The following is a 144179-nucleotide window of genomic DNA, read 5'->3' on the forward strand; positions in this document are numbered from 1 at the left end:
AATATATAATAAATGGTGCATAGCAATTAATATACACCAATAACATAATTGTTACGAAGTAAAAATGGAACACAGTCACAGTATAAAATTATAACTCTACGTCTAAAACTGATTCTGAACGTTTTATTTCTTCTATTATACATAAGGAAAGAAAAACAAACAGAGGTACGCATTGTAAACTCCCCACTCCCCAGTCATTGGGTAAAACTTTAAGTAAGACGTGAAAAATGAGAAATGAAAAGAAATAATTTTCCGCGCGAGTTGTCTGTGCAAATGAGCTGAATGAAGGCGCAGCTCATGCGAATGATTGAGTGACTGCCAGCGATCAAACAATATTCTCAATTATTATCTAAACTTTTGTTTTAACATAAATATTTCAAATAAGTAGAATAAGTTTAAAATTGTTTTCATGTTAGGTTTATTATAAATATTTTAAAAGAACATTTTTCTTAATCTTAACATGAAATGTTGTATTGGTTAATCTAACAATAATAGACAAAAGAAGCAACCTTTGTAAATATAAAAATTGACTACTTAATATTTTTAAGTTAAGTCTGTCATGAAACAAATCGAATTATTTAAATAGAAACATTTGAAATATAATCATCAACATGAAGATAACGTAACGTAACTGAGGAAATCAGTAAATTTGTAAACGTGACATCTATTGGTTAGTTTCGGTGACAAAATTTATTTTCAGTAAAAGCAATTTTAATTTTTTGAATGGTTACTTATTGTTTTTCAGTTATGGGTAAAATTCTAAACAGCGTACAGCAATCAAGTTTTGTATAAAACGTAATAAATCTTTTGCGATTTCGGTCTTGCCTGCGCCATCTATTGGCAAGAAGTCAAATTACAAATAACGGTAATCACCGGCGTACGATCGCCATCTCGTGTTAAATAGTAGAATACCATCCTATCGAAATCTACTTCAGATTTCTGAGATCCTAGTATTAGTCAGCCAAAAATGTCTGACGTAACGGTGGCGTTCCTTTCGCGTTCGTCATTCGACACTCTGACACTCTCGATCGATGATGGATTTGAATTTTATTTCGGTGTACTCTCATTATTATTTTGTTTTATTCTTATTGAATTAGTCTTATTTGATAATTTTTATTTAAAGGTGGTGTACAAATGAATAGAGAAAAAATAGGTTGTCTTTTCTATTCATGTTCTTAATATACGATTCTATATAAAGTTAATTTTATTTTAAATATGTCTTATATATACAATAGCAAAGCCTTTTTATCGGCCCACATAGGCTTGTTGAAGTACGTGGGGCCAAAATTTAGCCTTGAGTTACTCCACATTTAATGTGGAGGACCGTGAGGACCACGCCGCGAGAACCTATAGGATTATGACGCTAGGCTGCTAAAGAAAAAAAGGTCATATTATGTATGCTCTTTATTGTTTTATTTCAGTGGTTTATGATAATTGGAATTTGCCAATTTGCAGAGTGTGGGTTTGCCAGACGAACAAATTAAAAAACTTCAAAAAACAAATTACTCTATCTTGTCAGATACTTAAGAGGGATGTTACATAAACCCTAAAGAAACTGATATTCAAAGCGACCAAAAGTCATGACCAAGTTTTAAAATCTAAAAAAAAAATCACGGCATTGAAATACTCCAGTGTATCAGATTCTTATACAGGCGGTTTTCTTGATGTCCTTAACGTATTAAACCATTATTTGACAATTATGTTCAGGGATTTATGTAATCTGAAAGTTTGAAATACGTACACCTTTCTAGGGACTTTGTTGTACACTTCTTGTCTGTACACTTATTTTTCAACAACATTTTTTTGGTCGAAAATATGACGATTCAACCTTTACGTCTTTGCAAAGTTTATCGATCGATTATTTTATACTAGTCTGATTGGCCGCCCTAAATATGGGACCCTTTACGCCCCCTTCCTTGTGTCGTGAAAATGCCTGATAGAGAGTAAACTTACCTCAAAATATTCCCGCTTCGGCTCCGCTACTATTGTGTACCATACTTAAAAGTGGTACATTTTGCGACATTATTTTTCTTTTGTTCAAAATGAACGGGCCCCATCAGAAGATAGGCGTAAACAGTTACTCTCCCTTACGTGTTTGGGTTTTCTAACTGTGACTTTCACTGTTGATAATAATAAATAAAATAACTGTGTAACAACAATATTATCATAACTCGTAATATTAAAAAAAATATAGAGATAATAATGAACAGATATAAGATAGGCGACAGTTGAAAGTACTTTATTGTGTATGAAATAAAACACAGAAATAATTTGATATAAATTTATATTTTATAACAAATATAGACTCATGCACTGAAACAGTACGTTAATATTGGATGAAAAATTATTATTTACAATAACATTATAATTATTTTTAAATAATGATTATATTTACAATTTTAACTTATTTTCTAATAATACCAGTCAAGAAATTAAGGCAGTTGATGTAATTCTGTATCAAAATAAGTTTAATTAATTTCTTATGATTACTTATTTACAAATTCATAATTTAAATAAAATTATTATGTACTGGACAAATTGTTAATGTTCTATTGGTAGAAGGCACTTTGCAAAACCATATAAGGCACTGGACTTTTTATTGCATCAAATTAATATGACGTTGAACTGCTGTCTGGTCGTAACTGTTTAGTTTGTACATCGTCGTAGGCTATTGTAAACACACTTTTCTTTTCAGTTATTGGTAGCCTCTTGATATTGCCGGTCTGTTGAAATAAGGTATTCATAGCTATTCCAGAATCATTGTCTTCAATTTTCGGCTTATTCCTTTGATTTGGATCTGATAAGTCATCACCACCAATATTTATCTTTGAAACGTGAACTTCGGTTGTTGATTTTTTATCAGTGTCGTACTTAGCTGATATAGAAATACTATGTGTTAGAGCGCTTTCAGATATTTCTTGGATTTTATCTGTGCTTTTAATATCATCTTGATTAACGTAGATAGGTTGTTGCTCTAACGATGGCCTTCGAGGAAGTGTTGGAAGATTTGGTTGGGTTCCTAAGTACTTTGGAATGTGCGTTGGTTGAATGTAGCATAGTGGATTTTGATTCTCGTATTGATGCTCAAATCTATGCTCGGAATGTTGAAGTAACGGGTGAACATCTGGAAGTGGTCCTTCAGGAACAGGAGTTACTCTTCCCTCTTTCAGTATTCGAGGATGTATAAATTCACTTTCTTTTCCTTTGGAGTTTTTTTTTGCTTCTAAAGGGTCATTTTGATTAGTTTTCGTCCCAATTTTACCGTAGCGACTCGATTTTTCTTTTTCTACCGGTTTATCGGGATCAATTTTAGTTTTTGATAGTCTCTTAGGTTTGTCTGGGATAGATTTTTCCCCTACTTGTGATTTGGATGTTGCTTTTTTTCCATACCATTGCATATACCTGGGCAAACTTTTTTGTGGAGCTTTTGCACATTCAGTAGTTTTATTAGTTTCCGTTATATGTTCAGCAACAGTAGCTGTTGGGATGTTAGTGGCATCATAAATTGGTTCTTCAAGGTTGACATCAACTTTGGATGTAGAGTCTTCTAAATTTTTAATGCCTTCAGTTGACGAACTATGCCTATAAAACTCAAGGTTTCGACTTTCTTTAGTTCCTGAACTTATATTGCTCTGGGAATTAAGACTACTTTCTTGGTCAAAGCCTGAGGGTTTAGGTTTTTTTTGTTGCGAAGTTTTTGAAGCTTGTCTTTTTAAATATAAGTTTTGATCATACTGATCTGAATCAATTTTTTCATCTAAAGAATCGGAAATTTCCATTAAAATATCTTTTCTTATTTTTATCTTTTTGTCACCTTCTGTAAGTTTTACTTTTGTTGAGCTTATTGTTTCATTCTTTGATGTAGTAATGGTGCTTTTAGTTTTGTCGCCATACTGTTTAACATGTTCCTCCCTTTCGTTACTTTTACTTATCTTTAAATGTTTTTCACTTTCTAATGAAGGCGAAACTTCACTTTCTTCGATAATAGGTGTTTTTATTTTTCTTTTAATTTCGTAAACTCTAATACTACGGCGTGGATCTCTATACTTAATTTTCTTTTTCGGTTTTTTTCTCTTTAACCATAACACTTGCTTATTTTCGTCCTCTATTACAGTTTGTGAATCATCTTCACTGTACGAGTCATTATCACTTCTTGCTTTACGTCTGATAGGGGTAAGAAGTTGAGGTTCTGTTTGAGTTCCAATGTGACATTCTGTCTGAGTAGCGATAACCGAATGTCCAGGTAAGCTTTGTGTTTCTAATTTATTTTCCACTTGCGAAGCAGTTTCATGATTTTGTAGCAATCTTTCTCGCTCTAACAGTATTTGGTGAAGTAGTTCATTTTGTTTTCTGAGCGATGATTCTAATAACTCTTGGTGAATTGACGATTTGTTTTGCATTTCTAATAAAGCAGACTGTAGGTAATCCGTTTTTAAAGGTACGGTACCTGGGACATCCGGATGAATGTTTGTGTAATCATTCAGTTGATTTTGTTCATTTCCGATTTGGTTACGTATTTCATGAGAATAATTATCTAAATCAGTAACAACTTTGCTCATACTATCTCTCATATGTTTAGCTTCTTCGCCTTGTTCTCTTATAAATCTCTCCATTAACATTTCTTTACCATTATCAACTACGACATATTGTGTTTTTGGAAGCAAAGTAACAGGCCTTTGAGCCGGAAGATTAACATAATGTTCTTCTTCATTCTTACCACGTGTGACGAGTCTTAAAATTTCGGTATTTCCCTCTTTAATAAAGTATTGATCCCTACCTTGGGAACCTGGAGCTTGATTTTTCTTATCGTGTTTTAATTTATTCTCAGCGCCCATCTTATCAGTTTCAGATTTAGGAAAGACATCAATGTCAGAACCGCGATCTATTTCATGTCTGCGTATTGAGTCATTATCATGCTCTTTCCGCTGGTAATGAAGTGTTGCAATACGATCGTAGCCATTTTCTAAATCATCGATATATTCTTTGTGTTTATTAGAAAAGGACTGTTGTAACTGCATTTCTTTTGTGTATATGATATTTGGACCATCCCTGAAAAAAAAAAGAAATTTTAAATTTGATAATATCCTTTATACACAAGAGCTTGATTTATTCTTTTGTAAATTTTATGTACAAAAATTTAGGTTCGTAGAGATCAAAAAATGGAGTGGCAATTAACTTTTGATCACTAACCTCTTCATGAAAAGCTGTAGTTTAACAATTTTAGATTAAGATGTCTTCTCAAAAGTATTATATTAAAAATGTAATTACTTTGTCTTTTACCTTGCTCGGAAAGATTGCCTAGTATCGTCATATTTGTAATCGTTGTCTTCAGCAGTTTGTACGAATTCGTGCCTTATATCGCCTGGGGTAGACGCAGGTTTTATAGCTTCTCTGGAACGGTAATTTTTTTTATTGAATTTCCATTGTGTCGGTTTTGTCCTAATATCAGCCTGTTCTGCACTCCATGCTTCGCGCCTTCTCCATTCTGTCGCTTGTATTGGTTTACTTTCTATGTTTTGCGTCGACTTGTTTTCCCTCCCAACTTCCTTGTCGCGCACCACTAAATGCACGTCGTCCTCTGTGGAGTTGACACGTATCACTCTTTTCCTAGAATTTATTAATGGATATCTATGTACCTAGAGGTTCTGTTACGAATTAGTTTATTAATGTCAAATGTTCGTGCGAAAGAATTGACTTCCGTATTGTTTAGTGTACATGCATGGGAGAGAAGTTAAAAAAGAAAACCATTAATAGATATTTCATTATAATAGTGTACTTTATTAATCTGAATTAACCATTAATTATAAAATTATTTTACACAATATTAAAGCTTGTTTTATAAATTTTCTTGTATAAATCAATAAATAAATAATAAGCTTAATTAGTTTAAGTGTTTACCTAGGAGGCATATAAAGTGGACATCCTTCGCATATACAGCAGCAGATAAGTAGAAGTAGCACCAACGCTACCAATATTGCCAACAGTATTAATAACCAGAAAAGTAATCGGCTTTCTGCTTTGTAAACTCCCTGCAAAAGTGAACATAATATTTAGAAAAAGTCAGATCGGTAGTTTTAATTGCGAAAAAGTAGCGTTCCTTACCGAGTCACTGTCAGTAGTCGATGTATTTTCAAACCCAGTACTATAAAGTGTCATATTTTTAGCTAATTGCTCCTGAAGCTTAGCCACGTTGATGGCAGTATTCCCTGACATTCGCACCACAGCAATTACTTCACTCCTTAGAATGATAAAACGAATTAATTAGGATAACAAAGTTAAAGCAAAGAATTACCAATTATAAAAATGAAATAAAGAGTTTGAATGTTTTCATGATGAACTTATTAAAAGTTTTCATTTTGATTTGAACTTCAAATTAATTAACAAGAGCCACATCTTAAAAAAATACACATATTGGGTCACTGTTATAGGCGAAAAGCTTTTTTTTACAATAAACAATAAAAAAGAACTTACTTTTCTTGACTAGATGTCTGCGTATTTATATCAGTACCACCATTGTTTCCTTTGTAAGGTTTTATGTCAATTATAGATACTTTTCCACCTGAAAGAGTACTAAGTACTTCTTCCAACTTTTGTCGATCAGGATTTAATCCTGGAACTATAAAAGACATTGTTCTGGTTTTACTCTCCGGTGGATATATTTTGACTGTCGTCGAAGAGAATAGTCTTGGAACCCCGAGGTCATAAGCCCTTATTATGAGTACAAATACCTCGCTTTCTTCTTCATCTACTACTTGTCGTTTTTTCCGATCTCTGTTTTGTTTTTTCGTTCTCTTCAAAGCTTCTAATAGATATAATTCACCAGTCTCTTCATTAATAGCAAATTTTCTTTCACTATTGCCATCTATTATTTCATATCTTACAACATTATTTGGGGATTCAGCATCTTTGTCAACTGCCTTTACAAATGCTGCTGATGTAAAATTATTTAAACTAGGCGATAATACAAATTCATACAATGACCTCTCAAACTCTGGTGGGTTATCATTTACATCTAATAACTTAATAACTAATGGCACTGTTACTCTTAATCCTACTCCTTCATTATCTCTAGCCTCTACTAAAAAATGCAAATCTGGCATAGCCTCACGATCGAATCCGTGGTTATCCGTTGCAACAGTTATTAATCCTGTCACAGGATCTAAGTGTAGAGATGTATTTAAATATCCTAAAATGGCAGTATATTGAATCTTTCCATAAATTCCGGTATCTACATCATCAGCTGCAACTTGCACAACCCTGGTACCGGCTGTTACATTTTCTGGAAGTTCTGCATCGTAAGATAGCGCCAGAAAAATAGGTGGATTGTCATTTACATCGTTAAGATAAACTGTAACATTTGCTGTCGCTGATAAATTTGTTGCTGGACCAAGCTCTTGTGCCAAAATCTAGAAATGTAGATAAATATACATTATAAGAAATGGTAGTTAAAAAAATTATTTTATTAAAAAACCTGAACTGGATAAAGTGTATCATTTTATATATTTTTCTTGTCATTTACACTTACGGTAATTTTCGATTGGTGATTATATTCGTCGACATTTAAATTTTCATAAAAATACGTGTGATATAGCTTATATAATAAAATTTTACACACCTGAAAAATGACTGATTTCCGAGCCTCAAAATCAAGCATGGTATTGTCTCGCACTTTGATGATGAATTGTGCATGTCTCTCAGCGACTGTTGGTGCTATCTCAAATGTTCCGTTGTTACCGACCAGAGACAGCGAGAACACGCCGTTCTTCCCAGCGTCATTGTCATTGACTTGCGGTATGTATGGATCGTTGAATGTTAGGGCCGTACCTTGAGGTGCATTCTCGTCCAAATAAGTAACGTAGCTGAAATGTGTAGTTATTTTTTGATTTGTTTAATTTTATATAATTTAAAATCTATCTTCAGCTGTATTTTGAAACCGATACGTCATGCAATGTTTATATGCTCTCTTTCCTCCTCCCTTAAGAGCCGAAAATGCTATTACGGTTATGTGGTTATTCATGGAGAACAGTAATATTACTTGCAAACCGTTTATTGTTAAAAAAACTATAAAAAAACGTCAAATATGCTTACAATTCATTCTCAAAGTACGGTGGTGAGTTTTCGCGTTCGGGGAGTATGAAGGCAAGTTGCACTGTGGAAGACATGGCCTCGGGCTCCTCCCGTGACAGCCGCACCTCTTCCGCGACCACTGTGAGTAATATCGGCGTGCCGGCGTGGGATATTGCTGCGATTTCCTCCACTGGACGCTCTAATGTTACCTCACCTAGAAATGAAAAATACAGGGCTAGATTTTAAAGCAATTCACCTAATGTTAAGTAGCTAAATCAGTAGTAGAGTTGTAGGACACTCAACACTGGAGGAAAAGAGGATAAACGGAATTTTTCATGACGATAGATATACATACGATGGTATGTTCAATTTGATATTACTAAAGTAATTAAATCTGATAAATAAGAAGTGCGATAAAAGCGCCAGCTAAAAGCGTATTCAGCAACGTAAACTGTCTTTACTCCTGAATTTAACGTTGTGCTATTACAGATTGAAAATCCATCCACCAGATGGCATACAATAGTTAGCTTACAATTTATAGATGGCGCTTTTACTTTCAATTGAAAATGTAACATATATATCAAATTTATTTAACTCGCTCACTTATCACTATTTATATAACTTGAAAAGTATACAAACAAAAAGAAAATGTAAATAGAAGAATACTTATTTGTCAGGGCTGTCTAGAGTTACATTTATTTGCGACTGGCAGATATTGTGGTCGGATGTCAATCATGGTGTCCAAAAGAACAGACGTCCTTCTTTTATTCTGACAAGGGATCGATGGAACCCTAAATAAATAACAAGTAACTTTTGCTCGAACTTCTTAGAATAAACATTTTTTTGTTTAATATTGAATTGTTTAATTGAAATTTTCTAGGACAAACTGATTTACACTATATCCAAAATGTATAAAGAATCACTTTAAATGAATATAGCTGTATTAGGTGAAAAAAAACTAAACAAAAATCAATTTTCATTCCCATCCAACAAAAGAACAGTCTGACTATTTTTTTTAAATAAAAAAATCAACGTTGAAAGGAAATTTATGTATCTTATATATAAAATTCTCGTGTCACGGGGTTCGAACTTGAACTCCTCCGAAACGGCTTGACCGATTCTCATGAAATTTTGTGAGCATATTCAGTAGGTCTGAGAATCGGCCGACATCTATTTTTCATAACCCCCCCATTTAGTTTTTTTTAACTGCGCGCGGACGGAGTCGCAGGCGACAGCTAGTTATCATATAGTAATTTATATACCTATGACTCCAGACTTTGTTTGAGGTCATTATTCGTAAAAAATGGATAATTTAGTTCTTAAGCTAACTTAACTGTTACGCAATGTTAAAAATAAAACAGTAATAGTGGATTGTTTTAATATAAATGTCTAAATCGTTTTGTAGTTTTCTCTCTCGCTCTCGTTGTATATTTTCTGTTTCTAAGTTTCAAGTCCTTACCCGAATGTTTTTTACCTCAGCATCATATTGCACGCTTGTAGGGGTGCCAAACTATTGTATCTAATGATAAATGTTTGTAACTTCCTAATACTATAAACGGTTAGCCAATTATTAATAAAGTTTGTAATAAAAATAAAATAGGACATCATTTTACGATGTACGTGACAGAAAGAAAAAAAATGTGACTGTAATTAGCATACAAAAGTGGTGCTCTTTTAAGATGAATAGCAGAGAGGCCATTCGTTTGCGCTGACAAGGACCGAGGCTACTCCTTAATGTTTAATTACTTGTGAGTTTATTAAAGGCTCTTCACGTAATTTATTTCAGTTGAGACAAGTTGATGTTAGCAATGTTCTTGTTGAATTTTTTTTAAACTTTGTATTAAGAATAATTTAATTTTTATATATTTAAAATTAGATGCATTTTTGCTATTATATAGCTACTCAAGGAAAAAGGAAAGATAACGCTCATTAATTTATTAAACTAAACATTAATTAAATTACAGCCCTTAAGGTAACTTTATACGGTGCCTGGATCCTAGTTTTACATTACGGAGCGTTGTTAACAAGCTGATAAGGTCTTTGGTATTGTGAGCTACTGGTACCATGTAAGAGGCTGTTATTTAAAGGAAATATCTCTTTATTATGAAGGCGGGTGGGCCAGCTTTACAAACAATAGATGTTCAAGCGACAGTTGTTTGGCCTAATGAACTATTATACCAATGAAATACAAGGTTGTGAGGTGAGTCAAGATTTATTCAACAAATAGATTATTAAATATTGTGTTCGTATCCTTTCTCTGTGGCTTCAGTTAAGATAGAGAAATTGCGAATCATAACGTCAGCATGATATTGACATATTGCTCCACAAAATTAAGTCAATGATGATCATATAAATAAGAAGGTAATGAGATTGAATGTGGATGACTACAAAGGCAGAGGAAGACAGAAGTTAGTATGGATATATGAAAGAGTAATGCGCAATGAAGTTGATTCAGATATGATGGCTTATAATGAAACTGACGATATCAGCAAACGAGGTTTAGGCTAAGCGCCATCTGCGCTCCGCCACCTCAAGCCCGGTGAAGCTGTAAATGCCTCTTCAAGGCAAACAGTGACTATTCAGTCACAAAAAAAGATATCAGTAGGTAAAAGATCGGTCAGACGATCTTTTGTTCTAATAACTTCATCGTACGTTTGTTTTACTAAGGCATTAGAAGTAGAAGCAAGTTTTAATGGACTTAAATTTAGGTGCAAATGACTGATATTAATTGTGAGCTGTTAAGGAATTGAAATGGGTCACGCAAGTTTGCTTCAAAGAACCAGGTTCGCTATGGGTCAGCGATAAGGAAGTAGGATACACTACGGAAGTAAAGCGTCAGTCTAGCGATGTTATCGAATAAAAAATTTCACTTCATTGGCCTACTTAGCAAAAGTCCATTTATTTTTTAAAAATTGGATTTTTGTAACTAATTTATTCAGTGTAATCAGTGTGCTTTGTAATATTAAATGATATATAATTATAATTTTTTTGAATGTTAAAATAATGATCTGATTTCCAGAAATAGTCTAATATAGACAAACTAATTAAAGAATCTTTAATTAATAAGCAAAGCATCTTTATAACTTAAACTAGCTGTCGCCCGGAATCAAAAAGAAACTTAATTAGTAGCCTATGAATATTAGGAAGAATATTCCAGGCTATGTTCTACAACTTTGCCATATTTCAGCGAGATCCTTGCAGCCGATCTGGAGATACCTTCTAACAAACATCCATCCATCCATACATCAAAACATTCGCAATTATAATATTAGGAAGATATGTCTAATACTTCCTCTAAGTCATATATGAATTATTTTAACTAATCTAAATTACACGAAAGTTGAAATATTCATTAATTCCGTATACGCAAGTGTATTGGAATCTGCTTTCCAATTACAAATTAACGATTAGGATATCGAATACCGTTTATCATAATCGGAATACCGGATGTATAGTTGGTTTAAGGGATTTATGTAGTTAGCAAACCACATTCCTTATTACGAAATTAGTTAAGTGTTTAGGTAATAACGCCATACCATCTTGAGATCAAATCAAACTTTCTCGAATTGGTACAAGTTATATTTGCAATTATGTTAATCTAAGCACCAAAAATGCATAAATAACCTATTAGAATATACCTATGAATTAACTAAAGAAGAAGAAATTTAATAGGTACATTTTTATAAAAGTCCTATAATTTATTATTTGGAATTTGTTTGTTTCTAAAATACAGTTTAGTTACCACTTTTTGTACATTTTGTAATTTATGTAACAATTGAATTAGGAACTCTCTAATAGACTAAGTAGTATTGAATGTTATAAAAAAATAAGTCGTTAAAAACAATTGCTTTAACACTCATGAATGAATAAGTTTCCAGGAAAAACCCTCGCCTACGCTAAAGGAGTAAGCTCGTAATTTCTTGCTGTAGATAAACAATAATGTTTGTTCATTCTAAGAAACGATCTTTTATATGACATATTTCGTAAAAGGTATATAAAAGGTAATATCATTCATATCGATAGTTCGCCTACTTCAAGTTTTCTATCCTTAAGATTTAAGACAGCTTTTAAATAAATCCTCTACGATTACTACCAACTAAACAAAATACTGATAAACTAAAACAACTAACTAAAATAAACTACATCACTCACAATTAGTGAATGTCCTACATTAATATAGTTTCCTTTTATTACTTCGCGATTATGAGTTATATATTTATTCTATTGCAAACTTAATTTTTTTCGTCAAGAGCGTCGGTGGCTCAGGGTTAAGCACTTGACTTGCAATCTGCAGGTCCTGGGTTCGAATTCCACAATATACCAATGTGTTTTTCGATTTACATATGAACATTTATCCAACATTCTTGCGTTGAAAGAAACACGTCACCCAACCGTCACTGGGTCAGTATGGTTGACTATGGCCTAGACACCCCTAACTTGGGGTAGGCTCCGAGTTCCTTGGTGGGGACGTATAGTAAGATGATGATGAAACTTTATTTTTTAGCTGATAAAGTTGAAATTTAAGAATACCTAATTATTATAACTGCACAACTAACCTGTTGTTTCATTGATGTTGAAGAACGGCGTGAATGGATTCCCCTCCGACACAAGTCCGTACCGAATCTGTCTTGGAGCACCTTTGTCACCGTCCTCAGCGCGCACTTTAACTATCATATCTCCAGGCGCTACTTGTCTGGGAAGATGTGTTATAGGAGGCGCTGATGTAAATACTGGCGGCATATCCTGCACGTCTTGGACAACTACAACCACTTCCAATCCCGCTATGTTTCTTGTGTCCTTATCAACTTCTGCATATGGATCCTGGAATATTTAAAATAATATTGTCATTTAACAATAGTTTTGTAAACAAAACTGCACCATTTTGCATGGGTGAATCAAATTGACTCAGTAATTTTACAACTTATTAAAATATCGCTTCTTATAAAAAAAAAGGTTTAGTTCTAAAATATAAAGTGAAAATATGTTTTTTTCTTACTAAAAATTCTGAAATTAAGACAATAAAATTTAATCGATATCTTAAATCTTTTTCGTATTTCATAGCAAAGGTTTCCGACGGACTGTGTTTAAATTAGTTAGTGTAAATTTCTAAGAGCCCAACTAAATATAGACCGGCTTTGTATAATTGCTAATCCGCATTGTTATCAAGCCGGTCAACTTGTTGGTATAATAGCAATGTAAATAATAACGGGCAACTACCCTTTCTATAAGGCCAGCGCGCTCAGCTGTGATTTCAAGTAAGGCAATGAATAACAGCAGTGTAAACTGAGCTTTACCATTGCTGCTGTTGCGTTCGTAATATTCAAAGAGGCCGTGCTAATTGAATTAATTGTTTTACTTACTACCGCTAACAGTGTTAAGTGGTACATAGACTGAGCCTCAAAGTCCAGTGGGCCGACGAGGAAAATCGTGCCTTCGGTATTCTCTGTTGATACTCGCCTCTGTCGGATTGCAAATAAGGGAGATCCCTGCAGAAAAAACAATTAATAAATTAAAAATGTTAAAAAGTTAACAAGTTAATATGTGTACTTCATTGATCTGAAACATTGTATTATCTACATTATAATCGGAGGCAAAAAAAATACACAGTCAAGAATAATACGTTAAAAATATGTGTTTAAAATAAAGTTGAATAATATTGATATAGAAATCTTTCGAATAACGACGTAATATCATGCATAAAGTATAAGAAGTGTTAAAATGATATCAAGTCACGGTTGCCAAGGCGTACTTCACGCGATATGTGAGATTTAACATGGCTCGAGTCCTCCAAAGCTCGGTAATTGTGCAACATGACCGGGAGTTATAAACCAGTCGCCAGCCCAACCCATCGCCTTGCTTTACTGCCCTTTTCAAATTTATTAACAAAACTTGAATGTTAGATGTAAATTATAACAATTATTTCGGGTTTATTTCTTCGACAGAAACGTTTTAAGTTCAGATTTTCTGATTTCTAATATTTATTCAACTTATAGTGGGTCTTAAATTTTTATTTCCTTCTTTTATTTAATAAGCAATAGATTTAAATGAAAACATAATGAAAGCTTTTTGATTATTTAGTTATTAGACGAGAATACGTATTGTAAATTAACAAATTCAAAAATTTAATTTAACTATATAAACATTCAAAGTGAGAAATTAATTAAAATCTCAGCCTACGTGATATACACTCATAACAAAGTTGCTTTTCGGTAATGGATTCTCACTTACGTGTTTCAAAAACATGAAATTATAAATTGAATTTCACGTGAGGCGGAGAAACGCGTCAACGCGATATCATGGTGAAAATGAGCCCTATTAGCGCACGAGCAAAACTTCATTATGCGGTTAAGGCAAAATGCGTGTCGTACACAGAACCAGTAAAACAGGCAACATCATTAGGAAACCTAATCATCAACCGCTATCAAGCTCTCGGAGCAAAATTCAAATGAACGCAGCTCACCCAAAGTTCCAACTCCAAAGGCTTTGGCGATACAGGATTTTTCCTCGCAATAACGATGTCCAAGTCCGTTCCTCGCTTGGTGTCCTGTGGAAATAATCGGATTAGAACTTTCGTTCTTTTCTTATTCATTAATTTATTGTCTTCTAGTAAATTCTTTAGAACGTAATTCATTTACTTTTTACTGAAAATTTGATCAAGAAAATATACATATTGATATTGTGTATATTGTAATTCAACAAGAGTAGTCACACACTTGTGATTGCGACTGTACTTGCCTCAGGCACTAATATAATGCTCGGTTGATGAGGAAAAATAGTATCTCTAGGTGTGGTGGCATTAGTGCCCGTGATGGAGCACGCGATCCGTGAGCTGCGCCCTCTGGTGTTGCGGACGGACAAGCGGAAATCTACGTAGCGGCCCGGCTCGAGCCTTCGCAGTAGGATCACGTTTGCCTGACACACCGAGTTGTATCGCGTGCAAGGCAACGTCTCTATGCCCACGTCCAGACGGCCCATCTGTCCTGTTGGGAAATTAACATTAAATACATGCTTAGTACGTCTACGTCCTTCATCAATGAAATCTGTCACCGTAAAAAATAACTGTTTCGTTTGAGATTAGATGCACATGTCGGCAATGAGCATAAACGTGTAGTGGAGTAGGAAGACCAAAATTTCCAGAATGGCGCCAATGTACGAGATGAAACAGCTACTTAGCTCCCTTAACTATGCGACGCCCATTTTGACACTTGAACTAAAATAAACTTGGCCGAACTGTCCAATTTTACGGAAGTCCAGATGCTAATGGTGAAAAGACCTATCCATCCTCAAACCAACCTATCCATGTGGCTATTCATTTTTTGACTGTCACATAACAGAAGTAACGAAGTTCTACTTAAAAGTATCAAATAAAAACAATCGCTCATGAAGCATACCGATAAGTTCAAAGTGTAGGGGGTAATCGAAGTCGGGATCGGAAGCGCGGACACGGTAGATGACGGAACCGGTGGCCGCGTCCGCAGGCACCAGCACCAATCGCATCAACGTGCTCGGATCGAACACCGGCTCGCCGCCGTGCGCGCCCGCTGCCCACACAAGCACCAGCCACACCAGCCAGCCACACTTGAACGTCATCCTGATAACAAACAAAAACAAATTAAAGTCAATTTTAAAAAGTAACATATTCTGTATACGTAACTTTGTATACAGAATGAGGAACTGAGAATAATTGAAATCGAATGGCATATCACTTTTTAAAATCAGACAATCCTTATATTCAGATAAGCACATTGCAAAGAATAAAATCTTTTTGTTTGCAAGACTGTTACAAAATTAGTTATTTTAGGAACATTATAATGCATGTTTAACTTTTGGCATTAGGTTATATTTTAAATATTTTATCATGGATCAATTAACTCAAGTTACAAAATCTCACGTTTCCAGTTAAAACAAAAGTAACTAGCACATTTCTACTCTGGATTAATATTCAAAGAGAGCGAAGTTTATACAAAATCGTAACTTCGATCTACTTTAAAACAAACTTCGTCAATAATTCAGATATGAAATCAAAACTTCGTTCATATCAGACATGGCATATTCAATTTTAAATTATTTGTATCGCAGGATAACTCAGTACGTCAAAGTTGAGTTGCGAAAGGGAAAATGGTGTTATGAAATCATACTGCTTCTGTGCCCTGATCAGGAAGTCAACTCTATAACTTTGCAGTTAACTCGTTTAAAATTTCATTTTCGTGTCGGTACACCGGTTATTCGGGTTATCTTTAATGGTTTTACGGCTGTATGGTCATGATGATCCGTTTTGAAACGGACGTTGCTACCATCAAAGTTATGCAAATAAATATTGACAAACGACGACTTTTTAATAACTTCAAAAAATAATAAAACTTTATGAAATAATAATTTTAAGATTAGCAATCCCCAATAAATTCAGATTCTGTAAAATTATAAATTAAAGAAAAGTTTTTACAATTACTTAGGGATGTGGTAAAATATAAGTTTTCAATAATGATAGACTTGAAGGCTGCAAAGTTTTTGGCTAGACTATCTATACGCATAAATCTGTTTACTCAGTTGTTTTACGTTGGTGTCGTTATCAGTTCGCAGTTATGTGAGTAGCATCGGCACTAAACAAGTTCAGTGCCTCGCAAACACGACGCGTGCTCAACTGAGGGTACAAGATAAACTATCCAACTACGAAACTAATCAATTGCATGAATGTGTAATGAAATTTCTCTTCCAGTCTACTATTGTATAATCAAATAAGATGAATTAGGTGAAGAATGCTCTTGATTCCTATTAATAATAGGTAATGGAAAGTTTTTGTGAAATATTTCTCAGTAGTAACTAATTTCTTTGTATTGGATTCATTCTTTTCAGTAGCTGTAGTAGTCACTTTACCAAATTATTCTCTATGTTTAGATTGATGGATGTTTGTTAGAAGGTATCTCTGGAATGGCTCAACGGATCTTGATGAAATTTGGCACAGATGTAGAACATAGTTTAGAAGAACATAGACTACGACAGTTTTTTTCAAATCCACAAGAACGTATTCGCGGGAGACAGCTAGTGGTCAATATATTGCGCTTGTGAATTTTAAAAGCTGACAAGCACTTTAATACCGTTGCCTCGACTGCATAAAAGAAAATGACAAATTCAGATACATTTTAGAAAGCAACGAAGAAGCAAGACTAAGCACGTGACGTCAGAATACTTGATACAAAGTTATCGAAAATAAATTCAACTTCCTTCATTCGTTAGTGTTCACATTTGATATGTATCTAAATGGACGCATGTCTACGCCTTTCACAACCAATTAATCAGGATCACCATCTAACCATTTATTGGCTGTCAGTTGAAAATCTTGAGTTTATGCGAGATAGGTTTCTTGTTGCGTTGATGACGAATATAGACTGTGGAACGAGTCGGGGTCTGATTTATTACAAGCACAGCGGCCGTGAGTTTCCGCCCGGCGGACCAAGGTGAGATATTTGAATAGCGCGGACCCCTTGGGACTTTAAATCTTGTTGCGTGACTACAACGTTGTGTCTAGACTTCGACAGCACATAGACGTGTTATTGGAAGTAAATCGTTTGTAGTAAATTCACATGCGAAAATTGTATACCATATATATCTGTACAAGAAAGATAATATTCTATTTATTATTCTTATTTAAAAATAGGTATACTAGACTAAATGAACTCTACCTAACATTTATACAAATTTAATGGACTTGTCGCTATTTTTACGGTACCACAGACTAAATAAAATACAGAAGAGGCGATGAATAAATGACATTTTAAATCCGAATTTAATAAAATAAAGACGAATTAAATTGAAATATGACTTAATAATGTCATTGCAAACATAATAAACTTAATACAATTAAATCGATACATATTGTAATAAAGCAATGAAAATGATTCCGCAAGCAATTTAATTAAATAATTAATGTTATAAATTCAATTAAATCTAGGAATATGGTAATTATCTTTGTGTATGCGCCATTAAAGCTCTCCCAGACAGACAGACCCGCAATTATGGCCAGTTGGTGAGCTTCGGCGAAGTAATTAAGGGATTATTACACCGACACTTCGCGAACACATATTTTGCGGTGTTTGCAGTGTTTAAATTTTAAAAGGAACATTGAGCATCGTTAAATTTAAAATGTTCTTTTTTCAAATAATAGAAAATAACAAAGTTCGTTTTCTTAACGATGGTACTTACTGTTAGTTATAAAACCATAAAACTACTCATAAATAGTTTTAAATAGGATACGTTTAACAAAAATTGAACTATACTAACTGTTTTAAGTTTTTTTTAATAAAATCTATTAATATCTAACTAAACTGATAAATTTCTTGATCCCACAGTCAAATTATTTTATATAATTTTGTGGGACATAGTTCTATTTCAGGTTTTTTTATTGTATTGTAAATAAATAAATAAATAAATAATAAATAATAAAATGCGTTTACTCCAAGGTCTATTATTTGAAATGTCCTATTTTAGGTTAAGAATGTTAAAAACTTTAGATATGAATATATTAGGACCATTTTCCAATTACAAATTGAAGCTTTTAAAACAAAATAAATTTGGTCATCGTGGTAACTGCAACAATTACACGAATATGGCATGAGGGGTTACACAGCGGGGGATAGGCGGCAAAAATGGCAGGCGCACGACGTAAGCTGACCCCAAGATAATACGGCACTGTTCCCTTTTGGTCACGGCACCCCATTACCATAACGCTAAGTGTGAGGAACGGACGTGAACAGTCGCTGTGATAGCCGTTCACCTCAACCTTATTATAAATTCTAATATACAAACGATCTCGTATTAACTGTCAGGAAAGCGTTGGTCGATCGATATGGCTACAGACCTGGTCATGTGAATCATGCTTCGTCTAACAATCTAAAATATTGAGTAATGTGTAGTTTTGAAGTTGAAGTTTTATTTGAAGACTCGTCAAACTGTTATTCAATTAAATATTATAATGCTCTTGTTTATTCAATCATTTAATAATAACGGTAAGTATAGATTTAAGTCACCCCTAACTTGGGGTAGGCTCTGAGACCCTCAGTCCCCACTGACGTATAGTGAGCTGATGATGATGATAGATTTAAGAATGAATTAATACAAGACGAAAATACTGGCCATAATTTAAGATCTGATTGTTTGCTTGTTTGTTTATATTATATAGGCTCCGAAACTACTGAACAGATTAAAAAAAACCTTTCACTGTCCCCAACAGTGTCCCAAAAGCTTCACAATCCTCAGGTGACATAGGCTAGATTTTTTTTTATTCCACGCGGACGAGTTCGCTGGCAACTCCTAGTGTATGTCTAATCTTAACACGTTATAGTTCGTTTCTAGTTATTCTCTAGTCAATAATTAACTTTGCGAAATGTTTATAAATGGATAATTTGAAATGTTGGCTGTTTTAAATCTTGTTCCATTGGCCTACCTCATTCACTTTACCTAACTGGTATACTTCTGCTTCAAACGCGGTCAATATATATTGATTTTTCAATGTATGCTGTTCAACTTGCGTGTTTAACACTACGTAAGTTATGACTTGACCCGATACGTCAGGTTTAACTTTAATTCAATATAAAAATATGGTGCATTTAAAGTATATGAATAACAAGAGATTTCACAAAATAAAATGGTGTTATAAGTAAAGATATAGTTTGTTGATGTTAACAACAAATCAGAACGAAATAAAAAAAATTAAAAAAATTCGTGTGACGCAAAACCAATATCATTGAAAAATGGATTAGTTAATCCACTATCGCTCGAAGAATTTCTGTTATAAAAATATTCACCATATGTAGGACATAAATTTCATCAACAATAAAATAACTCTCGCCCGTAACCTAGAGAGGTAGACAGAGCCCGCGGACTTCCATTTGGCGCGGGCCTTACACACCTCCCTCGATTCTACTATATTTATAGATCTACATAAAGTTCGATATGCTTATTAATATTCTTGGTCGTATAACTTCTGTTCGTGTAAACACTTAGATACTCAAGTTATTTAAGTCCTTGCCTTAACAGATAGATACATATAACAAAAACCGTTCGTAATTAGATATTGCATTTGCAATAATAAATATCTCAATCCACTAGGAAATAGATTACTATACGATTGTAATTACTACAAATTATTCTCAGCGTTCTGTGCAGGTTGTTAATAAAGATAATTAGGTAGATAAGACGAGTTTAAATAGAGTAACTGTAACGGTTAATCGGAATGATCAAAGTGTAAGAACTTATTAAAGTTTATTAACATCGACATCGTGACCCTTATAAGGACGGACGTTGTACAATAAATCCGTATGAAAACGTAATTTTACTTCGGAAGTCACGCAAACTGACCTCTTTGACCCTATTCGTAAATGTGACTTTTGTTACCAACGCTACCTTTATGTAAAGGTTGTTTGAAAAATTTGTTGTAACAAATAAAGGTAATTTGTTCGTTGGATATTTTTTGTATGGATATTATTACACGATGGACATTATTTTGTTTTAAATTATAATTAAGTTGTTGATTAAACTTTCACCAAGACTATTGTAAGCAGTAACTATCAAACTGTTACAGATTTGCACATTGTAATTGTCGTAGTTAAGTTTCTTTAAAAAACACATTTTGTTGTTGTTATACTGTCTATAGTAAAAGGTATGTCTATTAATTATATTCATATTATAATTATAAATAAGATCATATATCAAGTAAAGTGTAACTTAAATTCAATAAGCATTTATGCAAGGTATGGTGCAAATTGCATGTTTCATTTTCAAATTCCATTAACTCGAGCTTCATGCGAGTTCAATTTTCTCTTTTTATTACCTCATCTTGTTTTTGTGTTTTACGTTTGTGCGCATTACGATAATTTCACATAAACCATTTTATGTCTATAAGAGCATAAAGTGTCGAAGATTTTACAGACACGGGCAACGTGCGTCGCCATGGTGTCCGTATGGTAACATCTATTCAGAAATGGTTGTATATTATATGTGTTCTTTCAGATTTAAACGAGTTATTGAGTTCTAAATAAAACAAAGTTATGCTCTCAATGTATATGATTTAGGTCGTTCTTTAATCGATTTCGTTATATTCCACATGAGAATTTGTCACGAATTTCGAATTATCAGTTCGATCAAATAGGTTGTTATTGCGAGCGCCCATTGGTTATAAAATGGATAATCTATCTACATATGCTCTTGATTAAAACGATTGTAAGCCACTTTCTCTGGTCACGATTTGTTTTAATTATACGCAATAGTCATACGCAATATTATAGAATTTAACTTTCATTTGATTTCAATTTGAGAAAACTGACGGAAATTATAATATGTAGTTGATTTTAATTTTTTGTTTTTAATTAATTTTATTGCGATATAAAAATTATACTTTTAAAAACTGATTACGTATTGGAAATGTTAAGTAACATATCCCATATATACATCGAAACCCCGGGTGAAATAATCTCTCCGTACCGTAAACTCCATATTTGTCCACTGGTTGTCCTGAATACCTGACTGACCAGCTGTGAGCTGTGATGTGAAGGTATTTGTTTATATTTGTCCGGCTGCTACGGGTCTCGATAAACCGGTTTCTTTTGTACGTCGTATTGCTCAATCAACACGTCAGACCATCTTGCTCATTACATAATGAAAGCTTTTTTGCCGAACACTGCCCACTCAGAGCTTTGTGCTCTTTGTTGATGTTAGAGAAACAATGAATCGTTGTCTACTCTATGTTTACGTTTACGCTTATCTGTAGAATAATCAAATTCACAATAGATCCTGTAGTAACATTTAGAAGAACATTTGTTATTCATTTTTTTAGGTTATATTTCACTCGGCGTATTTTTCACATCGAATTCTTTTGGATTACCATATATAAAGCTTTAATGGGGTCGAATATTCAGAATTCTGGCATCGACATTCCAGGATTATCAAAGTAGTAATCAACTGGTTGAGAATCGGGAATTCATTATTTATTGTCTCAAGTGATATGGAATTAATGTATTATTATACATGTTTTTCGAAATGTGCCTTAAACCCGAATGTGATGGGGTTGAGATTTAAAGGAATCGTCGATTTTAATTGGTAGTTGAATATAAAAATAAACAACACTTAAACGACGCTGTGACATAAATCGATACATGATTACAATCCAATTCTCATTGACGTTACAGAAGTGGCATCGCTACTCACGATCTGGCTTTGATGCGTTCAATTACCAGACACTAACAAGATGGTTCGTACTCACTTGAATATTTGATTGGGATCTTTTTTAACTTTTTCTTTATTATATCGTTCCGACCACGAACCTATAAACTATAATATAGTATACCATGTTAAATTTTAAAGCGTCAATTAATGGACTATCAGCAGAGCATTGACATTCACGTATACCGAATAAAAAGTAAATTGTTTCAATGGCCCAACACTTACTCCTAATTTTATTAAATTTATTTCGAAAGCATCGAGTAAGTTTCTTTTTTTTTTTTTATAAGAGAAGAGGGCAAACGAGCAGCGGGAACACCAAGGTGTTCATCGACGCCCATGGACATCTGCAATACCAGAGGAATCGCAGATGCGTTGCCGGTCTTTGAGAAGTTTGTGTTTTTTTTTTTTTTTTTTTATTTATTTATATTAAACAGGGTACAAAATACAAAGTTATATTAAAAGTGTCTATAAACCCATCGTGGGTTTGTCCAGACACTTTGGTACTACGCTATGAAATACAACTGAAGGTAAGTTTAGATTAATTTTTTTAAACAGCAACTAAGTGAGATCGCTCATACCGTCATATACAGGGTGCACAACGGGTAATAATTATATAACGCTCAGGATTTAAGATAGTGGTCTTTAAGTATGTTTTTTAAATTTTTGTAGTTTATGTTATTTTTAATTTCAGAAGGTAAATTATTTATTAATGTTGGAATTATATATTCTGATGTACGCATACCATAGACATTGACATGTTCTGGAATTGACAATTTTTTATTTGTTATACTCCTAGTTGTAAGTTTATGATTAATTGGGAGCTGAATTTCAGTCCGAAAATATTGTTCTACTAATAAGTTATATTCTACTTTTTTATGTACTGGAATTACTTTACAATGTTTAAATAGTTTTATAGGGTCTTTAGAATAATTCTGTTTTATTTTCGCTGGTGTTATTAGTTTTAAAATTTTATATTGTATATTATATATTTGATTTAGGTATGTTTTATAAGTTCGTCCGTAGCTACTTAATCCGTATGATATTATACTTTCTACTAACGCCATATACATAGTGATTAGAACATTGTAAGGTATTCTATCTTTTATTATATAAAATTTAGCCATGATTGCCCTTAGCTTATCACATGTCTTATTTATATGTCGCGACCAACTAAACCTATCATCTATAACCAGGCCAAGATATTTATGCTCATGGACCTGCTCAAGAGGCACACAATTAGATGTGCACTTTCCACTGTGGAGACACGTGTGACTGTGTGCTAAAATTTTAATAATTTTATTCGGAGAGCACCGATTGTGGCTCGAATGCACATGCATAAATTTAGTTTTGTCAGCATTGAGTACTAAACCAGCATCATGCGACCATTTACAAAGCGCGTCAAAATCCGATTGTATCTGGCGTTCAGCCACCGCTATGTCTCTGTCAGCAGCCATCAGACATGTATCATCCGCAAACTGGTACACAGTGCAATGTTTAATGACCATGGTGATGTCGTTGACGTAGGTCAGATAATGAAGCGGACCGATAACAGAACCTTGTGCTGTTCCTAACGTAACAGGTACACTATCGCTGTACGACGTTCCGACTTTTACTTGGTAGCTGCGATCATTAAGATAATTTTTACACCACTGTAGCAGTTTTCCTCTTATGCCATTATTATCTAACTTCTCAATTAACAGATCATGTTTAAGCATGTCGAAGGCTTTGCTATAGTCAATAAATATTAATATGACATGTTTTTTTGAATTAAGGCAAGCATTAATATCATCGGTGAATTTAGATAATAAGAGAGTAGTACTTTTTCCAGCTTGAAACCCATATTGCTTTTCAGATAAAACTTTGTGAGATCTGTAGAAATGTTGGATTGTTCCGGTGTTGTTTTCATTTACTTTACCTGCTTAATGAAAGTTAGTCTATGAATTCAGTTTAATATTATCCAGAATATTCTTCCCGTAAAATGTATAAAATCCTATTAGACTTAAAGCTACAACTATCCGGATTGGTTACAGACCTTCTCGTCACTTTATGAATGTATCGCCATTAGTTTTTTTTCTCTAAGCTGCATCTGCCATCAGTCTTTAAAACTTTAAGCAGATATGAGGAACGAGTAATTTTTCAGAATTATTTCTCCATCAAGAATCGCCATTAGTATTAATGAAAATTGTACCTCTGATTACAAAGTCAAAAAGCATTTTTCATTTATTAGGCAGGCTATACAGACGCTACATCTGTTCAAGTAAAAAAAAAATCATATTGGACGTAGAATTTTCGACAGATATTATTTACATCTCCGTTGAGAATTAATAAGAAATGTGTTTCGATTAATCTAAAATGTTAATCTTAATGTAACAGCTTGTCAGAACTGATCTAATTCCCTATAAATTATTTTATTTTCGAACAAATACTTTTCTGGAGAGGTAATAAGATGGATTGAATAAAAAAAAACATAATAAATTCCAATTTGGTCACCTTTAAATTGAATGCGGTCCGGGCTTAGTCATTATAATAAATTTGTAAATAATTCTAATAATGCACATAATCCCTACGAAACTGTCAAAGCTTCCGGACCAGTTTTTTATAGAAGTATTTTAATAGAATGAGACGTACGGTATTTTAGTTTTTAATTATTAAAGGCATCGATTTAGTTAATTCATTATTTTTTAGTGGGCCATACTGAATTGATTCGGATTTTTCTTTACCCATAAAAAAACAAGACACAGGAAATAAATATAGTCTGTACCAATTTCAATCGCAAATTACACAGCGATGTTCCTTCGATAAGAGCTGATAAATTGATTATTTTAAATAACTTCCGGTAAAAAAGGCATTATTTTGAAAAACCCTTTTCAACAGTAACTAAACGTAGTTTAATTTTTTTTTGAACGACCCCATGTGTCATTTTATTTTTAAATCCACGTACGACTGTGGCAGGTTGATTCAGAAACTATAAGTCCTTTCCGGCTTGTATGTTGAGACGTAAAAGGTAATTTATCTACTGCCTTAAATTTGGTGTGGTCTACAATATAAACAATTGCGAAGACATGCGACAGTTAACAAACCTGGTACAAGGAAATAGGTCCATTGTGGCGTTCGAAGTGATCTCAGAAGGATATTTAATGAGGGCGTGCGGCGGGCATCGTTACAGCGCCCTCATGTGTATTATTAAGCCTAAGAAGGAATGCGCCCGGTTGGGCGGAGGTCACCGACTGTGCAACAGTAGCTACAAGGGCCACAATAAGAGTTATGGATGCACGCACTTGTTGAATAGAAGGCTGATACATTGATAAACCATATATAATTGTTCTTTGACATTTTATTAGTAAATTGAAAATGTTTACTCAGATATTCTAATGAAACATATTCTACGGCTATTATCGACGTTAAAACATATATAAATATATAAAATATTGTAACTTGACTGTTTATTACGTGGGTTTTTTGAATCTTTATTGAATCCAACTGATAAAATCTATTTTCCATCAAGAAATTTGTAAAATATGAACACACTGGTATTAATGCAGCCCTAGTCTAGTTGGACCATGATCTGACCCGAGGGCAACAATTTCGACTTGTTTGACTCTATCCAATGCCGTAATGACTTGGAGAGGTGGTGAACCCACAGCTCGGTGAGTCTTTGTACTTTTGTACCGTTACTGGTTTTAGTTAACTGTTTTAATTTAAAGAATTGCAATGGAAGTTGTCAAAGCAAGCATATTACAAGTGCCTTTTCACCTCATGATATGACCCTTGTGTATAATTATGTAGTTCAAAACAAAGAAAGGGCAATAAATCTGTATTTAAAATAAAATTTGTTTGTATTTACTAAAACTAATGTTGTGGTTAAATAGATAATTTAACTTTTTACGGCACAAGAATCAATAAAAGTTTATAGCTATCATCGTGCAGCAGTATTATAGCGGAATTTGTTATTTTAATCATTGGCCGAGACGATACTGGCTATCGATAAGTATCTTTCACCTATGCCCCCCTAATAATCGTGTCGAACACCCGTCATACCTTGTTGTATAAGTTATTGTTACTTTAGGTTATCCGTGCCATCTTAATTTTTTATGAAACCCTTTAACGATAAGATAATAACCTGAAATATCTATGAAACTTAAGACGTTTTTTTTCCGTCTTTATGACTAAGGTAATTTTAAAGATGATAAAGGCTTTTTATACTGTGAAATAAAAGGGTAGGTTATCATAGAAAACTTCATAAAGATGTTCTATCTTAAAGTTACAAATTGTTAGGAATGGTTTGTTAAAATTTACTGTTAGAGCTTTTAAAAATATTTCATAATAAATACCAAAAAACTAACACGCACAAACAAAACAGTTTTTTTTTTTCAGGGAAATAGAGATTTTAATGTTCTGTAATATGGAAATAGCGTATTTTGTGGTGTTATTTATTGTAAGGTAACTGAAATTTAACTTTGAAGAATTCAGATCAAGGATTTTTACGGTCAAATAAGCCTCTGTTAAAAGTTGGTCAAGTTCTTTTACTTCTTAATAGACGTGAGAATTTTCTTATAATGAATTATTGACATAAATCGAAAACATATTATTATTAGGCTTTATGGCATACTAGCTGTCACCTGCGACTCCGTCCGCGCGGAATTAAAAAAAAACTTAATAAGTAGCCTTTGTGTTCTTCCATACTATGTTCTACATTTGTGGCAAATTTCATCTAGATCCGTTCAGAAGTTCCGGAGATACCTTCAAACAAACATCCATCCATCCACCTAAACTTTTGCATTTATAATATTAAGTATAGTATGAAGATGTACGTATATGCTAAGCCCTAAAAGATATCAGCATTTTTTCACATGACCACGCAAAAGTTAACCGACACTTAGTTTCCTTATTAACTATGGTGGATATTGAATGCTTTATATTGCACCAAAGCAGAAGCAAGGTCCGACAGACAGGAACAAGACATAGTCTACATCGTAGTTTCATTTCGCGGGACATGTTGTCGGTCTTGTGGCAATAAATACCTATTTGCTGCAACGTGAGCTTGTCATCGTAACGTACAATCAACGATTTAGAGGCGGTTGCCGGGCAGTGCCACACGCCTTGGGCATTGTTTCCAATCGAAATTGTCTAGTTTGTAACCTTCCCTTTGCATTTGTGATGTAATCAGAGAAATTCTTTACCTTAAGGTTATAAAAATGTGTTGGTACATTTGACAGTCTTTTTACATCAGTTTTTTATGGAATGTGTTTGTTGTAAAATTTGGTTTAAGGTGTTAAGATTTAAACCATTGACTTATTACCATTGATTAAATAATTATATCCATAAGTAATCTATAACATTTAATTATTGGAACAGTTGTCAGTACAATAATTGATTAGAAAGATGAATCTATGCTCACGGTTCATTTAAAGTCATATATACAGTTGCATACTAAATTTTTAAATTATAATTTATGGCTTCTTTAAGTGTTGAAAGAGGTAGATTGTGTGGGCGGGACTCGTTATGAAAGTCTTTAAGGGGCCAGAATCTTATGGCTGTTAAGTGTCACGGAACGCATTGTTTAACATTGTTCAACACGAGTTTACGATGTACGGTAGTCTGACGGGCTTCTTTCGTGCAACCTTCATTTTTTTTGCTCGGCTTGTCTGTGGTTGGCAGCTTTTGCGAGGTAACTGGGTCGATGTTGTAAAAAGATTGCGAGGGAATAACTATTATAAGCGAATTATTTAATACTAGCTATTGCTCAAAGGTTAAATAATCTTTATTAGTTGCCTATGTGTTCTTCCAGACTATGTTCTACAACTACGTCAAATTTCAGCGAGATCTGTTTAGCAGTTCTCGAGATACCTTGTAACACACATCCATCCATCTAAACATTTTTATAATATTAGTAAGATAATTACTTTTTGTTGCACTAATAATCAAATTCTAGTCCATGATCATATTATCAAAAATGGAAATATCTTTAACTTAACGCAATAGTGCATTTTGTTAAATATCTAAATAGAAAAACCAGCTGTTTTTTGGATATCTTTGAATATCTTCTTGATGTTAAAACAAATTTTGTTGGGCGCAGTTGTGGTTTAAACTCGCTACGTTGTTTAGAATGTTTCTAAATTATACTAATACTTGTAGGTTTTGTACACTCGGTAGTCATGTACTGTCGATTAAACCTAGACCTATGGTGGTAGTAAATCAATCGCTGGCTATCGTCCGATCCATCCGTTCCATGTACGGCTGCTTGTCCGTGCTCTTGTATCATGTACTGATCAAAGTGTATCGTATAAGGTGCCTTCTGAGTGACGAGATCTTGTAACAGGGCTGTATTTATGCACTTTAATGCTTTAGTCATAGGTAATGAAAATAATTTTTTATTTGCGTACTGCACTCGAAAATTAGAAATCAATAAAAAACAAACAATACATTTTTATTTTTCATCGCTCTTACTATCTCGAATATATCGTAAAAAAAGTTTCGTATTGTAAAGCCAAACTTACTTGTAAGAACATTCCAAAGCGATTGTTATCAACCTTTAAATTGCATGAAGATTATCAGTTTCCTCGTGGCACACTGGCCACACCGTACAAGCCTATTTATCGATTTAAAAAAATGTATATCTGATTGGTATAAGAGTACAAAGAACACCTGCTAACGAGATAGTAACGGTAATAATGTAACAATACAAAAAGTTAACTGTTCAAGTTATTGTGATTATATTAGTTTCGGCAAGTGGCCCGGTCTGGCGCAGTCACGTCGACTTGTGGTTCCACAAACGATCTGATAAGGACGAGAAAAATATCGATTCGTTGGGGAGATTTCGAGTCGTGATCGATAGAGAATCGAAGTGTCACGCGCGGGGTCGACGGCCTCGGGTCAGGGTCGGGATCTGCCTCTGCCTCGGCTTGCATACAACGCAAATATCATTTCCCCGACGGATATGTCGTTACGTGGAATATTGCATGTTAGCTCTTCATTGTTATTCTCACGGCATTGGATATTTTTAGCTGCGGTTTAGACGGACGTTCGGTGCCCCTTCATTTGTAATTCATCCTTTTCAAGTTCGTCTACCTGTTAGGTGATTGACATGAGATCAGGAGGCGGAATGAATAAGCACTTTTTTGTTTCCATTTTCATTTATTACAAAGGTAATAAGAACGTGCCCACGCAATTTTACCCCGGTTGGAATAGTCAGAGGTCACTTAGCCAGGCGGAGTTTTGTACTGGAATTTATACTTATAAATATTTTTATTGCCGTTCAATGTTTTGTGAAACTCTTACAAAATTATTGACTTGTGTGCTTTCAATTTTGATATTATCTATCAAACGTTTTTGGACTTGGCGCCAACGAGATTTATTTGTACAGTATTGTAACTTGGCTGATTACAAAAAAAAAAATTGAATGATTTAATGGTATATGGATTAAAATCCTATTATAGACTTACGGCGATTTAGTCGAACGAAAAACATTTCGAATAAGGATAACCGAGTGTAGTCAATAGCTAAGATCTATTTATAAACAGTACACAATACAAGCTTGTTTCGAAACTATCAAAAGGGAATAGGTAGTCAATCATAAACAACATATGTTCATTCGCATTAATAATTCATTTAGAAATTCAATATTGAAACTGAACTATTAAAAACAGCACCTTGTAATAATACGTCGTTCGTGCTTAAACGTACGAATGAACCTAGAGAACCGGAACTTGATAAATCTTAACGCCAATTTCCAAGTGAATGGTATCAAATCACCATAAACCTATCTTAGCTGTGACTTAATATGGAGTACGCGGAGTAACGGACAACTGTACCTTTCTGAGGAATGATGTACACAACAGATTTGACCTTTCGAAGTTTAGATAACCTTAATTGTATTCAAAAATACACTAACCTCTACTGTCATAAAATATTTGTATCTTCTTTATGAATTAATAATTAGAAATCTTGTAGCATTGGAATAACCTTTGTACCTATATCTTTGATAATTACGTATCCTACATAATAAAAATTGATTCATAATTTCATTGTTTAAGAACAAAATTGGATTAGATTAGAAAGCACCGGTTCGTCACGTAAGAGCAAAGGTTAATAGAGTATAAGGTCCTCAAAGAGGAAGCAAAATTACTTGCTCTTTCATATTGTTAGTTCATGTGAAATTCTCTTTAAAATATAAGTAGCAAAATTTTCAAAAAGTCTGCATAAAAAGAAAAAAGTCATTTCAACACACCTTATTATTACATTTACTTCGTACAATTAAATAATTACTAGAGACTTGCTTATTGAAGATTCTAGAAAAAATAAGCAATAAAAGTAAGCATTGTATGCATAGATAGAAATTAACATTCCAATTAGGCAAAGTAAGGTCTTGCATTTGTAATGCATGATATTAGTGGGAAAAATCGATTCATGTATCCGGGTTCAATAATCGATTTGTAAAAACAATCGATTCTAAGGAATTATTTATTTGAACATGTATTTTGGACAAGTTCTTAGGATTTGTAAACGAATAATTAAAAGTTTTATTAAGATTTTTTCTGTATTTAATTATATTCACTAGGAATGTAATGAAAGTATTTCAAAAGGATATCCAATCGAATGACTCGGCTAGCGTTCTTTTGTCTGCCTAAATAAAAATAAATTAGTATTGATAGAAACGATTCCAAGAAAAAAAAAGTGTGTGATTATCGAAATTTTAATGAGGCCATAAATAACATCGAAGCGTTGATTATTCCAATGCTGGACAAATTGGAGATGCACCCTTATTCGAGCCGACCGTTCGTAACAATGCTTAAGAAGCGAAGGGTCATTTTTTAGTACGTCCAAATAAACCGCTATGAATAGAGGCTTGATTTTATGATTTATAGAGACCCTTTATCCGGTCCCTGCTTCTACGTATTTTGTTTTGATTGAGACTGAGTTCAGAGCTGAGAAGATTGATTGTTCTAGGTGGGAGTTTTTGTTGATTGCGTTCGAGTGTAAAATTCTTTGGATAGTTTAAAAAAAACACGTATTCCTACTGCTGGGTGTGATTTTGACGCAGCAATGTATGATAAGATAAGGATTGTATGATAAATCGTTTTCCAGACAATTTTTGAATACATTTTAAAGGCATTAGCACAGGAATGTTAAAAATACTTGAAGATGTTGTCTTAGATAAAAATCATTAAATTAAAAAAGGTAAACGTTGTAACCTTATGATTAGTGATAAAGACTTATATGAGTGAAATTATCAAAGTTTTTAAGTTTCACTAAAATTTTTAGATTTACTTGTTTTATTTTAAACAATTGTATGAAACCGTAACTGATGGTACAATATTCAAAACATCTAGATATATATACGAGTAGAGATATACATGTATACTAGTAGAGTAATGTTATTACTACGTCCCTTTTGAGATATGTCCGTCCGGTGCGCTACAGGTTATGTTCAATTTTCACATCTCATGCCGCCGTCTAGACAATTGAACATTCAACCCTCAACCTTTTAATATTATCCATCGATGACTCATTGCTTTTGTAAAATTTCTACCTTATCTTCTTGACTTGATTTGCGATCAACCATTCTACGTTCTGAAATCTATTGACACAAGAATTTACTATGAAATTCAAAGGGTGTAGATCAATGTTTGTAACAGAAATAGAAACAGTAATCGTATTTACAAATGAAATTCTACTTTCAGGATAAAAAATAAAAGAAAGTAAAAGTAACTTTTTCAATTTTACAAACAATTGTTTATGAACTAAAGAACTTCCATTAAGTAATAAAAGCCGTGTCTGAAGTAATAAATTAGTAAGTGCGTTGTTCCGCTAGTGAAACGTAATTGCTTTGACTCTCTCCACTACAAGTCATATTTACAGCTCGAGTGTCTCAAGCCACGTAAGATGGGACACCTGTTAGACACGCACCAGTTACTCGGCTAGTCGGCTCTCATTAGGTAACTCGTAAAGAAGGACACTTCGACGCTTACTAATGTACTCGAGTTACGGTTTTATGACTATAGCCCATTATATTCGAAGCTGCGAGTCTCATAAATTTGTAATAAATCCTACATAGCGTTAGTGGAGCCGTAGTTTGTCTTACTGAAAGTTTATTGACTTTTATTTCGAGTGTCTCTTCTTACAAAAATAAAACCGTGTAGACATTTGAACAATCAATGCATCTTTACTATGAATCACATAAATTAGAAAGATCTCATTTGTCAATATTCGATAAAATATTAAAATACTCGTTTTACCTCCAGGCATCTGTTGAACTTTAAAATTTGCATATCAAAGTCGCCTTCTAATAGCTACATTTGTTCGACAGTTCATCTCAATTGAAACCTCTCGATAGCAGAGCGGGTTCACGGCGTCCATTTCCGCAATTTCGAGACGTACAAGAGGTGATCGTGTACTGACAATGGGCGCTATCGTGCGCTGTCTAATCATGGGCCGGGGTACTGTTAGGTCGGCTGGCCCGCGGGCGCGCCGCTCGCCGCTCGCCTCTCGCAGCCGCCTCGCTCGTAATATGCGTGCGAACGCGATCCGGTCGTTATGTCCGCGAAACATCATCGCGCTAGGCCATCGGTTAGCGATCGCGAGATACCTTGCAATAACGATGTAATGCAATGTTCGAATTATACATATATACCAATATTCGTATATTATCAAGTAAGTTATCTTAGTAATATGTGTACATTCTTGCAAACATATTAGGAATAAATGTATTAACTTAAATAATTTATTGAATGATTGCGTGATGTATTAAAAGCTTCAAAGTTGGTAACAATTTTTAATGATGCCAAATGAATATTTAAGATCAACTCAGATAGAGTAAAAGTGGCAAAGACCAAAATAAATACTAGAATGAACTGCAATGTACCAGTTACTTGTCGATACAATTACTTGATGGATTTTTTTGCATACAACTGTTCTAACATTAGCCTAATGTTAGATTATATCGAGTTACCTGACAGTTAATTAGGGGCTGCCATTCAGTGCGCAGCCTTGTTCTAAGCTTTGGCAAAGCTGTCGTTTCGCAATCTGTCGCATGTCTCGCCGCACAACTGCGCCTATGATTTATAGCGGAATAGCCGTTGCCCTAACTCTTTGTACCGACAAATTATTCGTGCACTATTTACTTTTGCGTGACGTTACAATGTCTTACCTTGTTTAGATAAGGTAGCGATATTAGGTTAATAAGCAAGCATTCATTATCTGCATTTAAATTATCCAACCATAAAATTCAAATTTCGATTAACTGATAAATATTACGGTTGTAAGAAGTAAGTACATGTTAGTACTTTTAGAAATAAGATTCATATACCAATTGTCAAAATGTCAAAATTTTTGCGAGATTTTTAGTTTACGCTCAATAGTGGCGCTGCACAAATTTTTGTACAAATATTGTCGACAACGATGCCATGGTGTTTGTCATAAATAATCGTACTAGACCCACCATACATTCGTCTAAGCATCGATTTTCTTTTTGTGTTCTAGTAAATTCTAAATTAAATCCTAACAGAAACATTTTTGGGTACTTAATACTTACCAGTACCTAATAATTACAAGACGAAAACCAATAAAATAATCCTTTTAACTACCATACAATACTCTTTTGAAAGAAACAAACAAACAATCAAGGTTTTATTAGAGTTGGTGCACAATGTAGCCGGCGAGCGGACGGAGCCGCGCTAGAAATAAACACTTATAAATCTCAGCTGGGTTATATTTAATCACCGGGGCCTTCACAGAGTGCACGTTTGCAGTTGAAGTCTGAATTATTTTAATACTGAGCAAAGAGATATCTTTTATTGTGTGCGCAGGGGTCTTTGTTGGACCTCAGTAAATCAGCTTAGTCGACGGATGGCACGGCCGCTATCTGACCGGCATTATATTCTACAAATCTGTCCCTATTCGTCTCATATTTTCACATGACCTTCTTTTTGAACGTAATGAAATATAACTCTGTACTAATACAAACATTTAAAATTATGTTATATTAGTTGTCGCCCGCGACTCTGCCCGCGCAGAAATAAAAAAAACCTAATAAGTGGCCTATGTGTTCTTCCAGACTATGTTCTAAATCTGGGCTAAATTTCATTAAGATACATTGAGCCGTTCCTGAGACTTCACACAAACATCCATCCATCCATCCATTCAAACATTCATATTTATAATATTAGTAAGATCCAATTCATCACTTGTTGTTTACAAATATGTAAACTACTCTTATTTATTTCCCTACTATCAGGTTGTGAGCGTTAGTCGAGCAAAGAATTAATACAATAAAATGACTAAAGTTACCAAAGCTAGCGTCCTTACTTCCGGTGTGAATCCTTAAGGTAAGTTACCTTTTATGCGATAAGTGTGGTGCTCTTTACTGGTGAAACCATACAAGGCTTATCTGCGAAGGAGAATCTCAGCAACAATAAAACCATTAAAATTTACACTTAGGATTCTTGCATCACACCTGACCTCGCATAAGTTGATTTGGTTTTATGTTTTTGGAGTGGGGAGTCAGTATTTCATACCTTGGGTTTACACTGCAGAAACACTTGAATAAAAAATATTGTCATTCTTTTATTTCTCCGTAAAAGAATTGAAATAACAACATGTTAAGTGTACTTCGACAGAAAAATGTACAAATTAATTTTTAAACACACAAACATACGTCATACAAGGATGAGGAAATAATGATAGTTCAAAAATGTAACGAATAGTTTGATCTATAAAATAACATGCTTACAAAGTCCAAAACTAATTAATACTATGACCGCAAATTATTTTTGTAGTGCAAACAAGCCAAAAGCGAAAATACGAACGATTCCAACTTTCAAAGTGATAAAAGCGTTATTAAATTCTTCCACCGCTGTAAAGCATAACGAAAATATTTTTAGTGAGGTAACAATGTTATTTCAGTTCTAATTTTGCTGAACTCAAAGATTTTTAAAACATTATTTTGGTAATATTAAAATTTTTATTTCTTTACTTTGCTAATAACAACTGCTTTATAAAACTGTTTTTTTACGTTATAAATATAGTCTAATTTGATTTATAAATATCAATATTTATCAACCGTAAGCTACAAGCAAGGCAGAGTACTTGATCAAAATCTCATGTCACACACAAGTGGACAGACATTAAAAAAAAACCTCGACAATTTTCAATAAAGGTTAAATTGATACAATGTAGGTGGTACTTAACCCTCTTGAGATTCTCATTGAAAGTGTTAATAAAAATAGCCTATAAAGAGGGCAGCCATAAAACCTACAATACCAAATTAATGACCAACAAACGCTTTTTTCAAGTATCTATTAAGTTAAGTAGATTTTGTTTAACTGCTTTGAAGGTGAAACCTTTTGCGGCTGAATCCGCTCTAATGCTATTAGCCGATGTATTGGTTATGGTAAGACTTTGGTAAAATGTTGCAACAAATCCTTACTATATCCATATTTACGCGGCTTTATTAGATTAGGTCTTATACTTTAATGACCTAGTTAATTCAGAAGGTACCTATCATACTAATATTATAAATGCGAATGTTTAGATGGATGGAAGTTTTAAGGTATCACCGAAACGGCTCAACGGATCTTGATGAAATTAGGCACATATGTAGAACATAGTCTGAAAGAACACATAGGTTACTTATTACCTTTTATTTTATTCCGCGCGGACGGAGTGAGGCGACAGCTAGTACAGTTATTAATGCAATATTTCAGTTAACAGTTATTCAGATTGTCGTTTGTTATACACATATTTTTAATTGTAGTTTTCATTTACTCGATAATTCAAGTCCATTTCGAAGAGTCGTAATGAGACCGAATGAAAACAACAAATAATTTTTTTACACATTTCGTACAATACTTCGTAGTGTTTAATTTTCTAGATTCTTACTGTATCGGTAAAGGAAAGAGTTTTTTATTCTTAGTGAAATGTATTTTTATGAGTATACAAGGTAATAAAAATTGTGTAATGCCATCCAAGCTCAATCACGGTTAAGATACATTTAAGCAGCTTAAATATCAATCTCATTGACGCCATTACTAACTAAAATCGATTCGGATATCTCTTCCCACTAACAAGATCAAATAAATTCTTAAACAAATTTTTCGATTTACGTTAATCGATAAGGTTTTTAGCCGCCGTCTGTACAAACATTTGATACATGAATCAGTCGGCGGTCTTTTAAAAAAGCATTACTTTTACTAATTTTATGCTGGTAATGATGTGGGGGGCCGATTAACGATTTCGTAAAATATCGACTGGTTTGAGATATGTTGATGATAGGAGTAAGTTATTTAATACATTATTGATTTAATACTTTATTAGTAATGTGTGATTATAAGTTATAATTCGATTTAATATGATTCGACTACGAAATAATTTTATAAGTTAATGAAAAGTTTAAAAACAATAATTTATTGTTTTACATTACTCTAATGAAGGAGCGTCGATGGCTCGGGGTAAGTACTTGATTTCTAATCTGCAGGTCCTGGTTTCGAATCCCGCCATGTAAAAAAGTGTTTTTCGATCATCGATTCACATATATACATTTATCCAACGTTCTTAGGATGAAGGAAAACATCGTGATGCAATTTGCACATATATACGAAGAAATTCAAAGACATGTGTGAAGTCAACCAACCTGCACAGGGCCAGGATGGTTGACCCAGTAGAATCCTGCTTACTTCTGTTCTAGTTAAGAAACATTTCTAGCTTTTAAATAATCACCAGATGGCACCAATGGTAGATCAAAGCTGGTTGGTATCCGGTGGTAATTTTTGTGACGTAAGCATCTAGTATAATTTCTATTGTTCTCTACTGAACCATGAGGTTACGTAACGCTATTGCGTCCGAAGTCCGAACTTCACATCTATCAATTATGGTTTATTAGTTTTTCGGTCTGAACAGGCCCCCCGTTTTGTTTACGCTTGTCTTGAGAAATCTTTAACTAGGTCACTGGCTAATAAGACGTGTACAAATTACCATGTTAATACGAAATTCCGCTCGGCCCTTGTTCCTTTAATGAGACAGGGACTTTCTCAAAAGCCCGTTGATAGATATTGAGTATTAATAACAAGTAATATATAATATAATAACATAAGGCATTTAATACAGAAAATTCCTCTTAGTCTTAATTGTATTACATTTAGGGAAGTAAACAAGACCAAAATTATACCAGGTAATAGATCAGTTAGCGTAAGCGTGTCAGCATTTCTTCATTACATTTCTTTAAAGTCATATGTATTCAACAAAATGAACTCATTACCTTGCCAAGCTGGAGGTCGTATAATGTAGAAACCACGAAATATGAAAAAATATAACAATTTGTATTCAGTTCTTTGCCTTTAGTTATGATTATTAGTGATATACTGTGACAAAATTTGGACACAGTCAAAACTAAAATGGACATACATATGTGGTCTTCTTATATAAATGTACATATATACCTGGCGCAAACTTTTTGAAGAATTTCAATATTGCATTAAATGTTTACTGGTTGGTTTTTAAAAAAATATATTGCTATGAACTTACTCCTAAAGAAACATGTTATAAATTCTTCTACCAATGAATGTCCTTTTAATTTTAAAAAATTACTCTTGTTCCTACAAATATGGTTTTATCCGCAATCAGACCATTACATTGAAGTTTTCCAGTAAATCTTCAGTTGCGTCGAAAAATATGCATTGGTACAGAAGTAAGACATGATATTGGCGGACTGTTCATTGAAATGCGAATAAATTAACATAAAGGAGTTGACGATCTCGCAAGGAGCTTTAAAGGCACGATTCGAACGCGTAAAATATGCAAGGAATGGTGAGTTTTGCAAACGTGATGATCGGAGTCAATGCACTGGACAATGCTGTCCACCAAGGTAATTGATTCACGATTCAATCATTGTAACGCTTTGTATTTTTTACCTTTAATAATACAGAAAGTAAATAACTTTTTTGCATACATGTACATATCTAAGTACATCTTTGATTTAACGCTACGTCCAATGCTCCAATTGCCCTTTGCTATTTATATGTTAATGATGCATTACGTATTCATAGGTAAGGTAATGAGTACGTTTCGATGGAAATTAAGCTTTATCAACATATTGGCAATATTTTCAGTATGAATGATATCAGGTGCTCGTATAACAAGTGAACACGGCTTGTGTTTATGGGGTCCTGGTACACTTTCAGAATCCAGTGCTGTTGTGCGTAGGTTCCAGAAATTAACTCTGTGTATTTTTACTTAACCTTCCTTTTAATTATTGTATTACATTTTATTTGGTAAGAACTGATATGAAATAATGATGATATCATTATCTCAATCAATAGGGAAGGAACAAAATAATTTATACGAAATTAGACTAAAGTATTACCGAGTGCAAACTAAATTCATTAAAGCAATAAAATTCTACAACCGTATGCATTTAATAGCTCTATTTCTGATAACTATAACGTATTCGCTTAGATTCGAATCTGATACACGTATGGTCGTGACCGCTGATTTGTTGGAAATTGATAAGTGAATATTTAAATATGACCGAATATAGTCGTGTGCGAGCAAGTCGAGTATGTAATGTATTCTTCTCGTTTGGGAAAATATGCGGTACCCCCAAAGGAGTTTGCCGTTAGCTGTTAGCATTCGAGTGGTGTGTCGAGGAAGCTGAGGGCGGTATATCGGTCTTATCTGCGCCCGCGCATTGTTAGTCGCGCGGACTGAATAACAAATGGATCGGATCTATTAACGAATATGAAATCGGCAATTAGTCCTTATTTGTTGTTAAGGTGTTTATTTGAAAGTTTTACTTTAAGTACATAGTTTTATCCTTGTATATAATTTTAAATTTTAAATTTATTATATGATTGTAATATAATTACTACATCAAATTACGTACATATTACTTGACTTGCTGTTTTTGTATAATTATTATTAACAAAGAAAATGTTACATGTGCAATTATCATTGTAACTTGTCCAGCTTATTTATAAAAGAGATTCATAGTTTTATTACATAAAGAACACTTCATTATTGTGCACGGAAAAATCCTAATCAACACGTACATTTGCATAAGTAAATTCAATTCAAAACCTTTGACACCAGAACAATCTGATCGCTCCATGTCCCGCAAGGATCGAGACCTATGGTTTATTATTATCGTTAGCACCGGTAGTGTCATACATGACTGGTGTAGGAATCGCGTGAGAAACACCGTCATTGCACTCGTTACAGCTCGCGTGTACAAACAAGAATTTAAAATGTCCTGTCTCATGAGTTACCGCGTTCTTGTCAGTCTTATAACCTTTGTTCATATGTGATTAAGGTGTTAAGATTACATTTTAAAAAGGTAAGTTTATTTACGTAAAATGTAACCTCAAATCCTAGTTTTGTCCGAGCGTGATACGAAATAATAACAGTTACAAACAATGTTGCGGATAAAAATATTCAAACGATTTACATTGAGTCTACATTACATAGTGATCTAAAAATAAAATTAGAATACACTATCTACTGCCTAAAAGATTTAAACAACAATTATTCATTAATATTTATTTGTTTAAAAAAGGTTACACTCACAGAATTTCTTAAAAAGTAAAAAAGTCTCAAAATTTGACAATGGTTTGATCATGGTGTTGAATATGTAAGAGTTTAATCAACATAGCAGTGTCGGGTCTCCCCGTTTAGCAAGTTAAATACAGCGATCACTAATCCGCCTGTCGACATGACTACTAGCGATTTACTAGTGTAGGTGTAAACAAGGACAGGAAATTATATGACGGAGTCAACTAATGAGAAGAAAAGAAAGGAGTCATAATTTTATATAGATTATATAAATAAATAAGAAGGATTATGTATGTGAAACAACAGCAGTTTCACCCATATTTGAACCGCCCTAAAATCAAAGTTGCTTAGTTTGTATCTATAGAGATAAAAGCGCAGTTCTATTAGTCGTTACCGCCTGCATGCGTAGGGCTAGAGATTTTCTGTTCACGCAAGCCATAGCACTCGCTTACTAGATCCGTTTTCATTAGTCGAAAAGCCGTATGCGTTGGGCGATAGTACTCACTTTTCCTTACTGCGCCTTATATGTGTACTCGTCATCTGAATCCCCACAGGACACTTGCTTTACATCAACTGATCATTTTAATTAGTCGTTAGGTAGTCGGGGACTCTCCGCATACTGTATAACGAACAAGTAATCGAATCATGAAATTGCACCCTTAAGTTTAAGAAAACTTTCGGATTAGACTCATAGTCGAAATCAGACAATATGAAAGGAATACTTTTCTTAAAAAAGCAGATTCTCTTTACTTTTTAAAAACACATTACGTCTTGCTTGAATGATACAATGAATATCGTCGTCCCTACTTGAGTAGGAAAAGAACTGGGAGATGATGGTTATATGCAAGAATGCGCAAGTTAGACAACAATATGTTTTAATACAAGTGTTACGTGAAATTTCATGCTTAAATGTTTAATTAATCGTAGTGTTGTGCTTTGATGCGGTTGGAATGTTCTTGCTTGTCTTAATTCGGGACAGAGTCAGCGAGGCGTGAGCTTTTGATAATGACTACAGTTCTAAGCAGACAACGCGTGTTAATTACTTGTAATACATTTAAGACAATTTCATACAAAATAAATTAGTTGTGTAAGCTGTTGTTGGCTTAGTTATAATAGAAGAGTTAATTACATTTTAGCAGCACAATAAGCTTTTAATTTTCGAATATGCCATATACAGACATCTAAAAATTAATCTTTTTTAATAGAAGGGGGACTAGAACTATGCATAATTTGAGAATTTAAAATGATAACAAAACACATTAGAGTATCGTAACAGATATTTATTTTATCTGAAGCAATACAAAAATATATATATCCAAATCGGAATGTTGACAATAACAAATGTTTCTTAGGTAATCCACAACAGCATGTTTGCATAAAACATATTTGTAATTTGCCTTTATATTACAAATTCATTAAAGACCTTGATAGATATACTATATGGGCTATTACAATAAATCGGAAATTCTATAAATAATTTCATTTCGCTTTCAAAATATCTATATTCCATTACTGTTTCAAGAAAGAAGCTTTATGAAAAATGATACAAAGATAAGTACAATATGACAATCCTCTACCTATACCTATATATGTATATATTAAACTTTTCACAATACATGTACAGGATAAAAAGATTTAGATTAAAATGTACTTTTTGCAGACATATTTTAAGAAACATGAATAGAAAAGGATATCAAAAAATACTATGACATGCGAGAATGTGTTCTTTTCTCAACATTTTAAATTCTTCTTTTGTTTTTTTATTTAACAAATATTTGTGAAATGTCTTTGAACAATATGTGGCGTTTCCCCACTGCGCAGGCTAACTGCGCATGTCAGGTGATAGGCGGATGATATGTCAATCTGTTGCAACTAGAGAGCTATATCGTAAGGTGACGTTATGTACATATGTATAAATAAAGCATTGGAACAAATGTGTCTTTAATGGTACATTATATATATATAACTAGTCTGGCCATAAATACTGTTACATAAAAACATTTCTTTTTTTCAACTTTTTAATTATTTTTAAATTTGAACACGTATAGCAATTTAAAAACTTAATTCATTTTTGCGCCATTTCACATATTTTTTTGTGTTCATTATCAAATTACAATATGGAATGGGGTATTAAAGAAAATAGGATTGCAGTGATCGCCTTGCACAAAGTGGGTATGGAGCCGTCGATCATATTCCAGACACTTCAAAAGCTTGGTATCAGCCGTATGTTCGTAGATCGCACTATTAACAGATACAGCATCACTTCGTCTGTCGAAGACCAGAAAAGATCGGGGCGGCCGCGTGTTATTAGAACTACAAAGGCTGTTAATGCTGTTAAAGCCAGAATGCGTCGAAACTCCATTAGGAAGCAAAAAATCTTATCGTGAGAAATGAAGATTCCCGCTAGGACTCTGTCGCGTATTATAAAACAAAACCTGAAGCTCGGTGCTTATCGCCGATATACAGGACACGCCCTAAATCAATCTTTACAATTAAAGAGAGTGGATCGATCAAAACGCCTTCTGTCGCGATACGCAGGTGAAAGGCACAGAAATATCCTCTTTACCGATGAAAAATTTTTCACGATTGAAGAACACTACAATAAGCAAAATGATAATATGTACGATCACAGTTTCAAAGAAGCGGCTCAAGTTGTCGGAGAGGTAGAACGTGGTCATCATCCTGCGTCAGAGATGGTTTGGTGGGGCGTGTCTTATCAAGGAGTCACAAAACTACGTTTTTGTGGAAAAGGAGTGAAAACTTCAACCAAAGTATATCAAGATACAGTCTTGGATCATGTAGTGAAACCTCTCAGCAGTACAATTTTTAAAAACATACCATGGACTTTCCAGTAGGACTCTGCACCTGGTCACAAGGCACGAACTACCCAAGCCTGGCTTAAAACCAACGTTCCGGACTTTATAAGAGTTGAAGACTGGCCCTCATCTAGCCCAGACCTCGATCCTTTAGACTTCAAATTATCGTCAGTTTTAGAGGACATGGCCTGCTCTAAACGACACGGCGACATCGAGTCTCCTAAAAAGTGTTTGGAGCAAGCAGTGGCGAATTTTCCCTTGGAAACAGTGCGTAAATCTATAGATTCGTGGCTAAACAGATTGAAGGCCTGTATAAAAACTAAAGATGGCCATTTCGAATAGAATATTTTTTTATTTTTTGCTGAGACCTTAATAAATATGTAGGTATAAATTTTATTAATATTACATTACTTCATTTAAAAAAAAATGCATTTTCATTTGTAACAGAACTTATGGCTGGACTAAGTACATATGTAATCTAAATACTATTGACTTATTACTTCGCCAATAATCTTCTTTACAAGCCTTACTTAACTTTGAATCTGCTTTAACATTCACTATTGTGAAACTTTACCGGATTAATGTTTATAAATTTTGAAAATAAGCTACGCATTTGGCCGAAGGGGTCAGTTGTAACGAGAATTCAATGCGTCCAGTGCTTACCGATTAGGTTTTACTTACGCAAGTTTTGCAAACTCTATGCGACCGAATGTTATATGTAATGTAATGTAATAGCGTATTGTTTGTAAAGCGTGAATGAACGTTTGAAAATATTGTTATTCGATTAACATTTATCCGGTTTGTAATAATTTTTATTATTGACCGGATAAATAAGAAAAAGCTTTATATTTCATAAATATGAAGGAATCGGGAACATTAACATTTTAGTTGCAAATCAGTGGTTATAAAATTGCTTAACTATATTTTGTTGTATAAAATAAAAAGGGGACAGGTATAAAAAAACACGGCATTTTTTAAAACATATTTTTTTCCGATGTATACTTATATTAATAAATAAAACTCAAATCTCGTAAATATAAGCTATACTAACAGAATAACTAAATATTATTCGACAATCGACCTAAGTTATTTGATGAATGATAGCCGCGATTCAAATGCATTTGATATCAGATGATTGGGATTCTAGCAATTGTTTCTCAATACAATCCAATTATTCTCAATGTAATCTTGTGTAATATTACAAAAAAAAAATAATGAGACTGTATGTGGATAGCTACAAAGGTAGAGGAAAGAAAGAAGACCGAAGAAAGTATGGATGGATTGTGTAAAAAGAGGGTGAATTCAGATGAATTCACCCCCTTTTTACACAATATGTAGAATAGATGATAGAGATGTATGAAGGAGTTAGTACATATTGTGCATACATACTGCATACTGTGCCGACCCTCTATGTTATTAAGGGCAGGTTGATGATAATAATCTTATATAATTCATATTCATTTATTCACTTATTATCTATATATTACATTTTATAAAAAAATATATATATATTATATAAAAAATAGTATACCACCGGCTGCGGAATCCCATTACTCAAACAACCAGTGGTGCGGGCTACAGAGACAGGAACCTCCTCACTATGCGCGCGGTATCTAAAATAACTGCCTTTTGTATCAGGCCCTATAATATTAATATGTTGTTGTTTTATTGAAAACTGACTTTGTATTGATAATTTTACAAATGATTCACAATCTCGAAGTGCACGGACAGCTTCTTACCTGAATAATAAATATTGCGTTCTCCGCGGGAATCCAGTAATAACTCTGGAAATTTTATAACTCCAGTCTAACCGTATCAATTCCATATGCTAATTTGAACTGAATGTCATTATGTAGAATAGAAGATTTGCGATCGTATTATTAGTAATTAAAACTGAAACATTACTTGTAACTTATATCAAATGGGCAATTAATTTGGAATAATATTATTGATCTACATGTTACCACTAACAAATTCAATGGGAACAAGACAATTTGGGCTGTTAGGTAGAATGTGTTGGGACATCTTACAGGTTCTCAAATATACGAGTTTGTACTATATTGGTTGACGTTTTATTTTTCTAACTTATAAATTTATTTTCCACTTACAACAGACGTGAGAATTATTTAGAAATCAAAACTTGTCATACCACGTCAATCAATACCTTATCGGATATTGTGTTTTCTAGAGGTTTGAAAATATTATGTCAGAGTGGCGCTTTGTAAACAACCGGTCGGACAATGCAGAAGGCGGTTTGAAGTATACGTTACGTTATTGCTTTTTGATTTGTTGATAGTGAGGCTACTGACACATTGCACAACGAGTAACTGGTATATACTGTTATTTGGCATAACAAAGACTTTTTTCAAGTGAATGTTGTTATTGGTTTCGAATTTGTTGAAGTGTTGATAATTTATAACGAGTACGGTATCTACTCTCGTATTTAAACTGTAATCTTGTACATGACTGATTGACATAGGGTTTGCAGTACACTAGTTATCATTTGTAAAATTAATAAGTACTCAAGCTTTGTTTTGCTGGTATTGATTATTCTTTGGCCATTAAATAGATACATAACCCACAATTCAGTGTAAAAATATATTGATGAATAGCTGTCGCCCACGATTCCGTCCGCGTGGAATTAAAAAAAACATAACAAGTGGCCTATGTGTTCTTCAAGATTTTTATCTACATCTATGCTAAATTTCATCGAGATCCGTTGTGCCGTTCTGGACCTGGTACCTTTAAATATCCATCCATCCAAACATTCGCATTTATATTAAAAGGAGAATGTAATCTTGCATCACTAGATGGTTTTTTTTACCTTTTTGCAAAGATAAATGATACGATAGTCGCATTAACATAATTTTAAATAGTAACATTATGCATAGGAAACATTTACTCGGATCGTGAGCGATTCCCCGAAGTAAATGTTTATCGTGCCGCCCGTTTGCGAGGTTACACTTGTATTTCAATCCGGGATAGCGATAATAAATCGAGAATAGCTCTTATTATTATTTATTAGTAATGATATTAAGGGAAGGAGAATTTTATTGAATCTCTGTCCCGATCAATGTTTACGATCCTGATATGTTCCTCAGATATCAAACGCAGATATGAATAATGTGCATAGAATTCGCAATTTGTTGCAACTTAAATACAATAAATTGCATTACATCGTGTATTTCTGTGCAATTTTAAACGTTTGTTTTAACTTTTCCATCTCTATTTTATTCTACCAGTTAAACTATTCAGGATTTCTCTTTCCTTCCCTCTTTACATCTTACAACTATAAATATTATATATAGCAATGGTTATTAACTTAACCATAATAAGACGATATTTAAAAATATCAAAAAGCAATTGACTTCTCAGAAGTCGATTCCATGATCTACGGTACATGACTAATCGTTGGTTTCTGAGACAAAATACCTGTATAAAAAGTAGTCATCCAACTCATTATCTTTGACAAAACAAAGATAACAATGTTGTAGACAGGGATTTGGTCTCAGAAACCTAGGATAAGAGGTCGAGTACATAAATAAACATCGAAATATGACCTGCATTGTCTTCAATAGCAGATAATCTCTAAATGACTTTATTACTGACTGACGTATAAATCTTTCAACTGCAATATGAACATCAGTTTCGAATGAAGCCTTTGCATAATAAATATTAGCCCACTCGACAGTTATTACTTGCTTCGTAAACTTATAGTACCTTTGCCCATTCCTGATATCCTAGTATACATGACAATCATTATACTTGCTGATAAACGAGTACGTGTAATATTTATGTAAGACTATCTGTCGCCCGCGATTCCGTCCGCGCGGAATTCAAAGATATACTTAATAAGTCTATGTGTTCTTTCAGACTATGTTCTACATATGTGCCAAATTTCATCAAGATCCGTTGAGAGATCCATCCAAACATTCGCATTTATAATATTAGTAAGATAAGTCGATACTACGTTGTGATGCGTAATTATGTAGTCGATTGATTTAATTTTACAACTTCAATTGTTTTTAATTCTACATAGATAAAAGGTGTTTTGTCACTATTCAATATTTAATTCACCTATAAGATTTTTTTAGTTTTGTAAAACATAAATTACATATCTAAAATATTACGTTGCGTAAAATATTATAACAAAATGGAAAGGAAACGCTTGTGATTGCAAGAGCGGAAGTGACGAAAACTGTTCTTGAATATTTTGCTCTAACAAATGATGTCGGAATACATTGTATTCTTTCATAACTTGCAACATTTTGTATTTTGAATAAAGGAAAATAGTATAGATTATAGAAGAAAAGAACAAATTATTTCATCCTGAATTAAAACACAATCAATTCTTCATTGGCACCAAAAACTTCGTTACATGTTTTGGATTCAAATTTCGCTTTTAAGTTATAAATAATAATGCAACGCTGAAAGAAATATCTGAGTGTTTTCCCACTGTGTTATTTAAATAAAATAAAAAAATCTTATAGGTAACGTCCAAGTTGATATATTAAATATTTAAAGTCGGCTTTTATATCTTTTGTCTAAAATATCTTAAGTGGTTCTTAAAAAGTATAAAAATGTACTCGGATGCGTCTAAAAAGGCTCGGGAAGGATGTAAACGATTATCAGCGGTCATTAAATGGATGAAATGATGTCGCTCAGACGACATTCTACTCGTAGGCTCAGCCACTTGTGATACCAAATTCCAATTGTACTATTCTGAATAGAATTCCGAAGAAAAAATTATTTTATTGTAAGTAGTGGAATGATAGGTTACATTAAAATAAGATTCAGATGAGACATGACAATCATTTTTTAAGGAAATAGGAATATAAATATATTTCTATTGTTAAAAGAAAGTACCATAACAACATTTTCATATTTCTATGTTTTGTTTGTTTATGCATTATGTTGAACATAAAATATTACCAACACATCAACTGTTGGAAAGGGAACAAAAAATATTCGCAATAAACTGCGGCAGGTAACTGCAGGCATTAGTCACAGCTGTTTGTGAGTCACGTGCCTGTTTGTTCCATTGAAAAATGTTATTCTATTGTTTTTATTTTACGAAACGGTGGAAGTTACGTGAAAACACCTTTTTATGTATTCGTAACAACATACTTACATTTATATTGTTGCATCATACATTACTAATGTATGATTACTTTTTATCACTCATGCTATATTAATTCACTATTGAACCTTGACCTTATCACGTGAACCGCTGCTTTATTACCACAACATCAGCGTAGTTGGATAAGTAATCAATTTCCGGAAAATTCCTGAGTCAAAAAATATATATATTATAGATGCTATGATAAAAGAAGTCACCCTCAAGTAGATACCTTTTTAGAAAGGTAAAATTTAAGGTGTTGATAAAAGTAAAACTGAATGATTATAAAAAAATCTATTCAAAATATTGAAATTTCTTGTTATTTTTTAGCGCAATGTAAAATCAAAGTTATATGATCGTAACAATATGATTACGATTATTATTTTGTATGGAAACTTCTAAGTAATTAGATGAATTGCAAAATAAAACAGCCAACTAATTGGTCTTCTTATCTTCAGATAAGCGGGAAACAAATTTTCTTAATCTCGTCAATAACATCATTATAAGTCTACGAACACTTGTTCGTAAATTGTTGAAAATTTAATTATAGACACTGAAGAATCAGAGTTTCGCGAGCGCCAATGTTTCTCAGCGATAAATAAAGCTGTCGCAAAATTAAAGCAAACGACGCACGTTCTCTAAAAGCCATTCCCCAATGAAATGGTACACATTTCATTGAAATTCATAAAAGCCTTCAGTTGAACGACATTCACGACTCTAATGCCGAGTAAAGTTGTTGAATTTAATTATACAGCCTTCTGTTTCTTAGAGAACCAGAAATAAATAAACAGTGAAAATTAACTAACTTCTAAGTTAATTAATTATGAAAATTTTTGAATAAATAATTGTATACAAATTTGTAACTTCATAATCTCAACATGTTTATTTGTAGGCAAGATAGACAGGTTCATTAAGAAACTTTCTGAAAAGTGGTTACCGTTTAGTACTAATTGTAGTTGGATTTAAAATGGCAAATCGTGAGTTGGTGCGCGAATAAGATAACTACTCGTATTACTCTTTTAACACTAATTGGTCTCGATCGACCCATGATTTGACTTTCTTGGGTAATTTTATCAAGCTATCGAGGAAAACTTTTTAGAAGGTCGTACCTTTATGTGCAGGTTCACTTCGATTCAATCTATATTAAGAAGAGTAACAAGTAGTACGTCACAAAAATCCTCGAAAAATCTAAGAACATTATTAAAATGAACGTCAACAAACGAAATGATAGAAAATTTCCTGCTTGTCCGAAGTCAAAACCTTTAAAACAATAAGAGAAAATAAACATATTACAATCAAAACGACTAATGTATATCACGTTACATTATTTGCCGTCAAATGAAATTCAAATAAGAGCTTGTAAAGTAATGTAACAATGTCATAAAATACGTTTAAGTTAATGACTACATCTACTCCGGCTGAATGTTACACAAAGCACAAAATACTTAGTACGATTGCGATCATAGAACAAAGGCTATAAGTGCATAAATATAATTATGTTAATTTTACTCTCACAAACTTAAGTAAATTTCAAGGTGTATAAATAAGTTAGTAAGCTATTTAGCACGACCCGGTAATAGCGTACACTATTAACATTTCAGTTGCTATGTAAAGTAAACAGTAATTTTGTTATACAATATTTTGGTTTAATAAGAGTTTATGATGAACGGAGAGTACTTTGTATAAACTACGAATAACTTTATTAAGTAAGTTTAATAATAGTACAATGACAGAAAACTCGTTTGCATTAATTTGTTTGTTTATTCCATTTCAATATGACATCTCTACATAACGACTTTGATAACAACGATGTTTGGAAATCGGAGGATTAAACCGACTCTCACAGCAACATCGGCTTACCGTATAGTCTACGAGTCTAGGACTAACAAATACAATGTTAATTTTGTGTAAAAAATATAAAGGAAATATGAAACATACTTTCTCTGGTGACATAAGTATACGTCTAATCTGTGCTCGCTCTGTAGATAAATGTATGCATTTGCAAAACATTCTACCTTAGTGTTAGCTAAATTAGACATAATATAGCTGTTTTAACATTGACTTTTATCGGTCGTTTAAATAAGATTTAGTGAGCACTAATCCTAGTATATTCCTTTCCTTTGTTGGACAGACGAGCACTTAACATATCTGAGGCACGCAAATGTCACCGTGGCTCGAGTTGTGAACGTTTAGCGTTAAGGGAGTAATTTGTAGTTTATTTATCGCCTCACTCGGCCCGATGTGTTTCGAAAGGCGGTACCTATGTACATTTAAATGGTGGAATTATGCGCAAATTAACGTGGGTGGGATATGACAATGTGCAAACGCTCAATGGATACGTGTTGCGTTACTCGAGCACTGTCTGAATCATTGTTACGGCGCATATTTCGAGGGCGGCTGATTCTATAAATTATTAATGCTTTCATATCTTTACAATGATTAATGAAGGGATTAATAGAGTTTATTTATTGCTCGTTTGAATTTTATTTTATTCTGTAATCAAATTACAGGGTACAATAGTATGTTGACCTTTGTTTTTAAAAATCAATGCTCTTTCTTTGATTTTCTTGTTATGAAAACTCTTACTTGATTACTTGCTCAATAACATTAATGTTAACAGCACAGTTATTTTATAGTTTTCAATTAATGTAATTCATTTAAAGTCACTTTATGCATTAACTTAAAAGCTTCATAAAGTTCAACACGATGCGAAAGCTTTTACATATTGCTTCTCATATAAATTCTTAGCCGAGTTTATTTGTTGGTAATGAAAACGATCTTAGGTCTGTTTAATTAAGGATTCTCGCTTTGGTACATTTCACATTAACCTTCGTGCTGTATTACTGAAGTAAAGGCACGATATCGAATGAGCTTAAATTAACACCGAATCAAACAAGAACTTGCAAATTGTAAACGGACCTTAGAAATGTTAAGAAAAGACAAACAGCACCTTCGTGATCGAAGTAACTTGATCTTGGTTTTATATTTATTGACCTTTGCAATACAGCGTTGCTTAAGTTTCTAGGTCAACCAAACTAAGTACATTTACCTGCAGGCATCTTCTTATATATTTACATACATTATATAGTGTAATGTCAAAAGCTATTAAAAACCAATTTTGTGAACGTACCTGTTGCCTGCAGTATATCCGGGTTAAAAGTATTCCCCCAATCGCGTTGCTTACTCTTCATCCTTTGATAAGTACTGCCTTACTACGCTATTATGTGTATACCTGAAAACAAAAATGTTTTGTTTTAATAAAGAACTTTTTTTATTGTTTATTTGCTGGCTCGGTTATGTCGCTTCCGTGTCCGAGACCTGGTCTTCAATTAGCGCGTAACGCAGGAATTGGAACGCTCCTCATTAGGAGAGCAGGGTTTAGTAAGAGCTAGATTTGTGATAACGCATTACGCATGCGCGGTGCATTGTCTTCGCGCCTAGATTCCTAGATAATGTGGCGAGAGCACACGACCGGTAATATGCAAAGCTTTCTGATGTTACGTCGACCTGTGACTCATGATTGTAGTATAGTTAAAGATTGGAGATTAAGATTTAATATTTTTTTTTACTTTAATTATCTATTGATTAATTCTAATTTATGACAACAAGGAAATATTAGAATGTATTATTGACATTATTTTAAAAACATAAATGGATATTACACTAAATATCTAAAGAAGGCAAACTATGGAAAAATTTTTACGGTAGATTTAGGATGTTTCCGGATAGTAGTATAGTCTATAGAGATTATACATTTAACTTGTCACTAATTAATTTAGTACTAGAAGTCAACAACTTTGTCTTAAATTAAATTATCACAAGTGCCTTGTTCGGCGCGTACAACTAAGATTACATCTTTAAGTACTTTTCATGTCTAAATTCCAGGCGTGCCGTGCAGCAACGCCCTCTATTGTGCAAGAGAATGTTGTAGTTTTGCTTGGTCTGTGCAATTGTGAGTGTTAAAACGACGGGCAGGGCACGTGCCGAGAAAAACATTGCCGGCGACGTGTTAGATGTGCGACAACTTTGTTTTCATAGACAACATAACTTACATATGTTTCGAGATACGTTCATCAGACTGATATTATTATGTTACGTGCAAATAAAATGTGGATATATTAGCCGTAGTGGAGATGTTTAGGTGTATATAACATCTATGTATTTAATAAGTAAATAGAAAACAAATCCATTCTTTAATTAAAATATCAATGTTTGACTAACGAGAAACAAAGTCTGACACACATAAGAGCAACTTACTTTATTGTATAACTTTCTGACGTCACTCAAAGGAGCGCGCTGTCAAGTTAATTGATTCGCTGACAAAAGCCCCTTACCACAACTGCCTAGTGGTCTATTTGCTTTTATAGTGTACAGTTATCGACCCGGACAAGGCATCACATGTTGTAAAGTATACCAATAATAATTACAGTGTCATAGTACAAATTCCGATGTGAACTAGATTTCTAAATATAAAATTCATAGTAGACATATTACATTGGAACATAATGAAGAGAGTAGAAACATAGAGTTGTTGAATGATTTCTTATTGGCTTGTAAAGAACGATCTCACTATTCCCACATTATCGATGTTACAAAAATAACATTTCTACACGAACAACACAAACACAATACAAGCGTAAAATGTATACATTAAAGTAAACAATTCGGCAAGAGTACGCCGTCAAACATAACGGTTAGTCAGTTCTTGAACAAAGCGTTCTTATCTCACTGTTTCAACTAAATAGTTACTTGGCAAAACGTGCCCGAGATCTTTGGGTTTTTTTTTCGTCGGATACACTTAGATCGTGGAAAGGTGTGTCAATGTTGGCGCAGCGGTAATTTTAAAGTTTGTGTAGGTTGTACCTGTTTACACATTGCCCTTAAGCTGTGAGAGTGTATAATACGTATTTTAGGTAATAATAATAGCAAACCTGATAATGTGCCTGATAAGTAAAGCATTTAACCTTCAAATTTATTATAATGCACTTTTAAACGCATGCAAAGTGTGGTATGTTTCTTTCCATTAATTTTGTAACGTTACCCTGCTCTCTCGAAGAACATAGAACATAGGCAAATGTAACATCTACAAATCTCATTAATTTAATCATACAGTAACACATGCAAATCTGCATTATTTTTCTGTAAAACAATGTTAAATCCGATAAAGATAGCAGATAACCTTTGATGGTTCACCAGATTATCTACTAATACTAGAGATTTTAGAATATGAAGAAGTTATTCAAGCTTAACCTAGAAACATAGATGAAATACTCTAATCTATCTATCTATATATATATATATATATAAAAGAAAGTCGTGTTAGTTACACTATTTATAACTCAAGAACGGCTGAATAGATTAGACTGAAAATTGGTGGGCAGGTAGCTTAGAACCAGGAAACGGACATAGGATAATTTTTACCCCGTTTTCTATTTTTTATTCCGCGCGGACGGAATCGCGAGTAAAAGCTAGTTCAATATAGTGCAGAAGAAGTTTATCTGCCAAATAAATTAAACATTTAATCTGTACTTATATTCTATAGTACAAGTATTTGTCATCACTACAGCTCACTATACGTCTTCACTGAGGAGCTCGGAGCCTACCCTAAATTATGGGTGACTAGGCAATAGTCAACCACCCTGGCCAAGTGCGGGTTGGTTGACTTCACATATATCATTGAATATCTTCGCAGATATGTGCAGATTTTACCACAATTTATTCGTTCATCTTAAGAAAGTTGGATAAATGTACATATGTAAATCCTAAATCGAAAAACACATTGGTACATGGTGGGATTTGAACCCAGGATGCAGATTACAGCCAACCTTAGAGCCGCCGATCCATATGAGTATTACGCTGAGATATTTTATTAATTATATATTCTTTGCCTTTATTTTAAAGGTGTCAAGAAATACGGTAAAGCAAAAAATACGTAGTAAGATAGAACGTAAAATTATTATTTACATTTGAAATCGAATCTAAAACGTATGAAGTTCTAAAAATCTTTGTATTTCAGACGATCGGATAATTTTCCAAATTATACATTGAAATATTTATAAAATACTTGTAAAATTTAGTACTAAATAAAGAATAACGAATGGATTTGCAAATGAAATTTAAATTATTTACACGATCTATTTATTACGGTCGAAGTTAAATGCGAGTTATTATCATTGTTGCTATTCGAATATTACGACCGCGCCTTTCTTCAGGAAATCTAACACTAATGCTCGAGCAGTTCTATTAGTAACAATGCAACGATTGTTACCGTCCGGTAGCAAATTTACGTGCTAACGGTCTCGCAATCGGCAACCAGTTTTTGTAGCCGATGAAGATATGAGGCACTTTCGAAATTCACAGCGTAATTAAAGTCTCTATCGAGTACAAAGGGTTATCTGTTATCGTGATAATCTGACAATTTTGATTGAGTGCAGCAAGCTTAACTTATAATCAGTTAGGAAACTTAATTTACAGTTATAATGCTTTGTTCCTATAAACAGGAAATAAAATTAACCTCAATATTTTCATTATCTTTTCATAGATAGACTCGAAGTGACTTGTACATGTAGATTTGTTTGGTACTGTATGTACATTAATTAAACAAGTAGAAATCTTTACGTTTTTTAATATTGTGTCTAAATAAATTAATCACAGAGTTTAGTAAAACAGAGTTATATCTGTTTCGAGTTAGTTATAACAATATGTTTTGTGCAATGGAAACCCACAGAAGACTACGAATGTACATTTAAGTTTTTGTACAAACGCAATATTTTATTCATAAACAGGGAAAGAAACCAGTTTATTAGCCGCATTACTTGCTTATGTTGCAATGTAAGTTATCAATGAATGACTAACGAAATAAAACGAAACGTAACAAAAATAAAAATAAAACAACCTCGTAAAGCGAATCGAGACGAAGTGTCTGCCTGCGTTTTACAACAGGTCTCTTAAGGACTCGACAAATGTTTATGGAAATACTAATACCACGAGTTATTAAAATTGCGATTTCATACAATGAACTTGAAGGCGAGAGTCCTTGAAGAGGCAGACGAAGTAAAAAAGTTTATATTTCTATTTTTTTTAAGGACAGCCTATGTCTGTTTATCTGTATGGTTGGATTTTATGCGCTAGGTATTAAGTAGGTACAAATTTACGAGAAGGCTATCCCTGTAGTTACCATATTGAATGGTTAAGCGAATAATATGAAACTAAGTAATTTTTGATTAAACATTTACTAGTGATTGTTAAATTTTATGGTACTAGCAAACGTACACTTTGCATGCATCCTATTCAACGCAGTTCATACTTAAAAATAAAATGTGGATATCATATTAAATGGCAACACAGTTGCAGGAGTACGTCAATAAACAATTCATTATAGAAGATATAAGCAACAGGAAACAACGAGATTAACGACTAGTTTTTAAACTTAAAAACGCAATTATTCGGTGTCTCTTCCGTAAACAGGAAACTTTATTTTTTATTTACTGTGTACTTGCATTCAAATGGAATAATATTTTGGCTCCTATGCAGCTAAAAATTTAGTTATTATAAAGGTAAGAATTCTATTTATAAGTTATCTACTTAATAAAATCGAAAATAGACCTACCGAATATATGTAACTAATTCACACGGATTTGAAAGGATTTCTTCACGTATAGCGTCATAAGATGTTTATAAGTGTGGAAGTTTTGTACTTACTCGAGATTGGTTTTGGTATTTACGTTCGGAAATGGAAGGCAGCGGTCGGCAGTGAAGGTAAGCGGCTTTCCGTGCCAATAAGCCGGTGTAACGAGTGCGTCACACGATCTTACGGCTTTAAAAATACGAGTCGGTATCCGTGGCGTCGGCGTAGGCGGGAATCCCAACTTTCGATCCCATCAAGATTGCCTTAACGATAATATGAGTAGTTTGGTTATTTAATAACAATGGTAGTTCTATAACAATCATCTTATTTAATTCTTACTACGAACCTCCAAGTTGTCTATAAAAGTATCCTAATAGTATTTTCAAATTGGATACACGAAAATTATTTAAAATCACGAATAAATTTTTAATTGTACAAAATGAGAAATTTTTAAGGATTATTAACTTAAAAGACTATCTATATAATGGAAACTATTTTGTCTAAAGTTTGAAAGCAATTATTATTTGTGCACAATCCTAGGTTTACTAGAAAATTTATTTGAATGAAATTCACCGCTCATTGTAACAAAAAGCGCGCAATCAATGCGACGTACTGCTATCGTCCGGGCTCAGTCCTTTAAAGTCGCTAATCCGCTTATAAAATGTGTGTACGTATGCTGCTAGGACTTTTCTCATCGACAATAACGTTCGCGAGGCAATGGATGCGGCTAAATTGCGTTCCCACCGTCCCCAAGGCTCCGCGATCAATTTTTCCCCTCACAACTCCCGGTATATTGAAATCTTCAACTTCCTGGTATTGTGCCTTATTACCGAGACAAGACTGTATAGCAAATTATCCGCCAAGAATAGGTTTTGCTGTAAGTCAATGTGATAAGACTTTGTGATGAACGATTCGAGTTTGTCAATTTTATTATTATTTAATAGTAAATATATAAAATGTATCAACCTTCTGCAATATTTTTTCATTTTGCTTTTACTGAACGCAGTCATAGAAATTGTTTTTACGACTGCCAGTAAAATCTTTTGTAATTACAATTTCACGCTCAACACTACTTCAGTCGTTAACTTTATTTAAAACAACGCTTTTATTTGTTCTTAATGTAATTTTGCTGGTGTAAATTTTGCACAATTTCAAATATATCCTACATAGAAGCACATACGCAACCTACATCTTTCATACGCAATTGTTTAATTTTCTTTTGGTAAAAATATACTTGATGTTAAAATGTACTTTTTACTAATACATTTAATTTTCGTTACATAACTGCATTTACTCGGCAACTAGGCGTGTTGATCTAGTTTATAATCAGTGTAGAAAGCGGCCCGCCGGGCAACAGGAAATAACCTTTTCCAAGCGACCTTTATCCCATATTGCTCTTATGTGACCTGTACATGTGAAAATTGCTACTATTTCTGTGTACATTTTCTTCACAAACACTATAGGTATTCGAATGTAGGCGTGAGCATCGGTCACGTATTGCACTGAGTTATGGGTCTTAGCTCAATATAAATCTAGCTTTATATTGCTCCAGCTTTGTACCCATAAAATAGACCTCCCACACACGATACCTATGTTTAACTCACAGGAATCATTATAAAGATTCTATGACTTTTACAACAGGAATAAACTGAGTTTTCCATGGCCGTCATATTCCTGGAAAATAATGTTGTTATCTCATTTTTTTTAATTCACATTTTTTTCACATACGATACGGTTTTGTATAACTTTATTATCAATGGAATCTCACCGTTAAAACAACGCAAATATTACTGCGGGTTTATTTGATTTAATATTTTTCACTCATGTTTCACTCTGAGTGTCCAATCAAAGTGCCTTTGTTACTCCAATTTGAATTTTATCAAAGGGTGATAACATTTGGATTGTAATGAATGTCCAGTTTAAAATGACCTATGGTTTTATTCCCACCAGTTTCGTTTCACGGCTATCAAAATTCGACACGCCATAAAAATGTTTGCGGTCACGTTGTCAAATGTACAGATTTGTTTGTTGTTCGTGCGTATTAACATTAAAATGTTGAATTAAAGATTGCACAATTGTTACAACCGAAATAGTACGAATAACTGGAAATGATTGGAAATGTGTTGAGTTTAAAAACGTTTAATTTATCTTCACATTTAAGTAATTAAAAATTAAATCTGTTGTACTTTTTAAATATTGGACATACTTGTATATTCTCTATTGAATATTTTCAACATAGTAAGCGATAACAAGAACATCAAAGTTATATAACATTTCCGACATGTGAAAAAAGTACGTAATCGTTTAGAGTCAATATCTACAGCGTCATAAAAGCGTGAGACAGACTCAGCTGGCGGTCGAGGGATTTTATGAGCTTGGCATAATTTGACGAGCTTACTTAGAGCTACTAGATATTTTATTGAGTGTTACGTAAATTTAATGGACTGATAATTGTTATTATTCAATAACCGGTATAAGCAATGACAGTAACTATATCAACAAGAATATTTTTTGTTATAAAGTTGTTGATGTACCGAAAAACGTTTTACATGAAATAACCGAAAAATACAAAAATTAATATAATGCATAACAACATTTCACATTTAAAAATTGTTATGGAGTAGGAAAAGTGAAAAGATGTTAATACAAGCAGGTTGTAAGTAACAGTAATCACATACAATTAAAATATAAGGCTACGTATTTGTTTTGATTCGGGTCCGTCAAGAGCTTAAAGCTAAAAAACAACAGCTTTAAGTAAATAAATAAAGATGACGTAACGTTATCGGCGGAACGGTCTTTAATGTAATCTTTGAACTGCTTCACTTCTTCACATCGGCTGAGTGAACATCTTTCCATTTTTTATTTGATACATTACTTGGAAGTTCCTCGTAGCTCATAAATATGGGATCTTTAGTGTCTACACTTTGTTAAAAGCACTATAAACGTTGTAGGTTAGACATTGCAAAGAAACGTCATAAAGATTGTTATAAATAAATAAATCTTCATGACTTCTGGATACCTTATGCTTAACATTTAAAACTATAATAATCGATTATAATTAAAAAATTATGAATCAATATATATGAATACAGTTCTTCGTTCAATCCACACGTAAAATGTTAAATGTTCGTCCAAATTCACATGTCTACCTTTAACTGAAGTCAACGAAGAATCTTGAATACTAAGTTGTTTAAAATGGAACACAATTTGAATTTCCTAACGACCGGTGCGCTCATATCTTGGCGAATACTCAAACTTGAGAAGAATCTGTTTTATGGCCGCTGCATCGGATACATAGTAGACGTCCACTACCACTTACTGTATAATCAAGATACTGGAAATCCAAGAAAGAATGTAGCGAGTAATTGTTAAGCTATGCAAATTACTCGCAAGCCTCGAAAGATTAAAAGCTTCACGTTCCATGCTGTAGAAGATATCGCAAGTTAATTAACGGATAGTGTTCCTTGAACAACGCAAGAAGCTATTTCTTTTGTTTTATCAACGTGTGCGTTTAAGTGGTGGAGCATGGCGCCCTTCTTTTATCTATAGCTACTACTTTAACATAAATACATGTTTATTTGAAATGGAACAATGAAACAATATTAACTTGGTGATACCAGATCTGATTGGTCACAATATACTATGTTTTCTGCTATATAAATACATTTAAAAACTCCCCGGATCCGATTTATTAAAAATATACCCCCTACAAGATTTATTGAATGCTACTTATTTTAAACCTTCAACCACACCTTCTGTCATAAAAAGCCGTTGTAAATTCTTCGTATAAAAAAACATTCCCTTGAAATTACACGGAACATGCCCAGATGCATCTGTATATTCCGAAACAGTTATATATGTAGTCGCATTAATGTAATTATTATTGATGAATGATGTACAGCTATAATTTTCATCGTAATTGCAGAGGCAATGAGGAAATCAATATAACTCACAAGCGAATCATTAACAATTACTATTTAATATTTTAATAAAATACCACAAAGCTCCGATATTATCTATCAGTTCTAATGTTCAGGAGGAAGAATAGAAATTCAAACACGAGAAATAATTAAAGTTAATTATACTATTAAAAAATATACAGGTACCTAAAGCTCAAAGCTAATATTTTAATCAATTTGTTAAAAATTGTAACAAATGTATAATAAAAAAAAGAAAACTATTCGGAACAGTCAAAAAATCCTATTTTATTAGCTGACAACATTGTTATTGGGATCATCCTTAAAACATTTCGCTTGGCAATTCAGATTTTATTTTTATGATACTTCTCAGAAAGGTTACGTATGCGACCTCCATATTCTAACAAATCCCAACGTGGACGCGCTTTAAATTGTTATAAAGAAAAGACCTCAACCGCTTGCTGCCAGACTAAAATTGGATCCCAAATTACCTATGGGAATAAAAATAAAAGAATTTAAGTCTAACATTTCTGGCAGGTAAAACTTAAGAGGCGTTCCAGATATTAGTATCTTTCTGAACGCGAAATTCATTGAAACTAAGTTCTATTAGGATTTTTTTGTTGTTGTTATTCTAATAAAAATAATGGCTTTTTAGTTCTACAAATATGAAATCTATCTCGTTTTATAATTCGTTTCGCTTATGTGAGTTACAATTGCATAAACATTTAAATATCTATTACATCTTCCTTAATGAAGTCGCCAAACAAGTTACTTATTTAAAAATCGATAAACTTTTTGCGATTCGATGCTAATCGAATGTCTCGATTGCTGTCGAACGTATTCAATTATCGAAAACGAATCAAAAAGTTATGTGCGCCTGTCAAATAAAATCGACTATTCATGTTCATTCAGCGCATGAACTGCGTTTTCCATGGTGGTCGCCCATTATTCAAATAGCCTTTTGTAAATTGATATGGCGCCATTTTTTATTTGTATTTAATCAATTGTAGGAACCTTGACATTTTATAACCACAGTACAAATTGTAACTTCGATTTACATATTAACATGTTTATATTTCTTTTTTTTTTTATAATCTAATGACATTGTAGTCTGAGCAGTCAATAACTTTTTTTATTCTGTCATATTACAAAGGTTGCTTGCTTTTTGTTTTTAGGAATCACTCTCATTCAATGTCCCGAAGAGTTCAAAGTATGGATTATATAAAATTACAATAAAACATATATACATGTACACCTTGTGAAACGTATTATTCAATTCTGAACATAAATGTTTTCTTGTTTATTGTATTCTGGCAAAGAAATTCATTAATGTAAAAGGCTTCTAAAAATAGAACATAAAAAAGCATACGGAATTAATTCGCTTTCGTTGCTAAAGTTAAAAAAAAGCTTGTTTAATAACCGCATGGTTTTTTTATAAATCACGTAACGGATACACGATACGACCGATATGTTTTAACACGAAGGTTGTTTTGCGTGAATACGACTCGTTCTAATTGCTCGACTTGACCTAAAAACATTAATATTACGAAATCTTTAGTTTTTACTGTTTCAATCTTGTGTTACTATTTATTTGGACACTTCTCGCGTGCTTCAAGTCACTTACATCTAAAACATGCTTACGAATTTATTAACGTATTAGATTTTACACATAAAGTTATGTTTTAAATTTATTATTCGATGTTTATTTCGGACTCTGAACAATAACTACAAAGAATAGTAACTTAATTATTACTGATAATAATAAATTGTTAAAATACGACACATTTCATGAGAATTGTAAAATTTATATCCACAGAATAATGAATGATCCTTTATCAATTCCAAAAAATTGGATAAAAGTTTATTCAATCATTAATTACGTAGCAATAAGGGCCAAGGAGTAGTGACATTTAAACTCGACCATCACAACTATTAGCCCCGTCCATCAGTTAAGGCTATTCTACGGGCTACTATAGCCGTTCCCATGGCGACCAAGGACCACACACGAACGAACAGTGGTCCCGATACATAATTAATTTAACGTTTAAGTGGGTTTAGAAGTGATTGTGACGCTTTTATTACATTTCTTATGGTCATTTTTTACACAAGTTTTACTTTAGGATGTATAGCGTGTGGTAACGACTACCATAATATAATTTAATTAATTATATTTTCACAATGTATTCATTGAAAATTAAAAAAAATTGTATTCCGCTGAGATGCGACAAACACATTTGGGACCTTAATAAGTCTTTCAATAAACGCTGTAATGATCTATTTTATTCTTTAGTTAAAATAAGAATAAAATATTTTTATTGACTAACTGCTTTTTAAAACATAATGAATAACTACTTATTGTCCATATTTTTTCTATTCTAAATTAATTTGTATTTATATCATACGGCACTAATTTTCCATAAAGGCTTACGAAGCGCCACTTTCTCGGATCTCACAAATAAGCCATTATTAAATGCTTTTACCTGTTTTTAATAAGAACCTGTCACGTCACGTCCGTTTATTTAATACAGTTAAGTTACAACGGTTGACGTTAACTGATCACCGTGTATGGAAATTAGCAATTTAACTTTACTAAATAACATTTTCATGAAAATTTTCGTCATTTTATGTTTAGACATTTCTTTTCGTATTTCAAATAAACTAGCTCTATTTTTTTGCTAGTACTAAGCTTATAAAAAATCGTAAGTACCGATTTTAATAATATCTACAAGTATTTAGTAATTTAAAAATTTTATGTACACAAATGCATTAGTATTGCGATTTGTCAACATAAGATCAGTATATCTTGAATATTTTCTTCTAACCAATCCATCCACAATCTTTCAAGTCTTATGGATCGAACTCTCGATGTTTTATCGCTTCCAAAATTGTCATTGTTACGTGTCGTCCGGCCGATCGGCGATTACTGGGTTTGATTGTGGACCACCCAATAACTACATTGGTATGAATTAATAAAAAAAGTGAAGAAGTTTTTTTTAAATTTTGTAAGTAGAGATAGAATAATACATCTTATCTTATAATAGCCAAGTTTAGATTATAAAGTGTGCGAGATAAAATACCTAAATTATATATCAAGTAGCTGCTATCATAATAGGTGAAAGCATAAAGCTGCAAAAAGTGAACCAAATGCAAGTAATTGATTACTTTTTAAAAAGGTTACAAACAATTTGATGTATGGCAGTACAGTTACAATGAACCGTTAAATCACAATAAACACGGTTTGCATTTAAATGAAGTATAACATAGACGTACAACCTAGACAATAACAATCAGATAGATAGATAGACAAAGATATTTATTTATACAATGTTTATTTTGAGGGGGGGTCTTAAATTGACAGAAGTGGTAACATAATTAGTTTAGTGGTAACGTAGTTAGTTTTCGTATAAATTTCTAATTAACGCAGAATGTTTGTGTATCCAACATAATTATAAATTATGTTTTTGCAAGTTTGGTGGTCTACTAAAAAAACAACAGGAATAAATAATTTAATAGATAAATTATTTTACCGTGTTCACCGTTGCATTATAATTATCGTACGCAATCTATCAATGAAAGGTTGTATTATGCAAAATATCCCTTCAAATTAGAAACAGATTGATCGATTCAAACGTCCTTAAACATATTAGAAGCTAATGTAGGGTATAATATCAGAGTGTCTTTTAACCATTGTTCGTTCTATCCCTTTGTCCTGGAACATGATATCGGTGAAGTCCATTCTTAGCGCCCACGAGCAACTCGGAACGATATCGACATAACAATTATTATCTGTGGTGCGCGATAAATCGCTTGTCTCGACGCTGACCGTTATTGCCATCGCGACATACCCTATCTGATCCTGTACTCCTGTGACATATTACTTCGAATGTACCCTATTAGGTATATTTCGCTATAAACTCGACTACAAGTCACGAATCTTGAAGGTACCGCTAGCTTTGTTACAGAATACTCGCAATGTTCCCTCGTTTCAAAGACAACGTTACAGGTACAACATTTAAATATGGTCTATGGTTTGAATATAATGGAAATAAAATACAGATTTTCAAATATGGTTAATGTTATTTTTAGTAATTTCAATACATATTTTAAAACACCTTTAAATTATTTCAATTAGGGCATGCTTGTCGCGAACGCACGCGAATTAGTTCGGTAAAAAACTAAGTATTTGAACTAGCAACATTTTGTTCCTGTCAACTTCAGAATATTTTGATTATGGAGGGTAATGTTTTACTCACTTTAGCTGAATAATATAAAAGGGCACACAGAGATTGAGATTCAGTTTTGATTCAGAGTTACAGTTGGTAAGCGATGATTTAGAGAACCAGTTGGTAAGCGATTAAACAATTACCATTAATATCAGACGTACAGTTTATATGCGATGTTATTGTGTCGTATCACTATCACTGCGGTGAGTTGTTTGTTCATATTTAACAGAGAAATTCAGACCGTGTGGACAGGGATGGCTGTAAGGGGTGGTGGAGGCCATTGGCGGGTTGCAAAACCCTTGCTTTAGGATGTTCATTTTAGACAGAGATTGGCGGGGTTTTAAACCCCTGCTTGAGAATGTTCATCTTACATAGAGATCGACGAGATGCGTAGGCATCTCGAAGAAGTGATGGATGCATTACGATTTAGAGTTATTATCGACGGGATACGTAGGTATCTCGATTCAGAGAGTTATTATCGACGGGATACGTAGGTATCTCGATTCAGTGACGGGTGCAACCCGATTTAGAGTAAATATCGACGTGGTGCGTAGGTACCTCGATTCAGATACATGTGTAGGCACGTATATTCAGAAGAGACAATTCGTGACTACAGCATACAGAGAAGTAGTTCACGACAATGCTTTTGTTTAATGAACAAGTTATGGTACATGGAAAACTATTGTAAAATAAATCGTTCTTGAAACAAGCCACTTTTAATAATTTAATAGAAATTTTATTGGCTATAGCAATATGTAATAAAGGTTTATGGTAAAATACGGATGGTAGAGTACAACTATTTGCAAAGGAATTATATTCGCTCATACAAATGTAACTGGATCGTTGTTTTATTCTCACTTCGCTATCAAGATCAGAATCAGATCGAGTGCTGTGAACTTTGAATATATTTGAATTTCAGAGGTGGGCCGACGGTTCCGAGTTGTAAGTTTAGAGATACATGTGTTATCTAATCTCGACAACGAATTTGCGTACAATTCTAGTGTCGATATTTAAATTATGTTGTGACTTTAGTGTCGCTTACTTAATTGCAAAGCGTGTATTATATTAATTTACGCATGTTCGTATTCAAAGTCAAACAGAAGTCTAAACTTCTTAATAAATAAAAAAAGAAAGAATTATTGCGCCAATAGAAAGCTCTTATTATCAAGTAGCCTAAGCTATATTTTTTATTTCCATTGTTTCGTAACAGAAACTGTTCTACGAAAGAGTCGATGACCGGTTTCGCATTACTTTTTATATATCTTAAACTAATCATTTTAACCAGACGAGTATCAGATTTATGATAAAAATAACTTGATGACTTAAAAGGATAATTTACGCAATTCAGTAAATTACGTTGAAATAGCTCTATAACAAGTATCATAACTATGTTATTTTTTTCAACAAATCGATTAAAAATGTATAATATAGAATAGCTTTTTTTCTAAGCGCGGCGAGCGCACGATGCTTGTCCGCATAACCTGAGTCGTTGCGATAGCACCGGCAATATTTCTAGTTCTCCATTTACGGGCATCTGAATGAGTTAGCCGTCTACGTGTTTCGTATACAGTGGTCACGTATGAACTGCGTCTGCGCTGTCACTACATAAAACGTCGGTATGTCCGTCTGTCCACAACTGACTACAGCTAATTGAACTGAGCATTAAGGGCTATCGCGTAAGATTCTGTTAATAAATTACAAACGCAATCAATACGGAAATGTGGGTAATTGCTGCGCCGGCGCCGCTATTGAACTATTCACTCGCGTATGTCATCAATACAGGAACGCTTCGAATTACTCGGACGCTTTAATGCTTGTTACTTCTTGTTTATAGACCTTTATTTATAGCTTCTTTGAAATTATACACAAATGTAAGGAACGCAATTCATTATTGTCACTAGGCGCTGTGATTTGCTTACGCATTGGAGTTTTGCATTGCATACTTTCACTAATAAATTCTACAGGACTATAGCCATATGCCTTGTGTACAAGTTTTATAATTTAAAAATAAATTAAATTAGTAATCTATATGTTCTTTCAGACTATGTTCTACATCTTTGCCAGGTTTCAGCGGGATCCGTTTAGCTGTTCTGGAGATATCTAATAACAAACATCCATCCATCCATACTTCTAAACTTTCGCATTTACAATATTAGTAAGAATTAAGATTGTCACTCAGTGGTCTAAACAGAATATTTGTCCATTCTATTTTACATTAAATCGGTCCGATTAAAAATGTTAGTATAAAGTTATAATATTACTGATGAATAAATTAATCATTTTACATCAGAAAAAATACTAAAAACAACATAAATACTATTATCATCGACTCGCCTTAGTTAATAACTTAAAACCCTATACTTACAATTGCAAAAACGAAAAGAAACTGTGAAGGTAACTTGAAAGTCAAACGTTTTATAACGGGGCACCAAAAAAAAGTGTCTAACCGAGGGTTTTTGAGACCAAAATCTCTGTATAAAATATATCGTCATCTCTGTCACTATCCTTGAAAGCACAGAGATAATATGTTTTAAACGGAGATTTTTAGCTCAGAACGGTTAGCCGTTCTAATAACAGCCTAGGACTTTCAAACAACAGTCATTGTCTGCTTGTGTATATTTTTTCACAGAAAAAATACAAACAGACTAATGTTTCAATATTACGAGTATTTAACAAAATTCTTTGTTAAGCCATAGAGTACTTTGAACGTTGTTGAACGGTAAATGTTTCGTTTTTTACGAGTAAACGGCCGACATATTAAATTACAGAATTTGTAAGGCATCTCAGTAAAGTTCATAAGAGAATCATTATATAAGATATAAATAAACCTAGCGAACTACAAATGTTACGGGTGAAGAAAGTTCTTGTTGTAACAGGAAGAATGTCTATCGGACGGTGATAAGGTTAGGTCGTGAGCGCAGTCGCGTGTTACCGGCCGAAGGCTACTTCGACTATATATAAAAGGACTAAGTAAATAAAGAGCCACCGTGTCGCGCTGTTGTAGTAAATGAATTGAGTCCCTTTTCGCGTGTGTAAAGTAAAGATGGAATTCATATTGTGCTAAAATGCTGACACCTTTATCTTTATGAACCGATACAGATTCAATAATTGACCACAAAATGAGAACACAAGCAAGCAAGCTGAGATCTTATTGTTTGTTTCTATTTAACGCAGAAATGCGCACGCATGACAAGTCCTGCCAATTAAAAGTCAAAAAAAGGTTACGAAATCATTCCGATGCTATCAACGGCGACGAGTAATAAGACTCCAAATTGAAATCGTTACACTGCGAAGTGAATGCACGCTCCACTAAATCAATACGATGTTCGTAATCAACAGGTGATTTAGCTTTGTTGTGAAGATTGTTTTAGAATTATCTTTTACTTTTTTATACAATGCATGGAATTTGAAATTGGACGTAGCTTAAAATTATGAATTTATGTTGACTTATTTGTTAGAAGGTTGTTCTTGATGCAAGACAATTTACTTACATTGTATTTACTTTTTTACTTACATAAAATATTTATTAATTTATCTTTTCTGTTTATTTATAATTGTATGGAAAAAATAAATTAACTTCAACGCATTGTAGAAAACAATTCTACTGTACTTATTGTATTTATAATTTATCAAGGAATAAAGGCATATGGTAAATGAAGTCAGTGTGCCAGTTCCGTAACATGACAATACATTCAGAGTTGCTACATAATGTAATGCAAGAAAAATTAGATAATCAAAATGATAAGTACGTGCGCTGTTTGGACAAAATCTTGAAAATTGTGTTGTTGAAAATATTTTTAAAATTTGTCAGTGCACATAAATAATATCATGTTGAAAATAAACATAAGATTACCTCACATAATATGAAATTAACAAAATGCTGGCCACTTTTAAAAAAAAAGTAAAAAAAATCCAACAATGATTTTTAAAATTCAAACTTTGTAGAAAGACAAACGTTATCGATCGGAATTTTATTGCCCAAGGGCGACTCGAGGTGATACATTTTAAGTGTCGCATCTAACTTTTAGTACGTCGGCCGTGTTTATTTGTAGAATCAGAGGTCATTGACACTTAGAATTTTTACGTAAGGAATTTTACACTTTAAAATCAAGTATTGTAATTTGTATTTAAATATATTAATTTATCAAGCTCATAAGTACAACAGCTGCGTACGCACCTGTATACGTTGGGACATATTTAAAGTACATTTATTAAAACCAATAATAAAATCGTACTACATTTTCCACCTGCTTTATTTTAAGAGTAGTCTTTAAAAAATCTAGCACCATACTATATTAGATTGATGAGAAGTAAGAAAACCATATGTTTAATTTTCATGCTTACAATAATACGTAAAGCAACATTCGTCGTAAAATTTGATATTTTTAAACTTTACATAAATTCTAATATACTACGAGAGTAGGAAAAGGCCAATGTATTTATGAGGTAACTCAATCCGCTAAGAACCGGACAATTTGTACAAAAATATCAAGTTTACGATGATTACACGATAGAACGTTGAAAACTTATAGTTACATACGTAGATCTGATTTCTCTATCTCAATACCTTCACACCCACTGATATTACCTTTTGCGTCATATGCGTGGTTCACGTACGTATGTTGAATATAAGGTCAGCTATTTTATATCATAAGGTGACAAGCGAACAAACGGCCCATAGACATCCGGAATTGCAAGTTCGTTGCCTACCTTTAATCGACGGAGGGCAGGGACGTACAGAAAGAAAACATTTTCCCTTCCTATGATCTATCCTCCTCGTCAAATCCACTTTCTCTTTCCATCCTTTCCTTATAAGAAACAGGTGGGAACAGGAAGAGGACTAAATTTAGGCCTCCGGCATGCAAAAATGCCCAGCTTTTTGATATCTTATGGATAATCGTTTATAGTTATTTCGCTCTTATAGTTAGTGGCAGTAATTATTTACTATTTTTCGGAAGTACAAAAATAAAGGAAGTAGAATAAAAGTGGTAATTTTTTGTTCCGTCAGTCTCATCACTTATCACCTTTCCATCTCTTACGTTTAATTTACTAGTTCTTTTTTCATACTAAAATTTTGGCAACGAATTTCTTGCTCATCTCATGGGTAGAGTATGGAGATAATCATTTAACATAAGGCTAACTTTTTGTACCAATGCCGCTTTCTATAAAAAAATAAGCTTTTAAAATATTATGAAATAAAACACTTTGATGTGACCGACGATAGTATTAAAGTACTCTTGAAAATTAAAACCAGTTTCAGTGAGTTCGCAGCCCACCTTGTATTAATGGTGTCGCAAATCATCCTGACTTTTTTAATCGCCATGTCCAATCTGTTAAGATTGTCATATGTAGCCGTTGTAAAGTATAAGTGGGAACCTTCGCATTTCAGAGCTTTTTTAGCCGGGAATACTAATTCTTTCTCGTCATTAATGTATTCGCGCTAATATGAATCTCCAAAAGTGGCAGTACATTCAACACGACTCAATTAGACGATACATGCTATAGCAAAAATATTTCGTCATTTTTGTACAAAAATTTTAGCTCCGTATAACTTGCTATCATAATATCAAATTGATTGTTTTTACATTTGAGTGCGGATTCAATCATTATAAAGATATTTGATTTAAATTTATTATGTAAAAACTCGACCTTCAAATATTATAAGTTTTTTACTTATTTGAATAACATTGTTGCATTACTACATTCCACTACAAATTTATTAGAGGTCGATGCCTCTCACGCGCCTATTAACTCTTTTATGAGTTTCTCAAACAGCAGATATTTGTTTATCGAATTTACGCTTCCGTTCGCATTTCGGGGTGAATACGAAAGCATTTCTCATGATTAATACAGTAAATGGTAGTGCTACAGTTTATATAAGAAAGTCACAAACCACATAAATACCTATATTTAGAAAAAAATATAGATAAATAATAACGCTCCTTATATTTTTATTTAATTGGTAAATAAATTAAGCTAGTAAAATAGTTTTACTAGCTTAATTTATTTCACAAATATTTTTTATAAGAATAAATGTTGTCCATAAAGTAAATCAACACTTAATTACATCAAACAATTAAATGAGTGGCAAGCAATCGAAGTTATAGGTTACAAGATAAAGCTCAAGTCTTTCCACTCTGATCTACCATAAGTTGGATCGATAGTACATTGTCAATATTTTAATTGCTATATTTAATTAACGAGTAAACACATGTTGTGACATTTTAAGGTATTCACTCCAATTCCAACGCTACTTTATTGCCGCTATAAAATATCTCGTTCAAATCATCAGTTAACTTGGAATGAAATGAGTCACTACTAACGATTTTACGTCAAATCGTAGTTCATGAATAATGTAGCCCACATTCTTTTGACCTAGATGTAGTGGCGATATAATTAGCCACCGCTTGACCGCTAGTGGCCACCGTAATCGCCAAAAACAAGGGCGTCTGGACGAACACAATTGGTATATTATTACACGAAAGCACGGACTCGAAGTAAGTGCTATAAATTTTGTCGATACCGTTAAAATGTGGTACGTATAAAGCTTTGAAGCACATTGCGTAATCATTTCTAGGTAAAATGACCAAGATTTTTTAAAAATTATAAAGTAACGTGACATTGTAAATTAGCTAAACACATAGGTAAGTTTGTCACGTCAACCTTTACTTATCTCAATAAATTTTATGAAAACCACAATTATGTAATATACTAATTTGAAAAAAGATATAATTACGATGTTTGATGTTAAGTTACTAAGTTAACTAACTGCATGTAATAAAATAAAAAAATATATTATTTATTCATAGATAGAATTTTTTTTTTCAAATTTATTTACTTAACTTGGTAAGGAATATAAAATTACAAAACAACTATTCCTTGCTTTGTCAGTTGCATTATAAACGTTTCGATGAATAAGTGCACGTAGCGACTGTGTGCATTTCATATGCGCACGAGTTGGCGATACAAAAGATTTCAACGCTCAAATCATGCAATGCAAGTTACTTTGCGAACATGATTATAAATAATTGAGCTTGGCTAGTTTAATTTAATTAAAATGTTTTTGTAAATATTCTAGTTTTATTTTTATAGCGTATTATACACACGTGATATTAATATAATATGTCGTACTATTTAATAATACTAAAACGAACAAAGAAGTTATATAGAAGAAGATCATGATCAACAAAATGGTAATCAAAATTCTTCGCCTAACCTACGATTTGAATCGAATCTATTCCTTTTTTATTAATCCTTACAGCTAATCAAAGATGCTAAAAACATCCTTTAAGGTTTATTATAATCTGTAGATTGTGATTAATCAAAAACGGCTTCATCGAGATTCGAGACATGCATAAAAAGTGGTGTGCGCTATTGCAAAAGGTACAAGTAAATATGCGCTTCGTTTATTCAGGATAACATGTTAAAAGATTTAACTTGATTTTGAAATTATCTCTATTTTGTTTCACTCCAGTAATTAGTAACACAGTTTAAACTATGATAACTTTAAATAAATGCAGTTTGAAAGTGTTCTGAATTTATCTTCTGGATAATTTGTTTCTTTATTGCTTTCTTCACAATCACTAAGGTTATCTAATCATTTTACTATTAAATCATTTGTTAGTAATGAAGTTTGTGAAGAAACGAGGCATCACAAACTGAGGAAAAGATAACGCCAATGAATTAATTTTCAAGATATGATAAGAGTCATTAGAACGTTTCAAGAACGATAAGCGCTTTGTTTTATCAGCTTTTTAAATTCAGTGTCCACAAAACTTTTTTTATTGTGGCATTTAGATAAAAATCTCAAGTATATTCTTACAGATCTTCGACAGATATTTTTAGAAACGTGTTGTGAAGCGGAAAATTTTATTTCGTATAGATTTTGTGTCGTAGGTGGTATAAATGAATATAACACATTGATGCTGTTGTGATAAATGTATGTTGCGTCTAACAAGAGACCAAAAGCCATTGTGGTGATAAGTGAACAGAGATATGTCGTTAAGATTAGAGTGCTGTCCGCCACCATCTCCCAAGCAAGCTCGTACGAGCTTCAAGTCGTACGTGACGTCATTGTGAACCTATTAACGATAAAAGAATCGCCTTTTAAGATGTTAGTATTCGCACCACGGCGTGCCATTACTGAGAAACTGTACAAGCGGCATTTAACAAGAACCAACTTTATGATGATACGATATGACATTTTGATGGGATCCGCATAAAAACTTGTCCATTGTCTCTCAGTTTCAAGCTCATGATTATTTAACTCTTTAAATCAAGGTTGTTGGGTCATAATCCAAAGCATCTTGCCTATATATTATACTGAAGTTCTTCAGAAACAATTTGAGTTCTATATTAAAAATGATTGCCACTGCTTCTTTTGGCTAATTTTACCAGTAGACAACAAATCATGCATAAGCTTTTCTAATAAATAAGTTTGTTATTAAACCCAACTTATCAGATTTATTATATACTATCAATTTTAATACCATGAAAGAGGTTGCAATTAGAGTTAAGTTAGAGTCGCTTTAAAAAAAAAAGAAATCAATGTTACAAAAAGTTGAATATAATTCAGTTATAAAGCTCATAAAAGCTCATATCAACAACAATTGTGGTTAGGGCGGCAAAAGAAATATTTTCTGAACATACATGCACATTATGTAAAATGCTGCTAATAATTAAACATTATATTTCGACTTATATACTATTTTAACAAAATAAACCAAAGTTAAGTTCTAATCATCTAGTGAAATTATAGGCAATAGAAATATAAAGGGCAATTGTAAGCAAATCGAAGTGTATACTCACTGTTATCACGCAACAATTACGAAAGCTCGTAGTATCAGTTATGTAAAACAGGGCGCGCTCGCGCCTGTGCCTAGCACTTTCGCTCCAGACAGAATCCCGCCAAAACCACCCCCGCGCACCCCCGCCCAACAGCGCGGCACATGAACCAAACGTATCTCACAGTCCGCACTCAGTTCCGATGTTTTACTTGTATTGTTTATGTTATGCGCACACTTTGTGACACACGAGCGGTAAAGCGAAGCAGGCGTCCGCCGCGTCAGTGCGCCCGTGCCGTACTAGCGATAGACTAGCGAAGCTCGGCCGGTCGCGGCTACCGGCTTGCGGACTCGCCGGTCGCCGGACGCCAAGGTACCAGTACCTAGCCTATACGAGTCAGACGAGCTATACACGCATGAAAACTTATAGATGCACTGTCGTTTCTTATTGCACGTTTTATCGTAAGACTTGGCAGGCCACTTTTCATGGCTAGATTATGCGAACCTTAAAAGTTTCGTATAATTGAATTTGTGAGATCATAAGGCGGTCTTTTTGTATTTGTTTGCATTGATAGGCTTAATATAGCTATGATTTGCTTGAAATGTACTTTTAAACTTACCAGTATAAGAATTATAAATCTTTATATGTTTTAACATCATAATGAAAAAAATTAATAACATTTTAAATGAGAATAAAGCACTTAAGCACAGCTAGAAACTCTATATTTATGTTAAATGAAATTACTCTTGCTGCATAAGAGAAGATTTAAGTAATCAAAGTTTGATCGGAAAAACTGAGATTCAATTTTAACTTTCACGAGACGAAGGCACCAAGACGTATTACGTTTTAAAGTAGTTAGTGTAAAATCTTCATATCGCGTGTCTTACATGGAGCGCGTGCTGCCCACCTCGTATTGTAATTAGTTGCCTTCGAAGTTTTATACATTTCGGAGTACACGCGTGACTTATAATCAACCCCGCTGTTAAAGAACGCAAAAGGACAATAAAAGGGTGCGTATCCCTTCTCATAAAACCTAAATCATAATCAAGAAAATAAATGGCTTGTCTAAAGCACTCCTGCCCACAAATCACAACCGACCAATTAAATCTGAATGTTAAAACGTAAAAAGCTATTGGTTATTATGTTGTTCTTGGCGTCTATAATCGCCGGGAACAATGTTGATTAATGTACCATATTACAGCTCCGTAATTAAGCTATGTATTATTGGTTATCTGACGATTAAACTATTTATTTTTAATTGCATAAATATTAAAGCAAAAATTGTTGCATTATTTTCAATCAAAGAATTCTCCACATAACTATACTCTTAGTGAATAATGGATTAGGTACCTGGGCTAGTTGTTTTCACTATTTCTTGTTAGTGGTGCATTTTTTGTGTGGTAAATATCAAAAGGGTCCGACGTGACTCGGTCGTCGGTCGCGTTGCCGTCGCCGTCGTCGCCCGACAATGGCTAATCAAACGGCCGTATCTCATTCCGCGGGACCTTGCGGCCAGAGTTACGTTATTTCGATTACATTTGCGTGCTCGTGAGCGCACTTTTTTTTCGTCCATGTTTTCTCGGCGCGCCGCATTCACAGAGGTCATTCCTTGATCCCGCGAGCCTTTGTTACGCCCGCAGAATATGAAGGCAAATCGGCATCTACTATTCTTGAATAAATGGCTTTCTTTTATGGAATATTGAAATATCTGCAGGCTATTCGCTGCAGTACATCAATTTAAAAGACTGATTGAGGGCGTAAATCTTGTTTGCATTTCATGCCAATGAGTTATCGTTTATCCATCGAAGGCAATTTGTTAAGAACTTGTTATCATGATTATTTTTAATAATCGCGGATGTTATCAAAAAGGATATACAGACTTAAAGTAGACCAATACGAGATTGTAAATATCTTCAAACTTGTTCTACCTCTATATGAAATTCTTGTACCTCGTATTAATCTATTAGTTATTATATTTTTATAGTCTCCTACTTTCTGATCTATAGGATTTTCATGGACAATGTTGATCACTTAACATAAACAAACTCGTTTTATTTTTAAAGCGTTTCTATGCGTTGTCCTTTTCAATTGACATTCCTAACATGTGTGGTTGTTAACAGGGGACATCCTATTGGAAAATATATAAACCACATTCAAGTCTAAAGGATATTGAAGAAAAAGTTAATATTATTTAAGAATACTTGCGAATATAGTAGGAAGTGTGTTTATTTTGTTCGTGTCAAATGATGATTAATAAGATTTGTCATCACTTCTATGTGCAGTTCGTGGTTTCGATGGTCCTAGCACGAATATTTGTGAGAATAGCCTTCGTATCGTCATCGTCAATTATGCCAAAATAAGTAATTTTTGGTGTACTTTACGCGCTGCAGAAATTTCAATACAAATTTTGTCAATGAAGATACGATGGCGATTGTCACAAATATTCGTACTTGGCCCACTGTTAAATAAACGTTAAATTATGTCAACGGAATACCGAATAAAAGTTATTATATTCCATTATTATATATCACTATTATTATTATTATATTCCATCTATAGTTCGATTATAGTTCGTCATTAACAGTATAGTGTATTAAAGAGGTCGTAATTCAATTTCAGTTTTTTTTTTTATTTATGTTAACAAACAAGTGAGCTTGTCTAACCTCGATCAATGAGAGTGATTCTTTTTTTAAATGTGTTCACGTTTAACGGCCGTTCTGTAACATTTCACACCTAAGAATTCAATTAATCTCAGCATGCACCCGCTCCGGCCGCTGTCCGCGATCGTGACTCGTAATTACTTTTTACAACAAAAAGACCAACAAACCCTTCCACGTCCAATCGTAAATAATAAAAAGAATTCTCTGAAAATAACAAATGCTAGTAAACAATAGGCGATGCGAACAACTTTAAATGTTGCAAGCAAATCCTATAACCAGGCTTATGTTAGCTTTAGTAGTGTATGTAAGAGTCGTTTTTGATCTTGATCTTCCCCTTTTTAAGAAACATCAAATTACATAAATTGAAACTTTGTACAGATACCAAGAAAAGAGATCCTGGGTAATGCATAAGTAAGTGTGTAAAATAAATAAATTGAACTTGATTTGAAAATCAATTTAATAATATTATACCTATAAAGTCCAAAATCTCAAATAACCAAATATGAATACATTGAAACCAGTTTTAGAAATGAATAATCTTCATGTCAGTATGATGCGTGAAAACATGTTGTGGTAGGTGTGTTTGTTTGATAGTGTTTTTATTCTATTAACACTTATGTCCGCACTCAATCATACGGCGCTTCTAAACTACTTGATGTCATAGGCAGACATGCTTGTTGCTTGGGCACAACATCGATGACTTGATATAATATTAATGTGATGAATACATTTAAATGATCAAATTGAAAACAATATATTTCTTGCCAGTTGAACATATACCAATGTTTACAAAAGAAGCAACTTTATTGTTTCTATTTACGAATACTCAAATATATTTTCTACGAACAATCTAAATGAAAAAAATATTTTTATTATTATATAATTAATAAGAAAATTTTTCTCTCGAGCAATAAACTAATATAAGGCTCCAAACAGACGAGGTTACACAAACAACTGGAACAGCATAAATTTCGTAAAGTACATTTACACACGTTTACAAGCCTCTCGGAAGTCCGATACGCCGCTCAACTGTTAGAGGATTTACTATGCTTTTCAATATCGTTCCCAGACACGTTGCTTTCCTCACGATTCCTTCAACACGGATCTCGTAATGCAATTGTAAACTTTGAATTCCTTTAAAGTGATTTTAACGCAAGATCTTAGTGCTTCTATCTAACATTAGGAAATAAAAAGATTATCATAAAAGTCTTCATTTGTTTTACGAAAATTCTTAGAAAGTGACATTGCTGGTAGAAAACAAGTCAATAAAGTTTGACACGATGTGACGTCATGAAGGATCCCATAACAATGATCATGTATACGTAGATGCAAAAATGTTGATGAAAAGAGATGTGAGTTGCGGGAATCAGGAACTAATAATGTACCCCACTGAGTTATGTGTGTTATGGTTCATTGTAAATTTGTATCACAAACACATTCAATACACCAAAACATAACTCTTATGATAAAGGGGAGCTGATTATTCATAGTACAATAAGTTAAATTGGCGCCGGGCAGTGCCAAGAATCGTATATCGCGTACTATTGTTTGTTCAAACCAGTTTGTATAACTAAAGCCAGAGTTGTTCGGAGCATGGATAGCTAGGACTATGGGATAAATCCTGTTTCGAAAGTAACAATGTTTTGTTACATCGCCTATTAATAGTGATCGATGCAATGCTTTCAAAGTCTTTATCGTAGGGCATAGATCAGCGAAAGAGATACCTTGTTCGTGTTTTGATATGGTCAGATCGTATACACCCTAACCTTATGTGTGAACGGCAAAGAAAATGAAACGAGATCATAATCTGCCTTTAGATGTAATTGAATAATGTATTTATATATAGATTGTTTTTTTTTGTTAAATTTTAATAAAGTAATAATTGCTTTTAATTAAATTGTCTTATAATTTTATAAGGATTATTGAAATTGAGGCTTGGTTTTTATCTAATATCAAAATGATAATTTATCATTATATACAAAATTATTTATTTAAAAATTATCTACTTTTATACGTACTTTTATTCTTCTTGGAGTTTCTCGATTATCATTTTAAAATAATCACTTTACTTTACAAAAATATTTAGAATTTAACCTCAAGCTGCGATGAAATAAATTATCATCCCACACGAACACATAAAAGGCCATGTTTAGTTCAGTTCCTGTTCCCTTTATGGACGCACGGACTCAAATTATTTTGGAGTTTTATTAAATAGTCGCATCGTAAGAATATGTAGCTCTGTGAATGTTTATTTACATAATTGTATGGAATGATCTTGTCCAATGTATATGAAGTGCACTAGTTAAAGCAATACATTATGAATGTACGTCTGACTGATTCTGACTCAATTTTAAAAAGAAAACATATTATATTTTTTTAGAATAGCTACGCGCAATTGGTCAATTAGTTCTTCTTCCTTGTTGACAAAACACTTAAAAATTTCACTGGCATAAAGAAATTATATTCTGTTAAAAACTTATAGTTTTAGCTTGTTAAAAGAAAACTAAACGTGTTAAATTTAGTACCGAAAGAATCCTCCTCACTTTATGTTCATAAAACTTGATCTTGGTTTGCTAAAGCATCGTTTCTTTCATCGCATTTCTTTCCAACATTTTTTTGATGCCTTAAGCAACGTAGAATCCATTAAGATACCGTCAAACGATACGCTTTTAGATCGAGTCGCGCTCTCATTTCACCCCAAATATTTTTTATGTCTTTCCATTTCGTTTCCTGTTGTAAATGTTCGGGATCAAGAATCGAAATAACAGATAATGTATAATAATATATTTTACTTATCTGTTAAAAGGTAATAAATCTTTACTTTCTTAACAATATAGATTGTGGTGGAATATTTTGAATATTTTCACAAATACACATATATCCATGTTGTTCTAAAAGTAAACTTTCAAATAATCAAGCAGGAAGCAGATTAAACTAAATGACAGTTGAATTGAAATTATATTTTAAATTTGATAACATTTATGCTTTAAATAAAGAACAGTAAGTTTCAGTCGTCGAGCATAAAAGATGAATGGAGTAAAAGTACACTAAGGATTTATATCGCAAAAAGTTGTAACACAGTTAATGTGGGTACGGTAATAGATATAAATTGTAAGAATTAACTCCACGCAAATGTTCATTTACGGCAGTTAAGACGCCGGTCTTCATCTCGACGAAATAAAAACAAAAACTTATCTTACGTTTAACTTTTATGTTACATTAGTAGAGACCTCTTAGGAGCAGTTTAGTGAGAAACAGCCCATTACCGACCTCTCTTTTTGTAACTGTACAGTCCTCTCAAGTAAATCACCACTTTAATGTACTACTCATAGTTGGACACAGTACGGGACTTTCAAATTTATGAAAAATTTCATTATTACAAAGACAGAGTTGACCTTATAAAAGTAAAAAACTTTTTAGCTGTTCGTTTTGGATAAACTCTAAAATTAATAATAATAATAAGCCTTTATTCAGATACTATATATTACATTACATTATGTTAATATCAAATTTGTATCAATTCCATTCTTCCATTCTTCTCTTCTTTTCGCCTTCCTAGACCAGGTCTGTCCTGCCACTACTCTTATCTCATCTTCCTACTTATGTAACTCTGTAATTATCTAGTATTAACTAAACCGATTTTGATGAAATTTCATAACTATGTCTAATTGGGATCATCTTGAAAGTTAGCATAGCGTATATTATATAATATTGACCTCAATATTTGTAATTAACGTTACCCGTGTAAATATCGGGGCAGGTAGTTGTTTTACTATAATTCTATAGTTAATCAACTATAAGATTCAAAATTCTATAGTAACTTGATTGAGCTGTTCCCTTTTTTATTTGGGGGAGTATCATTGTTTGAAAAAAACCGCTAATAAATGAATGTATATAAAAACCACCGCATGTGTATCTTTTATGTGTACTTTATAATAAGAACATATTATGTTACATGTTTCATACCATAATAACATATTGTTTCTAGTTATTTTGAGATTGCCAAAATCACGATTTAATTTATTTTTTTGTGACTGACTAGCCACTGTTTGCCTTCAAAAGGCATTTACAGTTCCAACGTGTTTGAGGTGGCCGAACGCAGATGGCGCTTAGCCTAAACCTCGTTTATTAGTAACTAAGCTCGAAGGCTCCCTCAGGAGTCTCGGTTCGGGCTTTTACTTCAATAATATAACCGGATTGGGAGGCCACCGAGCTCTTGGATCGCTTCGGTGGACGCTTCATGGAGTGACTGGGCTCTAGAGCCCCCGAGAGGGGTCCTCGGCTTGGGCTGTCACTCATTACGCGTTTAGCATTCCGACTCTAGGGTGCCTGAGAAGGCCGAACCTCGGTTTGATCGGTTGTTATTATCTGAGTTGCGTCGGTGGCTCTGGGGTAACTTGTAATATACAGGTCCTAGGTTCGAATCCTGTCATGTACCAATGTGTTTTTTGTTTTACACATGTACATTTATCCGACGTTCTTACAGTGAAGGAAAACATCATGATGCAATCTGTACATATCTGTGAAGAAATTTAATAATATTTGTGAAGATTATGATATTAGAAAGAATTTAAAGAAAGATACCTTAATTAATACATATAATGTTGCCATGTATACGTATGAAATAGGCAGCTTTAATTATACAGACTTGGTTAACAAGCGTTATCAAATCCTTACATCGTTCACCGAATTTCAGCGGAACATGATAGCTTATCTTACAATCCATTGCTTGTTCGGCTATTTCTATGAGTCGTGACCGTTCGACTTATTTGCGCCACTAATTCAATCCAAAATGAAAATCTAAAACAATGTTTTAATTAAGCAAAACGAATGTAGTTTAACTAACTAGTCCCTTGTTTATGTTATCTTTGGCAGGATAGTCTATAGCGAAGTTTACAAATGTAAGGAGTCACGCAACAAGGAAGGATATCTTTGTACTGAATCCTTGATTATATAACATACATTTGCTATGTTAATCTTTTATGATACTAGCTGTAGGGTACTGGCTGGATTAAATTTTAATTTACAAATGTGCATGTATTTAAATTAAAAAAAATTAAGGCAATATTGAATTGAGTCTGACATTCAAGGGGAGTCCTTTGCTCCTTAAATACAGTTTTCACTAGTTAAGGTGCCAAGGCAACATTGAAAATTGTAAACTTAGTGTGCAATAATAAAGATTTTCATTTTCATTTTCATTCTTTACCAGTTACATGAATTGAAAAGACGCACATTTTCTTTTGGTATAAAAATAAATCGTCAAGATTATTTGAGTCAAAATTATAAATTAGTTTATTTTTCAAGAATAAACTTAACTTTGCACTCAAATAACTTACCAAAATAATTTGAAGCAGTCTTGTTACAGCTGAAACTTCATTGCTATGCATATTTCAAAAAAAATTGACACGATTCTATTTAAAATTATTAACTTTCAGTAATTTTACGACATTCTATCTCGTTTAAAGGTTGCTGTCTATAAAAGATAAGTGACGCCATTTTTTAAAGTATTCATCCTAAAAGCTTAACCGTGTTCTCATTTCTTAGAGACCTCTTCGTATTGTTATAAAGGATAAGAAAGATGCGGCATGTTAATCTGGATTAATTTTTTTGTCCGGTATAATATCCGTCTCATATTTTAAGCTTCATTGCTATGACAACGGTGAGAATTGAAAATTTTTAGATCTGATTTAATGACATTTAGATAGAAACTATTCACTTTAATCGAATGAGATGTTCTACCTACATACTCGTATGTAGTCTTCTACACACACACCGAATTTTAACATCGCATTTTATCATCATTTTTTGTTACTAAAAATAAAAATTGTTATTTATTATCAAACACAACTGTTCAGATGCCTAAAGAAGCTTCTTGATTATACAAACATTGGATTCCATTGTCTTGTTACTTTGAGGTCAGCATCTGACTCTTAAGGAGAGCCAGGGTCCGTCTTGTCTTGATACTTATGCAATTGTTTTATATTTTTGTGGCATGCTCCTAAGAAGGTGTTTTTAAATCATAAGGAATTAACACAACATTTATATAAATTGAAACTGGCTCATATTACGACAGCCATAAGAATGAAATTAGAGTAAATGTGTGATGAATTCGAGCCTGTTTAAGCTATTGTATGAGAACATTTGAACTATCGCGGAGTTAGCTCGCCGTGGGCGGTGCAGTACTGGACATGCAATATGAATTGTACTTACGTTAGTGTTGCTCTCACTACAAGTGGTATTGTCGATGTAAATAGCAGAATCTTCTAGCTGATGATAATGCACACACTAGCGTGTTTAATTTATTGTGAGAATGCATTCAAAAGGACTTTCTCATTTACAATGCAGTTTCAAGTTTCAACGTTGGTAAGACTTAAATAAGAATTTGCCGAGGTTAAGGGTTCAAAGGATTAGCGATATAAAACAATAATACTAGATAACAATTAGATAAATGTCTTAGTATTCTATGATAGTTACATCACTAGAGTGGGAGTCGGAGTGCAAGCCATATTCAAATTGGAACGTTAATGGTTTGCTCTCGACGCTGGCGCCAAACTGAGTTTGTTATGTTTATTGGCCAAAGCGATTGTTAGTAAGTAGTCGAGATATACTCAAGGACTTGCACATTATTCAGTTCAACTGCAGCTGGACTTAGTAATGCCAGTATTGAACCATTTCATATTTTAACATTTGAAGATTTTTTTAAATCCCAAATGAAATTGTTTTGAGAAATTCTGAATTTAAATCTTGGAGATACATAAATTGAAAATAAATACATTGTTTATTTTCTCTTTGTTTTCTTTTCAAGTTGTACCTGACAGTTCTAAAAGACGATGTCTAAATAATCCTATTGTTTTGGTTGCGTGGCAGACATTAGCGTAGGTGTTAAGTGTAAACTTAAAGCAATATTGCAATTGACTAATACAATGGTTTACGACTAGATCTGTTTGTTGTTTGTATGATGAAATTATCATCAATACTCGCTCTGTATTAATTGAACACAAATATTAAATTAATTGACAGCGACATAATTATTAGATTAAATCGAATACTTGGGATCTAATTGCTCTCAAGTCTTTATTAGATTTCTGTCTTATTTATACAAAGTTACTACAAATATATTTCTTACAGTAATTTTATTATTATTATTATTCAGATTTATTTTTGAATAGAAAATAGCAATAGCAAATTAAACATTTCTTTTTTTTTTTTGCTTCACTCTTTTGTATCATTCTTTTTTCATCTTTTATTCTATTTTTTAGTATCTTTTAAATGATGTATTATACGTGAGTTCATTACGTATGACAAATGTATAAATTATAGCCACCTTTCTATTATTATTAACTAGCTTTTACCCGCGACTCCGTCCGCGCGGAATAAAAATAGAAAACGGGGTAAAAATTATCCTATGTCCGTTTCCTGGTTCTAAGCTACCTGCCCACCAATTTTCAGCCAAATCGATTCAGCCGTCCTTGAGTTATAAATAGTGTAACTAACACAACTTTCTTTTATATATATAGAAGATATAGATAGATTATATAGATTAATCGCTTATTTACAATATTTTATACTAAACGTTAAGTAAGTCTGTCGTTATGTCTACTATACATCAATCCGGGCGCCGCCGCTGTCCGCACAGATAATTCAAGCCAGTGCCATTGAGACGACATCCTCTAACACCGAACTTGGATTTGAAACTTTGAATACAGTTGGGAATAATCAACAAGGAATTACAGTTAAAGGGAAGATGAGAAGACAGATTCGAAATCTAATTTGAATTTATACAAAATCTATTTCAATATTAAATTATATGTTTTTGATTTAGATAAGAAATTGCAGGAAAATACTTCTTCAGTAGGAAGTAATTGTATTAGTGTTACGGTAAACAGAAGTTTTAATGTAAAATGTTTTTTTTTGTCCACCGTATGCAAATATATTCAAAGTCGTTGACCATCGCATATGTAAATGGATGAGAAAATCAATCGGAATATATAAATTGCTCCTGTTTTGCATAATTTACGCAAGATACATCATCAATATTCAACACTACAAAGAAATCTAAACATTTTTATTATTCCTATTTTCCATGAGAAAAATTGATAATTTATTTTTACCACAAACGTGTATGATGTGAGAAAAACAACATGTACATTACCAGAGTATAAGTATAAGGTAAATTTTAACATAAAATATTGTAGAACGATTTCATACCAACTTTAAGACAGACAGAGTTTTCGAACTCGAACCTACAATACCCCATTAAATCGAATAGTGTTTGCATAAAACATACACAGTTTATGAGGAACAGTGAAGATATATTAAGGAGACACTCCTTAAACCTAAGAAGCCTTACTCATTGTTTTGGATAGTTGTATGAATACATGAGAGGCTCATTACCATGAGCTTTAGGAAATCACACTGTGGATCTACACAGAATGGATGCCTATGCCATACCTTCCTACCGCAAATCAAACGGCATTCTTACGTCTTTGAAAATTATCAGCAAATCACAAATCAATGTCTACAATCTTATTGCTACTACTAAAACAGTGAAAAGAATATTTTTGCATTCATCACAATTTTTACATTTGTATCCTCGTACTTCTTTTGATATATTGTTTTTATTTATTTTTGGGTCAATTATTTTTTTAAATAACTAAATATATGTCAAATAATTACGTTTTATTTCAAATAAAAATAATCCACGTGCAAGAAAACCCGCATTAATTAAAAGCGTTACACTTAGTTGAGTTCTTACAAAACCAGAAATCTTAAATGCAAAGCTTTTTTACAAGAAAATCTAAAATAAAAATATTTTATTGAGTTCAAATATATAAGTGACAAGGTCATCTGTTACATAAATCTATAATCACAAAATAAAACACTTGGGCGTTCTGAGAGTTTATCACAATCAACGTCAGAATTTATCACACAATTTCTGAAACTTGTTGGATTAGTTTAAGAACGAAGAGAGGATAAATAAACATAATTTTATTTATACGGCTAAGATATCTTTATACGGCCAATATATTTTCATTCGCAAGATGTTTATGGTCATTTTATGTTTTAAGAAAACAATCTAATCGATAGCGATACCTGAAGAGTAGACAATAAATACGTGTTGCCAATTGCTTAATAATAGCAGCGTGCGGTCATTAAGGCGAGCGAGTGTCGATGTTAGAGTGCCCCACGAGACGTCCTCGAGCGCCCCGGGATTGGCTCCGAACGATTTCCTTATTGCCACGGCCTCGGTTCCCAGAGCTCGTTTCAACTACAGGGAACAGTCTTTGTTGCGATCCACAGGGTTAGTTAACTGTTGTTGATACCAACTAAATTAGTTTCGAATTTAGAAATCTCAGAATTGGAGACATATTACTTAATAGAAATTAGATATGTCATGCATACGATTTGATAAATGACTAGAGTTGATACAGTAGTTCATTAAAGATACATAGCTATTAATATTCATTTATGATCGTTCCATCGTGCCCTAATGATAATATTTTGACAGCAACATGGTTTTTTTATTTGTTTTAATTTAAAATCTTAAAACAAACCTCGAAATTATCTTTTTTTTTTATTATTCAGTCTAATTATATCATCCTTTAATAAATAATTATATTTTTCTATACCATTATAGGTACCCAGAAAGAAACAATTAAATAAATAACAATTGCGTACCCGTCAACAAATACAGGAACATTTCGTGAGCCTGACACGCTCCGAATCGCAACCTGTCTACGGCTCGGGGTTTCGGTCTGCATTTCTCATAAATGTCCCTGTGGCAGTGATGTCGACATTCTAGGACATCACGGACTGTCATGCCAAAAAAGTGCAGGCCGCTTCTCAAGACATGCAGCACTTAACGATATCATACGCCGGTCTCTTGCCACCGTCAACGTACCAAGTCTACTAGAACCAACTGGTATTGCAAGAGACGATGGCAAGAGGCCGGACGGTATGAGTTTGATTCCATGGAAGATGGGTCGGGTGCTGGTATGGGATGCTACCTGTTCAGACACGCTAGCCCCATCCCATCTTCATGGAACCAACAACAGAGCTGGTGCGGCTTCTGAAGCGGCTGAAAAGGCTAAAGCTAACAAATACAGGGGTCTCGGCTCCGAATATGAATTTGTCCCACCCATTCGGTGTCGAGACCCTTGGTCCGTGGGGTCCTAGCGCTAAAAGGCTTTTTAAGGAAACAGCAAAAAGGTTAGTCGACATCACAGGAGACCGAAGAGCTGGCAGCTACCTCGGAAAAAGAATTAGTCTAGCCATTCAAAGGGGGAACGCTGCCAGTATCTTCGGAACCTTGCCTAAAGGGACACCTTTTAATGACATATTTTAGTTATTATGTATTATATTTAATCTAATATTTTAACTTTCCTATTACATTTTAAAATATTAAAACTAGATTTATTTGACATTAAATAAGCAAGTACTTAAGCTAATATCTAGTCTGGATTTAAAAGGCACAATTGACATCATTGAATCTTGGTTATATGATAAAAGCAATGGGAGTTGGTAATTTATGCTAGTCAAACTCTTTTACTTTTTCACCCCACTATTAAAATAAATAGGTATTATTATTGACATCCATTATTACCCTTTACTTTAAAACCGCAACAACTATCATAGAATATCAAACTTAACTAATTTGAGTGTTTCAAATTCAGACGTCTAAGTTGTTCCACCCGGACACCGATAAACGGTTATTTGGCCGGCGGCCAATCCTTTCGAATATTTACGAGACTCGAATGATTTCTTAGTAATTTAAGAGTACAATTGGCTAGTGGCGACGTGTAGATGTTGTTTAATTGCCATCGTCTTGTGAGCACTCTTTAATTACTGACTTAATTGCAAGCCAGTCGGTTGCACTCTCGCTTTTCAGACGTGTCAACTTTGTGCCTTTGAACGTATTCAGTACGTAAACAGAGGTTAGTGTACTCCAATGTTTGTTAATGATTTCTAATGTGCATCGATTTAAAAACAATGTCATTGAAACTACGCCTACGGCACTCATACGTAATTGATGTAAAGCCATTAACACATAACATTATTGTATCATAAATAATGGGCATTACAATGTCTACTATTAGATATTATACGCCCCTATTGAATGAATCTGATACCGTATATTTTGATTGAGTTCAAAGCTATTATTTGTAGCTTTTTATATAGATTTTTCATGTTCACGGATTTTTTTGTTTTGTATAAAATGCGATCTTAAATTAACATTGGTTCGTAAAAAAATTCAACAGTTGATAGACGTGCAAATCTAATTTACATTTAGATAAAATTATATCTGGAACAAACGCAATTTAAATGTAGTTTTGTTTTAATTTATTTTCATACATCAACGAGAAGAGTTTTAATTACTCTTTAAGTATTTACATTTAAAAATGTTGAGTTTATTTATAAATTACTTAATTACTGTGGGTTCGAATCTTGAGATCTCAGCCCACTGAGCTTTTATCTAATAGATATTTTGTTAGGCAGCGCACGATTGTGTTGTAAAAGGTTCCCGTAACGTTGATCAATAACAACACGTTGCTCTCACTGAGCGCCGGATTAGTGGAGCGCACGTAATGAAACATTAGGCTTCGAAGTTTACCAACTACCAACTAGATCAAGTCATGTTCATATGTGAAAGTTTAACAGCGACATTTTGGTTGAGTTAAGCTTCCTATTGTTTTTTTGTTTACTACTTTTAAAATAACTTCACATGTCGCTATATTTTAAAGCAATTTTTTTGTATATTTAAGAGTGGATAATGTTTAAAGTTACTATAACTGTCAATTGTCTTTTAAATTCATCTCACCATAGTCCTAATAAAAAAACCAATATCGAGTTCAAAACAAACAAAAACATCACCTCGTTCAAGTTTATAGCTTGGGTCGATATTTCATTAAAATGTGCAACAACGACATAGATTTTTTCCAATTCGTCGCCAGAGAAAAAACTGGCACGCACCTCATTTACTTCTAAGTGATTCACTGTTCAGAAGGTTAGAAAAAATTAGGCTTTGATGGCCTCCAACAGCAATTTTATTTCGCAGGGTTATTTCATTTGTTTTTGTTATATTTATTTATTGATATCTTTTTGTTAACCAATTATGGGATAATTCTACTAATTACCTTTAATTAACAATAGACTTTCATCACTGGTACGTAAGGAAGACTGTATTTAAAAAAAAATACTTCTACTTTAAAAGTTAATATTCTATGGAGGAGGTGTGATAAAGTCTTATATGTTCCGAGATTGAATTTTACTAGATAATTTATATTCAACAAGTACGCATTATGCATTTTATATCAAATCCGCGCTAAACAACGGAGATAGGTTGTACTTAAAGTCAATGTAAATATAATTTTACAGCCTTTTATAGGTTTAATAAAATTTAAGCTTGGCACATATAATAATATAGCTTATAAAATTTAAGAACTTAATTTTCGTTGCAGAAATTATGTGAATTTAATAGTCACGAATAATAATGTTATGCGGATAGATATAACTCAAGTGAAAAATATTAAAATTCAATATTTAAAATTATTTGTGTCATACTTAAAAAAATGTAATGTAAAATGATTATTAAAAAAGCTAAAGCGATCATTTATTTCTTAATATTTAATTTGAACAAAACGAAATCTTTCCAAGAAACATAAAAAGCTTCAATAACCGTATATTTGGCTTTTAGGTTACTTAAATACAAAGTCAAAAATATGTACGCATTATATCATAATTTTAACAATCGATATAATGATAACGGATTAAAACTAGTCGGTCGTGATCACTGAATGCTTTCACTCTAAATGCGCGTACGCATGCCACGCCGCCTCTCGGCACCAATTGTAAACACTTGCATAACACATTGACAAACGAATTCGAAAGCCATACTCCACTCGAACTATTTAGATTTTTGACATTTCTAGATCATTACGAGTTGATTGCGATCATTAATCATCATTTATCATCGGACATTCTCTCTGTCTGTTATTAAATATAATGTCTGCTGTTACATTTTAGGTATCTATTATGACAATAAGTTCACTCAAGTTTATTCAACGCTAATAATTTATGAAAACTTATGTAAGATTGTCCTGTATGAGATAACCATGTTGACAATAGAAATTACTCACATCAAATTTAACTGTAATATGGTAATGAGCCTAGTCACCCCCTACATTGGGGTAGGCTCCGAGCCCCTCGGTGGGGACGTATAGTGAGCTGATGATGATGATGATGATGGTAATGAGTGCAACATAATGTAAAATTAATCGGTTACAAGGAATTTTATGTCATAACACAACAAAAGAAGAAGCTGGTCATTGGGTACTCCGATTAAAAAAATTCACAGATCAAAGGCTGATAAGGACCCAACTTGATGAGTATAAGTAAGCCTGCGATTTTTTACATTTCGATTATACATGCAAATCCATATAAAAATAAAATAGACATGAAACACAATGGTTGCATTCACTCTTTAAAAATGCATTGAATTAAAAATAGCAGCATGAAAGAATAAAAACCGATTTCGAAGCGCTATAATTTATGGTGGGCGGTAACTTTGTAAGTTAGAATAATCGTACATATTGAAGAATTTACCGAATGAACACGTGTTATTTTAAATGGAAATAGCTTGAAAGTATTTTAACACTGCGGCGGTAAAAACGAAGCCATCGTTAAAACAGAAACAAGCCGGTTAATCAAGCAGCATTGTGACATTTATTAGGGACTGTCTGCTCGTGATCTCTATTCGAGATTATTTCAAGAGAGCCTTACCATCTCGTCTGAAATGTTAGAAGAGAATATTTATTTTACTATTTAACAACTAATTATATGGCTATGTGACCTCTAATGGTAATGATGAAAACTTTGATAAATTCGAAAATCGATTCGTTGGAACATTCTCAATTTTATGATGCAGATAACATTTAGATCTTAATCAAAATGTTTTACAGATTTATATTGATAAAGTAAGTAATTACTTTACTTTAATTGCTGTTTAGTTCCCATGTTTAAAATATACTCTAACGTAATTTTTTTATAGGTTACTATACATTAATGTTGTTGTGTTGTGTTAAACGTAAATTGCTTTATTTTGTACTCGTATTGACTGATGTTATGGAATCGTTGGTAGTCTTACACCGTGAAATGAATTGCTCCCTTGTTTACCTAAGAATGGTTAAAAGCGACTTACCTAACCTGACAATTGGAGTGAAACGAATTGGTGAATTATCTTACCAACAACGTGTTATTACTATCTTATAAACGTGACTTTATCCCAAATTTGTATTGATTTGAATTCTAACCCATTCTCGTATTAATCGTGACCATTCAAAATGTAATCCGAGTTTTTTTTTTAATATGTTAAAATCTATGATAACATTTATCATAAATAAATAAATTCACCATAAATAAATACATAAGTAACTGAAACCCCCTTAACTTTCCACCAACCCTATTAAAATTTCGTCACTGGTGTCAAATGAACAAAGAAGGGACTTGCCACCCTTGTAAACAGCCTATGACGTCAAACACACACATTTATACGTTCAAAACATATGTATTGCTATAGACGTAGTTGAAAATAGAACTTTGATTTAATTAAAACAAGCTCGGATGTTGAATCAGCTTAGTTTGTATTGAAACGATTCTATTCAGTGTGTTTACTCGGCCGACTAACGAGAAACTCAAATAATTGTATAGCTGCTGTCAAACACCTTTTTGCGCCGCTTAATTGTGAGATTGTGATTCTTAAACAAATATTATCTTACTTTATTACTTTAAATTTTCATTTTTGACATTATGAATGATGTTTTCTTTGTCTGTCATGGTACCTAAACAAAAATATAGCTACCTTATTTATTTATTTTAATGACGATACGAAAAAAAATGTTTTATCAGTAATTGTAACATTTTAATTCAAAAACAGTGATCAGCAGAAAATTTACTTAAATTTTTTGAAAAGAACCCTTTTGAAAAAAGGAACAGGTTTTGTAAGATAAAGAGTAAAAAATGTGTCTATTCGTTTAACATCAACATTTCTTTGCTTCAAGTATTCTATATCAGAATGCTAAATTATGAGGAAGAGACATCTACTGGCCACGATGTCAATCACACGTGCCTTCATTACGTCCATTCATTTAAACTTTAAATGAATGTTCTTTTAAAACGAACTATTCAACTGCGAGTCTCTAATCAGGACACTGTTAAAAAAACTTAAATATAGATTTTCTTTGCTCTTATTACATTATCCTCGCCTCCAAAGACTTGTTAAAAGAGTACTTTTAGTTTTATGACTCCAAAAGTTTCATTTAATTCGGTTACTTATGAAGACCTTTAGCGTAAATGTATTACTGTAAATCTGTACAAAGGCAATTATTGTAAAGTCCGGGAGTATTGCTTTTAAATTATTTCGAGTGTAGATTATTTAAGATTCTATAAAAGTATATGTTTGTTTTACCGCCGAGGTTAAGGTTAGTTTTACGAATCAAAAAAATCAGTTCCCACATTACTAATTACTTGACCATAAGTTTTAATATATCCCTGAGAACAGTCCAAATTTGTGAAACTATGCCATTTAATAATTCATAAAATTTAAGTTACGCGCTAACTATCTTGATAGTATACTTTGTTATTACCGTCTTGCCCTAAAAGTCGATGGCCATTCCTTCTTGGGCAATTAAAAAATATCTATACATCCGTTTTTCTTCGTTAAAGCTCGTTTAATAATACATATCGCATCGCGCAAAAGCTTTACGTTGATTTTATTTCACACATATTTTTTTTTATTTAAGACATTATTGCATACATTGTCCTAAAACTAAAGAGGTTAATCAAATAGTGTATCATGTGAACGGATGAACATAATATTTATGAACCGAAACTAGCATCGTAATGTTGGTAAAATATGCATGCATAATACGTGCGTATTTCCCTTATGCAGTTGTAATATTTGAATCTAGCAACGTAATTTGTAATCTGAATCTCGGAATCTTGCATCACACGACTTAAATATTCAGGTTGATCAGTGTCACATTTCTCGTCTTAAACATATACAAATGATAACCAAATGATTATGATTTCTTTACCGAATTTCCTTCATACAATTAAGATCTTTACAATTCAGAAAAATATAATACGATGTGTACTTTTGTCTAAAATATTTCATATAAGAATTTCATATTAATTTCACATCACTTCTTTAAAAAAAGGATGAGATATCAATTTTGTTTTTATTATTATTTAGGTCGATGTCAAAAGAAATGATCGCGGCTAAACGGGACGGCCGACAGAACAATGACTCTTGAATTAATCATGGTTATCGCAACATTAAAGAAAAAGTCGATTGCCCAACAGCGCAAGCAAGAAATTATTAATTATACATGCGTTCTAGAGTACAATGAAAAATAAAATAATTGAATGAAATTTAATTAACATCTCATTAGGTTATACTGTAAATTATTCTAATTTCATTTTTTCAATACGTCGTACGGTAAGGCCTAGTCACCTCTAACACAGAAGAGTCTCGGTCCCTTATTATGGATGGCGATTTATATATTACCAATAATATTGTATTGTATTGGATGTGTACGAGCTGACGACGAAACCAATATTTCACGACCATATCCTCTACAGTCATAGTCATACAGCTAATGCATGTTTAGAAACCACAGTAAAATTTAAATAATGTAAAAAAAGGGATAGGTAGTTCCAAATCTTTATTTGGTTTCCTGTTTATTTAGGTTTTCGTACTCGCAAACTGCCTTAATTTTTTATGCTTTTCTAATAAAGCATAAAGTAAATGTAGTACTCCGCAAAATATTAATTACAGCACTTGTTTGTATACCTCAATCCATCCTCCTCGGGCTAAGTATATCGTCACGTAGGGAAGATGAAAGCAACTCTCAAACGAGGGCATAGGAGAGTGTCGTGTATATCACCGGTGTCGTTTCGATAATGTAGTTTTGACAAGGCTCATAACTTAGCGAGAATATGCGCTTCTTCACGTCCTTGTATATATATTTCGCATAAGACGAAATATTACGCCTGTCTATGTAATATACATGTCTAATAGTTTTACAAGCTGTGCGTACATGTATGTTCCCTGTACTTTGTTTATCATGGAGCACTAAATTATTAAAATAACTTCAATTTATAATAAAAAAAATCCAGCTAAAATTATGCGTTAATTTTCCTGATGCTACGGAAGGGCCAAAGCGATGTATATTTAACTGACGAAGTCGCAGGCGATCGCTAGTCTATGTTACTCCTGTACACATAACCTTCCTTCCAACAAAAATCCTGTCAAAATCGATCCATCCGACCGATAGACAGAATTTTTTTTAATTGCCTTTCCGTATAAGCAACGCAAATGCATCATGAGTACGAGATATGATTTTTTGATATTACATATAAATGTACCTATAACTGGGAATAATCAAGCTTACTGTTTGCACTTAAGACTTCTTTAAACAATACATTAACCCTATAAAACCTGCACTAAAGCTTTAGGATTAAAGAAGTAATAACTTTCTAACAAATCTGCAGCTTGTAATAATTATTAAGTTTGTATAATTAATTATTTTAAAATTATTTTGAAGTAAAATTTTTTTCCTTTATGTGTTCACATAATTTAATCAATTATTTGAATGAGATGTAATTAACAATATTTGTCATATAAAGACGGAAACAAATACTCATAACCTTTCTCTGTTATCTCATCAAACATGAAGCTATTAGAAAAGGCGCCAGTTTGTACAAACATTACAAAGTTGTATAAATGTTTGATGCGTTGAGAAGTGAGGTTACAGTCTTCATTCCAGACTCAACATCGCTTCGTTATCCGTATAGGGTTGGTCGCCGCGGGCAACCGTGTGCCAACCATCAACTAGCCAAGCGCATTACTATTCAAATGAAGTTGCATTGATTCAGAATAGATTGGATGTTGAGTTTTGATAAGGAGAGATGACATTTTCTATTAACTGATTTATTTCAGTACAATGTAACGACTACAATAAAGTATTTATTCGGACGACCCTCACGTTAATACCGAAATTAGCTGTCAAAATTTAATTCTGACGTCATTACGTGACCACTCTATTAAAGTCAATCGTGAACTTTCATTAAGCTTATGAGCATCATAGGAATGTTAAGTAAACGAATTTAATTCCGTTTTTGTACTTGAGCACGTTCTATTAAGACGGCCACAATAGAAGTAGTAAATACGCACGACTAACTTTACTACGACTCGTTAGTAGACCTTACGACATTAGGATACCACTTCGTTAGTTTTTTTTGTCAATTTAATTTTTCCTAACAACTTTTTCCTAAAACTTACTAATTACTTGTATAAATGAAAACAACGAGAACTATTAAAATAGATCCGGTTAAAACTTTTATAACATCTTGTTCACTTAAAACGCTTAATGTTCGTACAGATAAAGAAAATGCTACTCGTTGTGAGATGAGAAGATAAGTGTCAAGTGCGGGTCAAACAGTTAACAGTTCCTTACTGTAAGTTATCTTGACTTAAATCGCAAACAGTACCGTATAATTATGACTTTTTACGTAATTAATTTCCATAACGTGGTAACAGTACAAGCTTTGTTTGAGAAAGACTTGCGCGGTTACGGTGAATTTGTTTATGTGACGTTTTGTCAACACATAAACTAATTTCATTAAAATACGAAATATTTTTGGGTTCATTAAATGAACACAAGATGTACTTATATCGTAGCTAACTTCTGGATATATTATGAAAATAAAATGAAGTCATTAACGACACCACAATCGCAAATCTTAAGTACTATGTGAAAAAGTTGCCAGAAAGTGTACGCAAGTAAGTTACTTGAGGGCTCGATATTCTGCAACTTCGCGGTAAGCGTATATTTTGCGCATGAGCAGGACATGAAAAAACGAAATTTATTCCAGTTCCACAGAAAACGTTCAAGTAAGATTGCTTATTCATAAGTAAAGTTGCTCAAAGAATTAATTTAAACTCAGACTAAAAGTTAGTTTATACATTAATAATATATTTTACAAGTAGGATAACATTATTTTTCTCAATAACTAATAATACTCTGTATCCATAGCTTTTAACAGCGCCGTGATAACTTAAATGGTGTTATAACCCTACAATAATTTTAGGCCCTTAAAGCGTTTCAAAGTTTCCTGAATGACCTTAGACTAGGATAACAGCGCTGTAAAACCACCGTTATTTCTCCTTTATAGAGGCAATAGTAAGTGAAAATTAACAATATATGACTGTACTTATACCTTTATATTCTATGTGTGACTATACCTTTATATTGTATGCAAACTTTGTATTTAGACTTTATAAACCGAAATAACAATGAAAGCTCTAACAACCGCACTCACAGATATTTGATAATTACCTAATACTTAATGGCAATTTAGTATAAGAAATTCAGTCAATATCTTAGTTTATTCGAGATCTTGTATATGGTATTCTGCTACATTCAAACATATGTTTAATATAGACTATTATTTCCTTACATGCATAATAATAAATTATTTAAAGTCTTTCTTAAAAAACATACAGATCCTATACTGCACACTATGTCAGTATATACTGAAATTCCTATTAGAAATAGCTAGTGAAACAAGCGTGCTAACGAGACGTTCCATCTGATGTCGCAGTAACAATAGTAAAGGCGGTGCGTACAATTTTTATATTTCGGTATCTGCAGAATGTTTTGTTGTGTTCCATTGTTATAGGGTGACTATTTCATTTATCATTACGTGCCTATTCCTTTAACAATATAGAACAATAAAAATACTGTAAAAAGGTAACTTATTTTGGAAGATATCTCCTTAAAGAAAAATCTAGATAAACTGCATCTTCCATTTTTTTACTAAAGTAATACAAAGAAAAGAAGTGTAAAGAAACGATCTCTCAAAGGTTACAATGTTACAAATCACGTAATGCAGCAATACGGCCTGACATAATTGAATTGGCATAGTTATCATTATGTAAATGCTTTGTCACATCAGTATTATTTTTAACACATATCATTATTAATTGTAACACAGTAAAATAGAGTATAAACATAATATCTTGTTATTGGTTTTTTCGTGCAAACAAAGGTGAAGTATAAAACTGTAAAAATAATAACATCAATTTATATATGTAATTTAGCAACTTTTCTGGATAACGTAAATTGGAAACATATTGTAAATTAAAATTCTACAAACTTAAGAAAATAATCTAAAGTTAAAAAATTCATCTAATATAATCTCATAGCAAAGAAACGCTTACTTCAGTAACTTAGAAATGAATTCGATAGAAATGAACCTCGAAACTTGGATTTCAAGTTAAAAAGTTTACGTCAGGATAAAGAGAAAGAAATGGAGAATATAACTTAAGTTAGGAGTTTAGATCGATGACGTAAAACTTTTAAGAATAAATCTGAATAGAATTAGGACATGTTGATCTTACTAATATTATAAACTAACTATTACCCGCGACTCCGTCCGCGCGGAATAAAAAAAAAAAAAAACGGGGTAAAAATTATCCTATGTCCTATTCCTGGTTCTAAGCTACCTGCCCACCAATTTTCAGTCAAATCGATTCAGCCGTTCTTGAGTTATAAATGGTGTAACTAACACGACTTTCTTTTATATATATAGATTTCGCCGTGATGGAGTTGTAGACGACAGCTAGTATTTCATAAAACAAGGCTTGTTGTCCTGTTATTTTTAGTTAGTAGTAGTAATATCATTTTATTTTATACCGAAAAATACTTTTGACATATTCTTACAAAAACTTATGTTATTCAATTCATCGGCATATGTTTGGATGTCTTATTATTTAAAAAGTAAATTTGCGAATTGCAAAAGTGATAAATGGCCTTATAACATCAACCGTTAACGGCGCAATGAAACGAAATATGGTTTTTCTATACCGGACTCTTAAATATTAACTATATTTCATTTGAAATAGCATTATTGTGTTCAATTCCCAACAAATTGTGCTTGTTAGAAATAACTATTACCATTATTGTAGGGCTAAAATTATTTAATCAGGGCAGTTCAACGATGGCATTACGGCCGACCCTATATGCGATAGATTGCCCTCTAACTATTTTGATAGGCGCAGGTCGGGCCTCTCCATTATTTTCCTGTCAAAGTGATTAAATAAATAGTCCCGCTTCAACTACAGGCAGCTATTTTGTAATTATGGAGGTTTATTGCCCAGACGGGGTATAGGAATGTTTTGGGTGAGCAAAGACCGTGTAGAGCAAAGACTTACACTGACCTCAGGTTAGCTTTTTATGTTAACATTCGCGCAATCGTGGGATTTAGCATTATTTACTTTTAATGAACGCGCGTACACTTTAAGTTTAATTCTAAAGTCAAGTAAACACGGTCGATACAACATTTTGCAGGATAATGTGTAGTTTATACCTCTTTTATTTACTCATATGTAAAAAGGCATACATAAATGTACCTTATTATGTTTAACTATCTACGATCGCGCTGCACCCTAAGTAAGAAGAACTCTGAGAGATGTGTACCGCAAGTAAATCAAACCGTGGGACCAAGCTAGTTTCTGGATGAAGCCATTCTACGTCAATAATGTTAGGTACGAGCCCACTAGCGGTTGTCGCAGAATCGTGCAGAGGTCGGCGGTCATTCGACCCGACCGCGGCCGCTGCTATGTCAGATTGCCATCATCCGCGCTTTGCCCTGCGCTCCGCAACAATTTGCGCAGTTTTCACATTTGAATTGATCGCACGATTTTACCAATTAATGTAATAACTATGTTTTTATGGAACTTGGTAAACAGAAAACTAATTTTACAGTAAAAATAAAATGTAAAAGGATGAATGTCTAGAATGAAGCATTGTTGAAATAATTTAAGAGAACCGTTATTAAAACGTAATAACGTTCTCATTTGAAAACGTAAATTTCTATAAAACTTAAATCAACAAAGGTAAAAGGATAATCTTATTACATGGAATGAATGAAAGTAAAACAGGATGTAAGTAATTGTAATAAAGAAGCGCCTACGCTAATATTCGAGCAAAGGCACCGGAGCACGAACAAAAAAATCAATTTTAAAAGGAGTTGGTGATTTTGTAATTTACGTTAATAAAAAAATTGCTTTATGACATACAAAACTGAAAAGGAGTGAAAACTTTATTCTAATTTTAATCAATTGAAGGTAAACATTTGCAGTTTAATAATTAAATTAGGGTTTCTGGTATTAAAAGATATTTATTTCCTTTCATTGTTTTCAATTTAATTAATTGAAATTATTTTCTATATTTAAAACCGTCTTGAGATCTATTTTATTATCTAAATAGCTATACTTACTAATAGCAGTATGGTCTCAGCGTCATTACATCGCAATCTCTCCCCGCCGGAGCTCAGTACCGAATGACTTCTAATAATGCTCTCGCTGAGCAGAAAGTAAAGTTTTCAACGACATAATCGGACTAAAAGCATTCCATTTTATTTGCCGAATGTTAAGGAATGTAACGATTGCTAAATAGCATGTTTGCTATACGTGGTCGAGTTTGTTTTCTGAGTAGCATGCTTGCTAGCACATACATGAACGAATATTTTATGTAGTGTTCAAGTTTCGATTGTTTCTGAGATTGAAATCGCTTATTTACTTATTTATTTTTATATTGTTATTGAAGAAAATGTATTAAATGCAACACATCTTTTCCGACTCCATTAGTTTCAGTCGTCTAATAAGTAGCGCAGTTGACGTTTATTGTACTTTTTTTCGCGTTCCTCGGCTCATTTCAACATGATTTATTCATGAGTCAGTTTGAGGTAGTTACAGCCGAGATCCAAAGGATTTAAGTGTAGCTTCCATGTATTTTTTTTTAAGTTTTGTATAACTTCTTTTCGCATCGAATTATGATCGGGTTGATTCGGTAAGTGGGTATTTGAGATCGAAATTGCTCCGGCGTTTTACCAATAACTGCATACGTTTGATGCGGAATCTTCAAGTTGATCGCACAATCGAATATAATTCAGTGCTCGAGATATATTTGATTTATCGTATACACAATACAATGGTATACCTAGTGGTTGGCATTGAAAAACCATGTTTAGAGGAAAGGAAAGATAAACAGGAAAGCGTATGAATCTAAGAAGAACAATTTTATAAAAGTGATAATCTATATATATAAAAGAAAGTTGTGTTAGTTACACCATTTATAACTCAAGAACGGCTGAATCGATTTGACTGAAAATTGGTGTGCAGCTAGCTTAGAACCAGGAATAGGACATAGGATAATTTTTACCCCGTTTTCTATTTTTTTTTTCCGCGCGGACGGAGTCTCGGGTAAAAGCTAGTTGTACATAAAATTCAAATGTGCGATTTGTAGTAAAAAAAAAATCCACAAACCCATGTCTTTATTTTCTCAATGCGTCCGAGCGAAGTGTAGTCGTACTAATAACGCTCTCATAAATTCTCACAAATATTTTAATTTTAACTTCGGGAACATCACATTACCTGAAGGCAACCGTTAAAAGTATGCGATGTTAATGAAAGGCATTCCTTTGCAGTACGTGGATAACGTTGTTACTCGTAAACAAAAGTTAACTGTGAAAATGTTATTTTTTATTTTCTCTCTTTATAATACCATTATGTATAACCAGAGTTCAGTTCTAAATAACTTTGAATCAATAGTTTTTTTATTAAAATAATTTAACATGATAAGAGTCTAATTTTTCTTACTTGTTAATTGTACATTCTCAAAGTCTGGTAAAGCGTAACTTATAACGAGATAAAACATTTTAATCAGGTATATGACAAGGGACACTGTTAAATAGACATTAGTTTTAGTGTTAGCTTGAGAAATGTACGTCACTAGCATTTAACATCTTACTAATATTATAAATGCGAATGTTTAGATGGATGGATGACTTTTTGAAGGTATCTCCGAAACGGCTGAACAGATCTTGATGAAATTTGGCATAGATGTAGAAAATAGTCTGGATGAACACACAGGCTTACTATGTTTTTTTTTAATTCCGCACAGACGGAGTCGCGGGCGACAGCTAGTTTTACATAACTTAATGATGTTACAATTCAAATAATACACCAAGTGTATATAGTAAGCACACATACCCGTACTAAGATAAATGTACCAGTAATTGATATTACAGTGACAGTAAAATGCAATTTTAGGCCAGTCATTTAAGCTTAAATTAGGTAAGAATCTCGGAATTCGAGATACCCAGCTGTAAGTCTGTAAATACTTGTATATTGACACCCTAAAAGTTGTCTCAAAACCTACATATGGTAGGGTGTAAGCAACTATTAAATTTCAAGGTCAAAGGTCACAAAAATCGGTTTTTCGCGCTTTTTTTGGAAATATCTCATTTCCTATGGGTTTTTTGCTATTTGTATTTCTTTTCAATATTGTAGAATACAAAATTCTCTACAAATTTTGTTTAAGAATTTTTTTTATACGGTGAACTGTTTGCGAGTTAGAGGGCGGAGAGCGCGCGGTCACAGCATCACTTCAGCCTGCGGTCGAAAACGCGCCATATAGTTGATGAACTATCAATAAATCAATTATTATAAATATTTGTCAAATTAATTAATTACTGACAAATTTGTATGAACTAGCTGCAGCATTTGAGGAAGAAAATTGATCGGCCCAGAAATTATTAGAGAGTGGAACTCAAACCTTATTGGCAGTCTATAATGCTCCGAAATCTGTGAAAAGTCTCGATCATCTTCGTTACATGCATTACGTCAAGTCCACAAAACTTAATAAACCTGTGCAGCTTTCAAATATTCCACCAACAAGTACAGCTGCTCATCAACATTTCAACCGTGTATATTATCAAGTTCAAACTTGGTTAGGACATGATTTGGAACCCCAGGTATGGGGTTGGGCAATACGAAACGATTTTCTGGAGCCTACCATGACAATTTTACCACCTGCTCCAGAAGATTTGCTAAATACAATTTTCTGCAACTGCAAGAGTGGCTGTGGTTCGCGATGCGGATGCAGGAAAGCGGGCTTGTATTGCTCTTTAAGTGTGGCCAATGTAATGGGCAAGCTTGTCTCAATGCTCTACCATATCAGAGCGACATATAATTCCTATATTTTCATTAACAATTCTGCTATTACATGGGCAGGTAAGTGTTGTTAAATAAATTAATACTGAATAAAAAGTGGATAAGTTAGGAAAAAAAAGAGAAAGTAGAATATAATAGTTAATAAAAAATTGACAAATATTTATAATAATTGAATTATTGATAGTTCATCAACTATATGGCGCGTTTTCGACCGGAGACTGAAGTGATGCTGTGACCGCGCGCTCTCCGCCCTCTATCTCGAAAACGGTTTACCGTATAAAAAAAATTTTTGAACAAAATTTGTAGAGAATTTTGTATTCTACAATATTGATAAGAAATACAAATAGCAAAAAACTCATAGGAAATGAGATATTTCCAAAAAAAGCACAAAAAGCCGATTTTTGTGACCTTTGACCTTGAAATTTAATGGTTGCTTACACCCTACCATATGTAGGTTTTGAGACAACATTTAGGGTGCCAATATACAAGTATTTACAGACTTACAGCTGGGTATCTCGAATTCCGAGGTGAACTTACTAAAATGACTGGACTATTTAATTCATCATTTTATTATATTTCGAGGTAAAACCTGTAAAAGCTATTTTAGTATTTTTTATAAATTCTTTTAAAACATAATCTGAGAAAATAATAATATTCCAATGTAGTTTATCACTTCGTATCTAAGCTATAAAAATAATTTTCCAATCACAAGCACTATTGAAAACTAAAGCGAGCCGTGGGCGCGCGTTCGCGAGGCAGTAAGTAATTGGTCGAGGGTGAGCGAACGCAAAACGGATATTGTTTTCGTCGATGAAGCTGCCAGTGCCGTTTAAATATCGCTCAACGGTATCGGAGAAAACGAACAGTTTGATTTTTTCACAACATAACACTAAACACAGCACCTTTTGTAAATTGACAAAAACAAAACGTGAATTTAAATTGAAAGCATTACATAAAAAAAAAAACAATCAATACCTATCTTAAGATAAGAATAAAAGAGAGAAGTGTAAATTGAAAATTGATCAAACCGTGATGAGTTAAGTAAAAGTTTTCTTTGGTCGTTAACTTTGATATATCGTATCCTAAAGTCGTATTAAAGTCGTAGTCTATAAAACTTATATTTGGGTCTAAATAAATTTAGTAAATAATCGGTTAAATTAGATGGATCGTTCAAGTATTGAACCCAAAAACTACAGCATAAAGCAATTCTTACTGCGATTGTCACATTTTAATACTTTTTACTTTATCAGAAATATAAAAGAAAAGTAATTTATAAATATCATCTTATATTAAACTGAATGATACATTGAAAACAAAGGTTGTACGGACAGGGAGTGGGACGGAAAGCGGAAACCAATTAAGTTATACTTTCTGGCAAATGGCGGAGAAGATAAATTTGATTACACTTGCTTTAATACTATTATTCATTTCCAATAAAGAAAATGAACAAAAGTGTGTAGTAACTTTCAAACGTATTTTTTTATTTATACGATTTTTGGCGATTCCAACAACGCTAATAAGATAGATAACATTCGTTACGTCACGATGTATTGTAATAAAATAAAACATGAAACCAAAGAGTTTAAACACCTAAATTAAAAGTACTGTAATCAGCTTCAAAATTTTAAACTTTTAAGAGATGTTTATGTTTCAACTTTATGATTACGTATGAAATTACTTGATAAAATACAATGAAACCAGCTACATATATAATTATCATGAAAAAATATTACAAAATACCTTACCCTAAAAGGAATTAAGCCTGCATTATAATATACTTTTCAACAAAAAAGATACATTTATGTGTAAGGTAAAGTGTTAATTCAATCATGACTGTCACGCACTGAACGTGACATTTACAAGCTTTTTACTCTCAAAATGGCATTCGTTTCAAAGTGACACAATAAGTCCTGGAACACACGAGGATGTTTTCGACAAACAACTTGCAACATTTTATCGTACTGTCGCACCGCATGTTTTTAAGTCATCAAATCTTCATCTATATTCACGTGAATTCATACTTAAATATACATTAAAAAAAAACTATTGTATATAAATTATTACGAAATAGTTATAAAATGTATGTCACAGTCGTAATTTTATCGTTTAGAACGAATGCATTTCAAAACTCTGTTTTACCAAAACTGCGTTCGTGTGGCAAAAGTTCGTTGTGCATGCCTGCCCTAACATCGTGGTTTGAACGCGAGGGAGGTTTCTGAGGCGAGGGGCTGACAGTATGCCGCCCGACGCAGGCCGGCGCGCTCGCCCTGACTTAACTCCGTAAGCTCGATAGGGCAAAGTTCGCGACCGTACATTATGGAACTGTGAATTATTTTTTACAACAAATTTTAAAGTCGGACCAATTTACGAGAGGTAATTTTTCTTATTTTATTGGGGTTTTATTTAAAGGCTATACAGTTTAAGAGTTAGTTACAGAACAGATATTTAATTATATAGGCTGGCTGACATAATGTAAAATAATGCAAGTTTATTTAAAAAAAGAAAATACTTTTTAATTTTTTCGCTAAAATAAAATAAATAAACCACATCTTCCCCAAGTTGTATGGTAGGTTCCTTAATCAGCGTTATTTCTGAATTCCACTAAAATATAATATATACTCTACTTGAATTCAAATTAAAATTAATAATCGTCTGAATTCTACAGTTTTTCATTAAATAGTATAATTTTATTTTATTAAAACAAATACATTATAAGATATAAAAGTTAATAAAATAGAAAGAGTTATTCTATAATTTAGAGATGCGAAAAATTCAAATCAATTGTCTACGTAAAACTACTTTAAAAAGCCTTTCCCACGAATGCTTTTAGGCTAAATAATAGTTTAATAGCACGAGTTCAGTCTCAGATCCATTAGAAGCATTTTCAAGGAAGTAGGTAAATGAAAGCAATTTTCTAAGAAGGAAAAGCAAATCTGCAAACTACAAATACTTTGCAGATTGGTTATTGTTTGCTTTTATCTATATATATAAAAGAAAGTCGTGTTAGTTGCACTATTTATAACTCAAGATCGGTCGAACTGATTTAGCTGAAAATTGATGGGGAGGTAGCTTTTATTCTGCGCGGACGAAGTCGCGGGGAAAAGCTAGTTTTAAATAAATGGCTATCGTTTATATTAGGGTACAATTTGTATAGATTTATCAATGGATCGCAAATTAATTTCACGAAACTCTAGTGATGCTATTAATTTAAAGTCGACAAACAATTTATTAACAAAGTTACGAAATAAAATTTGTCAGTGACGTATTCTAATGGTGTTGAATAAAACTAATCCATTCTCAATCTAGAAACTTTATTAAGAGAACAATGAATCGAGAATCGATTTCCCTCTTTGTTGTTAGTTCGAGCAACCGTAAACTTTTCCGACTAGTCCTAATATTGGAATCCGATTGGCGGAGGCGAAGAGACGTCGCCGGCTATCACGTTCCGCATTTCCTAAAACCGGATAGCTAAAAATAGCTTAATTCACATAAACTTACATAAATAGTACAAGTACTTTTTCTAGTTTTATCGGTATTCAGTACAATACAAACATCGTTTAACATTTATTGTAAGAGACGCTCGTATATTTTATATTACGGTCGCTTCCTTTAAAGTATGATCGTAGGAATATCTATGAGGTTAATGTCATTAAGATACGATTCAACTAACAACGTTTAAAAATTTAAAAGGTTATACTTTAATACAAAACTATATACAGCAACATCAATAAAGACAACATACTTACCCCGTAACCCAGAGAGGTAGAGACCGCGGACTTTCATTTGACGCGGTTCTGACACACCTCTCTCGCTAAATTCATACATCTACGTATACATGCTCATCGGTTTTGGATGATCTTAAAACCGCTCTTCTTGGGTATTTCAAAAATAAGTCCACCTAGGACAGTCACAACCAATACTGCTACTCAATTTCACATCATAAATTTAATAATTTATTTTCATTCTTCCTTGAACTATATCTACAGAATGTCTAAATATCGCAAGTCTTTGCAGGTTTATAGCTTAGACAATTTTTAGCTGTAATAACAGACCATTTTGACAGGGAAAAAATAAAAAGCCAAACTTTAAAATATCGACCATTGGGAAACCAACTAACAACCATCTTCTCGTAACTTAAATAAAACAAAAAACATGTTACCATTCAAATTTAATGGAAATTTAACTGTCTAATCGTAGGTTTTTAGGACCAAAATCTCTTTTCAAAACATATTGTTATCTCTGTTTTGTCAAAGATAATGACAGAGCTGACGATGTGTTTGGTCTCAGCAACCAACGGTTAACCAATCTCATACAGGTGTCCCGCTGAATACTCTCTCATAAACAAATTTACAGTCAAGACGAATTAGTAAAGGTATCTGGTAAAGCAAACTACGTGTAAACTATGCGTGAAGTGAGATTAGTTTCAGAACGTGTTATTTAATAAACATCTAACGCTTTACCCTAAAGTTTTATTAAATTAAAGGCCGGCTTTGTGCAACCGTGTTAACCCCTGTCTAGGGGCAGGTCCATATAAATTTTAGTTAATGTACGAACCTATCATATTTTAGTTGACAGGCAATTTATCAAGGTATAGGAACTGACCGTGACGTGGCAAATTGATACGGACATTCGCACCGGTCGGAAATGGATTTTTGATATTTATTACTTAAAGTTATCATTTTTGAATGGATTGATATTTGTTACTGCGTATCTCTGAACCGACTAAACGGATTTCTATGAAATTTGATACAGATGTAGAACTATTAAGTTTTTTTTTAAAATCTGCGCAGACGAAGTCGCGGGCGGATGCTAATAACAGATAAAATTGTCCAAATACTGTTATGTGGTGTATAAAGTGTGGACTTAATACTGTTTAAGTAACCTTTATATAGCTCTGGGTTCGGTTACTAATTTTTATACCGTACCGTATTAAATCTAATATCCCTTAAACGTTTACCGTAAAATGAAATAAAACCAATAAAATTACTAACCAACCATGTGTATGAGATACAAAATCTAATTTGATGTTTAGCCAATAAATGAACTTTATTCGATATTGGTTTGTTCATATATTTTTTTTAATCTTCAAACTCAAGCGTGGACAATTCAACTTTATGGCCAGTATTTCCAATCTCACAATTGTTGTTATTATACTTTTTTTGTTGTAATTATTACTATTACCTATTACAAAACCAAAAAATATTCAACTGGTTGACATGCATTGCCCCTTTAAAAGTTTCGATTTCATAACCTTAACATTTTAAAGTGGGGAGTACTTTAAAAGTCAGGTCGAAATTCCTAAAAGTGTCAATAACATAATAAAATTCTTGTTATTTACAGTGCGAAATAACACAGCATTCAACATCTTATGATAAGAAAGAAAATAAAAAGGAAATGTGGCACATCTTGATTAAGCCGGGCCAAATGTAACACGCCCGTCATCATTACCTATCACTCTCAGGGGAACTCTGTTTACGTTAACGGTAACAAAACTAGGATTAATGGAATAAGATTTTCATTTAGTTTTTAATAAATACATGGAACAAGTCCTAAAAGAATATTTCATAATATTATTATGGTAATATGAAATACTAGCGGTCGCCCGCGACTTTGTCAACGTAGAATTCAAAAGTAGCCCATAATAAACCCACGTGTATCAACTAGGTTTCCATCATAATCGTGCCAGCCGATTCGGAAATTTCTCGGAACATAGGAGGATTTGCGAACAGACTAGGAATACAGACGATAATCCCAAAAATAGAATTTTCCTTATAAATATTGCAAGTACATCATGTTTGCGAATTATTATTATATTTTATTAATTGTATTTACAAAAATATATGTAAAAATATAATTGACATACACATAGTGTACACACAGGTGGGCACAGTTAATCGAAAAGTTAACTTCGTTAATCGTTAATTCGTTAATTAAAAAATTAACTTCGTTAATCGTTAAAGCGTTAAATTCTCGAAAATTTAATGCAAGTTAAAGTTAATCGTTAACAGTTAACCATACCAAAATTATACATACTAATTTTACACTTATGTGGCGACACTTGTTTAAAATAGTAATTTGACTATACATTCTATAACGCATTAGTACAAGAGAAAGGATGAATGCAGTATAGTAGATTTCATTACGAGTGCGGAAAGCCTGTCATTGCAAAGAGTTCCGACAAATGTCTACAAGTTGACAGTTGAAACAAGTTGTCATGACAGTTTCGCACGTGTACTATTTTTGATACAGTTGCGAAAAAATGAAGCAATTTAATAGAATAATAAAAACACAATAAACTCAACTAACTAAAATGTTTGGAAAATGGCGCCAACCGTAAAAGAATACAAACAGAGTTTTTTTTTTGTTTTCTTCACCCATTCTGGGTAGGCAAATGCCCAAAAAGCCAAGTGTTCAGTAGATAATTTTTATTGATATGAAATGAAAATTAAATTGAATGTGATGAAATAAAATGAAACCTAACCTAATTCATTTAATCAAATCATTAAATTTGATATTATATAAAATTAGGAGCTTCTTTTTAGAAATATTTGCATGAATCATAAAAACTTCAATGATTTTTGTTTTGTATAAACTTCGTGGTTGGTTTTTCTTTTTAACAGACATTATTTTGACAGTTGGGAAAGCGAACGCACGAGTTTGGAAAAGCTAAAGAAAAAGCACGAGTAAAAAAGTGTTTTAATACCTACAGTTGCTCAAAAAGTGGCGTATTGCAGGGACGAAGAGCGTTCGGAATGTGGGCTATTACATACTCGTGCTTTTATATACTCGTAATGAAATATACTATTTCGAACCTTCTTTTGATTTTGTTCTGTTGGTCACGTTTTTCCCGGACGCTCTGATGCATCACACTTGCACGTGAACTTCACATATATTAATTATCAACTCGTTCATTCACCATTCGAGTCCCCGACAGTCGCCCGACATAGCTGAACTTACGAGCGTGGCGTGCCACGCAATTTAAACAAAATGTCAGCACGTCTCCAAGTTTCTAATTTAACGATTAACGGACTTTTATTAACGGAAGTTGAGTTTAACGGAAGTTAACAAAAGCGTTAACACTTTTTGAAGTTAACTTAAAAGTTAATCCGTTAAGCAAAATGTTAACTTCGTTAATTAACGATTAACGGATTAACGAGTTAATGCCCAGCTCTGAGTGTACATTTTATCAGATACTGTGACTAAAATTATTACATATAAAATAACCCTTACCCCAAAGATTTTCATACTTTTAAAGTACATGTTTAAAAAGTCTTGGTTATAAAAATGAAACTTAAAAAAAAAAACTACCATTTGAAAACACGATAAAGCGGACTAAAATCGTTTCAGTTTTAAGACTACTGTGTCAGTCAAACGATCCTACGACGGATATTAGCAGGGCGAGTTTCATCGCCGAGCTTGGCACAAATTATTTCTGACGATAAATTCACAAGATGGCGTTTACACGGCTTTAAAAATAACGAGATTTCCCATTTCATTTATCCTTGTACGAAAAAAGCAGAAATTATCACGTAAAATTAACGTTACATTTTTGCACTTCATAAACAATTGTAATTCTTGTCTAAAACGGTCACGTGATCAAAATAATCTCGAAACCTGTACAAAAAACGACGTATACATAAACGTCATTAATAAATCCCACTGTAATAAATTCCCTAAGGAATAAAATATTAAAATATGAACTCCTTTTTATCAGACTAATTTTTAATCTTTTAATTTATAATTAAAACAATATACGGGGATTAGAGAGTATGGTTTAAATCAATTTAAATTGAAATTATGGAGATCATGAAATAAGTATACGGTAAAATAAAATTTCAGCAAAAAAAGATACGATACTTTCGTACCGAGGACCCACGATGATACTGCTTAGCGACGTTATTATAATCGAACAAAGGAAAAGCAGAAGCACTCAATATAAAAGGGATTGCGAAAAAAATGACAGATCACCTCCCAAATTTTTCATTACGATTTATTTTAAAAGCATTTTCTACTTCGCAAATTAATGATTCGTTTTTAAATTCATTCAATCTCAAATTACATTTTTAAAATACAACACAAAGTTTCTTAAAAAACATATAGTTAGTGTAATTAAAAATTATATCGCACAAAATTTATTTGCAACCAAATGAAGTTTTCATATTACATGACGGAAAGTTATTTTAATTAAATGTCAACATTATAAAATTAACACGCAATTAACATTAAAATCACTTTGTTCCAGATTATCACACTGCAAAATCATCACGGACTAACAATAAAGTGATATAATGTGTTAAAATAAATGAAGGCCTAATGTATAAAGCTATAACCAAACAATGTTTAAATGAAATACAATGCAGAGGTACAGAATGTGACCAGAATTAAAGGATGCAACTAGTAATGATAAATTTCCTAATAATGTTCGACGTGGTGTTTATATTCTTTTTGTTCTTAATCGCGGTCACATGCGTCATGAACTACATGCCGGGTCGCAGCAAGAAGCAGGAAGCTACAGAGGATGAAGTGGAGGATGACGTCATCCCTCCACCTCCGCTGTTCGCTGGAGAAGATATCGAGAGGCAAGCTTCGACCAGCAGAGATACATATGTGGTTATATCACCTCCGATCGACAACCACAAAACCAAAGATGGATGTCCTATACACGTGGTCTAACATAAGCATTGATGAGTAAGTTGTTTATTTCGTTTTTTTTTAATATATTATTATTTAAGACCCTGTGATATTCTATCAGTATACAGTAAAAATCCACCTATTTCATATTTAATTTTTTATAACCTGTAAAATTATTGAACCATCAATCCTTCCTTTAGTTATTTTAAAACACTCTCCGACACCTATCCCTACTCTACGTAAGCTTCATTAATCCGTATACAAACACTGGAATCCCTATAAAATGAGTTTAAGGTTTCTATTAGCTATTCGAACAAAACATGTTCAGTAATGGCCGCTCATCCTGAATCCCTTTTTTATTTATTGAACCACAGGGAACTTGTACTAAGTCACGAAATATTTACTCATATAACTGTATGAAATTGGATTAATAAACTTTATACAACCATAACTAAGAGTTCAACGACAAATAATGACTTTTGACAAGAGTGGGAAAAAACAATTGAACGAAGGAATGTGGAGGTATGGCATGGTACAGTCAGCTGCATAAATGTGTATACATTTACAAAACTTCAGAATATTGTATACGCCTTCAGTTACAAAAAAACATGTACACGTATTCCTTATTAGCATGTATTCGTGGTTGGAAGCATAAGGACGGATACGTACATACATATTTTTGAAACCGAATACGTATGCAAGTTTCTGCAGCTTTGTAAATATACACATGTATATGCAGTTGACTGTACATGACGTAGTATAAAATGTAAAACTATTTTCTTTCACAGATCAACGTAGGAGTTTATTCTAAAGAAGCCTTATAAGAATGTAGTGTCGAAGAAAATAATAGTAGTAATTTTATACCAATTAGTCGAATTAAAAAAATAATCTTGTTGCAAGAAAAAAAAAGGAACATTTTGGGACACAAGTGTTAGTAACACAATGAAACGGTTAGTATTCTGAGGATCGAGGGTAACCAAGCATAGTTCAGTGTTAGTAACAATTCATAAGAAAAATCGACACAAGACAATTGTTTCGAGACAAGAATATACTTTATTTATCCACGAAGCTTAGCGCAGCGTTGGAAATTGTTTTGTTATTTACATTGTAGTTTAATATAGCTGCTTCGAAACTTTATTGGTGTTAATCTATTGTAAGTTAATACTGCAGTGACAGTATTGATACATATTGTCAGCTCTCATATTCACTTTGACGTAACAGAACCAAAAATATGTGTCAAGACAAATGTCACGGCAGTCGAAACCTTAATAAATATTGAACGATTGTTCATCTTAGTGAAGGTTCCATTAATAATAATTTTACGCGTGTCATTAAACATTGCATAAATGCTTAAGATTGATGTGACTGAATTATAGGTAGCATATTATATAAAATATAATTAAGAAATAATTATTTGTTAGCTTTTATGTGCCTAACTTAGGTCCCGTAATGATATCGCTTGTAATAAGAATGTTCACCAAATTTCTTGCAATATTATACTAATTTATTGAACAGTTACATAGTTCATTTTTATATATTTTTACATTATTTATGGTCAATTTAATTACTAATTAGAAATTAATTTATTTGTGAATTATTTATTAAAAGATTTATGGTTTAATATGTTTACAATTTCCTAATTAAAATTTATTATATAATGGATATTAGAATTCAGGATTAGGGTAAATTTAGTATTAAGATACGTATAATAAAAAAAGACAATACATGTATTACGAAACTTTTCTCTTGATGTATCTTTTATTTTTCGATGAGTAGTGAAAGTAAGGTGAATATCCAAGGATTAAAAATATAACTATTAAATGAAAACACTAAAAAAATCAATAGCATTTTAATCTTATCGATCACTTTTGACAGAATAGTTATAATGAAATAATCTTGTATTACAAATCAATATCGTCCCTTAACTAACAACACCGCATATGTCATTTTTATTAACTTTATAAGAGACGAAAAAAAGGTCTATTTAAAAAAAATAGGTGGATTATTTTTTATTTCTTAATAAATATGCTATTTAGCGCCTAAAACTTTTTTTTTTTAGTTTTTGTACGTGTACTCTATTTTTACCTTTTTTACTAAATTTCTTCATCTTTCAATTATCGTGTGACCAATTTCAGCAGCTCCATCTATTGCCATTAAATGTGAAAACCGCCAATTTTCGACTTGAGGGATGTTGTAAGCTAAGGGACGATATGTAAGTTGTGACAAATAATGGTACCTAAACTGAATGATAACATCATGAAGTGTTATAAAATTATAAACAAAATTGAGGAATACCTTCATATAAATAAACGAGTGGACATAAAAGACAAAAATGAACAGCAAAATAATAATCACATGTGATATATACACAATTTTTAAAAGTAGTCATAGTTAAGTAATATTTCGACTAAAATTAATTGTTATACTGGTGTTAACTAAATGTACTGGCAGTCCCTTTAGTACCGATGATGTTAAGCTATTTCGACATCAAAAACGTTTATGGTACTTCATAGTTCTAAAACGTTAAATAATGTCCTAATGTCCACCGGTATTAAATGGTTGCTTTATTACCTTTAAAATAAAATGCACTAAATGCAGTGTTGCCATATCATATTTTGTAGTTTTATTTTATTAACCACCTCTTTTTAATTATAGATTTTTACATCTAATTTTTATAAATAATTTTTAACCCGAATCAAGATTTTAAATTGTGATTTATCTAACTCTTAGTTTTCGTATTGTAAACGTAAGAATTTTTTACAGTGGTGGACGGCAGTAACTACAACATCTGTTGTACGAATAGGCCGGCTAGCCCGGTGAAATATCACGACCACACAGAAGACACCCGTCAAGTGGAAGCTATTCCGCGTTTCTTCTGATGAGTGTGCGTGCCGAAGTCCTCATTTTATTCCTCTTTCCCTTCCCAACCTTTTCTTAAGGGAAAGGATTGGAAGGTGAAGTGGATTTAACGTAGGCGGAGACGCGTCTGTGCTTGCGGATCGCTATGGGTAACGGTTGCATAGCTATTCAGGTTAAGCGAATCCAGGTGGCTCGTTTACCACCTTATAATGTAAAAAAGAAATAATTTATTACCAACCTGTGTCCATATTATATTTCTTTTTTACATTTCTTCTAAAACGAAAATATTTCATTTTAATTACATTCAAAAAATTATTAACCAGCGTTACGTCAATTAATTTAAAAGTGATTAAAACAAATCCAACTTCTTATTATCAAAGGCCAGTTACTTGAAACATGATCAATAAATTACAATAAAAGACAAAGGACTACTCCGTGAAACTTTTGCGAGACATTTAATGTACACAATCGAGCCGCCAATAAAGCGTCAAGATAATTTCAGGTGTTCCCCCGCAACACCTGGGGCGGAACTTTGACGGAAAATCGATTTAAAGTAAACAGAGCTTTTATATTGTAAATTAAAAATGGTTAAAGCATTACAAAATATTTATATTGTACAAAATAGTAATTTGTGAGTGTAAAAGGATCAACAGTGGTTATAAAATATAATTTGTTATAATATTTTGTGTGAAAAGTCAGCGCGGAATTAAAAAAAAATCTTAATAAATAGCCTATGTTCTTCCAGACTATGTGTATATCTATGCCAAAATTTCATCAAGATTCGTTTAACCTTTCTTAAGGTATCTTCTAACAAACACCCGTCATCCATTCATCCATCTAAACATTCGCATTTATAATATGCGTAAGATATATAAGTATATGTAAAATCATCCCAAACTGAGTTCCAGATTGTAATCTTACCTTATTCCAGATTTCAACTAGATCCGCTCAACCGTTTTTGATTTTCATGGTTACAAATATAAATACAAGCTATCGTATTTCGAATTAATAGTATACTAGCTTTTGCCTGCGACTTTTTGCGTAGAATAAAAAAAAAACTTAATTAGTCTATGTATTCTTGTATATATAGAAGCTCTATACTGAGGTACTCGTATACTAGAAAGAAGAAGTGTTTGTAGCATTAGCACTTGTGCTCTGTAGTGGTTATCAAGGGTGAGTTGAGCCGCTTATGGACCGTGTTGTCTTAGGATAACAATAGCAATCGTATATAGAGGACAAAGGTCGGATATTCCAGCTATTACTATTGTAAACCTTGATAGTTAACCTTACGGTATAATAATTCATTTATTTAAGATTTCATAAAGAATAAAAAAGAATAAAATGAAAACAATAAACAGAATACGAAATACTTATTTTTATTGCGGTAATTTTAGTTAAACTATTATAAAATAAATATTTAAAAGCAGTTTTAATAGCAATATGAGAAAATTGTCATTACAGCAGACATTTTCTTATATTGTGACCCTATTCAAGTATACGAGTATATCGGATATTTTACTAATTTTTATACCTGTCGCTATGAGAATTGTTTCATATATTCTCTTTGTAGGCCAAAGTTTCTTGTGTAGTAATCCTTATTGGTATCACTGGTTTAAGAAAGCCATAGCGTTAAACAAGTTTTGTTTTGCTAATCATTTTTGTATTTTACATTGATTTATATTAAAATTTATAAATAATGTTAAATTGAAAACTAATAAATGCTTTTTACGAAGCAGGCTATGTCAGACATTTCTTTTTTTGCTCAAAACATTGCAGTTAATGTTTTAAAGTTTTTTAACAAATTTTCTTCTTTACTACTAACTAACTATTAATATTTTTTTCTTTACAATATTGACAAAGAGTAGTGGGACTTTATTCATTTGCCAGTAACTACTTGATCGATCCTTCGAAATTCGATCTAATTTTTCTGCATTCTAAATTTGAACATTTGTCATAACAATTATAACTCAGAACTACTCAGAAATGTGTTTTCTTTTTTCTTAAAGTCATTCTGTATTCCTAACAAAAAGTTTCTGTTATGAATTCTTTATCGCGAAACACACTTATTCTAGGCAGCTTTTTGTTACTATTCACATAACAATGACTTGACCCATTTGTTATGTCAAGGTTATAATAGAATAGATTTCAAAGTTAACCTTGCTAAACAACTTGGACAGAAGTAAAAACATTTTATTAGATAAAAGCGCTGTTTTCAGGTAAAAATAGCAACAGAAGAAGTTTATTTTTATTTATTTTAAAATAGCATTAAAATCATAATTTTTTACAAATATAGGCTTTTTTTACAAATAAGTTTTATACACACTAAATTGTCTACAAAAGTTAAAGTTAAAAAATATTAGTGTAAAAAAATTATGCGATTCGAACTCGTTTTTAAATAATTTTAAATTTTATTTCTTACTTAACATTTCAGCGAAAAATTGACAAACACCTCACTCGTTAAAATCGATTCAGTCGCTTAGGCTCTACGGCCCGGTACAAAGGAATTTACACACAAACGAATCCACATACATAAAAACAAACTTACATACGCACGAAAAACATTACCCTCTTATCGGTCGGGAAAAAATAAATAAAACTAAAAGCTGTCGTCAGAAAATTTACCGGGACCGATATTTAAAATAACATCATTTCATATTCTAGGCATCATAAAAATCTACTTTTTAAAGAGTCTTTTGTTTTAAGCTCCTTTTTGTATTTTGTTCTACAATTGTTACTAAATAACAATCAAAGAACAATGGGTTATTAAAATTCATATCAAAATAAATAGCCTTTGAATTATTCTTTTGTCTAGTTTTTATTAAAATAAATTGGAATTCAAAAAAATATGCTACGGATATGAATTACAAATATTTTTTATAAAAAAAATACACGCAAAAAAAATTACCACAGTACCGCGTAAAAAAAATTAGAAAATTTTGCTTTTCAGTTTCTCATCACAATAGTATGCATCAGAAACCTTTCACATTTACTCCGTGTGTGTATTTTCGATGCACCTATGTGTCAAAGAATCCATTTGTAGCGTAAAAACGAAAAGATGCGAATATAAGAGAAAGCTTTTGAAGACCGGCGGGAGGTCGAGGCGATTTTAATTATTGCAGGTGACATTATAACTAAAGAACGGCTGAATCGATTTGACTGAAAATTGGTGGGCAGGTAGCTTAGAACCAGGAAACAAACGGATAATTTTTACCCCGTTTTTTATTTTTTATTCCGCGCGGACGAAGTCGCGGGTAAAAGCTAGTACATGTATAAATGGCATGACTATACATTATTTACAAGTGCTGATTTGATGTTGAAGCTGGAAGGCGGCCATAGGAACTTCGGAATGAAACGACACAACCCCATCGAGTTTAGGCTCGTTAAAATCGTGTTGACGAATAGATTTTTTGTTTTATTTTATTCTTTTAACTAACGAGCACATAAATAAATCTTATTTTTAAATGATTTTTTATTTTAATATTTATAACTATTCGCATGATTCATTTTCTTGTTACCTATTTTTATAAATGCTCTAACTTGTAGCTTATTGAAATACTTTTCCAAAACTTGCTCAAGCAAGTTCACATTCAAATGTGCCACAAATAATTTGGTAGTCTGAAAGACATTTCAATATACAATGGTAGTGACAGTGATTTACGCAGAGGGTTTGGAAAAAGATTTCATATTTATTAATAACACAATACCGTTCAAACTGTCTTCTAACCCATTTATAATACTAAAACTTTAGTATTGTGATAGCGTACAATTGTTTTGTAATAATACTTAATTTTTATTCATATAACATGAAAAACCTTTCTTTTATATGAAAAATGAGATTCATATGTAGGGCAGGCCACATTTAAAATAAAAATGAACGTCTTTGATACTTTTCATTAATACAAGATGACTCGAAGGCAGACGTAACGTATTCTTGAAAACAGGCTGATGTTACGAACATTAATTAAAACTCCTTCGCTGTCGTTATCAAAAGCTTTCCATCTTTTGATTTTTTCCGCAAATTTATTCTTATAATACAAGATAATGCTTTTTAGAAATTATATAATAAATACAAAAAGTTTTTCATTTTCCTCTCAAAAACAGAAAACCAAATAGATAACTGTATCTCCCGAAGGTCTTCTTTCCCTACCCACCCTTTTCTTACAAAGAAATGATGGAATAGGGAAGGGAAGATAGAAATGTACTCTTTCTGTGCGTCCCTTCCTACGTCGATTATAGGTAGACAACGCATTTGCAATTGCGAATACCTACGGGGTGCGATCGATTCACTATTTCGGCGAATTCCGGTGTCCGCTTGCTCGTTTGCTACCATAAGATATAAAAAAGTTAAACGACAACTACGCATAGAGATTATGTTTCATAAACAATACATAAATATTCAAATAAAGCCTCTTTTGTGTTGTCTTTACTTTGAATCTTCTATATCAAAGTTAATTATTCAACAACATCATTTCAATTGTGCCGTGTGGAGCTGTGACTTGACCTATTTACACTCAAGGCCAACTTAGAAAGAGGTAAACGGTCCCTAAACTTATTATCACATTAAGCAAGTGATTTTATAAATACATATGTTTGAATAGATGTAGGGATATTTGTGATCTGGTCAGTCAGAATAGCTTAGCTGATTGTAATGAAATTTGACACGTAGATTACGGTTTGGAAAAAGCACATAGGCTATGCTTTATCTCGAAGAAATATACTGTTCCCGTAGCGCAAATTTCGTTTTAATTATCAATTAGTAATTCTGCAAAAGCTACACTATTCCTAAACTGTTCCTGACTTGAAATAAAGCTGATTAAATAAAAAACTTAAAAAAAGGTACAAGTTAAGTACAACATATTTTAATTAAATTTATATGTCTAAAAATTACTTTAGCTGGCAAATGTCAGCTGTAAGTGTTACTGGTAGAATCACAACACAGTTATTAAATATCTGCAAATAACATTTTCAATTTCCGAAGCCACTCTTAACTTGCAAAGCACTCATAACTTCATCTTACTGAATTGCAACCTAATTCCAGTAACTTTTCCAACAGAAATTGACTTTATGTTTGAACAATTTGAATACTATGAATAAAAGCAACATTTTATTTGTATATTTGTGCACAATAATCATAGATATATGGCTTTTATATCTACTTTTTATGAACTTTCCACTTTTATCTTTTCTTTGCATACTAAGATCATTCAGTTCTGATTGGTAATATTTTTTGTTTCAAGCAACAAATGTATGTATTAATATTTTAAAGCATATTTGTTACTAAAAGCGTATAGCTAACGACTCTTCAGAAATGATCGCGGTTTTACGCGCTCTTTGAAATGTTCAGGATTGTAGTTGAATAGCGTTTCGTTCAACGCCTCGTTTTTTATACAGCACCTTTTAGCAATACGATTTTTGAAATTAAATGAGTTTTTATTTCTTTTACCGATGTTCGGAACGTTTTAAATAATATTTTAATTCTATTACTCGTATCTTTACCAAAGACCGGCAACGCATCTGCTGCTGTTCCAGTGTTGCTGGCGTCTAGATTTCTTTAACTGAAAACACTGGGTTAACAAAATGAATAAAAAAATGTTACTTAAATAACGATCTGTATGAAGCTGTAATTGAAACGTATGGCAATTTCGAATACAATAGCACAAGAGACGGGGTCAAAAAAGATCAAATGACAACGTAATTACGGGTACAATGAAATGTTGCTAACACACCGGAGATAAAGCGCCTGGAATTCTGCCAAAATGTCCAAAACACGAGCAGATAATTTCGCAGGTGAACTTACTGTTACAGGGAAATTCATTTTACGACGTTATAATATCTGTGCTACAATTAAATTTTAAATAACAAAATAATAACGAGATAATTGTTAGCAATAATGTTATTTTTAATTTGTTACTATCTGGCGACATTTAATCATACTGGCATAGACAGCACCACCTAAGGAAGAAAAGAAATGTGATATTGTAAATGACATGAATGGAATCTTTATTATAAAAACTCCATACCTGTTCCTTTTGTTGTTTTAATTCTACTATTTTTATTATTTTTTTAGCCTTTTTTAGCCTATTTGCGAAAAAAAAATTCTCAAAATGTAATATAACAAATTCATGAGATATTCAATACCTGAACCAAAAAAAATCTTGACACAAATGTAATGTTAAAGAGTGTCTTTAGATCCTCGGGTTTAAAATATTTTTTGTCTCAGTGTCACATTTGTATCTGGAACGTGTGAGACATGAATTACTAATAATCTTACATTAAGGCTACAAGTAATATTTATTTTCTAACTAGCTGTCGCCCGCGACTCCGTCCGCGCGCAGTTAAAAAAAAATGAAAAATAGATGTTGGCCGATTCTCAGACCTACTGAATATGCTCACAAAATTTCATGAGAATCGGTCAAGCCGTTTCGGAGGAGTATGGCAACGAAAACTGTGACACGAGAATTTTATATATTAGATTATGCTTATGTGCGATTGAATGAATGCTTTATTTTTGCCTCAAACATATTTAGCATTTTGTGCATAATTTTAACAGTTGTTATATATTGATCATACGCGATTTTTTTTTAATCTCTACGCGCTTTTTAGTTTATGTTGAACCCAAAAATATAAATGTTGTTTATAGAGGCAGTGACATCAAAATAAATTGTAAAGCTGGCGTGGCAGTGAGCATTAATAACGTTAAAGGGGCCATTAACTCAAATATCAAGTATCGTAACGAAGCTGATTGTAAATTGAATGCCATAAAACAGCGACAAGCTGCTGCCCAAACTTATCGTGATTTAAAATAATTTTTCTTCAAATATTTTCTTAATTTAAAAAGTATAACAGCAACGTTCGATATTTAAAATGTTTTGCAACTGATTAAAATCGGATTATGTGGAGAAAAAAATCACAAGTATGTTAAAAATATACAAGTATCTATCAATACAAACCTTTGTAAAATAATGCTATCAATTGATATTTATGCCTCATGATAGAAACGTGAGGGTTCACATTTAGGTTTAATTCGTTAAACTCGAACTCGGAATAGTTTATGCGGCACCATTTTTAAATTATTTAATGATATGAAACTGAATCTTGTCAACTAATGGACATGAAATATTAAATGCAACCCGCAGTGACGCATTGTGGTCCAATAATACGAGTATATTTACTATGATATTTGAAGTATGCATAAAACATAAATTACGTAGATTTTAATTATATTTAACAGTACTTTGATATGACGGTTACCAATAAAGCTATAAAATTATTAAAACTTTCGTGAGACATTATCATTAACTTATATAGGAACGGCTAAAACACTCACGTATATATATATATATATATATATATCCGATGTTGGCACCGACTAGTTTCCTATATAAGTTAATAAAGATATAAGCAATTATTTGTTTTTTGAAAATTTTCTGAAAATTATAAAAAATATAGCTTAAGTTCTTACTGTGTATGGATAAAAATTATAAACACTAAGCACTAAACAGAAACATCATAAAAATTGAATTAACTGCAAGTATTTCAAACTTAAAGCTCATTATCAGACTAATATTGTAAATGCGAATGTTTAGATGGATGGATGTTTGTTTGAAGGTATCTACGAAACGGCTCAACTGATCTTGATGAAATTTGGCACAGATATAGGACATAGTAGGGAAGAATACATAGGCTACTTGTTACGTTTTTTTTAATTCCGCACGGACGGAGTAGCGGGCGATAGCTAGTTGTATATAAATATAACAGAACAGTAATATCATAGTAATTTTGGTTAGATTTACATTAGATAACATAAGTAATGCATCTAAATTACATGGCACAAAAAACATTTCATTTAATGGACATATTTTTTTTAATTTCGCGTTATTGCGGTACCCTGAGAACTTTGTATAATTACGACGCAACGCGACCGCTTTCAAAGCTGATTTAAATGGAATGCATATGAAATTATTTTCTAAAAAAATGAACAAAGCATATGTTCTACGGAATTCTATTCTAAATCTAAATGGTTTATGGAATTACTCTGAGGATTAAAGTAAAAGTGAAAAAAAAAAACATACAGTGAGTCTATGGTAATTTTGTTTATCTGAACTCTGTTATTTTTAACGTGATCACTATTTCTTTTAAAAATAATACAAATTAAGCTTTTTTTAAACTTCACTTGATTATTGATTCCTCAATTTTTATTCAGGTTTCAAAATATTTCAAATAAAAAACATAAAGTTGTCCTCGTATGAAACCCTAAAGCAGACTAAGCTTTACATTAAGGGCTTTGACTGATTTTTCAAATATTTGCTTCTGTATATTAAAACGCTTTTCACAAGGGCTAGAGGACTACATTAAAAATATTTTTACAAAAGCTAGATACAGGCAAAAAAATTTATTTTTATAAAATATAAATATAAATGTAGATGACATTTACTGAAATATAGATAAATGTAGATGAAATGTACAGGAAGTAAAAAATAACTGCACAAAAACTCAAACTCAAACATTCAATAAAATAAAATATAAGACCGGCAAAAGTATTCAAGCAAATTCGCTTGACCGACAAACAAGCCAGTGCAAGAGTTAGTTTTTGTTTTTACGAATGTAAATATGTCAAAAATTCTTTATGTAGACTTACGTAACAGATATCAGTGTGCTTGGTTTAGCGATGCACTGTTTGTATATTTTTCGGTGAACAAAAGCTTGAAAAAAAATGTCAGAACACAACAAAAGAACGCCACCCACCTCATTTCAATTCGTGATTGCGAACCGGCTCATTTATTCTTCGATGAGACCTGTTTTAGTGAAAACAGCAATGTTCTGATGACAAAGAAAACACTATATTTATTTTAACAATAACTGTTATTAAATATACGAAACACAACATAAGAAAGGGAAGAGCCTAAATGAGAAATTAGCAAAGTAAAAACTGTATTATAGACTCTACTTATTATTATTTAATGATTTATAGATATAAAATAAAGATTATTTATAATTCAGGAAACTCATTAAATTTAGGAAATTTTATGATGTATATTTTCTAAATAAAATTCAAGAAATTATTAAATATAGAAAAGTTATTATGGTAAAAAATGTATTTAGTCCTTTGGTCTTTTGAAAATGTCCGAGACAGATAAAGGTTTTCTTAATTAGTTCTTAAGCAGCACAAAAACAGTAAATTAATTTCTGGCAATTTATGCTTGGTAAATTACCTTTCTTAAAGAAAAAATAAATTAGATCCATAAAAAGGTTTTACTAAATTAATCTGTTTTGATGGATGTGCTCAAAGTATTCGGAAATTTATTAACTAAAATATATCATGCAAAATTAAATTCTTCATTTATTTTTGTACACACCCACGTCTTCGCGTAATGGAAAACTAAAAATATGCGAAGTATTACGTAAGTTTTCGCTTCTGTAACATTATAAAATAATATCTAAATTTAACAAATTATTTGTTTTTGGCATCCCTAAAATATCATCTTATTTTTGCGATGTATCTGTTTAGTTATACGTTTGAGGTATTACAATAATTTCATTGCTATACGCTTATTTACTGATATGTCCATAGCTTTCGACTCGTGAAAAACTGCAAACAAATAATATAAACGTACAAAGATTGATTACATAGATAAGAGTTAAATGACTACGATTTTTTGGATTATAGCTTTGAATTGAGAAATACTTATTTACATTTTCCCATGTTATTTATAACAAATGCTTATAACTGTGCTTAAACATACTATACCGATTATCTACAAAACTTGCTTATTACATAACAGTAAGGAAAATAATAGCATTCAGTAAACTAACAATTGCTGAACGATATTAAAATTTAAGGCCAACATTTGTGACATTTTCTCCCTTAGTCTTAACGGTTAATGTTCTTTTATAAAAATACGTTTTGTGTCTTACCGGAACCAGAAACGGAAACAGATGTCAAAAATAAATTTTAGCAGAAACGGAAACGGAAACGGATGCGGAAACAGAAGTGTAAATAATAATAAAAAACTTATTTACAAAAATATTTTTTTCGTTAAAAACAGTTTGTATTCGTTTTTAATTTATTAAGGCATTGGATATCGGTGTCCTTTAGCCTTCAATGTATGTATTTTTACTGCGCTGCAATAAGTTAAACTACGCGTTTTTTTTAAATTTACTTTTAGGAAACAAAATTACACTATTTACAAATTAAAGTTCGCCAAACCACTCGTGTTGACAAACGACAAATATATTTCTAACTATATAATGATAATGATATACATTACATGGTTATCACTTATTCAAAAGTACATTTAATAACTCGTAAGTATGAAATAGTCACATTTTGCCAGTTGTCAAATTTTATATGGACAACAACTAGACAGTTAACTCCAGCAAGAGAAACTGATTGTTTCAAACAGCAGCAGAAAATATTACGCGCTTAAATTCACAAAATAGTACGTAAACAAACAAATGCGACAAGTGCCGAAAGGCCGCGCACTTGGATTTGGATCTCTCAGCCGTTGTAAAGTTCCGTTTTATCTCCGTTATAAAAGTTGCGGAAACAGAAGCAGAAACGGATGTTGAAAAGCACGCGGAACTTCCGCACTTGCGGAAACGGAAACAGACATCCGTTGCATCACTAACGTTTTTATCCGCGACTTCGTTGAAAGGTTGAAAAATTTATCATGTTTTACTCGAGACTCGTGTTCTATATTTGTGCCAAATTTCAATAATACGTAACAAACGTATCCCACGGGAACTGTACACATTTTCAGAATCATATGTAGCATATGTATTCTTTCAGACTGTGTTCTACATCTATAGCTAATTTCGAGATACGAGCAGCCGTTCTGGAATTACTTTCTAACCAATCCATTTATACATCCAAATTACAATTGGCGATAGCGTTAGCATAATTCATTCGAAAATAATTTAACAGTGGTAGACGCCAGCAACAACAACATCAGTTGCACAAATTGGCCGGCTCGCCCGGTGAAATACCATGACCACACAGAAGACAGGCGTGAAGTGGAAGTAATTCAGCGTTTGGTCTGATGAGTGAGGTGCCGGAGGCCCAATTTTAGTCCTCTTTTCCTTCCCACCCTTTTCTTATAAGGAAAGGATGGAAAGGGAGGTGGATTTGATGGAGGATGCATAGGAAGGTTAAATATTCTCTTTTTGTGCGTCTCCTCCTACGTCGATTGAGGGTGGGCAACGCATCTGCAATTGCGAATGTCTATGGGCAGCGGTAGCTACGCCATTTCGGCGAATCCATGTGGCCGCTTGCTCGTTTGCCACCTTGTAATATAAAAAAAATATTATTATTATTTTTACTCTAAAATGCAGTCTAAATGTATTACACTTTTCTTATTAATTTACTAATAGGTATATATTTCTTAATTAATAATTTATGTAGATATTATTAAGTGGAATAAATTTATTATTCATATTTAATTTCTAACATTCAATTACTATCTAACAGTGATTCATTAAAATGTACATGGTTCACAAAATGAAATTCCTGAACCGCGCGCGCACTATGTGACCCAATTAAAACATTAAATCATTTTGTAAAACCTCGAAAATATTCAAAATTATTTTTTGGGAACATAAATTTTTAAAAATAAGTATTTTTTTCCCATGACTTTTAATAATAGTTTTTTTCTTCTTCAAACCTAATAAAATTTAATTTTCTAACTTGATAGTAGATTTATAATAAGTTGCGAAATCGTGATTTTGCATGTTTTCACTATAGGCTATTCACTTACATAGCTTTTGTATTTATATTATGCGACTTTGATAAAAAACAAATTTTGGTATGTATGTTAATAAATGTTTGCAGAAATATCATATTATCATATTATTCTAGCCTGCATCGTGGTTAATTAAAAATATCTGTTTTGTATAGTACAATAAAAACAATGAAATATATTTATTTATTATTCGTGACAGACAGTGCCTTGATTTCGGTGGTAAGCGAATAAATTACGTTCACGCCGACGGGCGCCACGCCACCTGCAGTTAATAGGTGAGCCGTGGCCAGAAATATAAATACACGAATAGATTAAGGCCTGTTTTTGCACCTACTTTTTTATAGCGAATAAATAAATTTCCTTTAAATTTCATTGTTTATACCGAATAGCTTTTGGCGGCGACTCCGTCTGCGCGAAATTAAAAGAAAAACTTATTTAGTAGCTAATGCTTTTTTTCAGACTATTTTCTATGTCCATGAAAAATTTCATCGAGATCCGATGACTTGTAATACATACATCCAAACTTTTGCATTCATTTTAATAATAAGATATATAGGAGCAGAGTTACTTGTCCGTAAATAATACGGATAATTTTTTTTCAAACCACACAAAAGAAAGAAAAAAAAAACTAATAAAAATTTGGGTATATATCAAGACATGTGTGTTAAATAAATATCACTTAAAACCTAAAGTTTTTCGTAATGTAATCATGGAACACGTGAAGAAATCCCACATACATATCTGAAATGGGTTACGATACCTTCGAGCGTACTTAAACCTTAATAAAGGAATCTGTGATGTCTATAATAAATCTTCATTCCAGACAAGTCTTAACAAATTTACAACCCTCGAAATAGAATCTCAGTCGCTTAAAGCAATTTCCTCAGTCTGTTATCTTTTATTTTAAAATTTATGTTTACGAACCTTATCGAAATGAAAGCTTTTAAATAAAAAAATTACGTCAATCCACTAAAAAAATAATAAGAAGCCACCCTAGCTTGGCTCGAACAGACAGATATAATATAGAAAAATTTTAATTACATATAAAATATGATTGTTGATAGTGCAGTTATATATTAATTGACGAATTTCGGTTTCGTAGTTTTATTTATTTATCCAAAAAAAATATACAATCATACATTATTTTCCTATAAAAAAGTATTACCTTACACATATTTATTGGTACTAAAAAGTACACAACATACCTACACCTATACGTCACTATATCCCTGAAACGGATCTCACCTGCTTGTTATTTATAAAGGTATTTTATATTTAACCCTCTAAACCGTTGTAGAAACTCAATTTCCGAGTTCATTTGCAATAGTTTTAATTGAATAAAACTTCCTTTAGCAGCTGTGACACAATTCACTCTGAACATCTGCTACATGTAATAAACACTTTTTTCATAGGAGCTAATAGTAAACAAAAATGCTTAGATATATAATTATATTACAATGCATACTAACTGACTGGCAGTATACATATAAAGTATAGTTAACAGAGATAACTAATTTTCTTAAAATCATTTGCTGCTCCACTTGGAAGCTCTGTACTTCTACAATACCGGTGTTTAAAGTTTACATTAGATGTATGTTCACTCTGAAAGGAGTTGAATCTTTGCGAAACTTTTTCTCTGGATTTTATAAGCGTTATTTCTTTATTTCTCTTTACATTTCCTTCTTCTTTTCTGTAGTTCTACAAATGGTATATTTCAAAAAGACGGTTAAACAATAAAATTCTCATTTTAACTTTATAAATGGTATTTTGTGGTATATTTATAGAATAGTTTGCCTAACATCTATATGAATATTTCTAGAACATTTGTTTTTTCTTCAAAACTAAAGCCTGCTGAATGTTACATTAGTATATTAAACATTCGATGTTCATGTTAGCAATCTATTTGCGCAGACAACAAATGCAGATATGTATATACAGAGAGGCCACCTCTGATAAATTGGCTTGCGGTATCTATGCAAAGCACCTGCAATCCTATCATACGTGTAGTGAACGTGTTTGTAAATATGAATAGAGACGTCATGAAACTTACGCAATACAAAGTCGTTAGAATAGAGGTTCGGCACGCGACGTTATTTCTGTCATTGCTAAAGCCAGTTGCTCGCTACATGTTTGTCAAGATGGTCTTGAGAAAAGTCGCTGCGATTTTCAAAATGCGAAGTAAATCTATATATTTTATATTTTGTAATTACACGTCAGCCGTATTTAGTTGATATGCCTGTATTAACCGATTAGACAACTCGCATATGCGATTCATCGTTGTATGTTCAAAGCGTGCGATAGCAGCGACGCAAGGATGCAATATTTGTGTCAAAGACGTCTTCTTGAAAGAAGTCGTCTTGTGTATGAAGAGGCTAAATGAAAATTAACACTAGCAACAATTCTGTTCGTAAATGTTATATTTTTTGTGCAACTTTGATGTTGTTCTCTGATTGTTGTGTATCAAAGATAAAACAAATAATAGCAATTACAATAAAAATTTAATGAATGCATAGAATATTAAAAATTCGTTTAAAATAAAGGGATTAACTGAGTCGTAGAACTGTTGAAAGAAAATAGTAGTATAGAAATGAAGTTTATTGTCTACGTCGAGGACAAAAGGCCGGTTGGAGCGCGGCCAGGGGAGTGCTGTGGTTGATAATAAAAGGATATTTCTTGCACTCTCTGCATCAATATTTACATAATAAAAATGCTATTAAAATATCTTGTGCATTATTTACATGTAAAATTATCACAACAGAACATTTCATTGTAATTTGACTTCGTACACAAAGAAATTAGTGTGGTATTTAAAAACATAATTTTTTTTACTTACGCAATAGACTAACTATTGCAAGTACGTACGAGAATAACTGCGAGAAAAACCTAATTTTTTACTTTCAAAATTGCTCTAAAATTCAAAGGTCTACGAAATAGTAGTAGCAATAAAAGTAATAGTAGTAATAGTAATAGTGGTAGTCAATAGTAGTTAATATGCTGTTAACATTTCATTACTTTGAAGACGAAACTAGATAAACTTGAATAATGAAGGCAGTTGATTTTTATGATACGTATTTTATAAGCATTCATGAAATTTCCTTCGTATATTTTTATTCCTTCAATATTTTGAATAAAGACATACCGGGCGATAGAATGCGTGGAACTTGGTCATAGTCGAGTATGAACTTACATTGAACTGAGAATATTAAAATAAAATATTAAAATACATTTTTGTGTTAAGCTCACTCATACTTAGCTATATCTAAATATAGGTTTTAAAAAAATTCACTCCAGGTGCGAAGTTAATTTATACGATAGCGAGTTGCTTCTTTCGCCTCTCCAATCACTTTCTTAATTTTTTTATATTAAGGATCGAAAAAACTATTATTATGTAGACTTTTCATATTCTCGGTTGTATTTTTTAAAGCCATTAATTAAATTTTCCAGATCACTAAAGCTCATTATCATTTAAAGAAATATTTTGCCAAATTCTGAATTTACTTTTGGGACCTCCGTCGTTCAACTTTTTGAAAGGATCGTAATTTCTAAATTCAATTTTAAATAAAGGGGTTCGTAAATTGCATTAATATCAGCATCTTTAAAAGTTGAAAATTTTTGTCTGAAAATCTTTTTATTCCACTTTATTTTTCATAATACTCTTTGATTCTTTTTATCACTTTTAGTAGAATACCAGTTTATATGTCATTTACATTCTTCTGTTTACACTACAGGACTGTTTTTTGTTTTTTTTACCGATTATACACTCAGAGAAATTACCAATTGTTTTGCTAACCATACTTTCAAGTAAGTCTCTTTAGATATTTAATTAACATTTTGTACGAAGTTATTTCATGTTCAATGGAAAAGAAAAAAAACTGAATAAAAATGAAAGTGTTATAGAGACAGCAAAATGTAACCGTAGACGTTTAAATTAATTAGTTGTAAATCATGTTAATTATTTGGTGCAATACAAGCCGCTGTTCTACATATAATTACCTAAAAATTGGCACTAGATAACTTGTTGTATTTGGAGCTTTTCCGTCTAAACTTTATCTAAATAAAAAAGGTAAGAATAGTTTATAAATCAATTTTCAAAGGAAAAGCGAAGCTAATGTTCCATGAAATCTTTAAAATATTTCCTGCTGAAAACACTGGATCCGTGGTTTTCTGGCTCACGTTCAAATGGCGAGCTTTATTTTCGTCGCATTTGCTGCATTTTATGGTGTGACTTCTTTAAAAACTGATAATAGTGCAAGGAAAAAGTTTTTTTTTTAATTATATCAAAACCGTGGGTCAGTTAAGTTGTATGTTTTTTTTCTTAATAAAACAGTCTTATTCAAGCTCAAACTCACACGATGCTGGAATATTTTTATTTACTATTCATAACAATATACATAGGTTTTATTTCTATTAAAACCTTATGAGGTACTGCAAAAGGTAGCGTATACTTATCAAAGACATTGCATTACAAATGCCTTTACATTTGCATGAAACCTTTAACAATACAAGAAGACTTATGTGACGATATAAAACATGCAATATTTTTGTATTAGATTTTAGTTGTAACATTGGTTTACCATTATCGTTATTGAAAAAAAGAATAAAAAAGTTTGTTTATTTAATTTGTTTTCCAGTCTAGGCAAAATAAGAAACAGTTTGAGATTAGGTTTGCAAAATTTATTCATTATTAAAGTTTAGTAGAACAGATTAGTAAAGTTTTATTTAATGTCAATTTGTATACATGTAACTACTACGAAATTGTGAATTTTATGTTATTGTAATTGAAAAATAAACAAAAAAAAACAAAGAAAAAAAATAAAAATAATCGAAACTGTCTAGATTTGTTTCTAACGACTATTTATTTTGTAGCTTTAAAAATTAAACTCTCCATAAAGTATGTCATGAAAACTAAATTACCTTCACTTTACGGCCGCTATGTGGTTTTGCAAGATAGTTGACTGATAGTTGACCCTATTTTATCAAAGTTATGGTTGTCCATTAACATATTAAGTAGCTTTAAGCATTCTTTAAAGTTGACATTATCAATAAACAATAGTTGGCTAAAATAAAATCAATCCAAAAACTAAAAAAAAAAAACATTGAAATAAATGGTTTATTCTCGATAAACTTCAAGCATCTGGTTGTTAAAATTGTGTTCGTAATATTTGTAATGCCAGTAAAAAACATTTGTGTATATTTGTGAACTTTTACTCTGTGGTCGGCTGACTTTTAATCAAGAGTGGTTTTTTTCTTTTAAATACACGTATTCATACAATGCATTTCAATAGAACACAGAGATGCAGCCAGTTCGTATGAAGTCGATCAGGTCGACGTGAAAATCGTTTTAAAAAGAACTGAAAATAAAATCATCCTATTAAATGATGTTATAATTTTATTTAAGACTTTGATTAAAACGTTCTAATTTCATGGTAATTAAAATCAAATTAAAATTGAAAGACAAAATTTATAAACTTTGACCTATTTCCTACGATAATCTGATTACTATGCAAAATTTTAAATTGAGAAAAAAAAGCTTTCAAACTTGCAAAATTATTAAAATTTAACTTAAAACATAACGAACAGAGGTAGAACATGGTTGCACGAATTGGCCGACTCGCCCGGTGCAACATGACCACACGAAGTCAGGCGTGAAGTGTAAGCAATTCCGCATTTCGTCTAATGAGTGTGCGTGTCGGATGCCTAATTTATTTCCCTTTTCACCCTTTTCTTATGAGTAAAAGATGTGAAGTGGAAGTGGATTTGACGGAGGGGGGATGCACAAAAAAAGAGAATATTCTCTTTCTGTGCATCCCCCCTCCGTCGATTAAAAGTGGGCAACGCATTGTGGACGTCTGTGGGCAGCGATCGTTTTGTTAATTCGGCGAATTCAGATAGCCGCTTGCTCGTTTGTCACCTTAAGATAAAAAAACGAATAATGTGAACGAATTCACAAAAATTTAAAAACAGCTTAGCCACATACGGCTTTTAGTATATTTAATATACTTTTTTTGAAACAAATCCATTATCCATTATTCTGAATATTTATTAAAATTACCCATAAATAGTAAAGATTTGTGGATAATTATGTACAGTATCAAAAAAAAATGTGAGCCGTCATGGGACGCCTGGCAGATGTGAAACATCGTGTGTGTACAAGTAATATGCATAAAATATTAAATATTATAAATAAATACATAATGATAATGATAAAAATAATAATGATAATGATGATAATAATGATACTAATGATAATAATGATGATAATGATAATGATGATAATAATAATAAATAATAATAATAAAAAATTATATTAAATATTATTAAACTAAACACATAAAATATATATATATATATATATGTATACCTTGGCGACCCGTCGCCACGGCAAGCGTCGCCACGCTAACGATTCGGTTTACAAGTGATCCTATAGATGTTTCACATCAATAATTTTGATTACTCACAAAGAGCGCTCACCTATCGTTTCAATGAAATGGCGTACTTTATTGTGCTCTGTTTCATAGGTCATTAATCTGACGAATAGGCATCCATCTGGTGATTTTCCAATTTCACTAACCGCCAAATGGTTACATTTTGAATAAACCTATTCATATAAAATATATTTATTGTTTCAATTTTTTTTATATCCCCAACGTTTTCGTGTGGATCTCAGCAGATAATGAGCTAAAATTATAAATTTGAAAATTGGATATTTTTTTACTCGGTCATTGACTCGGTCGTTACTGTTTCAAATATTTTTATTTAATATTAATTGAGTATGGGCAGCTTTGATACATAATACTTAGCTCGTCGTTTGTAAGTTATTATTAGATAAATTTCCGGAATGTTCAGTAAGCAATGAACGCGTGCGCAATTATCATGAACAATGGTGTTGATTTACGAGTCTGTGGTATTGTTGTCGTTGGGGGATATTCAGGGGCGTGTTAGTACAGCGGAGTTTGTGTGAAACAAAACCGATATTCAATTGTACCTCTGTAATGGATGAGAGTTCTCGGAAACCAGAATTTTTTGAAGATTTATATTCAGTTAATATTTCCCCCTCATATAAAAAGATAAAGTTGTCTAATTTTATCCTCAGAAGGTTCCGTTGAAAACTGTTTGTTTCTCGACTGATAGTTCTTCGCATTTTTTTGTAAACATACAATTAATATAAATAAAATTTGAAATAAACGTAGAATATAAAGTGCTAAACCAATATGAGTATGTCGAGCGCTAAGCCAATACGAAGCGAATGTTTCAAATGAACACTGGACGCTAACTGAAATATCACATATTTTATCAAACTGCAACTACTCGTATTATTTATTGGTATTGTTACTAAATAACAAACAATATTAATTTAAGTTTTTAGTATGGTATTTAAAAATATATTTGAAAATACTTTATAATCTTGGAACTTTAACATTATACTTTGTTATTTCTACAATGTGAATTCATTTTAATATAAATTATTATTAAGTAATTGTGTAAAAACTAATATCATTTTCTACTTAAGTAACTTGCTATAATTCATGTTAATAGACGACTGATAGATTCGAATTCATGACACTATTTTCGCAGTCTATAGATTTTAGCCATCAGTTTATTGGTATTTGTTTAACTATCTATGTGCAATATATGGGCAGTTTGCCCTAACTCTCCGCCCGAGTAATGTAATTAAAGCTCTACAAAGTTTGTGAAGAGGAAATATCGATCCCGTATCCGGTGTAAAATACGAGTAGAATTCTATTAGCTCTCAACCAATATTTATTTAGTTACCAGTTTGTAATGAATCATGAAATTGACTACTAATTTTGTATTTAACTCAATAATTAAAGGTATACTGTGGAATAAATAATTTGTAAGTATAATAAATAAAGTAATAAACACGAAACAACTTTATAAAGACAACTCGGCACTATTAACAGTGAGGAAAGATTTCCAAGTCGTTGGATTCACAAGAGCAATGTTCAATTTAGTAGATTCAAAGCACGTTTCGTAACTGTCGAAATTAGTTTGTTCAGATTGCGTCTCGCAACAGCTAGCACAAACTTTCAGTAAATGTTTTTAATCTAGCATGTTACTTTTCCTTTTTTTATTTCGTCTTGTTATTTTAGAATTTTAAAGAACATAATTTAAATGTTAGGAAAAATTAGACCTTTATTTTTAGTTCATAACAAGCCTTTGATGAGAAATAACTTTGTAGCTATTAAATATTAATCGCATATATTTAATAACTACAAAGTTATATTGATATTAATAATTATTATGAAAGTTTTTTACCAAGGTAACATTTAAGGAGCATTTTTCGCTTTCCCTTATAGCCCGAGGTTCTGCCCTTTCGAGCACCCTTGAATCGGAATGCTAAACGCGTAATGAGTGACAGCCCAAGTCGAGGTCCCCTCTTGGGGGCCCTTGAGCCCAGTCACTCCATGGAGCGTCCACCGAAGCGATCTAAGAGCTCGGTGACCTCCCAATCCGGTAATAATAACGAAGTAACAGCCAGAGTCGAGGATCCTGAGGGAGTCCTAGAGCCTAGTTACTCTTAAACGAGGTTTAGGCTAAGCGCCATCTGCGCCCGGCCACCTCAAGCCCGGTGAAACTGTAAATGCCTCTTCAAGGCAAACAGTGACTACTCAGTCACAAAAAAAATCCCTTATAGCAAATCGGAAATTTCTAGATTGTATGGTAGATTAAAAGTTTTGATTTAATTCACTTTATGTATGTTTGTGAATACGTATTTTTTTGTTCTGTATACTTAATTTTATTTGTTTCGCAAGACATTTTTGTCCGTATAATGGAACGTCTTAAATTCAACATTATCGAATTCCTGACTCTCAGTTATTGGAGTTATCGTGTTAAGTAAATCATGTTTTGGAATGCGATGCGATGAAACTGGGGCGCAATATCGTAACATCAGAATGACTGCTGGCCGTTTGTAGCTGTACAAAGACATTCGGGACAATGTATACTGTATATTACATGTTATAAAATGTGGTGTAAGTCGTAACCAGTGTATTCAACATTGAGGAAAAATAAATGAACAAAGCAAGTAATTAAATAAATTTTTACCCCGTTTTCTATTTTTTATTCCGCAAGGACGGAGTCGCGGGTAAAAGCTAATACATTATGTTTTTCAAAGTAAAAATAAACTTGTATAAATCTATATATATATAAAAGAAAGTCGTGTTAGTTACACCATTTATAACTCAAGAACGGCTGAATCGATTTGACTGAAAATTGGTGGGCAGGTAGCTTAGAACCAGGAATAGGGCATAGGATAATTTTTACCCCGTTTTCTATTTTTTTTTTTAATTCCGCGCGGACGTAGTCGCGGGTAAAAGCTAGTAATACATAATTTATGAAAGGCGAGAACTTAATTCGTTACAAATCTCTTATTATTGTCTCCGTTCATTCTCTGTTAGGATCAGGACTTTGTGTTCACCATCTAATTTTAAAGTTATATACTTACGTAATTTGTTTCGCATCAAACAATATCATAGGATTTTAATCACCTAAAAACAAGATCTTGTTACTTAAAATTTTATTTACTAGTGATACATTCCGTGTGAATTAATTTTTATCCCATTACATAACATATACAGTCCCCTCTAATAATGCAGAATGAATACTTCAAAAATCATACTTTATCACCTTTTCGAATATCTTTGCACCAAAGCTTACAATAAAGATTGAAGATTAATTAAGAATACATCATTTAACATTATACCAATTTATATAAAACGACTAACCGTGGGTTTCTGACACCAAAATACCCGATTTAAAACATTTTGTTATCTCTTTTTCGTTAAAGATAATAACAATGATGACAATATGTTTTATACAGCGATTTTGGTCTCAGAAACTAACGGTACGTCTTAGTTGATAAGATTAAACTATAACATGATTTGTTTGAGTGCAATATTAGTTGCTAGTAAATTGTACCCCAGATTCTATCCATTAAAGCGAGTAGTTGCGAGCGGTCGCTAGAGATTCAATTATTATCTTTTTTCTTAGTCATTTCGCTTCAGCTATTTCAATTTCATAGAAATGAGATTTGTTGTACAACATTTTTGAGGAAACGCTCCGTTTAATTAACCTGCAACTGTTTTTCGAATACTGGAATGGGATATAATCGGAAATACAACAGAATATCTCCCTAACATCATGGGTTAAATAGAAATCTTAAAAGAATTGTGGGAAATAATCAGGGATTATGTTTTATTAAGCGAAAATTTATTATATGCATTATTTCATCCAAATATCAGCAATAAGTTACATAAATTCGAAGCCACAAATAATTATCCGGTGGCCTAGTTTTAGTCCTCTTCCCCTTCCCACCCTTGTCTCATAAAGGAAAGAATGGGAATGGGATTGGGGATTTGTCGGAGGAGCAGTGAAGTATGGAGTGTATCTGTATTTTTTGATATGTCAACATTGGTATGAGCTGTCACTTTCCCTTTTTGTAAATTCATTGATTGTGATTGCATCGTGCAAACTATTAAACTAATATGAAACCTAAAAAGTGAATTTATTTCATATTTCAGCAGAATATTTTCCCTTACTATGCGTCCCCTCCTCCGTTGATTAAAGGTAGGTTTGCAATTGCGGATGTCTATGGGTAGCGGTCGCTTCGCTATTTCAGCGAACATTTACCACCTTTTGATAAAAAAAGAAAAAACAATAATTTGAAAATTTTACTAATATCACGTAAAAACAAAATTACAATATGTACTAGAAAATCCTGTTATCTAAAATTAAGTAAAAGCAATAACAATTTAAATTACAAACTGCAGCATGCTAAAATTAGTGGTATGGATTTAACATGAACGCAGATAACAAACCATATTTGAACAGAGGGAGCCAAACAATTACTAATACATTGGGATACATTTTGCAGTAATTTCGGATGCCGTTTGCAATCTATTTAATGATATTGGTTTCTAAACCTTAGTTTTATCTGTTTTAATTATAGGAATTATGGCGGCACATATTTGTAAAATCTTTGTATTGAATGTTTAATGCCGAATTTTCTTTAAAATGCATTAGCTGTGTTTCATTTGGTTAACACCGGTTAATTCGCATGAAACCAGATTTTTTTTACAACATTGTACTGAGATTTTTTTATGTACAAAGAAAAACTTTTATAATTTCTGGTCGTTAAGGTAAAATATTTTCAATTTTATAACCAAATGTACTTATGAAAAAAAATATACGGTGGCATTGTTTGTGTGATAAAACGATTTAATTGGGTCCCACAAAGGGTTACGCTGTTGAAGAATTTCGTTTTGTAATATGTGTGCACAATAATGAATCACTGTTATATATTATATATGTGGACGTATATGTTGCTAATTAAATGGAAGTTGCCAATGAATAAACCGTTCTATTAAGTATAGCTTGAAAAGAAAGCTTAAAAATAAGATAAGGATGTTGCTTATAAGAACACAAATCCTTCTATATAGTTTATGGCCGAATCAAAGACACTATTGTTTTTTTACATTACAAATTGAAAACAAGCAAGCCGCCACTTGAATTCACCGAAATAGCATAGCGACCGCTGCCTTTAGACTCCAATTGCAAATGCCTTGCCTACCGTTAATAAACGGAGGAGGAAATGCACAAAAGGAGGATTTCTCCTTCCTATGCGTCACCTCTTCCGCCAAATCCAGTTCCCCATCCCATAAATTTCTTATAAGAAAAGTGTGGGAAGAGAACGTGAGCTAAAATTAGGCCTCCGGTACGTACACTCATCTGACGAAACGCGGAATTGCTTCTACTTCACATATGTATTCTATGTGGTAGTGGTATTTCCTCAGTCGACGTGGTCCATTTATGCACCCAACATTGTTGTTACAGAATTTACGAAAACAATAAGTAATATGTTATAAATATAAAGTAATCAAAGCAGGTTTTATGTAACATTCTACGCGAGGCCGATCATCCCAGTAATCACGCAGACATAGATGCGCGATATGTCTACTCGACATGTGTAAGGCTTATAAATATGCAAATGAACAGTCGTAGCTCTAAAAAGAGGTCAACAGTTGAGCGAGCATCTCCCATGAGTGACGAAGTCAAACTTTTTTAATGTCTCAGATGCATCTGAAAATGATTTTCAGCTAAAAATTCTTTTTTTTAATATATATATTTAAAAAGCTAGCGCTTGACCACGTTACCACCCGATGAAGTGATGATGAGGTCTAAATATGGTACGCGCTAGCTTTGTAAATGCCTATTCACTCTACTTTTGAAGGCCCTCACATCGTACTTGGACGGAAAAACTGACACCGGCAACTTATTCCAATCTTTTGCAGTACGCACAAGGAACGATGATTCAAACCTTTTCGTTCGAACGCGCGGCACGTCTACTGCATAAGGATGGATTCCAGCCGTATGTCTGGAGTTCAACTTGAAATGATGTATAACATTAGTCAACGAATTAATATCTTCTAATAGGACAATATAATATGCAACGCTGTACAATAAGCTTTATGGGTGTCCCAGTACTTAATGGATAGACAAACACGCACGAATAACAGACGACGTCATTTGGAACAAAGCCAATATTTGTAGACAGGTTCAAACCACGAGGAATTTAGTTTAAACTGATTGAATAATTGGATGTACGTTATTTGTACCAATAATTTATTATATAGGTAATAAAATCAAGGCAGTTTAACCGAGTAACGACCACATCATACTTTCGTCGATTTGAAAAAAAAAACAAAAGAAAACCAAATAAATACTTGACGAGCGATTTAAAATATATGAAATATCAAGTAGCATTATCATTTTCGTAATATAATGAAATATTGTTACATTTACGGCACCATTACAGAAAATTGATGGCATATAATAAGCACAACTGAATGTCAACCTAATGAAGTTGATATTTTCGGTTTGATATTTTCCATATCCTTATAATGTTGTTTAATTTGAAATGAAATATAAATGCAGATTTATTTGTTATACAGCTCATTATTTTTACCATAATAAATCAAAGCTAAATTTAGAAAAATAAATTAAGTATTATTATTAGACAAATCAAACAGTAACGTAAAAAATGTTATTCTCAAATACCGAAATATACAATTAAAATATAAACATTCTTAAAACACATTTTACTTTAAGAAAAGGCGTGAAAATTTAATAAATATGATATTTAAGTCATTCTGGTTAAGCGAATAAATTTTCCCAGCAATGAGATTTCTTTGCAGTTAAGGAGGTTTCCTGCATCGTTCCGTTCAATCAAGCGGCGACTGGTAGGCGGTTAATGGAATCGGAAAACCATCAACGAAGCCCCAGATTAATGATCGATCAAACAGCGCGTTACACGGAATACCTCATTGATGATTTTTACAAAGTAGCCTTTAAAGTATTCAATTTACGCAAACTTAGGACACAAAAACCTTAGATTATTCCATATGTCCTCGAAAAACAACGAAACTCTGACAAATCATACTACTCGTAATATCATAAATGTGAATGTTTAGATGTAAGGATGGATGGATGGATCTTACTGACATTATAAATGCGAATGTTGAGATGGATGGATGTTTTTTTAGAAGGTACCTTCAGAACAGCTCAACGAATCTCGATAAAATTTGACATAGATACATGTCTGGAAGAACATATACTTATGGCTACTTATTAAGTTTTTTTTGTCAATATATAAACACTATTAGCTATTTTATTGAAATATTAGTTGTGATGTGCTAACTCAATGGACGTACCTTTCAAACATCCTTCCAGCCTTCGTGTCGTGTGGTATTGTTCAAGAATACACTCAAAATTACATCCAGTCTTACCTACTAAGAATAAGCTACGAGATATCTAGTGGAGTCGCAAGACAACAGTTTAAAGGTGTAAAAAATCTAAGAATTGAACCTATTACTTAGAGTAGCGGTCACTTAAATCCTTAAACAATTATTGCGAGGGCTATTTTCCTTTATTAGAAAGGCAATGTAGGAGCACAACGCAGGGCACGCGCCGCAATATTTCTTTGTCACTGCGACAGAGACAAATCATCACCTCCACACAATAGCAATTACAAATTAATGTTTGTTTTGTATTCACATGAAATATTCTACTTCATTTACATTTTAAAAAAATCTTTTAACTTTCACTACAATGTTTTGTATGTTGAATTGAATTGTAAGCCTACTTGTGAACTGTAAACTGCCGTATGACGGTTATTTTCAGATTTCTAAGCTATATATAAAATTCGCTATTAACAAGCAATTCTGAATGACGCTTGACCCGTTCTATAAGAGCTTCGTTACTTATAAGTATAACAATAAATTTTCTTCAAATATAATACTGCTTTTTTATATTTAAATAAATTTACTTTTACAAAGCTTTTGTATTCAACTTTCTTTAAAAATAAAATAATTTTATAAAAATATGCATTCAAATTAAAAACAAATTTTAGCTATCATATTCTGTTCCTTGCACACTGTTCGTAGTAAATTTATAATAAACAATTTATTATAAGGTGTCGTTACCAACTGACAGCTTACCAGCTTTTGGAATGCAGCCAGAAGCGCAAGGCAGCTCAGGTACATATGTATGAAATCATGGTACTGCCTTAAAAATCACAAATGTTTAAACCACCAAAAATAAAAGAACAAAATAGAATAGTAACTTATTAATTTCGATTAATAGCTCATAGTATACCAGTTTAAATACTGAATCAATAGATAAATAACAAACAAACACTTTACAAAAAGCAATCAAACATGTGTATTAACAGAGAGAATTTCAAAGGTCCGGAGGCTGAGCAATAAATCGATCTAATCCATCACTGTCACGAAGTCCTCAAGAGGAAATACATAATTTCCTGGGCAAGAAAGAAATGCTAATAATGTTATATTTAATACTTTTAAAAGCTTGGTAGTGACATTACATTGTTATTTACTGTACGAATATGAACTTAATATTTATGAATATTTGCATGAATAATTTAATAATTAAAACTCATTTTTCTTTCACAAATATAACAACGTAATCAGCAATCGGAGTCACAAAAAAGAGAATTGAAAAAGAATCAAAATACTTTGTACCTTCAAGTGAACGTTTAATGTTTATTTCATTTTTTCATTCATCGAACGTACTGTCGCTTAGAAAAGGTCGAGGGTCCTTCAATGTTATCATTCATCAGTAAAATCTTCCAGAAATGAAAATTTATCTTACATTATAATCGTAATGTTATATAAAAAACTTCCTTTTAGAATTTCACATTTAAGACTTTAAAAGACTTCTGTATTAAACTTTTTCATCCTTCCTACTTAAAGTCAATTTGAACTTTCATTGCTGCAAATTTTATAGAAATGCAGGCTATATTACGAATACCTATAAACCTCATAGCAGTAGCTTGAGACTTCGTCCGCATGTAATTTAAAAAAAAAATCTAGTAAAAAAAAGAACTTATGTCACCCGGGGATAGTGTAGCTTCTCAACAATTTTTTTTTAAATCGGTTGACTAGTTTCGTAGCTCAATGCAAACAATCAAATATTTCCATTATATAATACTAGTGTAGATTATAAAACAAAAAAAAATGTAATAAAACTATATTAAACTAGTAGTTTGCTTAAACAAGCAGACATAGCAGCATAGCCTATGTGTACTTCCAGGCTATATTCTACATCTGTGCCAAATTTCTTCAAGATCCGTTGAGCCGTTACGGAGATGCCTTCAAACAAACATCCATCCATCCAACCATTCAAATTTATAAACATTCGCATTTATAAAATTAGTAAGATATGATATATACAATCATAATATATTTTTTACAAGTAACAATTTACCGTTGATTTATTGTGGTAGAAAAAATGCATGCTACGTTATCTTAGCGTAAGCATACCACCGAGGCCTTGTTTTCGCGGGACTCTTGACTTGTTTAAGGTTCATGCATATGCAAATGAACTAACGTGTCTCTGTAGCAATGGTTACAAACCATGCACTCTTTGAACTGTAGTATATCCTTCATATATATACGTACATATATCCGTCTTATGTATATTTAAAAAAAAAAAGTAAAATCAACATATCACCGCTAGGAATTATGAGTACATTTTGATTTATTTGAATAATTTAGTAGCTATTCTTTTGGAGTCAATATTTTTTATTCAACATTTAATATAAACTAGAGTTCAACATTTTGCTTTTGATCATCGACCAAAAATGTAGGGCGAATCAAAAGATACATTTCTACCGAAAAAGATTCTTCAATAAAAAATACATATTTTCAGAAGTTAACTTGCAAGTTGCCAGTAATTACTTTGGCAGTATTTACCTTATGGACTTCTTTGCTCGCGTGTTGCATGTTACGCTCAAAGCAGAAACTAAAGCTAAGCACAAATATTTACTCTAGTTTGTTTACAGCAGCAAAATAGGCACTAAATAAAACTTTATCAAACACTCGAAATTAACTATTTATAATATTACAAATTAGAATATTAATTCGTTTTGGCCACAACTAATAAATCTATGTTGCAGTGTAGTGACCAATCTACTTATTTAAAAACTGGTTGCATGATTCTAAACAAATGACATATTTGCCAATGCAGCTGCTCACTTTAAGTTTTTGTGCTATTAGGTCATTTATATTTAATAATTTAAAATTACTTATTAATTACTTTTAATATAAAAATTTGATTTTTAATTTAAAAGATTAGACGTAGTTAAAAGACCTCGCAAAAGAACGATTGAATAAAAAAATCTCGTGGTGACGTATTTTGCTCGCATGCACCGTACCGCGCGGTCTGTGTTTAATGGGTTAAACGTAAAAAGAAGTGCAATGAATGATCTTGCTTTTATTCGGCTGAAATGAACGAAAATGTTAGAAATGTTTTATCATACGTTTAAAAAAAAATTAACGACCTAGGAATGGTTAGAACTTAAGTAATTGTTTTATAGATATCAAGAATGAAAATCAAAATAAATTTGTTTTACTGGAATGTTAACATTAATTCTTTCTTTTGAAAATGTATTTAATATCGGTTGGCATTGTCCTCTAGAGTACTTATAATGAATCTGATGATTTGTGGCAATTGTATTGAACAAATTCCAAGCGAATGTTTTGAAGGAAAATGTAGGAAACGTTCGTTTATATTATCAACACCGCTCCTGGCAACGCTCCAGGTAACCTTACGTCTACAACGTAGACAATAAACGATACATTTACAAAAATATCGATCCAGTAAACAAAAATGTTAAGTCTATTTTTGTGTTTTGTAGCAATATTATATTGTTTCGTTGAAATGATATGCAAATCGTTAATCATTAATTATTAAGAATACACAAAAAAAGTTTCTTTTTTTTAGCCAAACAATACTTGATGCTTTTTTCACATATGTTATGTAATAGTGAATACTCAAGCAGTTAATTATTAATTAATATTTACTCATTTAAAGAATAGTACGTATGTCACACACCATTCTTCATCGTTATGTCCCGGTCCTGATCAGATGCCGAAAAAGCATCTTGACAGCAAAAAAGTATAAACAATGTTTAACATATATAAATAAGAGCAGCAATAAGATGTAAGAATAACGTGATTAAAGTAATATTAGAATATATATGTGGGTAGTAGCGTCGTGGGCGTTGTAAGAAGCGGGACTATCTGGTAGATGGAATTCTGAATATATTTATTTAGTTCCTTTTGTTTAAAACTGTACATAATTTTACTACATAAGTATGTATTTTAGTATTTACAAATAAATACATCTAAGAAGGTATGTTTATTTGTAAGTAAATGAAAATGTTTTCTGAAAAGGATTAGTTAAATATAAGTAATTAATTAAAACATAAATAGTAAAGTATAATTTAAAAATTCAAATAATTCCACATATTAATTAAATTATTCAATGTGACCCTGTTATATTTAATTAAAAAACTGAAAAAAATATATTATCTTACGCCTATTCTAATATGTGCCGCAATAAATATGCTAATATCAAAGTAGCGTTTGCTACACCGTTTCGCTAGGCGCAGTACGTTCTCATCAAGACCAACTGGCATCGTTACAAACATAATCAGAAGAACTTATATCATAATAAAGTGGATAAATATTACAACAAATTAGTTTAATGAGATTATTAATATTTTAAATGAAATTTAATCTACTAATCTTTCTCAATTTTTGCAATTCTAGCATTATTCGATTTGTATTCATAAAGAAAGCTGTGTAGGTAAGTGAATTTAGGTTCTTATAAGATAAATAAGACAATATCAAAATATTTGCATTTTGTTTCTATTTTTATTACAATTGCGAAAAATCCATTGATTTGATTTCAAACACAGGTCCGACACTCTAATATCTGTTTGTATCACAAAGGCTGCGGCGGTTGCCAACTGTTATTGCAGCAGGATTCATTCATGCGCATACCAAGAGATTCCGAACATAAAACAATTAAATTGTGGTTACTACGTGAAAATTTTCGACTGCTACTATGATTTATTCATCAGTAAAAAAGGTATTTTTTAATATCAAAGTAAGTTCAATTTTACAAAACGATAGGAGATCTACAAAGCAATAAAAATTATAGCATGTATAGTAATGTATAGTGCGACAAGCTTATCTGGCCCGATGAGAGAGCTTGGAAATAACACAAAAGAAGAAAAAATCTTTACACGACAAATATAATCAATTAAGGATATCTGGGGAAAAGAAATTGCTATCGCGGTTAGTTGCACAAAAAAATATTAATAATTGCATAAAAGAAAAAACATGACATGGAAACTACAGCACAAAAGAACCATATGACACTTATTGACATTGACAGGGTGGCTGGTGAGCTATCATAATTAATTTGACTTATTCCTACCGGGTCAGATAACTTTATCGGTTTATAGATATATACAAGCGAAGCTAAAAAAGGTGGAATGTAGTAATATATAAACGAAGTCCGAAGCCGCTAGAACTATTTTAACACCCACCACACAATATAAAGTGGCTACGGATTAGATCATCGTATCCATTTCTATAAGAATAAAAAAATGTTGACAATTTGTACCGTTATTATTATTACATAATGTCGAATGTTAAAGGAACAATGGATGAGATCCGGCTTGCAACTCTTTAAATGAAAACTTGATAAGAAATGTAATCAAAAATATTGTCGGTCAAATGTCCGGCTCACAAATGGTGTATACTTATTAACAATTACTACGTGTAATTCGTGGAACAATAATTAGAGCAACGATAAAATTTTAATGTCTTTTTATCAACTTACTAGCAGTTGCTCGGAACTTCGTCCGCGCGGAATTAAATGAAAATCTTGAAATATAATCCATGTCACTCGAGGATAGTGTAGCTTCCCAACAGTGAAAGAATTTTTCCAATCGGTACAGTAGTTTCGGAGTCAACGCAAACAAACAATCAATAAACTTTTCCTTCCTTTTTTCAATAACCTCTTTACAATAGTAGTACATATTTAGTAAAAAAAAAACTTGAGAGGTGTCAAGGGACACCCGGATGGAAAGAAGTTCCTTTTAATTATTTAGTGAAGGAACCAATGTTTATTCTATGAATAAAAAACTTTAGTCTTCACAAGAAGTACATTTTATTTCTATGAATTTTCGTTATATATTGTCACATCGTTGCCATGGTGAAGTAGCGCTCATTCGTCTATAGCAAAAAGTGTCGTGACAACTTTTCGTAAGAATTTTTTCCGTCTAGCCCCCTTTCACAACGCGCGATAAGGAACTTCGTTCGAAAAACCTATCATTCCTTTTCCTTTAATGTGCCCACTCCGTCAATACTTGCTTAATAAGTCGTCATTCAAATATTCATTCTTCGAAGCGTTTCATGTGAATTGCGCCGAAAAGAAAATGTTGCTTTAACTAGATACAAAGTAGGCTTGCTAGCATCAAATGCATACGACGACGTCGAGTGGTCAAATGTAAAACTATGTCGAAGTGAACAGTTGTTGCGTTTACGTCACAGATTATGCTTTTTGCTACACATCGGTTAGGCGAGTACTACTAGGTTCAAGGGAAGCCGGCTAGATTACCAATGTGTTCGTTCACTATTTATAGTGCCTCGCATCTGTTTAGCTGTTGGCTTTCAGTGTAAAAATGACCGGAGCCGCGAACGTCCAAAAAATCGCGCGCGGTCCTCACGATCGCAAATATTAAAACGATGTTAGACCAAACAACGTGAAGTGTCAATTTATCATCAAGGATATATATTTTTCGATTTGAAGTTGTGAAGTGATCGTCAAGACGACTATAACAAATTCATTTTACTATCATAAAGTCATTAGACGGTGCAACTGCGCGCAATACTTGCACACGCGAATTATGCAATCGTTTTCAACATCCACCGTCTTTGTGTAGTGTTATATTCAATTATTAAAAATATTAGTCTGTGATGGTCATAGTGCGCTTAAAAATGTATACGGAAAGGAATGGGAAATCACGTGCTACTAAATTTGTGTGTGTTGAAAAACAGAATTGACATTGGTGCTATTTTCAAATGAATGCCAAAGAATAGTGATGTTTGGCAAAATGCCAGTGTTCATAGCTAACAGCTGATCGTAAACAAACAGATTACTATTGATTAAACGGTTCTTACGGGTTCCCCAAGTTGCAGTAAGTTGATTAATATACTGCAAATGTCTAGAAATAAAAGTGAAAGGATTTTAAAAAATGGAAAACGAAGAAGATTCTAGTGATAGCAACAGTCCAATAATCGATGACAACGTAATACGTATTCAACTACGTAAGCCTTCACACAGAAAATGGGAACTACGAACGAGAAATCATTCACCAGGAATCCGTTTTCCAACGGTGCAGCTTTTCGACTGCGACGGAAACCTATTAGTAGAAACAAACGACGAAAATATATCTATCAAAAGTTCCGATTACGATGAACCACATTTACGGACTAGTCAATCCTTACGTGAA

General features: G+C 32.5%; 1 protein-coding gene and 1 long non-coding RNA gene across 2 annotated transcripts; one reads left to right on the forward strand and one right to left on the reverse strand.

The window, feature by feature from the left end:
• Window positions 1-2442: 2442 nt before the first annotated feature.
• On the reverse strand, window positions 2443-72597 carry LOC106715012 (cadherin-86C). Its single transcript, XM_014508195.2, has 14 exons — window positions 72330-72597; window positions 50885-50986; window positions 15459-15658; window positions 14803-15047; window positions 14528-14611; window positions 13428-13553; window positions 12624-12888; window positions 8089-8281; window positions 7616-7859; window positions 6472-7406; window positions 6103-6238; window positions 5899-6029; window positions 5281-5607; window positions 2443-5049 (listed from the first exon to the last, which is right to left on the reverse strand). The coding sequence occupies exons 3-14, from the start codon at window positions 15655-15657 to the stop codon at window positions 2610-2612; spliced, it is 5325 nt and encodes a 1774-aa protein (XP_014363681.2). The 5' UTR covers window position 15658; window positions 50885-50986; window positions 72330-72597; the 3' UTR covers window positions 2443-2609.
• A 29695-nt stretch (window positions 72598-102292) lies between these two features.
• LOC106714930 lies at window positions 102293-109496 on the forward strand. The gene is made up of 3 exons (XR_001357183.2): window positions 102293-102416; window positions 108286-108731; window positions 109463-109496. It is a non-coding gene; the product is annotated as an uncharacterized LOC106714930 (long non-coding RNA).
• Window positions 109497-144179: the final 34683 nt, after the last annotated feature.

Source organism: Papilio machaon, chromosome 7 (assembly GCF_912999745.1).
Source record: "Papilio machaon chromosome 7, ilPapMach1.1, whole genome shotgun sequence".
Lineage (NCBI taxonomy): Eukaryota > Metazoa > Arthropoda > Insecta > Lepidoptera > Papilionidae > Papilio > Papilio machaon.

Bases quoted from the DNA above. Each gene is read 5' to 3' on its own strand.
- LOC106715012 (XM_014508195.2), bottom strand. From the start codon at position 15,657: ATGACGTTCAAGTGTGGCTGGCTGGTGTGGCTGGTGCTTGTGTGGGCA. The intron at 13,554-14,527 runs GTGAGCTGCGTT...TTTTTTCTGCAG, and splicing joins CTTTGGAGTTGGAACTTTGG to GGATCTCCCTTATTTGCAAT. The intron at 5,608-5,898 runs GTAAACACTTAA...AATAAATTCTAG, and splicing joins CCACTTTATATGCCTCCTAG to GAAAAGAGTGATACGTGTCA.